This window comes from Schistocerca americana, chromosome X (genome assembly GCF_021461395.2).
Source record: "Schistocerca americana isolate TAMUIC-IGC-003095 chromosome X, iqSchAmer2.1, whole genome shotgun sequence".
NCBI classification, from domain to species: domain Eukaryota; kingdom Metazoa; phylum Arthropoda; class Insecta; order Orthoptera; family Acrididae; genus Schistocerca; species Schistocerca americana.
In genome coordinates, this window is record NC_060130.1 from 327227933 (window position 1) to 327372111 (window position 144179).

At 39.6% G+C, this 144179-nt stretch overlaps 1 protein-coding gene across 1 annotated transcript; it reads right to left on the reverse strand.

Annotated features, from left to right (window-relative positions):
- Positions 1 to 13693: 13693 nt before the first annotated feature.
- On the reverse strand, positions 13694 to 103338 carry LOC124555762 (mitochondrial tRNA-specific 2-thiouridylase 1). Its single transcript, XM_047129802.1, has 7 exons — positions 103148 to 103338; positions 81813 to 81978; positions 49722 to 49906; positions 49297 to 49523; positions 44275 to 44442; positions 30080 to 30304; positions 13694 to 13849 (listed from the first exon to the last, which is right to left on the reverse strand). Exons 1-7 carry the CDS (start codon positions 103224 to 103226, stop codon positions 13754 to 13756), a joined length of 1146 nt encoding a protein of 381 aa, XP_046985758.1. The 5' UTR covers positions 103227 to 103338; the 3' UTR covers positions 13694 to 13753.
- Between the last annotated feature and the right edge of the window lie 40841 nt (positions 103339 to 144179).

The window sequence follows — 144179 nt, forward strand, 5'->3', positions numbered from 1 at the left end:
TCGAACCTGCGACCGTAGCGGTCGCGCGGTCCCAGACTGTAGTGCCTAGAACCGCTCGGCCACCCCGGCCGGCAGCAACACCTAGAATTGTGGTTAATCTCTCAGGGTGGGAAACAACACTACTGCTGGCTCAAAAAAATGCCAGTCTTATTTTTCTCAGTTAAGTAAAACTGATGACAAATGTCATTTTTGTCCCAGGTGGCTGTACCCATTTACAAGTGAGCAAATAACACATAAACTGTGGATTACTCTATACAGGAAGTAGTATGTGTAGAGATGCCTACTGCGGCAGATATATTCTTAATGTTTTAAGAATTTTCTATATACTCTTTATTGCATACACAGACTCTGAGCGCCTTCTTGCTCCCATGGCACACTGTGAGGGTGACCCCTACTGCCTCACATACTACTCTCACAGAAAGACACATACCATTCGCAGTAGCTACAAGGTTGTATGTGCATATGACTGAAGTTGTAATTATATTGTTCATACATTTGGGAAGACCCTGCAAGATGGTTCCTCTCTGAGGTCAAATAACAGCAATAACTGCATGAGAATTCAGCTGACTGCAGTATTTCTGGGCAGCCATTAGCTAATAATTGCCAAAGAAATTCACCATACAGCCATACGTTTTAAAAAGTTATTATTTTATGTAAACAACCAGTTTCAGCATCTAATTAATGCCATCTTCAGGCCCCTATGCACTCAATGGATAGAGAATCAGATACATCGATGTATGCATAATGTGAGCCATCAAACCCTGCATTTTGTGATTTCTTTATTGTTGAATCTTCGAAGTACACACTCCACAAAAAATTCATGGAATCCAGGTATTGATGGCTCTGGTTATCCAAGCATCGATGTATCTGATTCTCTATACGTGAAAATCAAAGGGGCCTGAAGGTGGTATTAATGAGATGCTGGAACTGGTCGTGTAAATAAAATAACAGTTTTTGAAAACATACAGCTGTTTGGTGATTTTCTTTGGTAAATATCCGACCAGCCGCTTTCCCGTATCGACGATGGATCAAGAGAGATTAGCTACCAAAGCTGAAACACCATGCAAGGATCATTACCACCCAACCAGCCAATCTGTGGTGCTGTAACCTGGAATATAGCGTACCATGACACAGACCCAGTTTCTTCCACAAGTAAAGCCATTGTAATGCTCATTTCCTTTATGAAACCTTATCTGATTTCAGACTGTATAATGAAAAAATGAAATGAGATGATAGTATGGCAGTGATGACTGGGGTTCCCCACTGGAGGAAGTCTAGCCACTGAGTTGCAAGTCTTTTCTCTTGACGCCATATTGGGGACTTGTATGTCGATGATGATGAAATAATGATGAGGACAACACAACACCCAGTCTCCAAGCAGAGAAAAGAATATCATCAAGTATACTACACATACCTCATGGGTTCACTAAGATGTACACCAGCACCACTTCAGAAACTTGCTGAAATCATGTGTCAGGAGGATATGTACCTCACTCAAGATGCACATCCTGATGATTCTTAGTTTCAGCTTGTAACAAGGAAAGGGGTATGGGAATACCAATATCTGGATTCGATGGAGAAACTCTATGAAACAACATTGCCCGACAACCGCATTCTCCTACAAACTTACTGATAATGCCATAGAACACAGTGAGTGTTTGACAGGAGTTAAGCATCTCTAATTTAGGGGAGTATGCAAGTCACTGTATGGACACAGATCTATGCTTACTTGCAGATATTTTCGAATGATTCCAGAGTGTATGAAAGGAAACTTACTCTCTGGGTCGTGCAACCTACTACACCATACCAGGATTTTCGTGGTACACCGTGGTCAAACTCACATGTGTCATTATTGAACTCAATCAGTGTCGACATGCTGTTTTGTGAGCGGAGGATGTGTGGGAAACTTTGTAGATGTGCCCATATTCATAGCAAGAAAAATAACCTGCAAATGAGTGAAAGGCTCGATAAAGCATCTAGTGATTTAAATTACATCATTTACTTCGATGTAAACGACTTATATGGATATGCCATGCAACACACTCTACCTATTGGAAAGTTTTGATGTCTGTATGGAGGAGAAATTTTCGGATTGGGTAATTTCTCATCTATGGCGGCAGGTTATCATGTAGAAAACGCTTTGGAGATAGACTTAACATATCCTAATAGTTTATATGATGTGCACAGAAGTTTGTCATTTTTCCAGAGCACCAAGTTCTGGAAAATGGTCCAAACATCAGGCTACTGATAATGCTGGAGGGAAGAACAAGTTACATACTACGTTATAAGAACCTCCAGCAACGTCTTAAGTTGGGGCTACAACTGGATATAGTCACTCACGCTACTTCCTCGAAGTAGTACCCTTGGTTAAAGGAATACATTGATGCAAATGCTGATAAACGGATTTGTACCATACATCATTTTGAGAAAGATTTTTACTAACTTCCAAATAATGCAATGTCTAGTGAAACTACGGAAAACGTTAGAAATCACCATGAAATTTAGTTAGCCACTAAATGGGATGGATCTTATGCTGTGAGAGAATATATCGGCAGATAAAATTTTAAATGGACTACAATCTTCAATAAAGAATTCGTCGCACTGCAGGCTTTCCGGGCGTAATAAGTCTTGAAAGTCTCTTCGGGTTTGCTGCCGGATCCTAAAATCAACTTGACTCGATATTTCGGCGATCCAACTTGTCGCCATCTTCGGGAAAATGCTGCTTCTGCTGATGAGTCTCGCTGAGAACTGACGCCAGGTTGCAAATCGACGTCCTATATAGGCCACCGTTCAGTACACGGCGCATGCGCCGCGAATCACGGTTTCTGCCTTCCAAGACAGGGAGGTGGCGCCGCCCTTAGTGAAACACTGCTGGCAACGATATATTGCGATCAAGGGCGCACCGAAGAACGTTCAGTTTTGATGCAAGATAATACAGGATTCCACGTCTTGCTAAGAGGAAACCCATTGTCTCTGTTGATTAAATTATCAGCCAACCTAATTTCAATCGCTTGTTTATAGACACTGTTCCAAAAACCGGAAATGTTGGCAACTACCACAGTTTCATCAAATTTCATACTGTGTCCCTCATTTAGGCAGTGTTCTGCTACCGCCGATTTTTCCGGCTGTTGTATGTAGCCTCGTATGACGGCGATGTTCCACATACCTGTCATGCACTGTGCGAATCGAACGGCCAATGTAAGCTTTCCCACATTGACACGGAATTTTATACACACCAGGTTTCCTAAGGGGGATTGCGGAGTATGTATGTAGATGTAGATGTAGATGAACAGGCTAAGGGTGTGAGGTTGCAGCCTTAATAATCCTCAGGGTTGACAATTACTTGAAGTTCCTGGGCAGTGGTGTTGGCAGTGCTCCACTTCCACCTTCATGTATGGTGTACCAAGTCAATATTAAATCGCAAGGCATGAGGTACATATTGAATCACAGGTGAAAATTAGCCTGTTACATCATGGTGATAAGTAGGTCATTTGTGAAGATGGGATCGGAACCCTATCATACTCAGACTATTCACCTGAGGGATACAGTGGATGAATGTGTTGTTTTATTTTGAAAAAATAAATTGCAAATAACAAGAACTGCGGCATTCACAAGATAAATCTACTTTTTAAAACTCTGTTCACTCGTTTTCTTTCTACCTTAATAATTTATTATGATATAAGACTGCTAGATCATAGAACGTGCACTTGCATTTGCATTGCACATGTCTTTTCTACAAGAATGGATGTGTTTACATTTCATTAACAGTGTGCAAATTTGGCATGAAATGGTCACCTACAATAGCAATGCACATGTAGAAACATTAAATATGAGCATAGCGAATGTGGACTTAAAACTTAAGGCAAATGAGTTTTTCAATTTCCTACAATTTAAACTTAGAATAGGATTCTAATTTCATAATAGGTGAAATGTGACAACCATACAGCTTGCACCCATATCTCTCAGACCAGTTATATTGGATTCTCATGTCCCTGGGCTGGGGAAAACCCCAAAAAATCTGTCAATGATGCAGGCTGCACCCATATCCTTAGGTCCATCATCTTGGATCACCATCTTGAATTTTGACATCATAGAACTATTTCCTGATTCCTTGGTCCACCAGCTTGGATCTTTTTAATTTCACACCAACAGAACAATGGCCAGTCTTGGATTCTGACATCACAGAGGCTCCTTTAAGATCAGTCATCTTGGATTTTATGCTTCGGACAATTGAGATAGGTCCACCATCTTGGATTCCTGAATGTCCCATAAATTTGGGCTTAGCACAATCGGGCTATTTTGAATTTCCTGCCTCATTTCGAATTTCTTTCCGTTTTATACATAAGGAAATAAGCCTGTGACTTCATAGCAGTGGGGGAGGGGAAATCTGTCAACACCGGATGGTGACATCATTGATAACATCATGCAGAGGGGGGAAATCTGGCAACAGTGCAGGCTGTGCTCAGATTGGTACTGCCCTCTTGTATAGAGGATTCAAGAGAACTACGATTTGTACAGAATCAATATCACACAATTTTGCAAACTTGAGACACATAATACTGTATTGCTTTTCGACATAAAACCTCTGATTTTAATACAAAGTGAAAAGAGATAGAAATTTGGACATTAATCTGTTTTATATTGGCATCTGGAAGGTCACGACCAGCTTGACTATTTAAAGTCTGGTAACGTCTGAAGTTCTATAAAAGCTACCACTGATTTGTGTACCACTTTGTACTGCTATCAGCACCATAAGCAAATGGGCCAAAACACTGTGACCACCCATTTAATAGCGTGTTGTTCCACTTTTCAAACATAGTACAACAGAGATTCTGCTTGACATAGATTCTACAAGCCCTTGACAGGATTCCAAAAGTACGTGGCACCATATGGTCTACACACCGGTCAAGCAACTCCCACAAATTACAGGATGGTGGTTTACAGGCACGCAACTGGCATTCGATATATATTCCAATAGGCATAGATCAAGCACATTTACTGGCCAAGACATCAATGTGAGTTCACTATAAATTCCCTCAAACCACTGTACCATGATTATGACCTTGCAACATGGACAGTTATCCTGCTGGAAGATGTCATCGCCATAGGGGGAGACTTCAAGCATGAAGCGATGCACATGGTCCACAATAATTTTCACATAGTTCACTGCTCTCATGATGCCTTTGGTTACCACCACAGATCTCATGGAAACTCAACTCAATGTACCCTACAGCTTATCTCTGTCCTCACCGGCCTACATTTGTGGTGCAGTGCACGTTTTGTGCAGCCATTCGCCTGGATGATGGCGTGTAAGGACCCAACCATCGATCTGATGCAACAAGAAATACGATTCATTCGTCAAGCGACACGTTTCTATTGATCCACGGCGACAACTCTGTGATGCTGTACCCACTGCAATCAAAACTGACAATGTCGTTGGGACAACACAGGAAAACGTAGGAGTCATATGATGTAGCTCCATGTTCAACAATGGCCTTTGAACAGTGTGCTCCAAAACACTTGTGCCAGCACCAGCATTGTACTCTGTCGTGAGAACTGCCACAGATTGTGAGAACTGCCACAGATTGCTGCCTATCCTGGATTACGCAGCAGGGGATCCTGTAACCTACAAATTTTATAATGAGACGTGGTCGTCCAATACTATACGACCAACTCGTTATTTTACCATCCTTCAACCACTTTCCATAGGTGCTCACGACAGTAGTATACCAACAGGCGACCAGCTTCGTCGTTTCAGAGGTTCTCGTTCCCAACCGCAGCGCCACAAGAACGTGCCCTTTGTCAAAACCGCTCATATCAATGGATTTCCGCATTTGCAGCCCATATCTTCACTATAATGACTGCCTTTTCGTCGCTGTTCCGCTTACATTCTTTCTTTACTGCCTTATGTACCACAACCAGGAGGCATTCATCCTCATAGTTGGCAGTGGTCATAATGTTTTGGCTCATCAGTGTATGTCCCCAAGCTCTAAGGTTGCCTCCATGACTCCAGTATGGCCATACAATGCAGCAATAGCAACTGTCGAATCTTCTCGTTTTCTCTGGTCAAGCAGACAGGCAGGTCGTCCTGGGTACACAGAAATAACTCCTGCCATACACCAGAGCTCAACACCCCACCATATTCATCTTACATGTCTAGGTCGTGATCTTCACCAATAATTTTTTGTCAATGGCAAAAATGTGTTATTCCTCTCTTGTCATTGAAGAGAAATCTCCAACTCTCTTCTGCATACCTTCTCGACTATTTTGTTTATCTTACACCATTTTGTTTAGTCTCATATGATGTGTACTATTCCAAGACCTGTTTCAACTCTTTCATATTGGGTGACATCGCTAAGATTAACACAGTGCTCAATAACATGATCTGACTTTCCAAATATCTGTAGTCACAGTCACTAATAAGTCGACATCCTATTCTGTTTAGATACTTGGGGTAATACTTGTGTCATGTTAAGAAACTGGATCATACATTTCAGTGGTAGAACGTACTTCATTTGAAGTTTCTCCTGCACATTAGGAAAGAACTAATTGATATGTCGTCCTGTTGTTCCTGCATCCTAGTCCTCTGGATATTCTCGCATTGCCCATAGGCTGATATCTTGTTTGGTGTTTACTCTATAGCCTAGTATCCCTGTCACTTTTTCTGTGTTACTTCTACTTAACCACTACTGTGATCCCTTCTTTTTGATTACTGGGTCTATGGACATACTGCTATGTAGTTGTGTAGAACTGTAGTGGCACAGAGAGAAGCCCAGTCTGCTAACTGGACATCGCCCCCGCTGATACCACAATTCAGCAGACGCCGCCACTTCCATACTGCTGCACTTGTGTGCCGATAAGCTGGGAGAGGACCAACTGCCTACAGAACAAGGTGGCACATTGGTTACCACACTGGGCCCGCATTCAAGACAACGACAGTTCAAACACATGTCCGGCCACACAGATTTAGGTTTTCCATGATTTCCCTAAATCGCTCCAGGGATATACCGGGATGGTTGCTTTGAAAGGGCATGGTCGATTTCCTTCCCCATCCTTGACACAATCTGAGCTTGTGCTCCATCCCTAATGACCTCGATGCTGAAGGGACATTAAACCCAATCTTCCTTCTTCCTTCCTTAACAACTATCCAATGACAACAGCCAGAACCAAGCCATTGGTCTCTGTTCCATAGGCTTCCAATCGACACAGAAACATGGCTCTTTGTCAGACTTAGCCCTTGTTAGTGGTTTTATTTAAGTCCACAGGTCCCAGTCATTATCATTTGGCACAGCTGGGCCCTGCTATGGTGTACAGCCCATGCCAGTCATCACCATACTATGATGCAGCTTCATGTTCCATCTCCAGGTCCATGTACTACCAACTGCAGTCTGCCTGAGCATGGGCCATCAGCCACCTAACGCCTCCTCCATGGGTGGCTGCAAACAAGTTCTAGTCACCTCCACGCCGGCCACCTCCCGCCACCGCTCTGCGAGTTGCAGTTCCGTGTTCATCATCCAGTTAGTCCCGTTAGGTCCTCCTACCTTGTGCTGGCTACTGCCTGAAACATCACTGCCAGCCACCTTTGTCTGTGTGCTGCAGATGCACTATCCTACATTCATTTATGACAGTTAACAAAGAGTTTTTGTAACAGAATGATTGCTTACATCGTCTGCAGCTCCACCCCCTCCAGCAGAGAAGCACTCACCCACACCTTCGCAAAGTAAGACCCCATTACTCTTCATGTCAGGACAAGTGTTGGAGGCTGGCTCTAATAGTGGACCAATAAACGCCAGAAATGACGAGGTTGCAGCAGAAGTGACAATCAGCACAAGTTTTCAAGTAAGTGCCGACTTAAAGTTGTTTTTGGGCCTGTAGGTTGTGTTTTTCCTTTCCATTCTATTTTACTTGAGTTTTTTTGAACACTTGGGGGGGGGGGGGGGGAGGGGGGGGGGGGGAAGTTGCAGGATGCGCAGTCCTTCACAGACCTTCAGGAAGGGTTAGTAGGTCGTTACAGACTAAATAATACATCTATGTATTGTCAGGAACAATTTAATGGTATAGTGTAAAAACAAGGAAAATAAGTATTAATACATACAAATTGATGGCTGATGATCGTGCCAACAGGGCCGTTCTGCAAGAAGCAGAACAATGGGCTCTTGATGTATTTCTATGGAGTCTGTCGGCTGAGATATCATGAAAAGTGTACATACAATTCCAAAAAGCCTTGGATGAAACAGTAGTAACTGCAGCAGCTTTGTCTGGAACTGACCTGGTGACTAGACCAACGGAGAAGCGAGTATTTTTTAATATGGAGGTTATATGTTACAGACATGGTTCATTGGACCACATTCAGTGATTTTGTAGGAACGTTCGAAAATGTCTGCAGGCACGTGGAATGTGCCCTTGTTTTGCAAGTGTAAATTCATTCAGTCTTTAGCGCAGCAGCTGCTCATTTGCTTTGTTTTGAAGACAAGCGTCCGTTCGAACAGTGAGCCATTCAGGCCATCAGCTGTCACCTGTTCACATCCCCACAACGGCAAGTTACGAATTTACCTTTTGCTGTGTTTTCCTAGTGGTATATTTCTCAAATTTCTTGCGTTTTTCTGTTTAAGAGGTCTAATCTTGCGTTTTAAACTGTGAGTGGAAATTCAAGCAGTCCATAGCAAAGTTTTCATTTCTTCTGAACAGCCAGCTACACAGCTCATTAAGGCATCAGCGTCTATTGGTGACACGTCAGGCGGGTAGAAAGTTACATATCTAGGTACCTGTCTGCTTTTATAGTTTAGTTCTTCAGTTAATCTTGCTATCACAGGTAGGATATGTGCATGCTGTGTGCAGAGGCAGGAGAAGCTGACCAAAGTTTACGAACAAATGAATGCGCTTATGGTTGCGATCAGCCACCTTCAGGCTGCTGCCTAAGGGCTTGGCAGTGACGGAGAGTCTGACATGTCGTATGGGACACTTCAGGTGTCACTTGTTTCGCCCACATGCTCTGCTGCCGAGGAACCTCCTAGTGTACCTCACATGGTGGATTCACTCTCACAGTAGGGTGAATGGCAGATAGTAATGCATTCGCATCACCTGAGGCAGAGAGCCAATGTGGAGGCTGGCCATCTGGCCTCATCTGTTCGCCCTGTGAGTGAACAGGTGGCTGTTCCTTCAGCAGGGTCTAAGCAGGCACACACGGGCAGGGGTTTGCTAGATATTGGGAACTCAAACGTTATGGAGTGTTATGGAGCCCCTTAGGAACACAGCACTGAGTGCTGCCAGAGGTCTGCCAGAATTCTGCCAGAGGGCCTTATCCGAGATGTGGAGGAGACCTCACCTGCCGCTATCAAGCATGCAGGATGCAGTCGTCTGCAAGTTGTGGCTAACATCAGCACCAACAATGCCTGTCACATGGGTTCTGAGACCATCCTCAGTTCATTCAGGCAGCTGGCATAGATGGTGAAGGCAGCTGACCTCGCGTGCAGAGTGCAAGAAGAGAATTTGCAACCACGTTCTCAGAGTTGATTGGGGTCCTTTGGCTTGGAACCAATTGGAGGCTTTGTCAATTCTGTGACAGTCTTGGCTGCAGATTTATGGACCCTTGTTATCAGGTGAGGAATTGTACGGCTCTCCTTGATAGGTCTGGGGTGCACTACACAAAGGAAGCAACTACTTTGGTAGCAGAGTACCTGTGGAAAGCACATGGTTTTTTTTTTTAGGCTAGTCGGTAGTTTGAGGTACTCTGATAAGCAGATAGTGAAATCAGACCGTGTTCAGCGTAAAAATGCTTCGACTGTCAAAATTTATCAGTAAATTATTGAAGTATTCATAACAAAGTGCCCAAATATACTGCCCTCCAGGAGAGTTCTGGTGCTCAAATTATTCTTGGGAGTAAGAGCAGGCTGAAACCCGAAGTGGAAACCTCTGAGATATTTAGCAAATCATGCAACGTATGTCGGAAAGACAGATTAGACATCATAGGAAAGGGAGTGTTCACTGAGCTGACAAAAATATTGTCACTATTGAGGTCGAAATTGAGTGTGACAATGAGGTTATCTGGTCACGTATAAAAGTTCTAGGTAAAACCAAGATAATTACTGGATGTTTTTACCAGCCACTCGACTTTGCTGTGATGATTCTAGAGCCATTCAAAAAAAGTCTGGTCAGTAGCGTGTAAATGCCCAGATCATGCAATACTAGTCAGAGGCGACTTCAGCCTACTCATTGTAGACTGAGACATCTATGGCTTCATTGCAGGGGGTGTAGAGAGACAGTCTTGCAATGTACTTTTGAGCACATTATCCAAAAACTGCCTTCAGCAGTTAGTTCAGTAGCCGCGCGCGCGTGTGTGTGTGTGTGTGTGTGTGTGTGTGTGTGTTTTATACTGATGAAGGCTGTGGCTGAAAGCTTTGTGTGTTGTGCCTGTCTGCAACTTGATGTGTCTTCTTCAAGGTAAGTAGCAATCTGTTTTTCACTACATTGCTGATATTCCTACATAAATAGTTCATAATCCTTACGTAAAACTAAATTTTATCGGGACTTCCAAATCTCTATGACAATCCGAAGTATTCTTGCTCTCAAAAGGTGTTCCAATCACCTATTAACCTTCATTCACTAAGCAAGTGCTTTTGCATAAACTGTTAAGTAACTAACTGGTTACAAAAATCGTGACTAACAGCATCAAGTGGTCTGCCGAAACATTACCATCAACAACGTATCACTAGTAATTTCATTATATTTATGCTAGCATGTTGATCTTAAAGCTGCTCAAAGACCACCTATTACACATGTTGCCTAACACACAGTGAGATTAAAAATGAATTGATGAGCTGCTAGCTGTGCATGTGTTTGAATTTTAAGTGACGTGACACACTGCTTTAATCTGGACATGGTTTGCAATCCAATACTGACTAAGCAAAATGTTAGTGCCTGATTGAGACTTGACCACAGCACTGATTGTTATTGCTGACTATAATAAAGAGATGTGATTTAACACATTTTAGCCAGTATCCACTAGCAAATCTGAACTTGAAATTACATGACAAAAAAATTTTTTTAACTGGACTGGGACTCCTATCCAGAAACTGTTGTTCCTGTTAACTAACCATGAAATATGTTAAATATGGTTTCATTCCCAAGTAAAAAAACCTGAAATTACTTAATTTGTGTGTTGGACAGGGATATGAACCCAGCACCTCATCCCATTGTTATGTAAGGGCTATTAAGTGCCAGATATAGAATTTTCTGAACAATAACAAGATGTCTGAAACAAATAATTTCTGCCTTCTCAGGATTCGAACCCACCACTTAGCGCCATTGTTTTCTATCCACAAACAAACATTAAATATAGGTTTCTTTCACCAATAGCAAGAGGTGGCCAAGTCTGAACTAGATGTGACATGACAAAGAGCACAATGATGACTGGAAATCAAATGCCACACATATTGTCACTGACTATGCATGAAGATATTTTAACTATCAAATTTTTTGTCACCATTAGCTAGGAGTGATAAGTTTGAACTTGAAATGAAATGACGAAAAGCTCTGTGTATTTCTGGGAGTCAAAACTGTAATATATATTGTTACTGACAATTATGAAGAGATATTAACAATCGAAATAAATTTCCAGCAACACTTAGCTGTGCTCATTCTAAAGCCTGAAAGAACATTATGAAAATTTTTGTGTCAAGCCAGGATTTTAATAGTGACATGCACATTACATGGAGAAATTGACGAGTTTGGAATCTTGAGCAAATAACTAATCGATGGCACTGTGTTGTAAGGAAGGGATCAAATCCATTAGAGAGAAGATCCGGCTTCAAGTCCTGAATCAGAACAAATGTATTCAACACCTCAGGCTTTGCCACTTATTCCTCTATCATGACCCAACCTAACCCCTAGTTGCTAGTGAAGGGACATAATGTATAATGTGAGTCTGGAGCCATGGTGGAATTGTATGTTCTTCATTTGGCATAACCAGGGGTAAACAGGCTCTACTAGTGCCTATTAAGAACTTTGGTCCAAAATGGGAATCAAACCCTGGACCTATGTATAACACCCTAGCATCAAGCACCCAGACCACTGAACTTCACATATGGCTGCATCATGATTTTGTAGTAGCAGAGTTGTGCCACACGATGAGAATACTGACTTCCTGGTTCCCTGAAATGGATTAGTCTGTTCAACAGATTCATTTCTTACTCATTCGAATCACCATTAACCAACTGCCGCAGCTACCCACTGCATACGTTCAACATTCTTTTGTAATCACTGGAATAAAATCACATAACAGCCATCTATACAAGCTGCCAACACTGTATGATGTGTAAGTTTATCAGGAAGTGTTGTCTCTCACTTGAGCTACTCTGATGCAGTGCCTGTTCATGGTAAACTTCGCACTGTGCAAAAGAAAATCTCAGTTACTGAACCCAAGTCTTCCACAATTTAGTAAACCACAACTTGCAGGTCTCCTGCCATTATCAATCTGAAACTTCCTGACAGATTAAAACTGTGTGCCGGACCAAGACTTGCCTTTTGCGGGAAACTGCTCTACCAATTCGGACCATGTAGAATGAGAGTCAAAATACACTTACCAACGATGTTATATGTACCTCAGTCAATCTTAGACAATATACACAGAAGTAGCAATCCATACTCAATGTTCTACTGTAAAATAAAAATGCATAATGAAAATAATGTAACCCACATTGTACCACAGGTCATTCAATAATAGCTGAAATAGATCTGTAGTGAAAGGGAGAGAAATAAACATTAATATTACACAGCAGCAAGTCTGGAAACTCCTTATAAATATGACTTTAATACTGTTCCTCATTTTTGCAGACCATTCACTGTAATCTGTCTGAAAAAAATCATTAGACAAGGTATAAAGATTGGTATATTGGCTGCTTCACCTGAATTCATTTCTAGTACATGTAAGCAGTAGCTTTCATAATACTCATATATTTCCTGTTAACCACTTTCAAACACATGTAACTCACTGTTAATTGCATAATATGCCCACTTCCTCAACACTGTCACTGCTTGTCTGTCCTATACAACATGTTGTTGCATTTAGTTGGTGGCTGGTGACTTGGAGATATGAATTTTGATCTCCATCTCCTGCCAATATTTGTTATTGTGTACTTAAGAGTTCTGAAAAATTGTATGACTTTTCTTGTCAATCAACACTGTATTATTGTGGTAACTTTGCTATACTCTACAAATAGATGTGCTTTACATTCAGGATGCAATTCAGTATCTTTTGTACTTTTATTGAGCGTGTGTAAGAAAACCTGCTTTCAGTGTCAAGTACTGGCTTTGACTGGCACCCAAATAGATGAATTTGGTACATAAGTCTGGTGACAGCATGAAAAATCAGCAGAGTAGTCTTCACTGATGTCAAATGGTGTGATGGAGATTAAATAATTGTCTGTAAAATGCTGACAGTCACTGACTGAGTCCAACATCTGTAAAGTTGACACGCAAAACTTCTACACTTATTCGTAACTTACTTCAAAATAAAATGCTTCATACAATTTATTTGGTTTATGCTTCTTGTGCCTATGGGAATGCTCTGTACATCTTCCCCAACTCCTAATTACCTAACAATAAACCAGATTGTCCTTCACCCCACAATTTTAAATTGGCCTGCATGTGGAAGTAACATATTTTAGGTCATTAATATAAAATAAAAATATTTATTTGCAACAAAAATTTAATTGTCTCCAAGTTTCAACATTATTAACACACAAACACCCAAGTATTAACATTTCAGTTTCTTCAAAGCCTGCAGAGAACAGGCTACATTATGAATTCTCGCACTGCCCAAGCATTCCTGATTGGTGTAAAACACAGCATACTGAAACAAAATTAAGATTTGATATTAGGTGCTACATAACACAGAAATTGCAAATGCCGTAACAGTTAAAACAAAACAAAAGTACAGGGCTATTACAAATGATTGAAGCGATTTCATAAATTCACTGTAGCTCCATTCATTGACATATGGTCACGACACACTACAGATAAGTAGAAAAACTCATAGAGTTTTGTTCGGCTAAAGCCACACTTCAGGTTTCTGCCGCCAGAGCGCTCGAGAGCGCAGTGAGACAAATTGGCGACAGGAGCCGAGAAAGCGTATGTCATGCTTGAAATGCACTCACATCAGTCAGTCATAACAGTGCAACGACACTTCAGGACGAAGTTCAACAAAGATCCACCAACTGCTAACTCCATTCGGCGATGGTATGCGGAGTTTAAAGCTTCTGGATGCCTCTGTAAGGGGAAATCAACGGGTCGGCCTGCAGTGAGCGAAGAAACGGTTGAACGCATGCGGCAAGTTTCACGCATAGTGATGTGAAAGATTCAGTGTTTAAACCTCCTCTACCAAGAAACGTGCCAGAACTGCGAGCTCGCATCAACAATGCTTTCGAACTCATTGATGGGGACATGCTGCGCCGAGTGTGGGAAAAACTTGATTAACGGCTTGATGTCTGCCGAATCACTAAAGGGGCACATATCGAACATTTGTGAATGCCTAAAAAAACTTTTTGAGTTTTTGTATGTGTGTGCAAAGCATTGTGAAAATATCTCAAATAATAAAGTTATTGTAGAGCTGTCGAATCGCTTCAATCATTTGTAATAACCCTGTATGTGGGTGGCAAAACATATTTAAAAACTATCAAAGGTAAAGGGGAGCAGCAATAACACTTGCTACACTTAACAGCAAAAAAGTGGGCCACTGCTGAATGCAACCAATGTAACATAGCTGTGTCACAGGTTCTCCAAATGCCGAAACCCTGTGGGGTGCAGTCTGACTATACACACTAGACTATACACACTAGACTACCAGAGAACACTGCTCATTATGGCAGTCAGTCCAGATGTAAACAAATGCTAGAAAACATGTTATTAGAGAAGAGACAGTCCTGAATGCTTGTAAATTAAACTTCTATACAATAAGTGACACTACAGAAATATTATCCCACTCATTAAATAACATGATGAGTTTTTGTTTGTGATACAAATTTGAACCCAATGTTTACCAAACAACGCTTACGTGTCTGATTGAGACTTGACTAGGCATAAAGAGACACAAAATATTGAAGGTTCACCAGCATCAGTTTGCAAGGCCGAGTGTCGAAACCTGGAAATAAATGATGACATGTTTAGCATTGTACCAGAAACCCTATGAAGCTTATATTGCTCCTGAGAAGTAACCATGAAAAGTATGTATTAAAGTGCAACACATGAGTGTGAAACATAATGAAGAAAAGCTTTGGTGATGGGCAGGGAGTAGAACCCAGTACCCATACAAATTGTTAACGAAGCAAAATCAGATGTCAGATATTAAATATCTTCACCAACAGCATGAAATTGGAACCTGAAATGACAATACAAATTATTTCTGACTAGCAGGCATTTGAACCTGGCACCTTCCGCGAGTGCTTGTAGGTGCAAATAGATATGAAATATTTATTGTTTCTTCACCAGTAGCAAAACGTGCAAATGTTTGGCTCGAGGTAATACTACGAATAATACTGTGCTGTCTGGGACTCCCATGCCACTCATATCATCATCGGTGACCCCACACAAAAAGGTGTCAACTATGAAATTCTCTTTCACTAATAATTAGGATCACGTTGTTCATAGAGACCTGGAGGAGTTTGGCATCATGACGAAACAACTAAACGATAAGACAGTATCATCTCTAAAGGTTTAAATCCAGAGAAAAAATTGGAACTGGACCTCTAATCCCTGTCCAGTGATAATATTTTCAAAATCTCAAGGTCACTTAAAATTTAAAAAATGAAGGTCCTATGACCTGGCATGATGATTGGTTTGTGAACTAAAATAATACCACTAGTGTAAGAAAGCTTACTAGAGACAGAGTTTTTGCAAGCAGCGACTTCCGCCTCTGATAGCCAAAACTAATCCAACTCTGTTCCAGTCCGTATCAAATGGACATGTTTAATGTTAAATTGGAACCACGACACAGTCCCGTGTTTCTTATTTGGCATTACTGGAGGTGAAAAGGGTATGTTTGTGGCTGTTAAAAACTGTTACCTCCAGCGGGAACTGAACCCACACCTTAGCCATTACAAGGAATTCTCAGTTCAACCAACCACCAAATTTCGTGTGTGTTAGCATCATATTTTTTGTCATAATGGGGTATGCAGTACATGGTACGAGAGGTGTTGACTTCCACTTGAGCTATTGTGAATAACCTATTCATGGTCTAAAAGTCAACGTCATGCAGTGCGAACACAAAGCTGCGATATCAAACCCATCATTTTCCTTTCTTTTTTAGGCCGTATTCCATCTGTCTGCTAAGAGCATCAGTCTTACAGAAGATTAGACACAATTTTGTTCATTTCCTAACCATCCAGTAATAGAAAAATATTTCAGAAACATGTTTGTGATAGGGATCATAGGTGTCTTTCATGATAAGACCAATTTCAGCACCTTAGCCAGCGGCTGCTTGATACAGATCGATGTCCGCCCATGTAATTGTGACGCATTGGGCACATAGCCTATGACTCCAGCGGACTTTTCTGCACTCAAATTAGGAAGTATAACAACATATAATGTTGCATATGATATAATACTAAGCTTCAGCATGCTCTGTGACGGCTTTGTATGGCATGTAGCTGTAAGCATATTTAACTGTGGTCTTATTTTGTTCAAGTTTGTAGTATATCTCATGCCATGACAACTTGAATATTTCTCATTTTGATGTTATAAGGAGCATCACTTATGCACTAGAAAATGGAGTGTAAAATTGAATTAAGTCTAACATTTGAGATATTATGTTCTGTTTGTGTTTAATAAAAGGGTGAAAGCAGTGGAGGCAGGTTGAAACACATGTGCCCGGTATGGAGTGATTGCTAGTCGGAAAGCCAAGTTGTATTGTTTCCAGTATGACCGTTCTGAGAGAGGCGAAAGTCGCTGCTTGCAGAAACTCGGTCACTTGTAAGCTTTCTTACACTAGTGATATTATTTTAGTTCACAAACCAATAATAATGTAAGGTCATATGACCTTCATTTTTAATTTTAAGTGACCTTGAGATTTTGAAAATATTGGCACTGGACTGGGGTTTGAGGACCAATTCCAATTTTTCTCTGGATTTAAACCTTTAGAAATTATACTGTCCATCATTTTGTTGTTTTATCATGATGCCAAACTCCTCCAGGTCTTTACGAACAGCGTGATCCTAATTATTAGTGAAAGGGAATTTCAAAGTTGACACCTCTTTGTGTGAGGTCAATGATGATGATGTGCATGGCGTTTGAGACCCAGGCAGCGCAGAATTATTCGTCATGTTACCTTTAGCAAACATTTGTACATTTTGCTACTGGTGAAGAAACAAATATTTCATGTCTATTTGCACCTATAAGCACTAGCGAAAGGTGCCAGATTCAAATCCCTGCTAGGCAAAAATCATTTCTATTGTCATTTCACGTTCCAATATCATGCTATTAGTGAAGATATTTAATATCTGACATCTGACTGTGCTTCGTAAATTTGTATGGATACTGGGTTCTACTCCCTGCCCATCACCAAAACTTTACTTCATTGTGTTTCACACTCGTGTGTTGCACTTTATTACATACGTTTCATGGTTACATCTCAGGAGCAATATAAGCTTCATGAGGTTTCCGTTACAGTGCTAAACATGTCATCATTTGTTTCCAGGTTTGGACACTCGGCCTTGCAAACTGATACTAGTGAACACTTAATATTTTGTGTCTCTTTATGCCTAGTCGAGTCTCAATCAGACACGTAAGCTTTGTTTGGTAAACATTGGGTTCAAATTTGTATCACAAACAAAATCTCATCATGTTATTTAATGAGTGGGATAAGGTATCTGTAGTGTCACTGAGAGATGAAAAAGCTTGCACAGGATAGAGTAGCATGGAGAGCTGCATCAAACCAGTCTCAGGACTGAAGACCACAACAACAACAACAACAACAACAACAGTGTCACTTATTGTATAGAAGTTTAATTTACAAGCATTCAGTACTTTCTCAGCTGTTATAATGCATTTTCTGTTATTTGTTGCATGATGGTATTGGTTTACATCTGAACTGACTGCCATAAAGAGCAGTGGTCTCTAATAGTCTTGTGTGCTACGCATTGCGTACAGTGAAACATCTGTAGTGCACACGGTATAGAGGACCCGCAACACAGCTATGCTGTGTTGGTTGCTTACCGTCAGATGCGACCAACACTTTGGAAGTCAGGGTTGGCCCACTTTTTGTGCTGTCTAGTGTACATCATAAATGTCTGGAGAACCTTCAACTTTGTAAAAATGATACAAAATCAAAATGTACAGGGCTATTACAAATGATTGAAGCGATTTCATAAATTCACTGTAGCTCCATTCATTGACATATGGTCACGACACACTACAGATACGTAGAAAAACTCATAAAGTTTTGTTCGGCTGAAGCCGCACTTCAGGTTTCTGCCACCAGAGCGCTCGAGAGCGCAGTGAGACAAAATGGCGACAGGAGCCGAGAAAGCGTATGTCGTGCTTGAAATGCACTCACATCAGTCAGTCATAACAGTGCAACGACACTTCATGACGAAGTTCAACAAAGATCCACCAACTGCTAACTCCATTCGGTGATGGTATGCGCAGTTTAAAGCTTCTGGATGCCTCTGTAAGGGGAAATCAACGGGTCGGCCTGCAGTGAGCGAAGAAACGGTTGAACGCATGCGGGCAAGTTTCACGTGTAGCCCGCGGAAGTCGACGAATAAAGCAAGCAGGGAGCTAAACGTACCACAGCCGACGGTTTGGAAAATCTTACGGAAAAGGCTAAAGCAGAAGCCTTACCATTTACAATTGCTACAAGCCCTGACACCCGATGACAAAGTCAAACGCTTTGAATTTTCGGCGCGGTTGCAACAGCTCATGGAAGAGGATGCGTTCAGTGCGAAACTTGTTTTCAGTGATGAAGCAACATTTTTTCTTAATGGTGAAGTGAACAGACACAATGTGCGAATCTGGGCGGTAGAGAATCCTCACACATTCGTGCAGCAAATTCGCAATTCACCAAAAGTTAACGTGTTTTGTGCAATCTCACGGTTTAAAGTTTACGGCCCCTTTTTCTTCTGCGAAAAAAACGTTACAGGACACGTGTATCTGGACAAGCTGGAAAATTGGCTCATGCTACAACTGGAGACCGACTTCATCTTTCAACAGGATGGTGCTCCACTGCACTTCCATCATGATGTTCGGCATTTCTTAAATAGGAGATTGGAAAACCGATGGTCAGTCATAGTGGAGATCATGATCAGCAATTCATGTCATGGCCTCCACACTCTCCCGACTTAACCCCATGCGATTTCTTTCTGTGGGGTTATGTGAAAGATTCAGTGTTTAAACCTCCTCTACCAAGAAACGTGCCAGAACTGCGAGCTCACATCAACGATGCTTTCGAACTCATTGATGGAGACATGCTGCGCCGATTGTGGGAGGAACTTGATTATCGGCTTGATGTCTGCCGAATCACTAAAGGGGCACATATCAAACATTTATGAATGCCTAAAAAAACTTTTTGAGTTTTTGTATGTGTGTGCAAAGCATTGTGAAAATATCTCAAATAATAAAGTTATTGTAGAGCTGTGAAATCGCTTCAATCATTTGTAATAACCCTGTACTTAAGTACAATATACTGAGTTATTAAGAGGTTTATGAGGGCTATATAGCACAATTTAAACAATAATATTGCAATTGTAGCTGCTTCTAACGTACATATGCATCACTGAAGTTTAGCACAATAAGATTGGTGTATATCAAAAAATACAAGAATGTTTTTGTAAACTGGATTCCTTGCAATGCAATACTTAATGAATTTCTTGGTTTCGCATCTCTCAAAATTGTTTCTTTTTTTAATAATGGTAAGCAACAATAATCAGCAGTAATGCAACTAGAGGCACAATACAGTAAAATTTTTGGCCAAGATAGAAAAACTGAATGAACTATGGTCTTACTGAAGTTATAGACACAGTATTTTCATGATATAAATTAAGAAGAGAATGAAACAATTAGTATTGTATGAGGGGTCCCCCTTTACTACTAATAGGTTTTCTACTTGCACTATTTTGTGTCATAGTATCCCATTAAATGATAACCATAGACTATATTGTGTCCTTTGTCACTGTTGCAGCACAATGGTAACCTGACCAGAAAGAACATTTTGTTATACATACACAAAAATTGAGTAATTTCAATAAAATTGAACCGTCAGGTGGCTTGAGGAGTATGGATGTAGATGTAGATGTAGAAAATGTACATGATGCTCATAGCATAACTGAAATTACAGTCCTAAAAAATTTCCATAAAAATTAATAATCATAATACTGCACAAGTTTTTGTACGGTCTGGAACTTGCCTGCTCTCAAACTATAGTCAGTTGGTGACACACTCTTGATTTAATAACTTTCAAATTAAGCACCACACACAGAATTTTTCCATTTGGGGAAGATTTTACAGATACTTGACTTTAGATTGAGACCGTATGATTGATGTTACAAACTGCCCATTGATATTGTTGAAGCAGTTCTCGAGGACTGAGATATCAGTATTATGAATGACAGCAACTCAGCCAGTAAAAAAATTTCATATTATGTTCAGGCAACATATGAGCCGCAAATGAGTCAGACAGTAGTCTTCCAAGTTGACTGCAGCACTAAAGGAGAGGGGTGGGGGCAGAGGGGGGGGGGGGATGGAAGCTAAGTAAATGTCAGTGTCCTGTGCTCAAAAGCAAGTCAGTACCAGTTTCTGTGTTTTCAGTATCTGCATTTTTTGTGTTGTTTCAAAAGGGAAGATTAGGGTCTGAAGTATTTCTGACAATGATGTCATTAGAGATGGATTTTTGTTTTGCTGTATGATCTTACAGCCGTTCCGTGTGAAACAACAAATTCTTTCATTAAGTATACTGTTGTTTGACTAATTTACCAAAATTACTGTTGCATTTCAGTTGGAGGCTCTTTAGTGCTGCAGTCATTGGTTTCCTGCTATGCACATTTCTTATCGCTACACACATTGGCAATAAGCTAACTTCAATGTAGTAATACAGCAGCACTTTTCATGTGATTGAATCACAATCTGTTTGTGATTAGGAATTACAAATGCAACTACAGTAAAACTACAACTCTGTTAGAAATCAGAAATTACAATGAAGACAATTGCAGTAGGGGAATTACAGTAATAAAACACACTTGGTTCTCTTGGCATGTAAAACTTGATGTGGCAAGATATCTGAGTGTGTTATTTAAAAGGATGTCATGACAAAATATTTTGAATATCTGCATTACAGTAATATTTTCAATTGGAAGTGTCATTTCTGATCATTTGGTATCTGAATTTATGGTACCACTACACAAAAGTAGATACTAGGAAATTACAGAGAAAGATAATTCAGTGATTTAACTGAAACTTATTTAATTTAATGGTAGAGTCCTCATGAATAACACAAAAGTCAGAAGTGTGTAATACTGGATAAAAAAATTTTGCTCTGATTAAATGTGTTATAGGTTTAAATACTATGATTAAAATTAACAGCCAAGTTCTGGAGCAGGTTTTCCCTAAAATCAACCAGCTAAGTTACAAAGAAACACAAAGAACAGAAAAAATACTATAATTTATAATAAACTGGCTGAAACTAGGATTCACTTGCAATACATTGTCTTAAACATATGTCATGATGATTTTACAGGCATTGTCAGTACTGTTTCTGCAATGTGATGGTCTTGACAAATTTTTTTGCACCAACACACTTTTCCACTTATTTATTTTCACGCTATCAGGTCATTGTTCATTTTTCAATGAGAGCAAGTGAACACTGTCGATGGTGTCTTGCAGCCAGCAATGCCACCTGACTAAACTTCTCTCCTTTTATCTCTTATTTCCTCTGCTTACTTTTCTTGTTCCTCAACAATATTTTTTTCAACATTTTCTTTCTCAGATCTCCTGTCTTTTCTCCTGACTCTCTTACTTGTTTCTTTTCTGTCAAGCCTCCTCAGTATGCTTTCTTTCTAATGTTTTCTATTCTTGGGCACACTGCCAGCTGACATTGCCACCTCACCTTTCAATACTGGATTCATCCTAGTTTGATGCTTGGTTTGTTTAAAAGAGGGGGGAAGGGACCAAACTGCAAGGTCATTGGAGAAAGGAAAAACCACAAGAACGACGGAAGTCCAACAAACACTTAAATGGACAAAAGGGGACAAGAAAACCACAGAAACACAGGAAACAGGTAGAAGAGATTAAAACGACAAAACAGATTACCATGGCTGGCTGATCATCAGAATAAAAAGGTGAAGCCAGCCACTCTGCAACACATTAAAAGCTCCACCCTAAAAGCACTATGGGGGCAGGACACAGAGAGACAAAGGACATGCGATAAAACTTAGATCAAATGATAAAACCCACCCTCACGAATAAAACATAAAACTAAATCAGCCTATGAGGCGTTGTCAGATAAAATTAGCGGCCACGAGTCTGGTAACCCAAGATTTTGTTGCAGGGCAGTCAAAGCGGAACAGTGCACTGAGGAGAGAGGGGGGGGGGGAGGGGGGGGGTTGTCTTCACAGTGCAGGAGGTAGCCGTGGGTCGCTCAAACGTGGCCAATGTGGAGCCAGCAGAGAACCACAGAGTCCCTACAAGAGGCCCGCATGGAGGACTGGCACGCATTTGTAGTCTCCTTAATGGCACACAGTTTGTTTTGCGTACTGAGACTATGCCATTCCATCTCCCAAAGGCGAAAAAACTGGTGGTGTAAAAACGAACGCAGGTCAGTTATTAGAATGCTGATCTCCATAAGCGGTTTCCGTGTAGCTTGTTTGGCCAGCCTGTCAGCAAGTTTGTTGCCCGGGATTCCAACGTGTCCTGGAGTCAACACAACCACCACTGAACAACTGGACCGTTCCAGGGCATAGATGGGCTCCTGGATGGTCGATACCAAAGGATGACGAGGGTAGCAGTGGCCAATAGCTTGTAGGCCGCTCAAGGAGTCAGTACACAGAAGAAACGACTCCCTAGGGCATGAACGGATGTGCTCAAGAGCACGAGATATAGCCTCCAGCTATGAAGTGAAAACACTGCAGCCACTGGGCAAGGAATGCTGTTCAATATGTCCTCCACGGACATACGCGAAGCCGACATGACCATCAACCATCGAGCCATTGGTGTAAACCACTTCATGGTCTCTTAACATATCAAGAATCGAGAGGAAGTGGCAGCAGAGAGCAGCGAGGTAAGCTGAGCCCTTTGGGCCATGTGAAAGGTCCAGGCAAAGCAGCGGCCTAGGTGTACGCCATGGAGGTGTACGCGAATGGACCTTGAGTATAGATGGGAAAGGTAAAGACTCCAGTTCAGATAGAAGGGATCGGGCATGAACTGCAATTGTAAGCCCTGACCTGGGCCACCGATGCGGGAGATGAAACACCGTGGGTGGGAAAAGGACACGGTAATTTGGATGCACAGGAAAACTACCAATGTGTGCAATGTAACTGGCGAGAAGTTGCGCACACCTGACTTGCAATGGAGGGACTCCAGCCTCCGCCAGGACGGCACACGTCTTTGGGCCAAAAACTGGAAGCCGTGGGCTAGAGCCCATGACAGCGCCTTGTGGATGGCTCACTGTAGGTGCCGCTCAGCAACACCAGTACCGGTGGAGAAGTACGAAATGCAGAAGTCATCTGCATACAGAGATGGTGAGACAGACGGCCCTAGAGCTGCTGCTAGACCATTAAAGGCCACTAAAAATAGAAATACACTCAATACAGAGCCCTGCGGGACCCATTCTCCTGGATTATTGGGGGGGGAGGGGGGGGGGGGCTATGGGAGGCACCAACTTTAACATGGAAAGTACGAACCAACAGGAAATTCTGGATAAAAATCAGGAGCGAGCCTTGGAGACCCCACTCGTATAATATGGCAAGGATACGATGTCGCCAGGTGGTGTCATACACTTTTCGTAAATCAAAAAAGACGGCAACAAGGTGTTGGCATCTGGAAAAGTCTGTTCGGATGGCAGACTCAAGGGACACAAGATCATCAGTGATAGAGCTAACCAGGCGAAAACCAACCTGGCACGGAGCCAGTAGGCCACGTAACTCCAGGACCCAACCCAATCACCAACACACCATACATTCCAGCAGCTTACAAAGAATGTTGGTGAGGCTGATGGGCCAATAGCTATCCACATCAAGCGGGTATTTGGCAGGTTTGAGCAGTGGAATGATGGTGCTCTCTCACCATTGTGATCAAAAGATGCCATCGCACCAGATCCAGTTGAATATCATGAGGTGGTGTCACTTTTAGTCAAACAAGAGATGTTTAATCATCTGACTGTGGATGCAGTCTGGTCCAGGAGCTGTGTCGTGGCAATGTGCAAGGGCACTGAAGAGCTCCCACTCTGTAAATGGGGTATTAAAGGGTTCACTGCGGCATGTAGTGAACGAGAGGACTTTCCCTTCCATCCGCCATTTGAGAGTGCGAAAGGCTGGAGGGTAATTCTCCAATGCAGAGGCACAAGCATAGTGCTCAGCAATCACGTTTGTGCCAGTAGATAACATGCCATTTATGTTAACACTGGGAACACCTGTTGGGGTATGGTATCCAAAAACTCATTTGATCTTTGCCCAGACTTGGGAAGGTGACATATGGCACCCAATGGTCGAGATGTATCTCTCCCAGCACTCCTGTTTCCGTCCTTTGGTAAGCTGGTGAATGCGGGCATTGAGCCGTTTAAAGGCTAGGAGGTGCTGTAGGGAAGGGTGCCAATTATGCCGCTACAGAGCTCGCCGACGCTCCTTAATTGCCTCAGCGACCTCCGGCGACCACCATGGGACTGTCTTTCACTGGGGGCACCCTAAAGAATGAGGAATCGCATTTTCTGTTGCAGAAATGATCATTGTAGTTACCTGCTCAACCACCACATCAATGTTACCATGTGGGGGAGATTCAACAGTGACAGCACAGGTGAAAGCCTTGTTTAAAGCCCATCTGGGCAGGCATCCGTGGGCATGAGACCAGAGGAGTGACAGGAAGATGGGGAAGTGGTCACTACCACAGAGGTCATCATGTGCTCTCCAGTGGATAGATGGGAGAAGGCCAGGACTGCAAACCGAGAGATCAAGGGCCGAATATGTGCCATGTGCCACACTGAAATGTGTGGAGGCACCTGTATTTAAGAGGCAGAGTTCGAGATGTGACAGTAAATTTTCGACAAATCTGCCTTGGCCAGTAAGCATGGTGCCATCCCACAAGGGGTTATGAGTATTAAAATCTCCCGAAAGTAGGAAAGGTTTAGGGAGTTGATCAATCAGTGCAGCCAATGCATTAAGGGGTACTGCACCATCTGGAGGAAGACACATGTTGCAGACAGTTATTTCCTGTGCCATCCTTATCCTGACAGCCACAGCTTCAAGAGGGGTTTGAAGGGGCACAGGTTCACTGCATATCGAGTTCAGGACATAGACAAACTCCACCTGACACTCTGTTATAGTCACTACGGTTCTTGTAATATCCCCTATAGCCGTAGGGGGCAGGGGTCCGCGTTGCCTGGAAGCAGGTTTCCTGGAGGGCAATGCAGAAAGCAGGTGTAAAACTTAATAGCTGCTGCACCTCAGCCAGGTGGTGGAAAAAACCGCCTCACTTCCACTGGAGGATGACGTTATCGTGAGGCTGGGAAGGCATGACGCACACAAGGAGGCAGGTTATGCTTCAAGGTCACCTGCTGCCACTGATTGAGTATTTTTAACCATTTCTATGGTGGATGAGGCATCAGTGACATGCAGGTCCACAAGGGACACTAAGATCTCCACCTCATCTTCAGATGCAGAATTGGTAGGGAGTAGTGGTGTTGGGGTCATTCTTCCTAGTTTGCTTGCTCTCTCACTTCTCTTTAGGGGCTTGCTGGGAAGATTCCTCTGAAGCAGCTTCAGGCACGGAGGAAGACCATGAAGCTTTTCGTCCAGCAGCTGTTGGCTCCTTGAGCCACTGGCAAATGTCTGCCATGGCATTAGTGGAGACCTTGGGAGAGAGGGCCCCAATAGACCCCTTCAACATGAGAGGAGCTGGAGGAGGCTGTTGTTTCTCTGGCAGGGGGGTGGGGACGGATGTCCCCTGCATTTGGAGGGGCCTTGCTCCCAAAGTAGGTGCTTTGGGAGCAACGGAGGAAGATTTGCCCCCTACCACCAAGGGAGCGGATGTATTCTGGTGGCGCAGATGGTCAACTGTTTGTGGCACAGAGTGAGGAACCACTGGCACTTGGGATGGCAATGGTGATGTAGCTGCAGCAGGTCGATGTCAACAGAATGAGGTTTAGTTTTTCCAATTTACATTTAGCCTCTGTGTAAGTAAACTGGTCCAGGGTCTGGTACTCCATGATTTTCCGTTCCTTTTGGAGCACTGGGCAGTCGGCAGTCTGGCAAGCAGGGGGAGTGGTGTTCTCCACAGTTGATGCAAGTGAGAGGAGGCACACATGGAGTATCTGGCTGCAGTGGATGTCCGCAGTCTCGACATGTGGCGCTGGAAGTGCAGTGGGCAGACATGTGCCCGAACTTCCAGCACTTAAAGTACCATGTAGGGGGAGGGACGTATGGTTTAATGTCACAGTGGTAAACTATCACCTTGATGCTTTCAGGCAATGAAGCACCCTCAAAGGCCAAGATGAAGGCACTGGTAGCAACCCTGTTGTCTTTGGGTCACCTGTGATTGCGCACTGGATGACATGAACACCCCACCATTCTAAATTGGCGCGGAGCTTGTCGTCAGACTGCAAGAGGAGATCATGATGGAAAATAATCCCCTGGACCATGTTGAGGCTTTTATGGGGAGTGACTGAAACACGGATATCACCCAGCTTGTCACAAACGTGTAACACTCAGGATTGGGCTTGGGATGCTGTCTGAATCAAGACTGCGCTGTTTCGCATCTTGGACAGGGCTGCCACTTCTCCAAACTTATCCTCTAAGGTGTTCAACGAAAAATTGAAGCTTCGTAGGTAGAAGGGAGTCCCCATCAGTTCTGCTACAGACTAAAAACCGAGGTGAATATGGCTCTCTCCCTTCTGTATCCCTGCGTTCCTCCCATGGTGTAGCGAGGGAGGGAAACGATTTAGGGTCATACCAGTTGGCATTGTATTCAATCTTGCCCTTCTTAGAGACTGCTGGCGCTGTACGATCACCAGCAAGAGATGACTTAGTGCGCTTCATTGCGGGTCATCCCACCAAAGCAAAGGCCAATTGGCATGATGGCCGTTGCCGGGAGTCCTGATGCCCCAGAAAGACAGGAATCTACTCCTTGGCATATGTGGGGACTTGACAGCTCAGGCATCAGCAGTGCGATTCCTGTGTTGTCAGGTGGCTACCACCAAATGGGTACATGACAGCCCCACATAACGGACTGGCTACCGTGCTGGATATTGGTCACAGAGAAATACAATATTGTCATGGGGGCAAAAGAGGACAGGAGACAACGGAAGAAGATGACATACCCCGGAAAGTGTCCTCACCCAAATAGTTGAATCGGAGGTGGAGATGCAATGCTGTGACAAGAGATTTGAAAGTGGCAGGTCAAACCATAGAATGGGACCTGAACTCATAGGGCCAAAAAGTGAGAGACTCCTTTTAGTCACCTCTTACAACAGGCAGGAGTACCTCAGGCCTATTCAAACCCTCAGACCTGCAGGAGGGTCTAGTTTGATGCTTTGCTTAATATGCCACTCCTAACACCACCTCCACACTGCTCCACCTGTCACTATAGATCAGTAGAAAATGTTTCTAATATCTGAATGTTATGCAATGGCTAATGTTACTAGGCTATAGGAGTCAATGTAGCTTCTTTTACCCCTTATCTTTCTTTGTCCTTGGTTCTTTATTTCTGTCAAGTAATTTTTTGTCTCTGCATGTTGGTCTAGGAAGCTGACAAACTTGCCATGTTGAAACATGCAGTGTGGATTTTTTTTATATACCCACTGTTAGTCAACTTAGAAAAAAATGCATACACCAAATAGGTGCCGTTAACACGAAATGGAAGTCAGTCATGCAAGCACTGATGCATCAATTGAATGCAGTCAAAAGATAACAAAATATCTGGAGTGAAATACAAATTTTCATCTATAACTTTCTTTCCAAATTGGTATAAACTACATGCACACAAAAATGAAATTCGTGGCACATTTACAGCACGAACATAAAGGATGACAATTGACAGCTCTGCAAGTAGCAGACATATTTCCATGTTTTTACAGAAAACTGGGCCATAGTTAGGACTGAGTCTTGTATAATATCAGCATATTTTGAAGAGTGTTCTTCATATTTAATCATATTTTGAACCTGGAGAGAGGAAAAAAATAGTGTGATAATGCTTTCAACTTCAGAATATCACAGTGATAGTCTGAACACTGCATAAATCTGTCAATAGCAATTTTCCATTCTAATGTTCCGTAAAATACATTTCACAGACACAAAAATTATCAGTCTGCTGCTAGAAGTACTTTCGTCGTACTAGATGAAACCTGCAGTATCTGTACATATTTGTCACTGTGACTTCAAAATGCAACTGATAATGACGCAGAATTTTTATTACCTAACCAAGAATCTAGAATAAGGTGTTTGTTTTCAGAAAATGGGAAAAAGCATGGTACATGAAAAAATATAACATAGTAATTTTGCATTTTTCTGTCTGCCGCAAAACTTTCTGTGCAGAACAACGCTCTTTTCACACATAGTGGAATGTTTCTGGTCAATTCTTGAAGGTAAACAAATAACATAGTTAACAATGAACCATCCAGACCAATCACGGGTATTATTGTGTATGAATGTGTGGGTGCAGACATGAACACAGTTATCTTTATATGTTTTTCATCTTTGAATTAAAGCCTTATTTTACCCTGCATTTCATTTTTAAAATTAGACTATTCTGCAATGTACACAAAAGATTCACTAAAACCAATGATATTATTCTTTGCATCTGTAACAGTGACCTTACAATTGAGCCAGCAGCCTCACCTCAGCTAACACAATGGTTCTCGTGAGATCATTGCAGTTACGCAACGTCTGTTGTGGCCAGTACTTGGATGGATAACTCCCTGGATACATCATGTGCTATTGGCTGCTTCCCCTTTACCTTTATAGCAAAGGAGAAGAGGGGTGGTGGCGTAAAGTCCATGATCACGTTTACATTTGTTATTGTCACTGTTGCATTTCGAAATCTTTTCTGTCGTCTTATTTTCCTCTTTCTGTTTTTGCCTCCCTCTTTCCTGATGAGGCAACAGTTTGTTGCGAAAGCTTGAATTTTGTGTGTATGTTTGTGTTTGTTTGTGTGTCTATCGACCTGCCAGCGCTTTTGTTCGGTAAGTCACCTCATCTTTGTTTTTATATATAATTTTTCCCACGTGGAATGTTTCCTTCCATTATATTGATATCATTAATTTGAATCCAACAATTACGTTTGTTATTGTCACTGTTGCATTTCGAAATCTTTTCTGTCGTCTTATTTTCCTCTTTCTGTTTTTGTTTCCCTCTTTCCTGATGAGGCAACAGTTTGTTGCGAAAGCTTGAATTTTATGTGTATGTTTGTGTTTGTTTGTGTGTCTATCGACCTGCCAGCGCTTTTGTTCGGTAAGTCACCTCATCTTTGTTTTTATATATAATTTTTCCCACGTGGAATGTTTCCTTCCATTATATTGATATCATTACAAGAACTTTTAGACACACATTTAATGCATGGTGCAACATGATGTAGTGCCCAGAAAGTTGAATGAATATAAAAAGGAATGTTCCGCAGTATTATCATCATTGGAAGAAATTTATGATCATGGCTACAAATGTACAAGGAACTTGTTTGCTCAGGCCATAGAGAGCTGGCCAAGAAACAGATATTCTTTCCGGACATTTGAGTCCTTACCTCAAAGTTTCCAGATTAGGATAGGATAATTTTTTCATCAGCGCAATTTTAATCATACAGACTTGGGACACATCGTATATAGAGTAAGTTATTACACATAAGATAGCATCTCTACTGCAAAACACTATCCAATGCCCTGAGAAATAGGTAAGTGCCTTACCTGTCCTGGTGTAAGTGCTCTCAGACTTTCCGCAAGTTCTATCAGAATATCATTTTTGTTGATAAATGAGACCTTGCATGGAGTCAGTGGTTTTGTATGTTGGAAACGGAACATACAATTCAACACTCCATTTTTCCTTAGAGATTTTGGGACTGAATGAATCCAGTTCATTCCAGATGCCAGCATGAATTTGGAATAGAGACAGGGATGGTCTGTACCTGCAGCCTGAAAAAATCATTGGTACAATAAGCACTTTGGAAAACATTAAACATTGGTATGTTATCACATGATCTTTACATATTTTGTATTCTGATGGGCAGTTCCTTTTACATATGGTTCCATCAAAAGTCTAAAAAGGGAGGAAATGAAACTTGTTGAGATCCATAATCCACATAAATTAAGTTCCTGTCTGTTAAACAAGCTCCGTCACAGAAGATAGCTTAGAGTTGGATCTAAGGGGACTTCATGGAAACTGCATACAAAAAAATGTCAATAATGATTGACTACAAACATTGTTAATAACAGAAAACACTTAAAATTTGATGACTTAAGTGTGCTCAGGTGCACAAACCTCTACAAAAATTATCAGAACAATCTCAACCTGAAATAGTTGTATGAATGTTGAGTGAGGTGATTTCTCTGTGGCAAAGCATGAATAATGCATCAGAGGTGATTGGTAATTACTACCAACAAATGTTGCAGATCCTGACATCATTGTAAAGATTAATGTTCAGTATGGCAGCCTGTGAAAGAGGGAGGTGCTCTAAACTCAGATAGATTTGTGTACCACACTAATAACTGTTGGACTGGCACACAGGTCAGCTTGCATATGATTTTTAACTATTTTCTTGCTGACCCAAGTGCAGAGCTAATCTCCAATCTCTACCTCAAAAAGTTATACAACAAATACAAATAGAACAAAGCTCACAGTATTCATGGGAAAGGCTATGCACAGGACTTTCCTCACAAAGAAAGGACACCTGGCCACAGAAAAAAGAAATATAATTACCAAGGCCAGGAAGAGCAGTTGTCTATCATCAGTGGTGTCTGTCCTGCCGAACAACTACGTAAATTAGAAAAAATGCTGTAGACTTGAATCTGGTGAACGGTAATGAATCATGACACCATTATCACACACTTGAGAATGTATCCCAAAGTAGGTACACATCCAGATAATCCTTGGACCTAGAAATCCCATGCTGCATCAGATACAAGTAGCCATGTGGTCATTAAAATACTATAGTGGCTTCCACAGGCAGCTACCATCAACAACAGGGAATCATGGCATTTTGATATACAACTACAACATTATCATCAGACATGCCAAAAATAAATAGGGTCACAAGGCTTGTTGATGCAATATGTCAATGCCAGGTCCCAAATCATTAACACTATGACCAATAGTATGGCAGATCTGAATTGTTCCATGGTCCATTATCGGATTATCACAAAGATGGTGGAGTTGCACTGATGTTGCCTGGGAGTCTACTAAGTAGTTCCATGGATGACTGAGTAAGTGAGCAATTAATTTGATGTGAAATAATACTAACATAAATCAGCATAACACAAAATCCCTTCAACATACAGAAACCAGATGTATCATCACTTTAACAATTGTGAAAGCTGGTCATTCAACAACTGGTTTCTGTAGTTCAACCTGATAAACAGTGTCTGTCTGAAGGTTGATTTCTGGCCGAAGCCAAAGCTGATTAATCAGCTATCGCCCTAACCTTCAGCTGAAGACAAAGCCAAAGGTTATGCCCCAAGAAATTCCATTCAAGATTGGCAAAATGTGAATAAAATAATGATTTTTTAAATATAATATAAACAATTTAATGAGATGATTAAAATTATCTTGCAAACTGTCAGAAATAACAACACTTTGGAATAAGGACCATTATATTATTTATTTGCTTAAAAAAAGTACTTTAACAATTAAAATTGGAAAAATACATAATAAAAGCCAAATGAATATTAACTTTCCATTAGCATTTTAATATCTATCAATGAAAAACAAAATTAATAAATGAAGTTAAACAATCTTATGTAGTAAGCTAAAAATATGAATTTGCCCACATTTACACCCATCATGTTCAATTGTCTGTCTGCATATATCTGTCCCGCTGCACTGAACAATTGTTCACTAGGAACACTAGTGGGCAGAGAAGATAAATATTTAAGTGTAATTGGGCCTAGATAAGTACATGGACTAGAACCCCAATATTCATAGATGTCGACATTCCTCAGAAGCAACGGTTCTTTTAAATAACATGTTAAGATGTTCTTCACCATTTGTGACTGGTAATGCAAGTTTATCACCTGAATTCCATAAATCATCATCATTTTATGAGGATGCGTATTCGATATCTGCACCTAACGTTGAACAGGAAGGGGTAGGCTCATCAATATCTAAGTCCATACGAGCTATTTGACTTGACCTAGACCCATTCTGTTGTAGAAATGATAATATTTCAGTCTTCATGTTCTCCGTTTCATCGCTAGTCCAATACTTCATTTTAAAACATATCTATTAGTGTTGCAATCAATAAATGTGGAGTATTTCTTGCATACGAAACACTGCTGTTAACAGTCTCACACAACTGTGTCGAACAGTTTTATGTTTTAAGTATCTTCATCTTTTTTAGTCAATTTTGAATTAAGCATGACGATCGATGGTATTATTAAAGATACTGATGAAGAGTTACTTGAAATACCAAGTGTTGCTTGATGAAAGCACTTAAGTACTATCTATCATACAGTAGCTCATTTGTATCTTTTTTCTGCAGTTGGGATTATTATCCCACTGTGTTCTGACATGCATAAATTGACAGCAGTTTTTTGCTCAATGAGTCTTTCCAACATTAAAAAAGTACTATTCCAGTGGGTTTCTTCATCAAGTATCAAAACCTGTTTGGGTAACTCGCATGTTTCTTGAAACTTGTTTGAATATTTTTTTATTATATCCATTACAGCAGTGTCTTTGAATACAACATCATGAATAACTAGCTGCAGCATATGAGCTATGCATCCAATATAAGCAAATTTTCCACAACACATGGCTGCTTGCATATTAAAAGCATTGTCACAGATACCCATGTGGATTTTATTTGTTAAGTTAAATTCGGGAATAATTTGGTTAAGTTTCTGTGAAATATGCTGCCCTGTGTGATCCTGTTTCAAGACACTTGTTGTCAGTATAACTTTTTCCCTTTTGGGGCCTTTAATGAAGTGTACTGTGCAACTCAGCAATGAGCATGTCTTTGTTGGATTACTCCGTATGTCAGTGGTAAAACTGCCCATCCAGCCTTTTCTAAAAGAAGTACAACTTTCCCTTTTACTTTTTCATATATTGCTGGCATTAAAGTCATTCTAAAGTATTTCTCAGACTTTTTTCCTGTACCTGGATGGTGTGTCAGGGTCAGTCAAATTGAGCCTATGAAATACATCCCCTTCAACAACATTGTATGGTAGCATGTCGACAATAATGAGATCCGTAACACTTTTATCGATTCACAACAATATCAGATGATTATCAGGCCATGGCAGAGCTACTTTTCTTCTTTTCTTAATTGTGTCTGGTAAAGTAGACTGTTTGACTACCTTTTTGCTTACGAAGAGTTAATTGTCTCTAGATCTTTTTTGATCAAACTCTGGTGTTTTTCATTTGTCTTACAATAAGCTGCCCATTCACTTTTATGACTTTTTGACAAATTATTTTTAATATTTGTAATGGTCTGTGTTTTTGTTAAGGCACTACCAAGAGACAGTGATTTACTACATACTTTACCAGTTGCTTTCTCACTGTTTCTCCAAAAATATTCCCAGATGGGGTTTAGTCACACAGGAGCCATTATGTACATTTCAGAAAAGATAATAAACAAATAAATCTTTCAACAATCACACCAACCACCTCTAGCCCCAAACTAAGCCGAAGCTTGTACTATGGCAACTAGACAGCATAATACACATACTTAAATACACAGAAAAATCCATGCTACTGATCTAAATGCTCATACTTATCACACCCATATTTATCCATGATATTCGAACCAGCAACCCCTCGGCTTGATAGTTCGGAGCGCAAACCACTAGACCCAGGACACTGCGAATATGAATTTTTGATTAATTAAAAATATAATCCATGCACTAATAAGGGTTCGGTCACAGTGCAACTGATGTCGGTCATCAGATTATTTTTGACAGACGTCAACTGATATCATTGGCTGATTGTGTTGTCACAGAGCTTCCAACTGTATTGGTCGATTACATGGGTTTCCATGTTTGCTTTGAATCAGTGAGTGTAGTCTACGAAATGTATATTCCAACTTTTTTTAGCAAGTTTTACACTAAAATACAGATTAATAAAGGCAAGGCAATTCGCAATGGTGAATTTATTCCTACTAGAACAAAAAACAGAAAATTTTGTGTGCTGTTTCAACTTCTCTAAAATTACAAATTTCTTGGGAATTGAAAAGTTAATTTATTAATCGTATTTTTTTTCACATACTGCTCAAACGATCTGACCAAATAAAACAGTGTAACATCTGAGTATCTACTGTCATTAATATATAAGTATATAAAGATAAAGAAACAGAAAATCGGAACTTCGTATTTTGGTGCTTCGAGTATATAGAACAGTAGAATACGCAATACGACACATATCTGTCAGACACAAGCCCTCTTCTAACCAAATAAATGCTCTTTGGATTAAAATTAACAATCTTTTTTTATCAGTTTGCAGATGAATTGTCATATTACAACTTAAAACTCTTCATTCCTATGTGAACAAGGACATAAGATCCTAACCTTACAGTACATAAATGTAAAGGGAGACAAGAAGAATATTTTGAGCAGCCCATGCATAAAAATGCATTTATTTTCGGAAATTAATTAGAATATAGTGCCTACTGACGCCTGCAGAACAGTGCCAAACATATGTTGCAATAAATCAAAAATTATGGTTCCAAAATGCAGCATAAATTGTTGTTTCTTTAGTGTCAGGGCCAATACTATGATATTTATATCGTTGACCTTAAACTGAAAGACAACTAAGGAAATGTAAATAAAAATGTGTAATTGTGGAGTTCTTGAGTGTCAGTGTGTGCCCCTCTGTATGTGATGTATCTCAAAGACCTGTGAATATCAACTGGGAACAACGACCACGCTAGAAGTCATAGCATTTAGAATACTGACCTGTATACTTTCTGGTAGAGATTTTCCTTTTTAATTTTATTGAAAATTAAAAAGGAATGTTGCAAAAAATACCTGCATATTCTAATTTACCCCAGCGTGAGGAACGGGCACCAGCTGTGTTAAAAATCGGAACAGTATAAATACTAATACGTTATTTTTGTCTGGTAAAGGTTAAACAGGGTACTTTTTGAGATTTTTTTAAATTCCAAAAAGAAGACACACACAGTGTTTCAAACATTGTTCCTTCTTTGCCATTGCTGTTGGTGATAAGCAAATATGATGCAAGTTGAGACGATCAAAATGCACATGTCCAACTTCGAGATACATCGCATGTATGTACCCTGTAAAGTTTTTCTAGTTACCTGGGCTGAGACACACACACATGGTCACAGCCAACCTAACAAAAAGGTCTTTTCCAAGTATAACTCCTCCTCTTATGATTTTTGAACAGTGTATTCACTATTACTAGCTGAAATTTATTGCAGAACTCAATTAGTCTTTCTCTTCTCTATCCTACTACCAAGACCATATTCTCCACTATCTCTTTCTTCTATTCCTTCCCCTACTATCGCTGTCCAATATGTCATGATTATTAGATTGTCATCTCCTTTTACTTACTGAATTACTAATTCAGTGCCCTCATATACACTGATGTCCAAAATTAAATCAACAAACAGCTATTTTCCCATGCTGTGTCTAATTCATGATATAATTATACAAACTGTCAACAGATGTCAGTATGATCATGTTCTGCATGGAAGATGGCATTTCAGTCAATGGAAAACCACACCAATGATGATGTCAGGGCACCCATCAAATGCAGAGTGTTTGGTGGGTAGTCCTACATCCACAGTTGCTGTGAACACAGTCACAGACAGTGCAGCACTGCACAGAGAAGATGCCTACCAGAGTCTCTGCAGTGGAAGGCCATAGGAATATCAGAAGCAGGACAGTAGCAAACTCATGTGGCCCAATGGCTTAACAGGAATTGTTCTGTTGTTTCTCAGATGTGGTGACAGTTTACAGAGACTGAAACTGTATCACGAAGACCAGGACAACACCGACTACATGTGACATCAGAAAGAGAGGGCCGTTATGTGGCTGTAAAGAGCATGATGGTACCACCTTAGTACTGCACAGCAACTGGCACCTGTACTCACAGCATCCACTGGTTGTGTTGTATCAAAGCAAATGATGTAGAGAACGCTTCAACAACTTTATTGTCGGAGAGCTGCTGTATGTGTGCCTCTGATGTTTTTTCGCAAAAGGGAACATCTAGAATGGAGTTGTTCAACATACCACCTGGACAGTCAAACAGTGGACGAAAGTTCCTTTCACACATGAGTCCCAATTTGGTCTGGAGAGTTGTTCTCAATGGACTCAGATCTGAGGGGAATGTGGAGAATGATTTCGAGATCGAAACATTGTGGAAAGAGTGATATTGAGGAGGATTGTGAATGGTGTGGGCAGGGATGATGTTGATCACCCAAACATCTCTTCATGAAATTGTACAGGTGACTCGGAAAGGTTTAACTGCTGAAAGGCATCATGATGAGGACTTGTGGCCTTATGTATGGTTGTTACAAGGTGCTGTGTTCCCAGACTTTGTACTGATGGATGCTAATGCTTGACCTCATATAGCACGAGTAGTTGATGTTTTCTCAAAACGGAAGGTGCTGCATGCATTTTGTGGCCTGCTTGTTCTCCTGATTTGAATCCCATAGAGCATGTCAGGGATGCACCAGGGAGACGAGTTGCAATATGTCAGCATCCACTAATCACTCTCCACGACTCAAGCTGCTCCACTGGAAGAATGGGCGTTATTGCCTCAACATGACACTGATGACATTATTCACAGTGTGCTTCATCACTGTCAGGCCTGCATTGTTGCCAGGGATGGTCACACCCCATAGTAAGCACATCAACCAGTTGTCAGAATGTGTGTGCAAATCTGTTGAGTTGAAAAAATCTAAAAACATTTTCATCTACTATTATGCATGTCGCAGCTATTTACATTCTGTATTCTTTACATTGTTTCTACTTTGCTATCAACTGTTTATACTGATTTGTGGCAAAATAAACTCAATCTTGCAAAATTTCCATTTGTGCTTTAATTTTCAACACCAGTGTACTTTCTGTGTCTATTCACATTCTGCTTGTATCGACATATACACCTGAAGCATAGTTGTCATCTTTGGTTTGCTGTCAATTCTGATGAGAACAACCCTATCACTGAACTGTTCGCAGTAACTCCTGTCTTTTTGTTGTGCCTGTCTGCAACTCAATGTCTCCTCTATATGATTAACCGCAATAATCCTTTTCATAATATTGTCTCTAACCTACATTCCTACTCTACTGACAATGAATCCTACTTCCATTATACCATTTTCTGCTGCTGCTGCTATCATCCTTTATTTGTCTAACCAGAAATCCTTATGTTCTTTCCATTCCATTTCACTGACACCCCACCCCCGTTCTGCACTGTATCTACACTCAGCCTCTGTATTCGCCTTTCCAAATTTCTAACTTCTCTACCATGTTCAAACCTCTTATATTCCATGCTCCTGATCATAGTATTTTACCTTTTCATTGGCTGTTCAATCTTTTTCTCATGGTTACCTCCCCCTTAACAGTCCCTTCTTGAAGATCTGAATATGAAACTAATCTGAATTTATTTTATTTTATTTATTTTTTTCCAATAAAGAGATGATGACGACAATTTTCAATTACAGGTCATGTGTCCTGTGTACACACTCTGAGTGTCTTTAATGTAGTGGTTTCTATTGCCTTCTGCACCCTCATGCCATTGATTATTGCTGATTCTTCTGTCTTTTAAGGGCAGTCTCCCATCTCAAAGACAAAATGTTGCCCTGAAACTCCGTCTGCTCCTCTGCCCTCTATGAAAAGGTTGTTGGCAGAATGAGAATGACTCTTGTACCAAGAGTCTTCGACCACAATTGCTGACAATTTTATACAAAATTTAATTAGTGGCAAAGTTCAAACTCAGAACATTTTGGTTACTCAAGATCGATAGATATACCCCGGCTTATAACCAGGTTGCTTTTACAGAATTAGCAATACAGCCAAATCTGTCTGACAAATGAAAGTAATCTCAGTTATACTATGAGATCACTGTCCAGACATGCAACTTTGAACAGATGTTTACAACTAAACAGCAACATCTCATTACAAATATCAAAAATTCATTGACATCAAGCTATCACAGCATATAGAACTAATTACTCAGTGCAGAGGTTGGAGGGCTTCCACCAGCCAGCATTTCCACTGGGTGTTTATGAGTAAAGTACGACTACTCCCAAAGGTCCAGTGTGTGCTGTAATTATCGTATGGCAGCTAATGTGTTAATGCAGAGCCCATTTATGCTGGGAAACAAAATTATTGCCAATTGTAGCCATTAGCCATCGTGAGCAAATCTGTCACTGTACACTGTTTGTATGACAGTATGACATCCACACTTTAATTTGACAAGCCACAAGCTGAGTGAACAGTATGGCTATCGAGAAGATAGGCCGTACACTGTTAGTGAAACTGTTTTATGTGAATTGCAGTAATTACAGCGCATTGAGAGAGTATCATCACCTGAAAGATCCATGTCATTAAATAGTCTAAACAAGATAATGAAATTCGAAAACACGGGTGAGCTTAGTGTGGTACCTGGAAGAGCAAGGCGTTCTATCCCGGTGAAAGTTTTTCACAAGTTTGCTGTTGCTGTAATGACCATGCAGCATGTGCCTGGGTAGTACTACTGCTAGTGCAGTGTTGACAATAGTCCATCCCATCATCAACAGTATGGAAAGTTTTGCAGTTTATTTTACACTAGTACATGTACAAGATCCATGTGGAGCAGCAATTGAAATCTAATGATCCACAGCAACATTCTGAATTTGTTCTTCATTTTCTGGCACAGAACAAAGTTGATGACATGTGGCCGGGCAATATTCTATGGGGTGACTAGGCACATTTTACAATACAGCATGCAGTGAATACACCAAACTGCCAAATTTTGGGTACTGTTAAGCAGCGTGGTGTACACGAAAGGCCATTTCACTCACTGTATGTGACTTTGGTGTGCATTCACAAACTCCTTTATTCTTAGTCCATTCTTCTTGAAGATAGTACACCCAGACGGCATGTGAGGTGTACCATGACATCTGCACTTTATGAAGATCTCCTTGTACAGCATGTGATTCCTGCTTTGCAAGTGCACAGGTGTGTGGAAACCACAGCTTTCACGCAAGATGGGGCAGCACCTCATGTCACTCACCCCATGAAAGATCTGCTTAATGCAACATTCTACGAATATGTTCACTTTGGAGGTTTCCCGGATATTTGGCCTGCAACATCACCGGAACTGAATCAAAATGGTTCAAATGGCTCTGAGCACTACAGGACTTAACATCTGTGGTCATCAGTCCCCTAGAACTTAGAACTACTTAAACCTACCCAACCTAAGGACATCACACACATCCATGTCCGAGGCAGGATTCGAACCTGCGACCGTAGCAGTCGCGCAGTTCCGGACTGAGTGCCCACAACTGCTCGGCCACCGCGGCCGGCAGAACTGAATCCATGTGACTTTTGGCTCTGGGGATATCTAAAAGAACACATTTAGCAGGGACACATTCAGTCTCTATCTTATCTGATGACCAGTATACAGGAGCACGTTGCTCAGATTCCACTAGAACTGCTGCCAGAAACTGTTGATAACATGGGTTTTATGGATGCACTTGTTAACATCTCTAGTGCTCATATTGCACAAATTGTGTAAGCGCAGTGATTAATAATGAAATCAACATTATATCTTTCTCACTTGTTTTACTATTTCTGCCCATGTCCTGTTACTAATCTATTACAGATGGAAACATTTCTATACATATTTCTTGCATTCAAAGCACCGTATCTGCAACTGCTGGCCAAACTTGGAACTATATTTTTCCCTGCATAAATCAGTTTCACATTAATGTATCAGAATATCTAAAGTTTCACTGTCATATGCTAATTACAGCCCATGCTGCATCACGGTGAGCAGCTGCACTTTATTCATAACCACCCAATACACAGTATCGACTTTTTATAGATTACAGTTAGTTCCTCTGTCATCAACATTTCCTACCATTTCTCGTGTGTGCATAATGCATCTGTATAATAATGGGGTACAAGCAGTGTGACTGTTTAAAATTTTTGGACAGCAGCAGCTGATAAATCTTAGGCTGGCAGGTAAAAATGCTTACAACAATGTTGGATAAGCCTCCACAATGATTATTAATCATGTGCAGGTTGTGTTTATATTACCAAAATTCCTACGTTTCAAACTATGTGTATAGCAAAGAAGACATCATTCTGCCAGGTAGTAAGGTCCATGACAAGTCTGAGGAAACAATTAGCATCTTACACCACAGAGAGGCATGTACAAGGGTGTGCTGAAAAGTAATGCCTCCAAATTCTTTATGGGAAATCTTTTTCAATAAAACTGTATTAACACCCTAAATCTTTATTCTTCATGTCTACACATTTATTTCTCAACAGTCACCCTGGCAACAATCACATTTCTCCTAACAAGAGACCAGTTTGCTGACAGTGTCACTGTAGAATGTTTGATTTTGTTGACAAAGCCACAGTCTTACCTCTGCTTGCACCACTTCATCACGATCAAAGTGCAGTCCTCAAAGGAGTTCCTTCAGTTTGGGAAACAGACGAAAATTGGATGGGGCCACGTTGGGACTGTATGGAGGATGAGCACATGACAGTGAACACATGGCAATGGATTGTTGATAATGTCGCAGTGCTCGTGTAAGGTCTGGCATTGTCATGCTGAAGGAGAGCATGCTCCATGTGTTCATGAACTCTTCTATGGTTATAAATTAAATTACAGAACATTGTTTCTCATGCAGCAACATAGTTACATTACACAGCACTATGTTATACAATACAATTTGGAGCCCTCTAGCGGCAGAGGGTTGCAATGTGGGTCAGTAAAGCAGGATAGTCGACCACGTAATAAGCATGACACACAATACCTCAAACAATATTGAGAACAGAATAAAAAATGCAGAGGCATCATTTTTCAGCTTGCCCTCATGGACTATGTAACATATCATTTGTCCTCCAGTATGCTGTAACAGAGTGAAAGAGTGAGTGGCTGGAGAAGTATGTAGATAGCATCACAGAGAATTTCATATAATTTGAATGGCAGGCACTAACAGAAGTTGTCGGCATTACTGAGAGATTTACTATTCAAATTCTGGCTCATACATATCATTAAGAGCCAAGCAACATATTACTACTTTCTATAGATAACTTGCAAAATGGCCATAATGGTAAATTCAGATAAATGCAAGCTCACTTAGATACTTACTGACAGTTTAATTCCTGTACCCCATTCACAAATGAAACAAGAGAGGGGAAACTGATAATGGAACACAAAGTGCTCTCGACCACATGGGGTAATATTGCTGACTGAGTGTAGACACAGGTGTCTGTGAGAGACAAAACCTTCAGTCCATAAAAGACACAATAAAGCTGAGGCATATCTCCTCCCAGTTCACAAAATGTTATGTCTCCTTGAATTGCCTTCCAAAAGACTTTTAACACAAAAAATGCAGTGGTGCTCAAAAGTATTTTGTTGAAAACCTTAATTACAATTACATAAAGTAAGTATGTAATAGGAAAAAACTGCCAATGGATGCTTGAAAAGTATGTAATTATAATCCATTTAGTACAAAACTACATTTAGTCAAACAAATTTACCTTACATCAAAACAGGAAAAACTCTTCTGGATCAAAAGTTATTTGTAGGTCTAAGTATGAAAGGATAAAAAAAATATTTCCGAATCTGAAGACCAAGTCAGTATTTTGTTGCATACCCAGGGGCTTTGATCACAGCTGCACATCTGTTAGGCATTGAATTCACAAGTTCTTGTAACAGGTCAAGTGAGAGTTTTGACCAGTCGTCCAATAAGGCAGCAGCAAAATGATCCTTGTTTGAGTAACTTCTATGATTAAAATATTGATCCAATGCATCCCAGAGGTGTTCAGTTGGATTTAGATCCAGACTCTGGCTTGGTCACTCCAAAAGTCTGAATTTTTCATGTGAAAAATGGCCAGTGGTGTTTTGAATCTTCGTCTTGCTGAAATATCCAATTATGTGGCATATTCTTTCTCCCATGCAAAACCATACTGTTTTCTAAAATGTCACTGTGCAGGAAACAATCCATTCTGCCTTCTATTTGGACTAGAGGATCAAACGGAATCCAGAAAAACATCCTCCAGTTTGACACAGCTATCAACATCCTTAATGATCGGCATCTGGTACTTTTTGTCATCCCTTTTGGATTGCTGGGTGACCTATATACTGCACACCATCAGCATAACGTACATTAAATTTACTTTCATCACTCCATAAAATAATAGACCAATCTGTAGCACTCAAAAATTGATATTTCTTTCCATTTTTTGCATTTATGAGTTGTTTATGCAATGGTCACCTACAGTTTTAATCAGCTGCTACATTTTACAACAGAGACATTTATGTACAGTCCGTGATGCTGAACCAGATCATCCCTAATTTGTCAAGCCGATTTTCTTGGATCAGGAGCCGACGGCTTACAAATCATTCTGTCCTTCCTCCTTGTTTTTCGAGGATGACCTGACTTTGGCTCATTGGCTGTTGTTCCTTCCTCTTTCTGTCGTTGATTCCAGATACTTATTAGTTGATGTGATATGGCATAGTCTCTTTCCTTCTTCAAAGCACACAAAACAGGTTTTCTCACATCAGCTGAGTATTCTTTGTGTTTTGGCATGCATCTAATTGACTGTACAAATGAATAAATACTTTTTGAATACCTTAGTAATGATAGTTAATGAATACTCTACCACCAAATCAAATTACAAAATACTTTTCAGCTACAGAAATATATACTTACAGTGTTATTCTATGACTTTGCTTTTTTACTAGATATGTAACTGCAGCAATGTGAAGCTCTTGATGGAGTGACACAGCTACATACGATGGTCTGCTGTGATTGCAAGCAAACTGTACTGATACCATAACATCAGAACTACAGAATACTTTTGAGCACTACAGTATCTTCCCAGGAAATAAAACATTTTGCCTCCATGACTTCATTCCCAGGTCATAGCCCCAGGACCAACAGCTCTTGCCTCCAGGGATTGGAGACAGATTGTTGGGTCACACTGATTTCAAAGCGCATCATCATAACTGACTAGATTTTATTACTGACAATAGGACAGTTTTTGGTTTTGGAAGATGTGCCCCAACTATCTTGTGAAGAGGTGTCAACCTCATAATGGCTGCGTACATTTTGAAATTTTGTGTGGTGTCAGATATCCTCTTCAAATTATTTCGGTGCTGTTTTAATAACATCAGATTGGCTGCTTGATTGTCCCCCCACCCCCCTCAACCCCTTTTCAGAGTGATCGATCAGCCACAGATAGCTGACAAATAATTTTAATATTCTCTTTTAATTGTCCATATTAAGACGCATTTTTATTGCCAAACACATCATAGGTGTTTTTTTCCTTTTCTTTTCCTTTCATTGTGTGTGTGTGGTGTGTGTGGTGTGTGTGTGTGTGTGTGTGTGTGTGTCCATCCTACAGTGTGGTGTTTTCCCTGGAAGCAAGGAAGAAAGATAATGGTTTAAAGTCCCATCAAAGACAAGACCATTAAATGGAGCACAAGTTTGAATTGAGGAAGGACATGGCAACAATTCAGCCATGTCCTTTACAAAGGGACCAACCCAGCATTTGCTTCAAGCAATTTAGGAAAACTATGGAAAACCTTAACATGGGTGACCAGACAGGGATATAAATCATCGTCCTTCAGATTTTGTTGTCACTGTCTACGAAAACACTGCACTTCATCACTTGGTATATTACTTTAGCATGCTGTAGTATTAAATCTCTAATCCAAAAGTATTATTCCTGTAGAGAATGTTACACATTTTTACAATTATTACACTTACCACATAGATGATGTTTCTTTCTACATCTTTTTGGGCTATAAAATACGGTTTCTTCATACCACCAAAACGACACCTTTGTCCGAGTGTCCAGTGGTGTATTCCTTTATGTTCACCAACAATATGCCCAGTGTCTATATCCACGAATGCACCTTGTTTATCTCTGACATACTGAAATAAAAATCAAAATAAATTAATTACAATTGTTTGCCTTAAGTCCATAACAGATGTCAATATATGGCACAGTCAAATGAAAACGACACACATAGAAAAAGTAAACAAACTGTTTATTATTTAACAAGTGATCAGTAATACACCTACCCCACTGTGAGACAAGGTCAATGTCTTCATAGGAAGATGTTTGCAATTATCTAAGGAACTATGATTGTACCCAGGCATGCATTTCTTTGTCTGAAGCAAATTGACAGTAACAGATGTCTTTCCTCAGGGCTCCAAAAACATAAAAAATCACATGGGCAGAGATTGGGTCTGTATGGAGGATACGTAAGGGCTTCCCAGAAAATCTTATGCAGCATAGCAAAGGTTGAAAATATCACTTTAGTTGTAAGAACCTTACAACTGAAGCGGTATTTTCAACCTCTGCCATAATGCTCAGTTGGGGATGTTCCTCCAGCAGGATTGTTTGTTCTGCAGCATAGTCGAACCCACCTTGGCAACATGTGGGATGCCTCATGAAGTCATTGACCATCTTGTCTTACAGTGGGATAGATGCATTAACAGTTATGGCGATTACTTTTGAAATAATGAACAGTTTGCTTACTTTTTTTCCAATCTGTCTTGTTTTCATTAACTGCCTTTTATACAAGAAACCTTAAATGACCTGTGCCTGAAATACATGCAGTAATTTGATGAAAAATGAGAATAGCAAAACACCAATTGATAATGAACCAAATAAATCCAATTTCCGAAAATAAATAAGAACATCATGTTCATAAGGACACAAATCACCAAGACAGCACAACAATAGAGTTAGCAATGTGCTAACCATTGTGCCAGTTCACATGCTGAAATTTCCAAGGATGAGAAACACGTGTGTGATCTGTGTACATTTCAAAAGGCTCTGATCACAAGTATCCGGACACCAAAGGTATGTGGACACCCGCATGTAATGCGGAATTGACCAAGAGGTAGACCCTCCAGTAAAAAAGAAGGCAGGGAGTATTTTGTTATCAATAGGGAAGCTATAACAGCAGAATGGGAAAGTATAGGGGAGATGGTGTTATGATACAAGGATGCTTCCAATGGTTATTGCACTTAAGAAAATGCTAAATATGGAAGGATATGAAAACATTTTATACCACTGCGTGCTGTGTACAGGAGAGGAACATTTCAGAGATGTTGATTGTATCAGCATGACAATGCACTCTCCATAAAGCAGCATTTGTGAGGCAATGGTTTATAGACAATAATATTCCTGAAACTGACTGGCTTGTCTTGAGTTCTGACCTGAACCCAAAGGAACATCTTTGGGATGAATTATAAAGTCAACTTTATTCTTGACCCAGTGTTCAACACAACATCTCTACCTTCTCTGGTTTTAGTTCTTGAGGGAGAATGGGTTGCCATTCCTCCACAGACATTCAGACACCTTACTTGAAAGTACTCCAGCAGAGTTCAATCCATTACAAAGAAAAAGAGTGGACACATCCCATATTAATGTCCATTAATAGATGTCTGGATACTTTTGATCAGATAGTGTATTCACTGAAGTTTAAGCTGCAATAACTGTGATTGCTCATGGTTTGCCTTAGAAGCTTTTCTAGTTTTTCTAATTTGAAAGGACATTAGATGCTGAACTGTTCAAAATTTAATAGAAAACTGCTAAGGAACTTCTGTAACAGCTTGTCTTAACTTCACGCCAAAAATTTTCTGAAGACAATATGATTATTTATAAGCAGTAACTTACAGATTTCTATGATGTAGTTAGAAAACTCCTGTCACCACATTAACTATTTCTCCGTATTACAGGAAGATTCACCAGTTTCTGGCACTACAGCTGTACCTGTCAGCACAGGCAGATGTCCATACAAGAATTGCTTAATCTGTACATGGAATTCTTGTGGTTCATGTGGTTCACACAGGAGATGAAGTGGTTATATGCTTCTAGGATGATGTTTTAGTTCTTAGACTGTAGTGTAGATGATATATTTCACATATGGAATGTGTTTTTGGCTGTATGCCACAACATATTGCATAGTGTTTATATATAAGTGTTTGAAAATGACTTAAGTGTCAAAATTGGTCAATCGCATAACAAATAAAGGGTAACTTTACATCTCACTACGGATAATGTTTTTTTCACAAAATTCTTGGAAGCCATGGACCCACATATGAACAAAATATTCAATGGTAATGTTATCTATGACAACACCATTAAAGCAGAGTTACTAAACATGGATTTCTGAAATTCCAGAATGCAAATCAATAGCTGCTGCCAACACAAGTAACTTAGAATTATATACTCTTCCTGTAGTGAAGCAACTGAAGTCACTAAATAAAAGCAAGTCTTCTGGTCCAGAAGGTAAACCTCTTAGGTTCATTTCAGAGCATGCTGATGAAATAGCTCCATTTTAACAATCATACACAACTGCTCACTTGACAAAAGATCCAAACCTTAGGACTGGAAAGTTGCAAAGATCACACCAATGTACAAGAATGGAAATAGAGGTAATCCACCAAATTATAAACCCATATCACTGAAATCAATTTGCAGTAAAATTTTGGAACACATGAGGTGCTATCCAAAATTTTCGGGACTGGTGTTGCCATCTGTTGAAAACCTTACCTTTGGACTAATGGTCACCATCACCCTTGAAGTAGTTCCCACCCGCACATACACACCAGTCCCAGCGCTTCTGCCACTGGTCAAACGTTTTCTGGAAGTCCTGTTCTTTGAGAGTGTTTATCACCGCCAGCAATGCTTCTTAAATCCTCTCTGGAGTGTCGAACCGACAGCCTTTCAACTTGAGTTTCAGTTTTGGGAATAGCCTGAAGTCGCAAGATCTCAAATTTGGCAAGTACTTTGCGTGGGGTACAACTGCCATGTTGTTTTTTGCCAAAGAGGCCCTGATGAGCAAGGCCATGTGACAGGGCTTGTCGTGATGCAGCAGCCAGTTCCCTTGATGCCACAGTTCGGGCCATCGTCACCGCACGTTTTCATGGAGCCGTCGCAAAACATCACAGTAGTACGCGGAATTCACTGTTTGGTTGGGTGGGACGAATTCTTTGTGCACAATTCCCTTGGTATCAAAGAAAACAATGATCATGCTCTTCACCTGTCGCGGTTTTTTTGGGTCTTTGAGAGCCTGGGCTCTTCCACTGGGACGATTGTTGCTTTGTCTCTGGGTCATAACTGTAAATCCAGCTCTTGTCACCAGTGACAACCCATGACAAGAAGGTTGGATCATCAGATGCGGTCTGACGAAGGTCCATGCACACGCACTGTTCTGTTTGCGGATCCATCATAAAATCGCCACACACCAAACACAGAGTATTACGGAAATCACTGTGGACACGCAACACGTCCTCGCAGCTGAATGCCACTCCGCACACTTACTCATCAGATATGCAATTCTCGCCACCTAGCAGTTCAAAGATCTACTACTTGTACTTTCCAGATGGCAGCGCCAGTCCTGAAAATTTTGGATTCCACCTCGTATATCACATTTGAACATTATGAAATACCTTGAAGAAAATGATAAATTGACACACAGTCAACACGAATTCGGAAAATAATATTCTTGTGAAACACAACTGGCCCCTGAGTGCTATCAACACAGTGTCTTAAGATGACTCCATGTTTTCAGATATGCAGGAGATTTTTGACCCCATTCCTCACAATTGGCTTCTAATCAAATTGCATGCATACGGAGTATCAACTGATCCTGAACACTGAAACGTGAGAAGTCCTCCACATGAGTACTAAAAAGTTTTGATTACACAATAAATTACACAAATTTAAACGTTATCAATGCAACTAAATGCCTACGAATTACAATTATGTACAACTTAAATTGGAGTGCCTGACCCCTAAAACAAAACTTAAATTGGAACCATCACACAGAAAATATATCGGGGAAGGCAAAGCAAAGATTACATTTTATTGGCTGAACACTTAGCAGATGCATCAAGTTTATAAGAGACTGCTTACACTATGTTTACCTATCCTCTTTGGAAGTGCTCCTGCTTGGTGGTGGATCCTTATCAGATAGGACCAATGGAAGACATGGAAAAATTTAAAAAAAAGAGGACAGCTTGTTTGGTATTTTTACAAAAACGAGGAGAGAGTGTCAGGAATACAATACGCACATTGGTGCAGCAATCATTAAAACAAAGGCATTTTCCATTGGCGTGAGAGCTTATCACAAAATTTCAGTCACCAATTTTCTCCTCCAAATGCGAAAATATTTTGCTGACTCACCTACATAGACAGGAATGACGTTGCAATAAAATATGAGAAACCAGAGCTCATACAGAAATATTTAGGTGTTCTTAAAGCCCCATACTATTCAACAGTCAAGAAATATGCTGAAAGTGGTTCCATGAACACTATGCCAAGCACTTAATTGTGTATTGCAGAGCAGTGATGTAGATGTAGATCTATGTTCCACACAACAGTTGTGATTTAGTTGCAGACTATCAGACTGTAGGCATACTCAAATGGCTCGATTGTTATGGAACTGTTTGTGCAATGTAAATATCAAGATTTGAATCCCGGTCCAGCACACAGTTACTTCGGTGACAGTTCAAAATATCATTCAACAAACAAACTTACACCATAGCTAAGTCAATTTCCACCCTGCCATTTCTCACGCTGTTGAGGATACTCTTCTGAGGAGTATGGAACCGAAGGAAAAATTTAGGAGTATACTGAAGCTTTAAGTGAGTCTATGTAGTACAGACAAGTAGATCAGTAGGTAGAGAAGGGCCCATGAAATATAGAGATCCAGGATTAAAACAGGGTATAAATAAGAAAAGTAACATATTTTCAATTTACATTCGTACCTCTGAAATAAATCTCTGAAAATTTCTTGTTCCGATGAAACAAATACCAGTGCTTTCTCTCTTATTGGCAATGATGTCAAAACCTGCCTCACAGGCAATCAGTTTTGTTCTGTCCTTTGTTAAATTGCTAAGTGGAAACAGTGTTCTCTGGAGAGATTCTTGCTTGACCTGGCTAAGGAAAAATGTTTGATCTTTGAATCTATCAACTGGAATCAGTAAGTGTACACCTGGAAAATGCAATATGAGTATTATGAAGCATTCAATAACATGCACATTTGAAATAAGATTTACTAAAACCAGATGTGAGGAACTTTCCTAGAAACAAACTAACAGGCTGCAGATGTTAGATGTTACAACAGTAATTTATCATTGTTAGTAATAACCATTATTATTATTATTATTATTATTGGTGTTGTTGTTACTACCTTTAGATGGTTTATAATCCTCTAAATACTCTCCAAATGATGTTCGAGCATAATGACCAGTAGCAACTGCATCACAACCAAGTGTTTCCACTGCATATTTAAAAAATTTGTCAAATTTTATATGCTTGTTACACAGTATGTCAGGATTTGGTGTGTATCCAGATTCATAGTCCTTCACCAGGTTACTGAAAGAGGTAATTCAATTTTAAACACGACAAAAATACAAAATAACACAGTACTATTTACACTTACATATGAATCCAAAACAACAAAGTTGTGCCTGAGGGAATCATTGGTATTTTCTGTGTTCTTGTATGGCTGCAAGACCTGGACCACGAAAGCTAGTGACAAAAGCCTAATTGATACCTTCGATACGTAGTGTTTGAGGAAAATGTTATGTGCATCACGGACAGAAAGAAGAACCAATGTTTTCGTTACTGTAGAACTTAGCATCACAAGAAGTTAATCTTCCAATGTCAGTCAACGTTAATTTCAGATACTTGAGCACATTTTGAGAAGAGAAGGGATGAACTTAAAAAAGATCATATTGCAAGGAAAAATCCAGGGCAGAAGACTACAAGGAAGACCACCAAGTAAATAACTGGATCAAACAAAGAACATTACCGGCCTATCTCTTCACATTCTACTAAGAAGAGTTGAAGATCGCTGTGGATAGAGACAGCTAGTTGAAGATTCTGTTGTCTAAAAAATGAATGAAGAAACAATGTCACAACACTTGGCAATGAGTAAATCGACTTATGATGACAACATTTCAAATAACTGTATTTGGTTTGGGATCACAGTTTTGTAGAATTTTTTAAAGGACATTGTGTTCACCATTGGCTGCAATCAAGATACAAGACTGCAATTCTGACCTTACATAATTGTCAAGTGTAAGTTGTTATCAATGAATACACATTAAAGTTAGACATTTTACTGACAAAACATATAGATTTCACATTACATATAGGAGATCCCAAAAGATACAAACTTTCCCAGTTGCAGCAGTACTAAAAATCCTTAATTTTCTGTGAGGCTTCATAAGAATTATGGATTGTATGTTTGTCCTAGTAAATGTAAAATTTATTGAGCAGGCTTTTCAACTTCTTACAACACATTCAACATGCACCTAAAAGAGAATAAACATAATGCAAATCTTTCACACCATACAGAAGGACAGAACCATGAATATTTTGAAAGATGGAAATTTATAGTCATCTAGAGACTCTCCCAGAAGACACGTTAAAGTATCAGAATTGATTTATAGAAGATATCTGAACAACTTCAACTCAGTGCTTCAAAAAAACTGAATGGTAGTTGAACAGTACATGTAACTTATCAGAATCGCCACCTCATCTTGTATCCCATTCCTTTAGTGGAACACTTCATTTATTTCTATGTTTTTCTATTACTTATGACATGAGAACTTATGGAGATATACCATGCCACTACATCTTCGTGCAAGAGTGAAGTGTTTTACTTATTACACAAATATAAGGATGGTGTTTCCACCATAGTTAAAATATGATTGTATTTTTATATTCAATACACAAGATGATGATGGGGCATGTCGTCTTCATGAGCCATATGCTATACATTACCTCCCTCCAGTTACGCAATACATGACATTTTATACACTATCCGCTAACCTGCAATATACGGGAACTTTTGTATCTTTGCCATGATATTGTATGTACCTTCATTACTATGTAGTATTTTAATTTATATATGTGAGTTTTTTTACCGTGGTTAATAAAGTGTGATAAGCTTCACTCTCCCATTTTACTCCACAAGACACCATATGGTGCATGGTGGAGGGTATCTTGTACCACTACTAGTCATTTCCTTTCATGTTCCACTCACAAAGGGAGCATGTGCTAATTTCTCTTATTTGCTTCCATGCTATGTGAAACACACGCTGGTAGCAATAGACAGCTCGTGAGTAACTCACATTTACAAAAGTGGCAACGAATCAGGACCTGTGAAGTGTGCCAATGAAACCTTGAACATTTTTGTAAATTTTCTTGTGGTAGCTGACCCCACAGTGGACAATGTTTTTGGAGACAGGCTCCTTTCACACCTTCTGGTATATAGTTCATGAAAGAGTGCAATGCCATGCAACCCAGCTTGCTTAAACACTCTCTGTGATAGATATGCTCAAATCTTCACACCCAGATTAGGGAACACAACTGATGTTTAAGTTCATGCCACCTGTAAGAAAATGTCTAACACCGCACCTAACCCCTTCTGTGGTTTTCTAGCAAATTGCAGGGCCATCCTGAATGAAGGACGCAGCTTATTGGAGCAGCTTTGTGGCCACTCACCACTGGACCCCCTCAGATATGTTGCATCCGCCACAGGCACATGTCATCACTGTGACTTCTCCCTTCTGGATGGGCACCCTGACATGGGCCTACAATCTCCGACACCACCCAGCCTCAATCCATGGGATGATCTTCACCCCCTACATCCTGTGGCCTCCACCCACAGACTTCAGTGGCCACACCGAAAACAATATCACCTCTTTCATCTTGGTCAGTCACCTTTTACTGCACCCCCAGAGGACCCTCCTGTCCTGTGGCAATTCATACAACTTTCATCAAGATTCAATCTACCTGGGCTATCACAGTGACATCCACGGACATTGATCCACCACTGGACAACACACCAATTGTGTTGTTCTGCTCCAGTAGTCACTACAGGCGGGGGAGGGATAGGGGGTGGATGTAGTGGCACCACCCAAAGTTACTATAGAAACAGAGTAGCTGGCACAAAAGTAGTGTCGGTACTATAGCTGCACCTGTAATGAGATGGTGCTTGTCATGAAGAGTGCTCTCTGCCAAGACCACAAACGAAAATGGTATATTAAGTCAGCCCAGAGCTAGCCTGAGTCAGTTGTGATGCAATCTCTGAAGCAAGAGGCAAGGGTATATTCAGGTTGGCTCAGTGCTACTATCTGTGGACTCTGTCTTGATACAGTGAGAATTGGATTTTATGCTTTGAAATAAAGACTTGTTAACTTTTACTGCTTACAACAGGCATCAGGTATCACTCTCTCTTGTAAATAAACCAAGGCGAGGCCTCCCTAGCCCCAGCGTAACTTGTCTTTACAAAATCCACCAGTATTGTTTACACATTTCCCTTGGTGAACTATAACAATTCAGTTATCCCCAATTGAAGCCCTATACACCACTGACACTGATTATAAACAAGTCCTTTGCTTAATCACGCATTTGGCCATAAATAATTCCCTGTCTAAAAGCATTCTGCCTCAAAAACTTTGGTGCTTTTGGTCTCGTAGTTTAGGCGGCTGTTAACATTGTTTCCAATACAATTCTATTCCAATAAGTGCACAGTCTCTGCCACAAATTTAGAGATGTATTCTCTACAATATCAGGTTGTGCAGCAAATTACAAAGCCCACACGCAGTGAAATAAGGCTGCCCTTCCTGAATTTAGTCACATTCACTCAGTGCCATTCTCACAAAAACTAGTGGCCAAGAAAGAGTTACACAGATTGCAGGCATAAGGCACCAGTGACCAATGCATCAGCTCACCAACTGAGAACCAATGGGAGCTCTACATGTAGATAGAGCTCAAAATCCCACACTGAATGCCCAGTCAATTACCAATTCTACACCAATTTCTCACTTTACTGAATTAATAGCTAAACTACCAGGGTTATCACTAAAATGAGTTGCTCAATGCATATTTATAGTTACACAGACTATATCAGCAATAAAACATACCATTCAGCCTACACTGCTACTAGATTCTACCTTCCACCATAGTGAGTGCACCCTTAATTTTGCAATGATAATCAGAAAAATCCTGTTCTAATCTATGAGTCTGGTCCACTAAGTTGAAAGAAGCAGGCCTAAAATGTAACTTACAAAAAAACAATTTTTTTTCAACTACGTGATGATCTTCCTAAAAATGGTGCCAAACCTATGAAGAAACATCCAGCTTACACTGAGAACCAACAAAATCTGTGGAATTAAAAAATACTACAATGTATTTTGGGAAATGTCAATTACTATGCTAAATATATTTCTCTAGCAGCACAAGTAATAGGTAACTTGTGAAAGAAGGGCACTTATTTTGAATGGACACATATTTCTAAATCTAAACAGGCAATTCGAGCTAATCTGATATCTCACAACTTTCATTCCCGGAATATGCATTTTCTAACAACAGACACATTATGATAATGAGTAAGAATTGTCCAAGTGCACAGAAAATCGATCTGGTCCAAGAATCTAATTGTCTTTGTCTCCAGAGCTTTAACACCATCATGAATTTTCTGTTTCTAAAAAGAAAAAGGCGGCCTATGCTGCAGTCTATGCTATACATAAATTCTCTTTATTTCTATACAGAAATTAATTCCAAATGGTTATATACTTTTTTTTTTTTTTTTGGCTCCGACATTTTCAACTTCCAAAAAGCCTAAAAATTTCACACAAGTCCAGCATGCAAGTATTTATAACTACGAACTTCACTGCAAACCAACAGTACAATATGCAAATGCTGATACATAATTACGAGTTTCAATGAGCCCACACTCATCAGCAGAGGCCATCCATCAAGCCAACATCCTCAATCAGGTAGCTGTAAGCTAAGGTAAAGTTGTCTTCAACCTGATGGCTGGTATGAATACCGCAGTACTTGACCAGGCATAACCCTACACCAGGTGGCATATCCTGGGCCGCTTCTCAAATTTGAATTGACTTTTCCAACCAGCTACAGGGGGATCTATAGTTTAACATGGATTTCTAACCATGCTACAACTTGTCATTTTCAACACATACACACTATTGTTAGAAAAGAAAGAAGTGATAAGTAGCAGTGTTAAGACTACACAGGACTGAACCCCAGACCTATGGATTTGTTCTCTCTCTCTCTCTCTCTCTCTCTCTCTCTCTCTCTCTCTCTCAATCTATCTCCATGTGCAAAATGGGTGGCTCAAGTGCTTACCAACAAAAACCATGTATATACAGCCAGCAAACTGACACATTCCATATTACAATGATAAAAATTGTGTATCAAATACATAACTAATAACTAAACCACAAACAAGCTTGCATGGGTGTAAAATGCCTAGATATCTGCTCTGTTGAAAGCCAGGAGGATTTCTTAGATGGAAGTGATACTGAATACCTCAGAGAAAACCATATATTGACAAACAGTACAGATTCAGAAAGTATTGTTCTTGTGAAACAACTGACTCTTCATTCATACAAAGTAATCCATGCTGTCAACAGGGGACCTCAAGTTGATTCCATCTTTCTAGATATGGAGAAGGCTACTGACACTGTTCCTCACAAGCATCTTTTAATCCAATTGCGTGCCTATCACAGTGTGAACTTAGGTTTGTGATTTCTTGTTAGAATGATCACAGTTTGTGATACGTGATGGGAAGTCACTGAGTGAAACAGAAGTGATATCTGGAGTTCCTCAAGCAAGTGTTATATGACCTATACCATCCTCAATCTATATAAACCATTTAGTAAATAATCTGCACAGCCCTATTAGATTGTTTACAGATGATGCTGTTGTTTACTGTCAGGAAACTTGTCAGAAAATTAATATAAACTCCAAAATGATTTACATATTGTATCTATATGGTGCAAAAAATGGGAATTTACCCTGAACAACAAAAAGTATGAGGTTCTCCGCATGAGTACTAAAACAATTCTGTTACATTTCAGTTACATGATGTATCACACGAATATAAAGATTCTCAATTCACCTAAATGTATGGGGATTACAATTACCAACAATTAAAATTGGAGCCAACACATGAAAAAGATGTGGGAAGGCAAATCAAAGACTGTTTTCTTCCCTCTGTACAGACTCCTATATGGAGGACATAGACAGGCATCACGAGCATACAAAAAGCAACTTAAAGAGCTCAAAATAAAAATAAATAAGTCCTCAGGTCTGGGTGGAATAATCCCAGTTCATTTTTACAGAGAGTACTCTCTGGCATTTGCCTCTTACTTATCCTGCATTTATAGTAAATCCTTTGCCATGCGAAGTCCCAAGTGACCAGTAAAAAGCGCAAGTGCCTCTTGTATGCAAGAACGGTAGAAGAATGGACCTGGGAAATTACAGACCAATATCCTTCATGTCGGTTTGCTGCAGAATTCTTGAGCATCTCTCATGTTCACAAATAAGAGACCAAAAATTCTTCTCTCCATAAATCAGCACAGATTTATAAAGCATCGCTCATGCAAAATACTGCTTACCCTGTTCTCTTACGATATCCTACAAAACAGACATGAAGAACAACACAGAGATTCCATATTCCTACACTTCTGGAAAGTGCTTGACACAGTGCTCTACTGCAGACTGATAAAAGGTCTAGTATACAGAACAGGTTCTCAGATACACTCCTGGAAATTGAAATAAGAACACCGTGAATTCATTGTCCCAGGAAGGGGAAACTTTATTGACACATTCCTGGGGTCAGATACATCACATGATCACACTGACAGAACCACAGGCACATAGACACAGGCAACAGAGCATGCACAATGTCGGCACTAGTACAGTGTATATCCACCTTTCGCAGCAATGCAGGCTGCTATTCTCCCATGGAGACGATCGTAGAGATGCTGGATGTAGTCCTGTGGAACGGCTTGCCATGCCATTTCCACCTGGCGCCTCAGTTGGACCAGCGTTCGTGCTGGACGTGCAGACCGCGTGAGACGACGCTTCATCCAGTCCCAAACATGCTCAATGGGGGACAGATCCGGAGATCTTGCTGGCCAGGGTAGATGAATTACACCTTCTAGAGCACGTTGGGTGGCACGGGATACATGCGGACGTGCATTGTCCTGTTGGAACAGCAAGTTCCCTTGCCGGTCTAGGAATGGTAGAACGATGGGTTCGATGACGGTTTGGATGTACCGTGCACTATTCAGTGTCCCCTCGACGATCACCAGTGGTGTACGGCCAGTGTAGGAGATCGCTCCCCACACCATGATGCCGGGTGTTGGCCCTGTGTGCCTCGGTCGTATGCAGTCCTGATTGTGGCGCTCACCTGCACAGCGCCAAACACGCATACGACCATCATTGGCACCAAGGCAGAAGCGACTCTCATCGCTGAAGACGACACGTCTCCATTCGTCCCTCCATTCACGCCTGTCACGACACCACTGGAGGCGGGCTGCACGATGTTGGGGCGTGAGCGGAAGACGGCCTAACGGTGTGCGGGACCGTAGCCCAGCTTCATGGAGACGGTTGCGAATGGTCCTCGCCGATACCCCAGGAGCAACAGTGTCCCTAATTTGCTGGGAAGTGGTGGTGCGGTCCCCTACGGCACTGCGTAGGATCCTACGGTCTTGGCGTGCATCCGTGCGTCGCTGCGGTCCGGTCCCAGGTCGACGGGCACGTGCACCTTCCGCCGATCACTGGCGACAACATCGATGTACTGTGGAGACCTCACGCCCCACGTGTTGAGCAATTCGGCGGTACGTCCACCCGGCCTCCCGCATGCCCACTATACGCCCTCGCTCAAAGTCCGTCAACTGCACATACGGTACACGTCCACGCTGTCGTGGCATGCTACCAGTGTTAAAGACTGCGATGGAGCTCCGTATGCCACGGCAAACTGGCTGACACTGACGGCGGCGGTGCACAAATGCTGCGCAGCTAGCGCCATTCGACGGCCAGCATCACGGTTCCTGGTGTGTCCGCTGTGCCGTGCGTGTGATCTTTGCTTGTACAGCCCTCTCGCAGTGTCCGGAGCAAGTATGGTGGGTCTGACACACCGGTGTCAATGTGTTCTTTTTTCCATTTCCAGGAGTGTATGTGAGTTGCCCAAAGACTTCTTAATTAATAAAATAGATGTTGTCCTGGATGGCAAGCATTCAACAGAGAGAAGGGTATCATAAGGAGGGCAGTTTGTTTTGTATTATGGCAAAATAAGGGAGAGCATGTCACACATATGATAAGTAATTTGGGGTGATAATCATTAAAACGAGCATTCTTCATTGCAGCGAAATCTTTTCATGAAATTTCAATCACCAACTTTACCCTCCAAATGAAAAAATATTCTGTTGACCCCCACCTACACACAGAGAAACGACCACTGTGAGGAAAAAAGAGAAATCAGAGATCACATGGAAAAATTTAGATGTTCATTTTTTCCACATGCTGTTCTACAGTGCAACGGCAAGAAATAGTCTGAAAGTGGCTTCCTTGAACCTTCTGCCAAGCACTTAAGTGCAAGTTGCAGAGTAGTCATTTTGCTGTAGCTGCAGATGACAACTGGTATTTGTCAATGAGCATACCATGTTACACCCACTATGTGGTGAAATCCCTAAAATTGATAACTTAAACAATATTATTTTACAAGTGGTTGGCATCAAACCACGTCTACAACAGGCAATTATCAAGCACAGTACCATGTAAAAAGATAGAAAAGAGGATGCCACACGTCTGATGTGAAGAATGTAATAATTGGAACCACTGAAGTTATTTGTGATTTGTATACAAATGTGAACCACATAGAAACCAGATATTTTAAGATCACTTGTCAGCTTAAACAGAGCTAATGTATTGTGCTGAAATAGGGGGAAGACACAGTACTGCTCAATTGCATGAAAGGTGCTTATTCACTGGGACCAGTCACAACCGTAAAATAACTAGGTGTGTGTTTAATGCGATTCAAAGTGAAATAATCATGTAAAACTAATTATAGGAAAGGCAGATGCTAGACTCAGAATCGCTGGAAAAATCATAAAGAAATTTGATTAGGCACCTTACAAAAATTCTGGTTAGACCACTTCTTGAGTATTGCTTATTAGTCTGTAACAACTGCCAGGTATGATTAATAGAAGAGAGAGAAATCCAGAGAAGATCAGTACATTTTTCCATGAAAATATTTATCCAAATCCTGTAACAGGCACTTCAAGAGAAGAATTTTGCATCATTGAGAAGTTTGCTGTTTAATTTCATTTTGCATCATTGAGAAGTTTGCTCTTTAATTTCCAAGAACCCACATTCCAAGGAGGAGTTAGTGTGGCAGTATGTTCCATTCCTTCATTAGCACAATTGACAACTGCTGTATGGTCATTAGTGCATGTAAACATGCTGCTATGTGTCTCCCCAACATATCCGTGTTCGATGAGATTTTAGTCAGGAGAACGGGCTGGGCAGTCCATTCGCCGAACATCCTCTTGTTCCAAGAGCTTCTCCATCTGCACTGTTTGATGTGGCCATGCATTACAATCCATAAAAATGATGTCATGGCCGAATGCACCCCATGCAAAAGTTATTTAATCCTTAAGTTTTGTGCACCAGTGCACATATCATGAAATTTATTATTATCATTATTATTATCATCACCACCACCACCACCACCACCACATACAGGGTGGAGAAAAATTGTGTCACGAAATTTTAACCCTGGATAGCTAACGCCAGTAGAAACAAAAATTACTTATGTCGTGTAGGTTGACAATGCACCATTTTTAAACTACGGAAACTTGGTGCCATTCACTCCGATTGGCCGTGGGATTGGCCTGTTGCCATTCGTCAGTTGACAGACAGCACTATGGTTGTCAGTTCCCACAAACAAACATCCCTCGCCCCGTCACTGCCCCAACGTGATACGCATACATGTCGAATAGGTCTTGCTGTTTGTCTCCATCTCACGTCAAAGGCATTCACATGTAAGCTTCGCTTAGGAGCACACACACATCACCTGCGATTTAGTCATACAGTAAGCATGGCAGCATAGTATTTTGTTTATGGACTAGCTGATGGTAATGCACATGAAGCTGGAGCAGTATGTATGAGGAATAGTACCCAGCATGATGCGACCCACATGCACAAACGTTTACAGAAATTCACCGGTGACTTGGCGAAACAGGCTTGTTAGCGGGATATGATGGTGATGCTGGAAGACCTCTACCACGACAGGATGCTGCATTTGAAGTAACTGTTCTCAAGCACTTCGAGGAAGCACCTATGACAAGTACTTGAGCTCTTTGACACGACATGGGGGTCACCCATCGGTTACTCTGGGAGGTTTTGAGGGATGATGGCCAGCATCCATTTAGTTTCCACTCTGTCCAAGACCTAAATCCTATGGCGGACTATGATCACAGGCTAGGGTTTTCTGGTGGTTTCTGTAACATGTTGCACGAGATCCCAACTTCCCTGCCATTGTGTTGTTTACAGACGAGTGCACCTTCCATCGGGATGGCCTTTACAACACTCGAAACATTCATTACTGGGCAAGGGGAAATCCTCACATCACGTATGTCCACAGACAGCACGAACGATTTTCGCTCGACTTTGGGCAGGCATTGTGGGTGACCATCTGATTGGGCTGGTCCGTCTACCTCCTCGACTTACTGGGGCAAATTACCTACACTTTTGCAAGAAACTCTACCCAGTCTGCTGGAAGATGTTCCCCTGGACATACAGCTACGCATGTGGTTGCAGCATGATTGGGCGCCCGCAAGTAACAGTTGTGCCGCACACGAATATTTAAATGAACTCTTCGATGGCCGGGTAATTGGCAGAGGCACTCATAGGACATGGCCCCCACGATCACCAGACCTCATGCCACTGGACTTTTTTCTGTGGGAATTCTTCAAGGTTCTAGTTCACCCACCCAGATGCAAACCATCTAGAAATGAAGAGGAATTAATGGATCACATTAAACAAGCCGACAATCACATCAGGGCAATGCCATGAATCTTTGAAAGAGTTCGGCAAAACACCATTCGATGTTATCATGCTTGTGTCACGTCAGAGGGTCACCAGTTCGAGCACCTGTTTTAAGTAAACAATGTACTAGCTACAAAAAAGGCCCTTTGCAGGGCCGACACAATTTGTAAAAGACTTTCTGTACTCGACCTAACAGCTGTTGACAGGATTGTTCCCAGTACGTCTTATCCTGAAACTACAATGGATGTGTGAGGACCCTGGCGGATTTGCCCCCAGGCCCCAGAGTGGAAGGCTGGCGTGCTACCACCGAGTGTGTGGCCTGCCTTGGATACATTGCCATCTCCAGCAAGCAAAGTATTCACAGTCATGTGTTGTCCAGAGCAGACAGCAACAGGGCAATCCCACGGCTAATTGGAGGGCATGGCAACAAGTTTCCGTAGTTTAAAAATTGTGCATTGTCGATCTACACAACATTAGTAATTTTGGTTCCTACTGACATCAGCTATCCAGGGTTACAACATTGTGACACAATTTTTCTCCACCCTGTATATCAATTACAATGACAAACTTGGCACACATTAAGCACAAAAATACCCATGTGCATCTAGTTATTTTATATAAATTATGAAAGGCGCAGGCTACATACAAATGACAGAAGATTCAATCCAGTGGAACACCTCATCGGATGCTTCATGCAGACCATTTATACTACCACAGAAATGTATGTTGGGACACTCATTTACAATGTCGCTCACTGTCTGGATTCACCACAGTCACACTTACCACCAGTGCAAAAGCCCCACTTGTACATGTTGTATTTGCACATGTCTTCCCTGGTCTGGTATCTGGAAAGCTGTACCACATCTTCCTAAGGTGATGGAAGCCTGGAACTTTAACAGTTGGGCTGTCAATAAATTTAAGCTTCCGGGTTTTCATGGACTGTCACTCACGTTTCTATTCAGTGTCATGGTTGAACCCAGTGGAGTGCATTTAGACTCCTTTCTTCGTATGCTGGCCTTCTGGGTTTGAGACATTTCCTACGAAGTGAGAGTACATCTCTGAAAAAAGGGATTGATTGATTTTTAGAAAGTTGCTGGCAAGAGCTGCAGTGAGCCTCTCAGCAAAGATGAGCTGGACAGATGTTCAATAGTCTTGGCAGCCAGCACATAGGTGTAGATCTAATGGTTCTCATAGGTGCATTCAAATGAGGGTGAACTTTCTTCATACGTGTGCAGCACAGACAAACTGATGTGCAATATTCTGCTGCAGAGTACACCAACACAAGTGATGATCCACAGAGAAAAGATGTATTTGCTTCCCACATACTGCCTGCCAGTTTCCTCACAAGGTTTCCTTGTGTTTGTTACTTCTTCACTGTGTTGGAAAGATGTTTATGATATGTCAGTGTTCCATCTAATATGACACTAAGGTGAGGTATTTTGGTTTATCACTGTATTTGACTATGCCACGTGGACCAAACCATAGACTGATCTTTGCTGATGCTAGGTGATTAGAGAGATGGAAAAGACGTACTTCTGGCTTAGAAACACTAGGCTGAGGTCACAGTGGTACTGACATCGATGGATTCCACCAACAACCAACATTGTTGGAAGATGACAATCGGTAAATTTCAAATCAGTTTCTTTTATTCTGTTACAATTGGCTGACATTCTCACACATGAAATATGAACTGTGAGAAATAGATAAGTTTAGTCTACAGAATGAGGAGTTTGTGGCATACTTAGGAGGAAAAACATCATAATCAGGATAACTCAGAATCAATAGACCAAAATCACAGCTTTATTGGAAATCACAAGTAGACAAAAGCTTTATTAGAACTTTTGTCATACATTACAACCTTAAAAAGTAATTTGTTCACGCAAGACAGGTGGTGTATCTTATGCTTAAAGTTACTGTAGTGAATCTTTTCTTGGGTGTGGTAGGTGGGCATCAGCTGTCAATGAATTATTACGATTGTTTACTTCCATTTCTGTGCCAAAACAGTAGTGATTTTGTTAGTTTAGGTGGTCTGCAAATGTGGCATGTGTGTTTCAACTTTTCATTGTTTTAGGTGGTCAGAGTATCTTGTTCTAAAATCTATGTTTGTCTATCACATGTATGCCGAATGACAGTCACTGAAGTTTAATTGACATGTGTGCGTTTTTCTGAATTTATTTGAAGGTGTGCAGAGTATTTGTAATCTTGCTTTTCAATGTCACCATGAATCGTATAGAGTATGTAACAGAATGTTTCTCTGTTCATTTCATATATTTGTAAACTTGTCTGGCTATTCCAGTAACTGAGGACACAGTGTACAGTGCTCACCACACTCATTCTGAGACAGATCTAGCTCATTCACATGCATTCAGAGTCTTTTTAATATCAAACGCAACAATGCAGCATTTGTCTCCAAGCATAGAGGCATCATGGCACCCATTCAACCCAAGGAGGTTAAAATAGATTCTAACTGCCTTAATAGAAAAGATTCTAACGTAGTCACCTTCATCCTGCCAAAAACTTGACAAAGGAGAGCATATGAACTGTGACCAAGCTATTGGCCGATATTACCAGGCAAACTCTGGTGATCATGTCTAGTGACCTCTGTCGGTGCCACTGTGAAAGCAGTTGCCACGTCTTGAAATACTCAGAGCCTAGTGAGGCTTTTTTTTTTTGTGTTCTTCGCATTTTGAAAGATCTTCACTTGTGATACAAAATTGCACGGTCATATGCATATCAGAATTTCCAACAGGTCAATTTCGGCAGGTCTGCTGTGCAGACACTGAAGAACACTGAAACAAGAACAGAGCCTTGAAGCAAGCCATCACTGAGTACATACCATCAGTCCTTTTCACTTTGGTGTACTCTGAACTGTTGACTGCTCAACATGCTGCTTAGGAGGTTACCTAGAGTTTTACAAAGTATTGTGACATCGAAGGCTTTCCCGGTGTAATAAATCTTGAAAATCTCTTCGAGTTTGCTGCCAGACCCTAAAATCAACTTGATTTGATATTTCGGCGATCCAACTGGTTGCCATCCTTAGGAGATGTTATGGTTTCTAAAAAACCAAATGGTACTTTGGGACATAGTGTTCAGTGAACAGATCGAGATCTGCATTCTAGGAGTTGACATCCACCACACCAATGCAGTGGCTTCCTTAGGACTTTGGTACGCAGAGCATATGCCATTTCCGACATGAACAGCTTAACACAAGAACTTGCGCATTTGAAGGCTGTTTTTCAGGAAAATGGATACTGAGAAGCAGATTCATTGGGCTACGGAGTTTGGGCCATCACGGGAGGTGCACGAAGAGGAAAATAGATTGATGGCTTTTATCCCTTATGCTAGGGGCATATCGTTTAAGACAGGAAGAATTTTAAGGAATTTTAACATTAAGAGTGTGTTCTGTCCACCTTCTAAGAATAGGGCACTACTCGGCTCTGTGAAAGATAGGCTTAGGAAACCCAGGGTATACAAAATTCCTTGTCAATGTGGGAAGGCTTACATCGGCCATTTGATTCACACAGTTCATGACAGGTGTGTGGAACAGTGCTGTCATACGAGGCTACGGCAGCCGGAAAAATTGGCAGTAGCAGAACACTTCTTAAATGAGGGACACAATATGAAATTTAAAGAAACTGTAATAGTTGCCAACACTTCCGGTTTTTGGAACAGTGTCTACAAAGAAGCAATTGAAATTAGGTTGGCAGATAATTTAATTAACAGAGACAATGGGTTTCCTCTTAGCACGATGTGGAATCCTGTGCTATCCCGCATCAAAACAGAATATTCTTCAGTGCGGCCAGTCCGAGTATTCAAATATCGTCCCTTAGTGCGACATATAGTTGCCGCCAGTGTTCTACTAAGGGCAGCGCCACCTGCCCAGTCCTGGACGGCAGCAACTGTGATGGGTGGCACATGCATCACGTATGGTATGGTGGCCTATAGAGGACGTCGATTGGCAGCTTGGTGTCAGCTCTCAGTGGAACTCATCAGTGGAAGCAGCATTCTCCAGAAGAAGGCGACCAGTTGGATCACTGAAATATCGAATGGAGTTGATTTTAGGATCCAGCAGCAAACCCGACAAGACTTTCAAGATTTACAAAGTATTGTTTTCAGAAATTTCAATATTAGACTTGTGCCACACCATGTCACAAGCTGCCGATGGGACACAGGAAACTACCCCAGTCTTGAGTTTCTTCTGATAGCCAGTTTCTATGTGAGTAGCCAAGAAGAGAATTTGTTCACAGCAGGTTCTACAAGGTAATCCAGCTTGTTGAGATGGTACCACTGAATTAGTTTGGTATTGTATTCAGCTTAAGATCATTTTTTCCTACAGTTTCTAAGCACAGCTAAGCAGAGATATTGGACAAAAGTTCTCTGCAGCTGCCCTTACTTCCCTGGCTTTTCGATAGCAACAGACAGTAAAATCAGAGCATTCTAATCATGCCTGGAGGCTTACTGACAGTGACTCTTCCCACACACCCATTCACAAATAGGAAAGGACAGCACATACAAGATAATGGCATAAGAAGCAAATTCAACATTACTACATCTGTGCTTGCAGAGCACAGATGTAGATGTAAACCTCTACATCTCCATTTTTATGTAATAAATCACTGTGTAGTGTACGATCCTAGGGTCCATTTGGTGCTAGTATTATTTATCTCACTTTTCATAATGCTAATAGCTGCTGAAGATGGAAAATAATTTTCTGAAGATCTTTGTATGTGCCATGATTTCTCATTTCATCACAGTTATCTTCAGTTCTTTGTGTTGATAAGTAGGCTCTCATAATTCTTTACGAAGGATGGTTTTTCAAACTGCCTGATGAATGGCATTTTTTTGTACTGTCTCTCAAAAGAGACTGTTGACTTCTATACAAGAATTACATTCCTAACAAAAATTCCTTACAAATGTGTAGGATCTGTGCAAAGAGCATGGAGTAACTCCAAAGACAATCTTCCTAACAAAAGATAAAACATGGAGCATTAACTGAAGAATAAAACATTACATACTGGTTGAAATACATATAAAATGAATTTTGAATTCTATAAAAAGTAGATTTAAATATTAGCAACAGCATCAGTATTTGTTAATATCACTTACCACAAAGTACAGCTGATGGAATTATTGTCCAAAATGGGAACACTGACTTCTACAAATACATTCTTCAAGATTTTTTTCTACGGTACTGATGCAGCAGGAAACCAGATCTGCAGATAAATCAAACTGGAAGGTAACAGAGCATCCCCTATATTAAGATGAGATACCATTGACTGGTTACTAACAAAGTAAAAGTGAGATTTTACTACAAATATAAATCAATAAAACTCTCCTCAGAAATCCATCCACATTACCTTAAGCCCCATAATAACATAACTGAATTCTATTTTTTAAAATCTGAATTATGCCTGACTAGCTGCAAATAACTCGCTCATTCTGATGAGTCTGAAAAGTGTAAAATCGTTTATCTGTATGTACCTTATTTCTCAATGTAAAAGTCACTGCTACTTTCATATGACTGATACCACACTAACTTTTGCACAAAACCATTTCATAACAGAATCCCATACATTGTCGCTGATAGTGAGTGTTTATCAGAGACAAAGGTATCATCAGGAGAGCTCAGGAAAGTAAGACAGACCACAATTGTTCTCTACATAAACAAACAAGCTGTTGGATAAGGTGAGCAGCAAGCTGTGACGGTTTGCTGATGATGCTGTAGTGCACAGGGAAGTCACCTTTGAAGACTTAGATAGAATTGCTACATTGTGTGATGAATGGCAGTGTGCTCTACATGTGAGAAAATGTAAGTTAGTGTAAAAGAGCAGAAAAAACAATCCTGTAATATTTGAATACAGTATTAGTGATGTGCTGCTTGATACAGACAAATAGATTAAGTATCTGGGCATAACACTGAAAAGCAATATGAAATAGAATGGGCATGCAAGGTCGGTAGTAGGGAAGATAAATTGCTGATTTAGGTTTATTGGGAGAATTCTAGGAAAGTGTGATTCATCTATAAAGGAGACGGCATATAGAAAATTTGTGTGACCCATTCTTGAGTACTGCTTGAATGTCTGGGATCTCCATCAGGTCAGATTAAAGGAAGACATTTGAGGCATCCAACTAGATTTAATTCAGACAAGTTTTGATCAACACAAGTATTTCAGAAATGCTCCACGAATTTGAATGAGAATCCCTAGAGGAAACAACAGATTCTTTTCACAAAACATTATTGAGAAAGTTCAGAGAACTGGTATTCATGACAGATTTCGGAATGATCTTACTGCCACCAACACACAACTCACTTAAGAGAAATCAGGGATCACATGGCAATATATAGACAGTCATTTTTCTCTCATTCAATTTGTGAGTGGAAAAGTAAAGGAAATGATTTTAGTAGTGGTACAAAATACTCTCCACCACCCACTGTATTATGGCATGCAGAGTATATATGAAGATGTAGAAAGTACTCTAGTTTTCTTTTGTTTGTCATATCTGCTCAAATATTTAATTACACGCAGAAGCTGTTACCACAAAGCCAATGTGTAAAGTAAGTTCAATGTCAGAGAGAAGAAAATTCACCACTCAAATACATCCCCTTCCCTTTCTTTTATATATATATATTTTTTAAAAAGCACTACCAATGATATATTACATCCTTCTCGCAGATCTGGGCATCATTCCCCTGTCTGGGTCAGCTCAGTACAAAAATCATTTCATTAATCTAACAGATATGCAACAAAACAAGTGCCATTTTGTAACAGCGTAAGAGCCATGTTTTCCTCATAAATCGTTCCTACAAGTCCACTGAAGTAAAACAGTACGCCAATTTAAGAATTTAATATATATATATGCTAAAACAGCACCAAATAAAATGTTTTATATGAAGTCCTTTATGTCAATATATATACAGGCAATACTCATTGTATAGACTTATAAACACAAACAGAATTAATTTGTTTTGTATCACACAAGCAGAATATTAATTTAAGCAGCATCAATAACCAGTTTTTAATATTGCCAAGATAGCATGACACACAAAGTGTCACGGGTTTATATTCATTATCTTGCATTAGGGCAGTATTCAGAAACGTTGTGCAGTAATAAAAGCAAAATAGGTTCACTGTATACAAAATCCAACAGCGAAAACTCCCTTTTTCTATAGCAAAATATGAAGGTACAACCATCAAAACTAGAGTTTTAGTAATTACAAATAAACTTCTGAGTAAAAATGAATACTGTTGCACTGCAGTTAATTTACTTACCATGGTTGAGGAAAATTTAGACAATGCCTACAGCTAATGTCAGATGTCATGGAAGCAGACCAGTTCAGGTGACGTTACATCAGGGCTACATGTTAATATGGCAAGTACTGTCTCCGAGGCACTGAGGCAGTTACCACATATGACTGTTTCATGTCTGAACCATGGCTCTATTCTGGCTTACAGTGTAGGAACTGCTGCTTTAGAAAATCAAGGATGGACCAAGCCTGTATAAATAATCTTAATTTCTAAATAGGGATAGTGCATTATTTGTAAAGAAAGAGGTTCCAACACTGTGACCTTCCTGGGGATGTTTTTGGAATTTACATTCATTAAAAAATTATTTTAATGCTTTTCTGAGCATTTTAAAAGTGAGAATACAAAATTTGTTTCACATCACTTCAACTGCAGCAAAAGTTCTATCATACAACATCTCAAAATCAGTGGTTCTGACTTTTTGCGTTACAGCTGGTATGGCACACCTGTGCATATCATCACAAATCAAGCAATGAACTGAAATACTGCAATCAGTCAGCCATCAGCTCTGAGGGGGGGTCCCACGACGGTCTAGAAATCTACACAGAGCAACAAGATACCACCTTCACACTCTGACGCCACCAGCTGCAATCCTGCTGTTCATTCTGAGTCTGACGCTGTGGACTTAGCTTCCTCCAACTGGCTGGACACCTGCAGGGCCTACCTCAGCCACTGCTATCCTCCCACCCTGATGGTCTACAGTTCACACCCGAAATCATGCAGCCACTGAACTGTCATTGCTCATGCAGACAAACTCCCTGCTGCCTGCTTCTACTCATGTGAGTGGACTCTGCAGAGTAAGGAAAGGTAGGGTGGCATCCTATATATTGACTTCTACAAAGTGCTATCCAAAATTTTCGGGACTGGTGCTGCCATCTGTTGAAAACCTTACCTTTGGACTAATGGTCACCATCACCCTTGAAGTAGTTCCCATCCACACGTACACACCGGTCCCAGCACTTCTCCCACTAGTCAAACGTTTTCTGGAAGTCATGTTCTTTGAGCGTGTTTATCACCACCAGCGATGTTCCTTGAATCCTCTCTAGAGTGTAGAACCAACGGCCTTTCAACTTGAGTTTCAGTTTTGGGAACAGCCTGAAGTCGCAAGGTGCCAAATCTGGCAAGTATGGTGGGTGGGGTACAACTGCCATGTTTTTTGCAAAAAGGTGAGCAAGGACATGTGACAGGGAGCGTTGTCATGATGCAGCAGCCAGTTCCTTGGACACCAAAGTTTGGGCCGGCGTCGCTGCATGTTTTCATGGAGTCGTCGCAAAGCATAGCAGTAGTGTGTGGAATTCACTGTTTGGTTGGGTGGGACGAATTCTTTGAGCACAAATCCCTTGCTATCAAAGAAAAAGATGATCATGCTCTTCACTTTGCTCTTCACCTGTCTCGCTTTTTTGGGTCTTTGAGAGCCCAGGTTCTTCCACTGGGACAATCGTTGCTTTGTCTCTGTGTCATGCTCTGTCCCCCAAACACTTGTTGAATCACTGCGAGGGTCGCCGTAGTACTTTTCCCGAGATTCACACACACAATTTGATACACACATGCTGTTCTGTTTGCAGATCCGTTGTAAAATCGCCAAACACCAAAAACAGATTATTACGGAAATCACTGTGGACATGCAACACATCCTCCCAGCTGAATGCCACTCCGCACACTGACTCATCAGATATGCAGCTGTCGCCACCTAACAGTGCAAAGATCTACTACTCCTACTTTCCAGATGGCAGCACCAGTACCAAAAATTTTTGATTCCGCCTCATACATACATTCACTTGTTTATTTTTTATGTAAGATAATTATCTGTCCCCTATCCCCTTCAACACCCCTCCCCCCTTTCTGTTAACTTCCTCTATTGGGATGTCCAGGAAAAAACCATGCTTGGAAATCAGATAATGACATTCACTAACTATAGCTGGATTTACAAAACGAATGTTTGTATCATATTCGACATATTTTAAAATAACTCTCTTTCTTATGCCTCTTTGTCTGCTTTCCCCCCCCCCCCCCCCCCCCCCCCGCCACCACCTTCACCCCCACCTTTGCCCACTCCCTTCAGCCCCTTCTTGCCTATTGTACGAGATTTAATTACAACTTAGAAGTTACTAACTTGTGTTATATCTTTCTTGAAGGGCAATAATTCTTTATGTGGGCTTTGGCCTCTATGTGACACTCACACCAGTGTGACCAAGTAACAGTTATACTTCAACATCACCCACTTCAGTGGAGCCTGTTGATGTGGAACGCTGATTAAAAGAATAGTGCAATTTTGTCATATGATGACATGGTTGGAGACTTGCAGTTGCTGATAGTGTTCCAAATCTGCATCGAGCGAGGGAAAAACAACTATCTGAACGCCTCAGTACGAGCTCTAATTTCCCTTATCTTTGAATGGTGATCATTGCGCAATTTGAAAGTAGGCGGTAATAATATATGTTCTACATCATCGGAGAAGATCGGACTTTTGGAATTTAGTGAGCAGCCCCTTCCGTTTAGTGCGTCGTCCATCTGCAAGTGTGTCCCACTTCAAATTTTCTATGAGATCTATGATTCTTTCGCGATGGCTAAAAGTACTAGTCACAAATCTTACCGCTCTTCTTTGGACCTTTGATCTCTTGAATCAGATCCAGCTGATAAGGGTCCCATACAGATGAACAATAAGACTGGACAAACTAAAGTATTGTAAGCAATTTCCTTTGTTGAAGAACTGCATTGCTTCAGGATTCTACCAATAAACCACAATCTAGTGTTCGCCTTACCCGTTACTTGTGTAATCTGATCGTTCCATTTGAGATCATTTCAAACAGTCGCACCCAGATACTTGATGGATGTTACCGCTTCCAAAGACTGGGCATTTAATTTGTACTCGTACATTAATGGAGATTGTTTGCTTTGTTATACACAGTAGGTTACACTTCTAGTATTGAGAGATAACTGCTAGTCATTACACCAAGCACTTATTTTCTGCAAATCCTCATCGATTTGTTCACAACTTTCATGTGATACTACTTTCCTGTAGACTACAGCATCATCAGCAAACAGTCTAATGCCGGTGTCAATACCATCAACCAGATCATTTACATAAATCATAAACAGCAGCGGACCTATTATGCTGCCCTGGGACACACCTGATGTTATGCTTGTTTCTGTTAAAGTCTCCCCATTCAGGACGACATACTGCTCTCTGTCTGTTACAAAACTTCCTATCCAACCACGTATGTCATCAGATAGACCGTAAGTGTGCACTTTTTGGAGCAAGCGACAGTGCAGAACTGAGTTGAACACCTTTCGAAAGTCGAGGAATATGGCATCCACCTGGGAGCTGGTATCTACAGCCTGTTGTATATCATGCACAAAGAGGGCCAGCTGTCACTCGCATGACAGCTGTTTCCTAAAACCATGCTGGTTTCTTCAGATGAGCTTCTCAGAGTCTAGAAAGTTCATTATGTCTGAACACAAAATATTTTCCATGATTCTACAACAAATCGATGTCAGTGAAATTGGCCAGTAATTATGTGCATCCGATTTTCTTCCCTTTTTATAGCCTGCTATGACCTGGGCCTTCTTCCAGTCTCGTGGAACTTTCTGCTGTTCCAATGAACTCATAGATGGTGGATAAGAACGGTGCTATATTTGTAGCGTAGTCCACATAAAAACTTACCGGGATACCGTCTGGGCCAGATGCCTTCCTGGCATCTAAGGATCTTAACTATTTTACAATCCCAGATACACTAAGCACTACGTCGGCCATCCTTGCGTTTGTTCAATAATAGAAAGGGGCAATGGTGCTGCAGTTCTCTACCGTAAATGAGTTTTTGAAAGCTTGGTTTAGAATTTCGCTATTCTGTTTATCGTCATCCGTTACATTACCCATACTGTCAGCAAGAGAAGCTATCGAATTATTTGAAGTGTTCATAGACTTTACGTATGACCAAAATTTTTTGGGGTTATTTTTAGAATCTGCAGATAAAGTATTGGTTTCATATTCATGAAAAGAATCTATTGTTGACCTTTTGACAGCTGCTTTCATTTCGCATGAGTTCTGTTTGTCAGCGGAGCAGTGACTATGTTTAAAATGACGGTGCAAAATTCTCCGCTTTCTCGGCAACTTCCTAATATGTTTGTTGTACCAAGGTGGATCCTTTCCCGCCCCTATATTTTTGCTAGGCACATATTTCTCTAGCATGTGGTGGACAAAGCTTTAAATTCCGACCAAAGACGCTCAATATCTTTGTGCCCCGTGGTGAATGCTTGGAGCTGACTACGAATATATTCATTAATGACACTTTTATTTGCTTTCCCACACAAGAAAACTCTACGCTGTTTCTTTTTTTTACAACTACTTCTGACATAGAAGCCACAACAACATTATGGTCGCTAATACCTTGTTCTAGATGAACTTTTTCAAAAAGATCAGATCTGTTTGTCGCCAAGATATCTAATATGTTCCCATCTCGAATTGGTTTTCTAACTAATTGCTCAAGGTTGTATGTTGAGAGCACTCCTAGAGTAACTTCATATGAATCTTTGCTTCTTCCCCCTGTGATAAAACATGTAATTTTCCCAGTCAATGTACATCAGATTAAATTCTCCACCTATAACTAATGGATAATTTGGATATTTATTTCCTATGTACTCAAGAGTTTCCCTGAAACGTTCTTCGATGTTTTTTGCGTATGCTGGTGGTCTATAAAAACATCCTAATACTATGGTCACTCCTTGTCTGATTGACAGCTTTATCCAGACTATTTCACAGTCCGCCTCAGTATCAATCTCAATTGCATTTAAAAAGCTTTTAATTGCAATGAACACACCACCTCCCATAGAATCAGTCCTATCCATCCTAAACATTGTCCAATCCGAGTTCAAAATTTCACTGCTATTTATCTGGTTTCAACCGGCTTTTGGTACCTAATACAATATTGGCATTACTACTGTTTATTTCGGAGAGTAACTCGGGGATTTTGCTACAGACACTTTGATAATTTACTAAAATGAAATTTAGCCTGTTTAAATCCTTTGAAATGACCTGCTTAGATGAACTAACAACTTTTACAGTTGGCGCACCCACATCAGTGTCATGAACTGGTAATTTTTCAGGCCAACAGTTTGTTTCCTTTGGGGAGGAATGTAAAAAAAAAAAAAACTATGTGCACGCCACAAGTACTGTGTTACCCATGAAGTTAAGCTGCTTCCTGTGTGTAGTGCACTCCTGATCTATCAAGGGGTGTCCTACAACGTTCCACCCCATAGCGTAGGTCCAGGAACCTACAACCATTTTCATCACAGAGTTGACGGAGCCTCTGGTTTAGATTCTCAACACGACTCCAGACCACAGGACCCTGGTCCACCCTGGGTACAATGCTGCAAATTGTCAGCTTGGCTTCCACTCCTCGAGAGATGGAGGCCACCGTAATCAATTTAGCCAGATGTTGAAAGGACCCAAGGATTTCCTCGGAACCCCAATGACTGGCATCATTGGTGCTGACATGTGCAACAATCTGCAGCTGGCTGCACCCTGCATGCTTGATAGCCGCCGGAAGAGCCTTTTCCACATCACGTACAAGGACCCCCAGCAAGCACACTGAGTAAACGTTGGACTTCTTCCCTGCCCTAGCCACTATGTTCCCGAGGGGCTCCATGACCTGCCTAACATTGGAGCTCCCAGTAACTAACAAACCCCTATCCCCACGTGCCTGTTCAGACCTTTCTGAAGGAGCGGCCACTATCCTGATCCAGCTCAGTCTCCCCCCCCCCCCCCCCCCCCACAGCATCAGATAGCACACTGAATCTATTAGCAAAGTGCATGGGTTTTGGGAGGAGCCTGCATCCCCCATGCAGCCTTTGCCTTGAGGCTCGAGACCTCGACACAGTCTTCCACCCGCACTGAAGTGAGAATGTGCCAGCCAGCTCAGTTGCACCTGAGGTTGGCTCAATGACAGAGCTGTGACATCCCCCCCCCCCCTGCACATCTAGTACAGCAGAGGCTGCCCCAGGCACCCCATCCCCACCGCATCTCAAGGTGGCACTCTTGGTCCTGCTGACTGTGACCAACAAAGCTTCCAGCTGTGTTTGGACTGTGGCCAACTCCTCCTGCACCTGCACACAACAGACACAGTCCCTATCCATCTAGCTAATATGTGATTTACTATAAGAAACTTAAGGAAACCTACTACCACACAAGGTTAACAACTACACTCTAGTTGGCAGAAAGGACACTCAACAATGAAAAACAATAAAGTAGTATGGTAGAAGCTAGATCTGGAGCTTATTTTCCTGCTATGGGCTATCTAGTGAATATTATTAAAGAATTAAAGAGTAACCTACGATACGCTACACCTACTGATTAGCCCTCATATTTATAATGTAAACAAACATGCAAAAAAGACCTAATAAAACTATAAAAACTGCTACCTTCAATGTATTGAGTCTAAATGACACTAATAAAGGTAAATACTGAGCATTGTACACTGACAGATGCAGGTACAAAATAAAACCTTTAGCTAACAATAAGAGTTCAGAAAGTAAAGCATAAATATGAATTCTACTCTACAGGAACCGATGGGCTTACAGTACATGATCACTAAACCCCACAACAAGCTAAGGTAGGTTGGTTGGTTTTGGGGAAGGAGACCAGACAGCGAGGTCATCGGTCTCATCGGATTAGGGAAGGATGGGGAAGGAAGTCGGCCGTGCCCTTTGAAAGGAACCATCCCGGCATTTGCCTGGAGCGATTTAGGGAAATCACGGAAAACCTAAATCAGGATGGCCGGATGCGGGATTGAACCGTCGTCCTCCCGAATGCGAGTCCAGTGTCTAACCACTGCGCCACCTCACTCGGTCAACAAGCTAAGGAATTTAAGCAGATGGCGAGGTGAGTTTTAGCTTTCTGCTAACTAAATCGTATGTAAGAAGGGCTCAGCAGTTGTATTATAACACAGATTTGCTCAGATATTGTAGTGTAACACTAATTTACCGTGTATTTTATGTTAGCTTAACTGTTTACACTCGCAGGTTGTGCTAGTCAAACGTATACAAGTGAGGTTAGAATTCACTGTCAGTATCACTTTTCCTAATAAAACGTATAAAATCTGCTACCTTCAATGTATCGAGTCTAAATGACACTAATAAACATAAATACTGAGTATTGTACACCGAATTAATTGATAATCTAGTGTATTTAACGTCCGTTAAGAATGTAAACAAACATTTGCGTACACGTGAAACTGTCCTAAACAGAAACTTCGCTTTTCCTATTCAGATGCAAATAAAAACTGAAACCTTCAATTTATCAAGTCTATATGACACTAATGCATGTAAATACTATAGAATATACAGCAAAAACAATTAATTATAGCTAAATTACTTATCTCTTAACACAACAAGCGAAAAGCGCTCATAGCGTAGTAGTTTTCATCCAACTATGAAAACAAATGCTCCAAACCGACATTTCACGTCAGTCACATCCCAATGCAAATCTGTAATGCAACCATCTGTGTGGCGTGCGTATAATTATGTATTTATATTTTAGGACCACTAATCAACAAAAAATGCACCACATGTTCTAATGAAAGTATGAAATCCGTCTGACGATGAATTGTAATGATTCGAAACTGGTATAATGGTACCTTCTGAATAAAGGAACCTAAAATAAATTTGTGGCTGGTTGCTGTCTCAACACCATCAACATTTGTTTTAAATAATAGTTGTTTTGTTGGATTGCCACAGCCAGTTTGCTGTAGATATGTTTTCACTGCAATTTTATTTCTGGATAATGTTAACTAACCTCCATTATACACTGCCTCACAAAGAGAGTGAAGCACCAAGAAGACATGCTTAGATGTCAATATAACTTCATATCTGTACACACCATCAGCAGGTATTTAAATCATTAGAGTTGCAACTTTCTGTGGCAAGTAGAAGAGCTACCAGAATGTATCAGTTTTATTCATGTTTAGGCCTGGCAGGTGATACAAGGGAAGCAATAGGTGCCAGAAGTTGAGTAATCACTGTGAAGGACAAGGCGATACTGCATACTCATATGAAACAGTGTTATCATCTCCTGACAGAGTTTGAAAGGGGCCTCACTGTGGGTCTCATTTGATTGGCTGGTCAAATCATGCAATATCCATATTTTTGGAGCATTTGTAGGTGACAATGTCTCGATGTTGAACTACTTGGGAATGTCAGGGCAGGTATACTTGTCATCACAGTTCTGGCAACCACATCTGACCACAACAAGTGAGGATCACCATATTGTGCACCAAGCCCATTGCAACTCTTTCACATCTGCGTCTACCTTCTGAGAACAAGGAATGGCCTCCCTGCAAAATTCTGTGTCGTCCCACACTATGGTTGGACACTAGCAGCAGCCAGACAAGGGAATTACCATCCTATCCATAGTCTGTTATTAACACAACATAAACGGCTGCGCTTAGAGTGGTTCCATGTCCAGGAAGCATGGACTGCTGATGAAAGGCATTCCATCACGTTCAGTGATGAATTGCAGTTCTGCACCCAAATGACCATCATCGGCAAGTGTAGTGGTGACCTGGGGAGAGGCCCACTATTCCAGTTTTGAAGAGGTACAGCAGTGTTACTCCTGTGCATCACTGTGTGAGGAGCCACCGGGTATGATTTCATAACTAAAGTGATATTTGTATGATGTAGCTGCTTTGGGCACTGAAATAATTCAACAGCTCCACTTGAAAATATGAGACTGGGTTGGGATTCAAACACGGATAATCCACTTCTAGCGAACAATCGCCTTGACCACCTCAGTCATCCAGGCTTGCTTCCCGTCCAAATCAAATTCCAAGTGCTGCTAACCACTGCTCTTGTGAACCCATTCATTTTCATGCAAATCATCATTTGTCCCTTTGTGGGAAAATGATGACACTACAGGCAATGGCAAAAGTGAACGGGGTCACAACATCAATCACTTGGGAATTTGACCTGGATGAGAAGCATGTCTGGATGGCCAAGGCCGTCAAAGTGACCATTTGTGAGAAGCAGAGAATCTGGGTTCAAGTCCCCATCCAGTCACAAATTTTCAAGTGCAGCTGCCAAATTATTTCAATGCCCAAAGTAGCTATGTCACGCAAATTTCACTTTTGTTTGAATGTAAGGCTGTGTAATTCGATTGTTGGGCCCGTCCAAAAGAACAGACACCATATATATAATGGTATAATTTCAGGTCATGGCTGGTAGTGCTTGAGGAAACTCTGATGCCACTACACTAGGTCATAGGTATCCTGCATCCTCATGTGTTACCTTTCATGCAACAGTATCATAGTGCCATTCTTCAATAGGTCAGTGTTGGTCCACATATGACACATATCACTGTGATCTCTCAGCATGATGTTGAGATATCCAGATCTATCCCTGATAGAAAATATGTAGGACATACTTGGAAACATACTCTGTTCCACTGCCAGCATCCAGGATATCGAGGACCTGTTACAACAGGTGAGGTTCAGCTTGCCTCTAGTGAGGATACAACTGTTATACAATGCCTTTCCCAATCAAATCAGTGTGTACATCCAAGCTAGAGGGGGTGCAACATCATACCAGAAAGTGGGCTCAAATTGCCAATTTTTTCGTAAATTGGACTTGATATCTTAATCATCAGAATACCATCATACATTCTCTCAATCCGTGAAGTTTTGTTTTCTCCTCTCCTTTTTGATGCGTCACTTTTTTTTCCAGGCATTTTATGTTGAAACCCACCTCTGCACCTCAGTGGTCAGTGTCAGTGGCTATGACGTGCAGGACCTAGCTTCGGTACCAGTACTGCCAACAATTTTTCCATGGTGGGAGATTGGTACTGGATGAACTCAACCTCATGATGCTTACTGAGGACCTATACTTAAATGAGAAGTAGCAGCTCCAGGATCTGGGAAGTCAGCAACACAGTCAGGAGAGCAGTGGGCTGACCAAATTCCCTCTACACTGCTTCTGCATAATGCCAAATGGCAGAGGATGACACAGAGGCCAATCAACATCTCCTGGGTCTTCAGGGCACGGATGAGGAGCTGGTTTCTTTTGTTGTATTTTGAAATAGCAAGCAAATTATCGATCATGATTATCCATAACAGCTTCTGCAAATATAACTAATTCTGTGGATTGTAGAACATTACCTCTTACTTTTCTGGTTTGCATTTTAAGACATTTCAAAATGGGCAGCCATAAAGTAACAAGGCATATATGGAAACCACATACTCAGCCAGTTGTCCACAAACACCGTTAAAATGTCAGAATTAAAACCGAGTGAAAAACTGACACACCCTTGTGGGAGACTGGTTCATAAATAAAAATAATTGAAAATTAGCATCCTACACGTATATTTAAAAATGTAATCACAGTAAAATATATGCGTTTTAATGTTCACACTTTTTATGCTTGGTTACTCATTAGGACAAAATTACAAGCAACCATGTCCACATAACAGACTAAAAACACAAATTAAAAGTCTGATAAAAATGAACAGGTCTGACATCACTTAAAACTCAAAACATAAGTGAACCCAAAAATTGTTTACACAGAGCAGGGCACAGAAAAAAGGTATCCATGTATTTCATTTGTTTTGTTCTCTGACAGACTGGAATAATTATCACCAAGTCGAAGCATACAATGCAACTAGCTGTGAAAAAACTTCATTCATTAGTAGAACTATTCTAACTCAAGAAAGACAAAGTACAATACAATTAGCAATACACAAGTGGCTGGCTCAGCCTTGCACTCCAGCCTATATAGACATTAATTCTCAAATGGCGCGTAGCCAGCAGGCTGCACACGCAACTGCTGTCGTATTAGTACGCTGGGTGGCTTCTAGTGGCTGAATCAAGCACAAACTTCATGCACAAACTATGTAGCAGTGCACACACAAAACTGGTAGTTACAGCAAGAACCTTCTGAGATAGGATTCTCAACCATCTGTGATTTGTTATCCCGCTGCTATGGACAACACACACACACACACACACACACACACACACACACACACACACACAATCACAGCAGCCCAACTACAGTTCAATCAATGCTAGAAATGCCCTGCATCCGAGAGGATGACACTCAGCTGTTGAAGTGTTACAGGTAGCCTATTACATATGTAATGAGCTGAACACTAACCAGAAGCTTTTACAATGAACTAAGGAATCAACTTGTTCTAGATGAAGCAACAGAATGAATTTCGTGGGCCGAATTCTTTGAGGGGAGACGAGTGTAAAGACATGAGCCTATGCATACGGACACTATGCCATCAAATGGATCACTTGCGGCAATATACTGACCCAGCATTGTGACATAGCATTCACCAGGCATCACCATTCACCTGCTGGCCAGTGCCAAGATGGTTATCGAAGCTAGGAGGCACTCGGTCATGCAGCATGGAGTCAATTTTTAAATAACCACACAAAAGATGGATGGACAACAACACTGACTGACAACAAACTGTAGCATGTTTTGCAGGTGGTGTCATACTGCAAGAGGTGATTCTGCTGCTGCAGCACACACAGCAGATTCAGGGACAATTCAGTATGCACTAATTACCATCCTAATGGCCTCTTGGAAGACCACGACAAGAATCTTCAATGGAATGCTCTTGTCAGTATGCACATGGAGTCAATGTCCAATTTGAAAAAGATCAGAATATTTCCCCAACGAGCTTCATCATCCACTGGATGATGGGGTGATACATACAAAGGAGTTATCTTTATCCGTTCAAAGATTTCAACACATGTGTCACTGGGCTTAGAGTTTGTTGGACACAGACACACACACACACACACACACACACACACACACACACACACACACACACACACACACACAAAAATCGATCTTTGTCGATGTTTTTCCTAAATTCAATGATATTCCAGTACAACAAAAGAGCCAAATAACCAATAAAATTTCTTTTTATCCCTATGCTTTGCTTTCTGGTATGGTGGAGAGGGCACAAAGAAAACAGCAATGGCTTTTGGATGTGTTGGCTCCTTCACAAAAATTTCAAACCAAGTAACAGTATTTTCTTCCAGAGAACTCTGCCACTATGAAATCTACACATATCAATTTCTCTATTTGCTTAACTTTTAATGTTATTGGCACCTTTTCCTTTCTTCAGAGAAGATATCTACAACTTATAGAAGGGAAGACATATAGTTAGCTTTTTTAGCATGTTTTTAATAACTCACTTTCTTATCTGTCTGTCTGTCTGTCTGTGTCTGTCTGTTCAGTGCTGTTTTCTAGGCAGTTTTGTTTTTCATAGGGTGATGGCTGCAGCAGTCTGGCCTAAGTAACCCCTAGTCTGCAACATGCTCACTGTCTCTGTAAAAGTCTTTATGCTCTTTAGCATGTGCCCACCTCATAGCATGTGCCCACCTCCCCTTTCCTCCTTATTGAGGTGTTGTGTTCACAGACTGCTACTATTGACACCAATGTCACTCCTCATGTTGAGACGCAGACTGCCCTAATGGGATATGCCTCCATCATGATGCACACTACCATTCTTCCCCCAGCCAGCCCTTGGGCTGGAGCTCCAACAGTGTTAACAAAATATGTGTCTCTCATCTTGGTCAGATTGTGTCACTCCACTCTTGTGCAGCTACAGCTGCATCTGGCCTCGAAACTTGTGCGCACACCGGCTCTATCTAAAGCCGAAGTGTAGCCTCTCCTATGTTCCTTCCCACTCCAAAATATTCACTCATGTTTAACTTACTTTCTTGTCGGTCTCTTCAGTAGGAGTTTGGGTGGAGGTGAAAAAGATTGGCAAAGCATGGCATGCTGCAATGCAGGAGGTATACCTGATGAACAGAGAGAAGGGGGGAAAAGGAGAAAGGTAGTGAGAGGGGGAGCATGAGATGGACAGAGAGAGAGAGGGCAAGAGGAGATGGACAGAGAGAAAAGGGGGAGGAGGTGACGGACAGGCACAAAGGGGAGGAGGAAATGGACAGAGAGAGGGAGTAGGAAGAGATGGACAGAGAGAGGGAAGAGGAGATGGGCAGAGGAATGTTGGAGGAGGAGATGAAAAGAAAGGGGGGCAGGAGGAAATGTACAGAGAGAGGGAAGAGAAGGAGAGAGGGAAGAGAAAGAGACAGGCAGAGAGGTGGACAGAGAGAGACGGGGAGGAGGAGAGGGACAGGAAGTGTGATAAGGAGGAGATAGACTGACAAGGAGGAGATGGACACAAAAATGGTGGAGGAGGAGATGAACACAGAGACAGGCAGGAGGAGAAGGAGATGGGCAGATATAGGGAGGAAGATGGCGTTGGTCAGAGAGAGGGGGGAGGAGATGGAAAGAAAGTGAGGAGGAAGCAATGGGCATATGCAGTACATAATAGTATAGGGTTGAACTACTTGTACATCAATTGTGTATCGCTTGGGCACCACATTTTTTTTTTTTTTTTTATCTTAGAAGTATTTTCACAGCTATTAACAATTCACAACCACAAATTTTCAAGTCTATCTGTAGGCAGTTAGGAACATCTATGGGGCTAAGAGAAATGATTTTATACTTTTTGATCCAACGTGGAAATGTGTCTTATTAAAAATTTATGTTTATTTAAATAATTATTAGAGTACCAAAAAAATAATGTTATCTTTGAGACAGTTTACTGAAAGTTTCTGTCACTCATTTTGAGGAACCAGCCTATTTCCTCATGGGTACAACTTTTTTCAATTACACAAGTGTAATTAGACACATTTGTGTGACAAAGGTTTCTTTCCAAAATTAATTAGCCCTAACTCTAGTTTGTAACTGGGGCATCGACCTACACTACAAGTGATTTAAAATCTGGAGTTGACATATGACTGCAGGAATTTTCAAGGCCTTGCAGGTCATCTTTGCTTTAGTATACGCTATTCATCTCATTTAATCCTCTAGATACCTCACTAACATTACCTTCTGTACCTTTCTCTTCTCAAGGAATAAAGGGCATTGTTCACTTATTTTTGATCATTTGTGATAATTTAAAAGTGCATGGTCAAATGGGACTCAACTCTGCCCCCCCCCCCCCCCTACACTCTTATGTGAGTTACTTCTACATTGGCCTTATTTCAACCAAACTATCCATACAAAGTAATTATTCCAAGAAAAATTACCTGAACACATCAATCCAGTACTCTTTGACAAAATTTACACGATGAAATGGAATTTGTAGCTTGTTACAAACCCATTCTGCATCCTCTTCATCTTTCTGGGATGAACAGGCACCAGTCTCGTCTATTACATCCCAATTCTTCATAAAAACTCCGTGTACATCATAACCTGCAGGGAGAAAATAAACAATAGTAGGAAAAAAACGGAAACTGTTAAACAACCTATTTAGTTAAGAGGCCTAAGTACTGAATAACAAGAAAGTCAATTCTGAATTAGAGAGTGTTTTCTTTACTTTGTTGACTGTGACCCAAAGATGGTCTAAATCAATAAAATCATTTGCAATTAGCTGAAATGTTATGGCTTACAGCACAGTTAAGAGAACATGAACTACACTCATATGAGTGGCAACTATCAGGGAGCTCAAGCACAAATACCACAAGAAAATCAATTTGTTATTTTTTTCCTCCTTGCTGTGCTCATTCATTAAGTCTTTGTGGTGTCCATGCTCCAGATATCTGCGAAGATCCAGTCACTTCTTTCGAAAACATTATTTTTTTCAATCTAGTCCCCAAGGACAAAAAGTTTTAAGGGACCTACACACGTTCAATTTGTATTGATAATACTAGTTTGTCAAACTATCAACATATTGAAGCGACCACACACCTTCAGTAATATTGACAAAAAACTGTCCTCTGGCAACATGATTTCATGAGGGTAAAATATCGAGTGCCCAGAAGAAAGCATGTGCTGCAATTATATTAGCTATCGCCTGCAAGCAACAGAAAACAATGAGAAAGAGGAAATGGGTCCGAGATTGGTTGAAAAAAGGGGCCACTGGTCACATGTTAATTTTCTGAATTAAATCAGAATCATGGACCCAAAAGATTTTATACATTATTTTCTGATGAGTTCTGCAATGTATGACAAGTTATTAGTGTTGGTAAGAGATAAAATAAAAAAGCAAAATATGTTAATGACAGATGCAATTGCATATGAGACAAGAGATTAGGATTAACTTAGAGATGTCTGGCAACAGAAAGACCATTCTAATGCTTGAAGTTTAGTTCTGTAATATCAAATTAGTAAAATTCTATGGAAACCTATGAAGCAATTATATCTGCCTGGCAAGGACCTGTTCAGGAAATTAACATCAAACTTTTTGCACTTTCTGATAATTTGGTGAAACTGACATGCATTTCCCAGACATCTTACTAGTCACTGCATATATATGGCATATTTTTCGCAATGGGAGTGTTTTGCAAAACTGCTGTGTGACACAACAATCTATACTATACTTCCAAATTACTGAATAATCCATGTTATAGAGAATCCTCCATGAATCATCCTGAAGTGGCATATACAATGATTACCCTTGCACAAGCCTATTAAATTTTTTTTTGTGTTATAAGACTCCTCAAAAATTGAACCTAAGGTATGATATATACCACGGCAAATTGAAAAAAATAAACTGTGCACACTAACACCACACGGCTGGTTCATGAAGCTGTGGCAACATCTGAATGAAGAATATTGTCAAACAGTCAATATTTGACCTAAAACGTTCACTGTGTATTGACAATATTGAGAATATTTTGAGGTCCATCAATACTGCTCATCAATATTTCTAGGACTGACAATACGTCAATACAAGCTCTCAGGTGGTCAGTATATTGACAGTTTGACAATATTATTGAACATGTGAGGGCCCCTTTAAAAGAAAATATTGGATCAACCCTTCATAAACTGCTGGAAATAAGATGGTCTGTGTGGATTGATGCCATGTGTCCACCTGGTATGCATTTGCCAGAATTACAAAGGGCAGTTGAACTTTCTTTTAATTTTAATTTGACTGCAGGGGCATGTGCTGAACTACGTGAGATTCAGAAATATTTGGAATCATATCAGTGTGTCTTGATGTCTTCAATGTGGTACAAAGTATTAGCTGCAATACACATAATAATGTGCTTCAAGCCAGGGAAGTGACAACAGATGCTGAAAATGACCATATTACGAGTCTAGTGGAAGAATGAAGTAAACTGAAAAATAGCTGGGATACTATTTACACAAAATCTTGCAAGGGAGCAGAAAATTTTGGAATATCTCTAGACAAACATAAAGACTCACAGTACAGAGAAATGGTAAGGCAATAGAAACCACTCTGTAGATGAAACACCAGGTGAAGATTTCAACCGGAGCCCAGAGGACAGTTTTAAATTAAATGTTTTCAATGTTATTCTAGATACAGTTGTAGCAAACTTAACTATAAGATATGCTGCCACAGACAACATTATGGACACATTTGATTTCTTATGGAACTAAATAAACCTAGACAATTTTACACTATCAGCAAGCATAGAAAACATGGGATCTATGTACAGTATAGATGTTAATAAGCAGGATTTGAAACAAGAAATTTTGCAATCAAAGAAGATTCATGCAGCTAATTTTGGGTCTGAGCCACTTCCCCCTCTGGCCTTCTCAACACACTTCATAAGTACAATTTTAATAGCATGTTTCCATATATAATGGTAGCCTTATTATTTTCTGCACTTTGCCTGTTACTGTTGCCCAAGCAGAGCAGTCATCCAGTGCTCTTGCAAAGTTAAGAACTGTTTGAGAACTGTAATGGGGCAAGAGTACCTTGTCACATTAGCTATGATTACAATAGTCAGAGTTAAGCCTCCTCATTAGATTACAGTAGGATTATAAAAGAGTTCACATCTGAAAAAGCTGGAAAGAGTATATAATTTTGTACACCATTTGATGCTGTGAATGTAAACGGCAAGCATTGAAAATGTTTCTAAAAAATGTCATTGTTTCACCTTTTTTATTAAAACTTTCTGACCTTATCAAAAAAAAAACTGAAATTAAATTGAGAAAAAATATTGGGGGAGGGGACTAAGAACTCTTACCTGGGGCCCAAAAATCCTAGCGCCGGCCCTTTTTGTGTGTGCCTGTTGATGTCTCAATGCTCATAGAATTCTGTGAGTGGTCTCCTTTAGTCCTAAATTAGTCACATTCTGCCACAATGTTCCTACTATATTTACATCAACAAGTAAATAAAAATATAGATGATGATGATGATGATGATGATGGCAACAACAATGACAACAACAACAAGTTTTATGTTAGATCATAAAACTTTCAAACTATGTGTTGTGTGACATTATAAAATAGTGAGCGCAGAGACTGATAGCGAGAAATGAGCAGTGTAGCATTAGCCCATTACATTATTAAATAACTTACTAGCAAAACAATATGGTACATTTGGGATAAATCAATTGAGGTAGCACTGGTTTAAACAGACAGGCCTTGAATTCGGAAGGATGGAGATGTCAATCTACATTTGGCAATTCTGATTTAGGTTTTCTGTGGTTTACCTAAATTACTTCACATTCCTACTATAAGGCCACAGATGACTACTTGTCCCATCCTTGTCAAATTAGATCGGTAAGAATGTAGACACCCGTGTATGTGAAATACATTACTCTGTTGTTCTTAAACTGTAATGCTTTTACATGTCCAATATCGTTCAAAAAGTGATAGATAAATGAAACAACAACAACAACTACTGCTACTACTACTACTACTACTACTACTACTACATCATAAGGCTCATTCCACATCAAAACACGCTATAATTCATGGATTTGTAACCCCTATTTCAGATTTTCACAAAACTATGCACATTTGCTTATACTTATAACACAGGAACTTCTGCAAACTCATTTTCATGTCAGACTACAACTTTATTTTATATCGAATTTTAAATGTAGTGACATTCTGATAACTGGGCTCTGCAAGGATGTCAATGCAAAATGGTACTTATCTACATAACTGCCCATAACCCTGGTGTTTATGGAGCTTTTGATTTGGATTCCCCCCCCCCCCCCCAGAAGTAAGGCATATAGTCAACAGATATCCATTTATTGAAGCAGTAAAGTCACAATGAAAATTTTAAAAAAATATTAATGTATGTCAATTTTCGATTTCAGGAAAATTGCGAGGATGTTGAGAAATGCTTGTGTCACATTTCTCCAACCTGCTGGGAACCTAATTTTGGTCTTAAATAATCGCCTACATTTTAAGCTTTCTAATAAAATAAAAATTTTAATGGGTCTTCTGCTAATTGACACACATATCTGAAATCAAAATACTGTTTGGTGTGATGGGAACTGGTCATCCACTCACTGTCTCACTGCTTCAGATGCAAGGGTATCAAATTAGCATATTTAAGTATAACCCATTCTAGGTAGGCTAGTTGAATTTAAGTGTGAAAACTTATTTCCTTTCATTTGACTAGATAACATTACTTAAAAGTATTTGAAAGTCATCAGAGAACTTGTGAAGCTTTCAAAAAACACAGACACACAGTCCAAAAATCTTTGAGGTCAGTTTGCTTGTCTTTGTCTAAAACATTAAGTGCAAAAAGAATCTATGTAAAGCCAGGCTAAAAACTGTGCACAACACGTCGTAAGATTTTTGAACAGAAAACTAACATCAGTGATAAGAAATTAAAGTGATGCCACAGATGACCCAGAAGTGAATTTCATGAATCAGTACTAAAAAGACAAAGTATCGAGGATGCAAATAAATCTTTATATGATATTGGGTGCTCTCCCTTAACACTTCACTCCATTCCAAATCACAGCAAGGCTACATATTGCAAAAAGAAGCTAGAAACAGTGAAGCATGTTTTGGAAAGAAAAGTGTGTCGGGCATTGATTGCAGTAATGAAGATTTTGACTGCAGAGAAGAAAAATTTGATGATGAAATTGATAACAAAGCCAAGATTTTGATGCCATGATATTGTTAATGAAAAAAAAAAGTGGCTAGTGTAAGAGTACCTGAAAAAACTCAAATTTGAACTTTAACTCTGCCCTCCTGGTCAAAATAAAACTGTCAGAATTCAATGTGAGTGAGTATGTGGTTTGACAAGCAAGGAAACTGAAAACAGAAATAGGTATTTTATCAATCTCTACACCAAAAACGGGGAAGTTATTGCTGATGAAGTGGTAAAGATTGTCACCGATTTCTACCAAAATGACAAATATACTTGAATGTTACCAGGAGCAAAAGACAAAGTTAGAATTCAGGAGAATGAATATATGCAAAAAAGACTCATCCTTTGCAACTTAAAGAGAACTGTACTCCTTTCTAAATTTTCTTCACTAAGACCAAAGTGGTGTATTTTAGCTGGTGCTGCCAGTACTCATTCTGTGTGTGTGTGTGTGTGTGTGTGTGTGTGTGTGTGCGTGCGTGTGTGTGTCCTTTTGGATGCGGAACACACTTGCTTGTGGCTGATGATGAAATTCAGTTCTGCCACTAGATAAACACGGATCATCGGGCAGAATTGGTAAAGCAATTTGCAACTGTTGGTGAATATATATTATTGGTAACAAAATTACAGGCACTTAAATCACACTCATTTAATCTAAGTGTCATTGAAAATATTGAAAGAAAATCTAACCCCAGAAAAAGCAATTCTGTTAATGTACTTTGCTGAAAACTACTGTTTTGTAATTCAGAATGAAATGCAGAGTTATCACTGAACAAGAAGCAGCTGCACAATCCATCCTGTGTGTGTTTATGTGGTAAACGAAAAAAGTACATTGGTAATAGCGAACCACTGCTTTATAAGTAATGATATGGGAATTCTGTCCAGAAAGAAATGGTTATGTGGCTGGCAGAGCACTTCCCACAAGTGAAGAAAATGTATTATTTCACTGGTGGATGTGCTTCTCAAAATAAGAACAGAAAAAGCTTTAAAAATTTTTCTATTGATGCTGAGCATTCCTTTTTTGCTACTAGCCAACGCCTGAGGCAACCTGATAAATCAGCGGTAGCGGAGCATTGCCTAGACACGGGACATAGTACACTTTACGAACAGATGGAAATTTTATCCCCAGTATCATCTTTCTGGGACTGTTGTTAAGGAGGCCATACATATCCATACAGTGGACAATCTTATCTACAAGGGATGCAGGTTTTCAACTAAGTGCTGCCTGGAATCCAGCACTGCCTGCCCCTAAATCAAAACAGCGAAAAAAAGAACTTCCGATTTATCAAGTGACCAAGTGACACAATGCACAACGGAGATTTAGTTCAGACTTTAGACTTTAACTGCAGGAGCGTCCGGCAGCACAGCCATTGCCCATAGCACACACGCTGATGGCCTTTCTGTGGCTCCCAGCAGGGTGCACCAGGAGTGCCGCTTTCCTCCAACTAGCAGAGTCTTCCTGCACACACGTAGTGCCTGCTCCCGGCATGATAAATTCCGATGCCGCCGAGCGATTATCATCAGTCGCGCCTTGCAGCAGTGACAGCAGCAGCTTATAATGTCGAGCAGTTGCATAGATGAAATATTGTGAGTTACACAATATGATCCGGTGGCAAACCCAAGAAGCGTATTTGCAACAGATCCGCCGGGAAAGCATGAAAAGTCACATTTTGTGCGCGGTTGGTGTACCTAAATCAACATCATTAGGTAGAATGTATTACTTTAATGGTTAAAGATATGAAGTTACCAGAATATAATTTGTCACAGTGGATTAAAAACACATATTCTCTTAAGAAGTTTCATTGACAGTTTCACTGCTGAATATGTACATTTTAAATTAACACAAGTGTTGCTAGAATAACTGTAGTTCAAAGACGCCCTGAATAAATTTCACCCATGTAATGAAAATGTTTCAATTAAATTTATAACTTTTGGCTCCGTACTTTCATGATGCAGCCTTACTATAGATGTCAGTTTACATAATCTGATCTGAACGATCTTCTGAACAATGATGTGATATATATGTCAAATGAACATCCAATATCTATCAAAACTCAGGGTGATTTTTCTATTTTTGTTAATAATATCATAGTTTTGATAAAAATAAATCTTGTATCAGCTATCAGAAAGTGTTTTACTTATTTAAAAATCATTGTTTGGACCACACCACCTTAAGATGATTTTCTACATTTCCGTAAGTCAAGAATCGTTATTAATTTTTTTCCAATAAAGATACATCCCTTCTGTAACATCTGGGGAAATATGACAGTGATGTGTTGAAAGTAAGATACTTTCTGTTATTATTTCTGTCTGACATAATGCAATCTAAATCACAAATTTCACCAGCATTTACGTTTGTAAAAAATTCCAATTTTTTCCCCTCAAGCTACAAGAAGTATGTGCAGAAATTTCGCACTGGCTATTGCCATGCAGAAAGTAGTAAGTAGAAAAAGTTTTGTGAAAGTCTGAAGCAGTGGGTGTCAGGTATGGATGATCTTAGAATTATTTTTTTCATCAAAACACAAAGTATTGTGATTTCAGATTTATGTGTGTGTCTACTTGTAGAAACCCATTAATAATTTCATTTTGTTACAATTTGTACTGTCTTGGGAATTGTGTAAGACCAATTATAAGTTCCCACCAGGCTAGTGAAATGTGATATAAGCATTTTTCAATATGTCTGGACATTTTCCGGAAATTGGAAAGTGACACATATTAATTTTTCTTTGTATTGTTCTCTGTAACTTTACCGCTTAAATAATAACATGTCTTAAGTATGTGCTTCTCTTAAGGGGAGTTGGAAAGCCCTATCCCAACAATTTCAAATTTAGTGACTTGGCTTCCCTGTATTCAGGAACCACTGTAGCCATTGACAAGAAAATTTTACAGGACATTAAACTATATGTTCTGAGTCTACTGAACTACAATAATTACATTTCAGCCACTGCTTTCGGAAATACAATTTTTTTAATTACCAGTTAAAATTTTGTGTACTTTTTTGTACATTATTCTAAATAATTTTAATTATAAATAACATTATGTTCTTCTTTTAGTTCAGTAGACTCAGGATATGTATGTTACTACTCCCTGAAAATTTTAATTCTATACTCAAAGTGATTTCTGAGATTTAGCAAAATATGCAACAGAAAATGTAAATTTTCAGGAATGGCTTCTAAAGTTTCAAAAGACTGTAACTCACTCAATATATGCTTAATTTTTTTTTTTATTTTTAGTCACTCAGAAACACCGTGCACCATACTGTATATCATCCTCTTGATCTTTTTCTAAGATTTTTCTTCTTTCTGGACCCCTTAGTGGCCAACTGTGCTGCATACTCGGCTTTATCAATGTGAACCTTGTCCATCTGTTCAAGTTCTCTGATGCAGTTTGCCCCAGGATTAATTCCCATATGGTGTAGCACTTTCACCCTACCAATGTTGCCATCATTAAAAGAAATTACAGCATGATTGATCCCCCACTTTCGTGTCTTCATTCCAAGAAAAACATTTTTTGGTATGCGAGTCCATATAAGATTCAAATGGTTCAAATGGCTCTGAGCACTATGCGACTTAACGTCTGAGGGCATCAGTCGCCTAGAACTTAGAACTAATTAAACCTAACTAACCTAAGGACATCACACACATCCATGCCCGAGGCAGGATTCGAACCTGCGACCATAGCGGTCGCTCGGTTCCAGACTGTAGCGCCCAGAACCGCACGGCTACTCCGGCCGGCCATATAAGATTACTGAGCGACTCATTGGGATTTTCAGTCTGACTATGCAAACACTTCTTCAGTAATTCAGGATTTGGCAGGTCCCTGTACATAAATTTTATGATATTCATGACTGCTGCTGGGATGGAATGTTTATGACTGTATGAACTGTTTGAGTACTAGGCATAAATCGGATCCAGGAGGGCAAAGGTGGTGTACTGGTTTTTCATCAGTTGACAGTCTGTGGAAGAAGGTAGCCCATACTGCCTGCTTCATTTTCACCAAATCCTCAGTATTATTTCCAATGGCCATCCCATAATACTGCCGCAGTTCATCAATCGTTTTGTCTGTCATCCTGCCTCTTATGGTTTTACCATCAGAAAGTTTCTTGCCTCTCAAACTTTGTTTCAACTTCCTCAACCTGGTGCCCACCTTCTTTTGGACATGACCAATACAAACACATAATTCAGACATGTACGAAAGAACAGATACCGTCTTCACCAGCCATTTGACCATCTTCTGTGCGGATGCACACACATTGACCGAACTCTTACGGGAATCAGTAAAGCTGCGAGTAATGAGTGTAGTGGGCAGGGGCACTACGAATATAGTGCGGGACAATAAATTGGGAATGTGGGTCTCACAGAGGGCATGCCAGTGATAAGACCCTGCAGTCACACTATCCTCTGTGTCCTCAGTAGCTCAGATGGATATCGTCTGCCATGTAAGCAGGAGATCCCAGGTTCAAGTCCCGGTCGGGTACACATTTTCAACTGTCCCCGTTGACGCATATCAACACCTGTATGCAGCTGAGAGTATTCATTTCATTGTACTGATTTAATTGTAAATTCAATTTTCCCTTTGCCTTTACAGCAGAGTAAGCAAGACAGGTGGTGGCATAAAGTTCTTGATCACTAGTCTGAGTGCGAATGTTCTGGATCAAATGCCAAACCTCTCTGCAGCGTCTCGTGAAATGAGGGTATTCAATACTGTTGATGGTGATCCATCCGTAAGATGGGGAAGTTAAGTTCAGCAGCCCCCTCAGTGCTATTCAAGAAGAATAGGCTATATGCCAGCACCAGGTTTCACCGTCTCTCTTCTATCATCATCATCATCATCATCATTATCCAAAACATACGTGACACCACACTCCATACACGCCCATTAAAGTCACAGAAACTCAACACTTATACTTCAACAATGCACAATGCTCATGCTTCATGAAGGGAAGGTGCCTACAAATGCGGAGGATGGAAAACACCTTTCCAGTTCAGATGGCCGAACCTCTCCTTAGAGATCTCCCAGTCAATTATGCTATATGACTTTACTATACTTTTATTATGCTACATCATAGATGCTATACTGATTGATAATGTCACCAGTCAAAGCTTACGGGTTGTTCCGTATTCTTCATCGCTTCAACTGAATATGTTAATGTTGAAAACTATCATTACTCCAAGGGTGTGCAGTAAGTCACACTTTTGTATGCTGCAGTGATTTTAAGTCTTTTCTTCTAGTGTACCAGGCTCCAGAAAATCAGGCCATAGCTGACATTAGCTGTAGAATAGAGTATAGTCTACTTGTGCCAGATAATATTGTGATAAGATGATGTCTTAGGTTTTCCCCAGAAGCAATTATGAGCTTGGCACCTATTGGAGAACACAAAAGAAGATTCCCGAAAGAACGAGTTTGTAATTCATTTGGGCATATCCTGGGCAACAGTATTAACTACCAGCTGGTCATTTCACTCCATAAACATCCTCGTATCCACAAAGACCTTACAACAGCCATTCTTAGCATCAAAGATCACACAACATCTACAAATCAAAAAGAGATACTCAACCACGTGTGACATGCTTTGCGTTCAAGAGATTCACAGAAATATGACACTGCTTGTCCAAAGATATATGTATGCCCCTTGCAGCTAATCATCCACATAGACAATAAGGCAGCATCATCTTTTCCGTGCATAGCACAGGTTCTCTTTATGCGAGTAACAGCAGTAAAAAATAAATTACTCTCTTACAGTGGAGGTAATTAATGGCATCGTGACCACAGTTTATAAAACCACTTTCAGAACCAAATCATCACGTCTGTGATGGTCAACAGCCATTTATGGCATGGATATATACGGGAACTGATTCAAATGGAAATACTATTGTGGTTTGGGCAGTATCAATCTGACTCTGCTTACTTGAAAAGAGGTTACAATCCTCATCTTTTCTTTGAAAGTGAGCAAATCAGGCAAAACTCAAAACAGTAAGTTGGGCTGCAGTACCTAACATTGCATAATTGTATGCCAAATAAATGCAGAAATTCAGACAGATTATTCCCTTTCTTAAAAAATATAATTTTAAGAAAGCTGACTGTAAAAAATTTACTTCATGCTTGGATGAATATTTACCCATACGAAGCCTGGCCCAGTTTCATATGATGAGTTTGTGGATACTGAGAAATACTGTTCATGGTATTGTAATACTCAGAGGTTGGAGACCACAGCATATGAAATGTTTATCATCAGACACTGAAAAGCTACTGAAGGTTTTCAATCATTGCAATAAATAACCTTTCAGGAAGAAAACTCAAAGCTGGAGAATGATTCCTAACAGCAATATCTAAAGACAAACAAGACATGTGGGTAAAAATGATGAAGGCAAAGGATCGGAGCTAGAATAGTCATAATGGATGGAGAGTTCTTAAGAGCTTCTGTAGAGGTTTGAACAACTATTATATGGCATCCAAAGGTCACTAACAATCAGTTAGCCCATGCCTGAAATTCTCTCTGGCTGGTGACTGAGTGTTTGTGTTGTCCTCCTCATTTCATTTCATCATTATTCGTGAAAGTGGCTAGACTGGACTGTGTAAAGATTGGCACTTTGTACAGGCGTTGATGATTGCCCTGCAAACCAAACATCATCAAGCCTGAAAAACAGGTAAGAGTTCAATGCCATAAAACAAGGCAGCCTAAAGAACATAAAACTTGTACTAAAGAACATAAACAGCCATTCAGTATAGAATCATCAAGCACAGATGACAGCAGTGTGGAGCACATAAAACAATTCACAAAGAAAGTAAGAGAATGGATCATGGAACTCTACAATTACTACTTTGAAACCTCTCTCAAAAATCACATGTGACATCCATTCTGAAGCCATATAAACCACCAACAGATGCCAAAAGCTTGATACCAACATCACTACCATGTCATTTATACAAAATCCTTGACAGACTGTTGCTGAATCACTTACAGCTTACAGTGCTTATCGACAAGCAGGTTTCAGACCGGGAAAGAATTGAACATATCAGAGTCTTAATCTCGCCCAGTATATATAGGATTGGTTCAAAACAATGATACAAGTGCAGCCTTCATTGATCTAATAGCTGCCAGTGCTCAGTCAGTCATTGTATATTGATATAAAAAAAAAAACTATGGATTTACTAAGGATTATGGTTTCACCACACTCATTGAACAATTACTCAGAAAAACAGAAGGGTATATGTATGCTTTCATGGATAATAAAGTTGACAGCAATGCATAAAAAATTGTGTTACTACATGGAAGTGTATTGGTCCCTAGTTCTTTTAACATCTATACTTGTAATTAACCACCTCCAGAGCACACCAGGAAGTTTCTCTATGCAGGTGATATGGCTTTGGAAACTCAAGTTAAGTCCTTTGCAGAAGTGGAAGTGTGCCTGAAAGGTGCTTTGAACACAATGAGTAAGAATCAATTTCATCCATAACCAGTTAAAACTCAAATTCATGTTCCTTGTGGTAAACACAGACATGAACACTATTGCCTTGGGAGCTCTTGCCGAGGAGTGCAATTGGATACTATACAACATCCGAAACACTTGACTGCACCTTGTCATATGAGCAGCATAGCTATACCACAAGACTGAAAGTGGAAACCAGAAAAAACATCCTTAGGAAGCTGATCAGAAGTACATGGGTCTCCAAGCCACAAACTATGTTTGTGGTCTACACCACTTGCCAAAATGTATCAGCTGACAGGTAGTGCTCCCCCAAACATCCACCACTAAATTGCTGACAGTGTGGAAAGAACAAAGCTGGGCATCAAGCCCATTCATCCATTATATGATCATGTAGCAACTGTCCTGAGACTAATATTCAGGAAACAGTAAATGAAAACCATCAGCATCTTGCAAATGACTTCATCAAAAGCAAGAATGAAAATGCAGAAATAACAAACAATAAATAATCCTAGATGGCCCCAACCACTGGAAAATATCCCTCCTTACCACCAAGAGAAGTGGAATACTGGAGCTAGTGGATCCATGTGCGATGAAAAAAAAGGAGATTTCCAATTGTTACAACCTACTGCAACTGCAGAGATGCTCAAAGCACTTACTCTGGTGCCAGTCCACCACCGAGTAAGATCTATTTCAGGCAGCTCTTAACTCTACTGAGGTTTCACACTTCTGGTAATCTATGGTTTAGTTTTCCATGCACTAACAGTCAGAAATGTTTAAGTAACTCATTTTGTGTGTTCTTTAACTTATTTTTTATTTTTCTTTATATTGAAGCTTCTGACATGAAAAGCAATAACACCCGTTTATTGAGCATCCTTAACTAGTTCGTTTCTTGCATGTGATAAAATAGTTTAGCAATTTCTGCATTAACCACCACTTCCATGTCATGCAATGCACCGTATTTTCAATTTATTCCAGTCAAATAAGTTATTGTCCTTGTAGAAAAGGACAGGAACTTGTGTTGTGGCAACAGCATTGTTCACTTTGCAAAACAAAATTAGATCATCTGGAAATTGCAAAATTTGAAATCACACTGTTGAACAAAACTTAGCAGGAACAGAGAAACTACTGAAGAGCCATTACATATGAAATGTTATGCTCTCCCGTTCACGTACACAGCTGGCTATTCATATTGCAAAATTAGGAAGGATAGTGAACAAAGAGATTTTACTTCCTGTGCACATACTGCAACATAGTAATAGTATATGATTTTTTACACAAATCTGTCATATCTAGCAGCAATAATGGCTATCATTTGGCTGGGTATTGAGCGAAACTGAGCTGTATGATAGATACAGGTATGTCATTCCACAGTGCTTCACCTATGCCAGAGTTTATCAACTTTAGTGGCTGGCAAGTGGTGGCATGCCAGTCTCTCTGCAATCCATGACCGGATGTTTTCAATGGGTGTGAGATCTGAAGAACACGCTAGCCTGGGCAACAGTCTAGCGCTTTCAGTATTGAGAAAGGTAAAGACAGCATGGGAAACATGTGGTTGAAACGTAATGTCACAGAGACCTCAAAGATAGGGAACAGCCACAAGCAAAAATGTTGTGGCTGCTGTTCAAATTACCAGCTATGTGAATCACAGACAATTGTGCTGTGTTGTGTACCCAGTGTCACTAGTGATTACCTTAAACCACTCCATGTAAATGTCGGGATGGTTCCTTTGAATGGGTACAGCCAGATACCACCCCCAGCCTTGGAACAATCCAAGCTAGTGCCCCATCTCCAATGACCTTGCTGTCAACGGGACATTAAACCCTAATCTTCCTTCTTCCAATGGCACCACAAACCTTCGCTCCCATAAACATGACAAATGCAAACTGGTGATGTTCATTCTCTTTTGAGTCTTCACACATCAATACGACATTTACATCTACGTACATACTCTGAAAGCCACCACACGGTGCATGGCAAAGGGTACATTGTACCACTGCTAGTCATTCACCTTCCTGTTCCATTCACAAATAGAGCAAGGGAAAAACTACTGCGTATATGCCTCTGTATGAGCCCTAATTTCTCTTATGTTCGTGGTCCTTACACAAGATGTACGTTGATGCCAGTAGGCTCATTGTGCAGTCAGTTTCAAATGCTGGTTCTCTAAATTTTCTCAATAGTGTTCATCAAAAATGTCATCTTATCTCCAGGGGCTCTCATTTGAGTTCCCAAAATATTTCCACAATATCTGTGTATAGATCAAACCTAGCAGCTCACCTCTGAATTGCTTCGATGTCATCCTTTAAACCAACCTGGCGAGGATCCCACACACACAAGCAGTACTCAAGAATGCATCACAATGGTCTTATACATAGTCTCCTTTTACAGATTAACCACACTTTTCTAAAATTCTCCCAATAAACCGAAGTTGACCATTTGCCTTCCACACTACAAACCTTACACGCTTGTTCCGTCTCATATAGCTTTGCAATGTTACACCCAGATATTTAATCCACCTGTATCAAGTAGCACACTACTAATGCTGTATTCGAACATTATTCTATTGTTTTTCCTACTCATCTGCATTACCTTACATTTTTCTACATTTAGAGCTTGCTGCCATTCACCACACCAACAAGAAATTTTGTATATGTCATCTTATATCCATTTACCGTCACGCAACAATGACATCTTCCTGTACATCACAGCATAATTGGCAAACAGCTGCAGCTTGTTACCCTGTTCGTCAAATCATGTGTGTAAACCATGAGAATAACAACTGTCCTATAACACTTCTCTGGGGCACTCCTGATGACACCCTTTTCTCTGTTGAACACTCACTGTTGAGGGCAACATACTGGATCCTATCAAGTCTTCCAGTCACTCACATCTCTGTGAACCTATTCCATATGCTCATACCTTTGTTAATAACCTGTTCTGGGCCACCTTGTCAAACTTTTCCAAAAATCTAGGAATATTAAATCTGCCTGTTGGCCTTCATTAACAGTTCACAGGATATCATGTGAGTGAAGGCAACCTGAGTTTCACATGAACAAGGCTTTCTAAAACCATGCTTATTTGTGGACAGAAGCTCTTCTGTCTCAAGGAAATTTATCATACTTGAACTGAGAATATGTTCAAGAACTCTACAGCAAAACAATGTTAAAGAGATGGGTCTGTAATTTTGCAGGTCTGTTCTTTTACCCTTCTTATATACAGGAGTCACCTGCACTTTCTTCCAGTTGCTTGTGACTTTGTGCTGGGCAAGAAATTCCTGACAAATGCAAACTAAGTAAAGGTCCAATGCCGCAGTGTACTCTGTGAAACCTAACTGGGATTCCACCCATACCTGGCAACTTATTTGTTTTCAACTATGGCAATGCTGCACGCAAAACCATAAGTAGTCTGAAAAGATGACAAGTTGCATCCTGTGACCAGTGTCGTCATTGGGACACACTGCTGCTACATCAAAGGAACCCCCCCCCCCCCCAATAATGGTCACTGTGCCAACAGCTTACAGTGCTCCAGAAATTGTCTCACTGTCTGTGTAGATACTTGACTTGCAGCATAGCATTTAGTATGCTCAAAATCAAAGCAGCAATATTGCAGATCAATAAACCATAGCCTGAAAGGGTCACGATACTGTCACTGTCCAACAGGTTCTAACACACTGGTTAATAGTCCTTCTTACACAAGAGATAATACAATCTTCTCACAATCAACCTACATTGAGATATGATTTCTCAATGAGTAGTCTTTCCTTATATACAGAATGTAGACGGCATTACTCCTGTGCCCTGAAATGCTAATCGTTTGCACATCCAAGCATTTCCGGCCAATTTAATACTTTCTGCATGTTTTCTTCATCGTATTGTAATTTTAATGCCCTTAAGTGTACACTGCACTGGTACAACACATTTTCTGTTTTCAAGCTATGATTTAAGTGGTCACGGCAACCTAACAAACTCCACAGCAGATTGTCTTGCTAAACAGGACCTCGCGGAAAATGCAATCAGGTGCCCCACTAGTATCACTACCTTGGGCACTCTTCTTTTTTTCCATGAGTTTGAGTCATCTCTCTTTCTGATTTCCACATTGCATTTGATATAGACTTTCCCCTTTGTAAAAAACCAAAATACAAAAACCAAATCCCATACTGGCCCACTTTATACAGTTGTCATAATGTTTGATTCAATTTTGTTGATTTGTTGCAAGGCATTGGCTTTATTACACTGGAGGTATCAGTAATTTAAGAATGGAAAACGAACTTAAAGAGTTAAGGTTTTCTGTAGGAGGCCTACACAGATTTCAGAAGCTTGAAAAATCACAAGAAGAGAGAAAATTATTAATCACTTCCATCAGTGACTCAGGAAATTTCATAAAATATTTTCCTCAGTACAACTCAGGAAAATCTAAATAATAATTTTTGTCTCCCTACATCCTCACAACAGGAGGTTCTCTCTCATCATGGAGTCTGATTGACCTGCTCCTTCTTTTTAACCTTTACCAGTCTACCCCTCTCTCTTCCTCAATGAAGAAACTATTAGTTCTGAAATCTAGGCTAGTGCATATACTTTTGTACATGTCTATCAGCAGTGCATTACTGACATTGCTCCTGACAGTAAGCACTGGCTAGAATTTCTGTCTGCTAATTTCATAATTTTCTCAAATGAATTTTCTGTTACACCAAGGAGTTATGAAAGACGGAAGCCACCTTTTATATTTAGTGACATGCCCCATGCAGCCTTACAAAAATTTTAGATTTCTTCAATAAATTAATGTTATTTTTCTTTCTAATATTTTAGAAGATTTTTCTAACTAGCAAATAATTTTTGTAGAGTGCATTCTCAGATCCAGAATTCTTAACTGCCTTGCACCGATCAATATCCACACAGACTGTTCTGTACTATGTCTGTTCTTATCCAATGTTTTGCTTGCCTTTTGATTCTCTTTGTCGTAAGTGGGAAAGTATTGTTCTTTATCGCATATTTTAATGTATAAGACAATACCTTTTTTTTTTTTCCCCAAATTGTTACTGCAGTTCCACGACATCTAATCTACCTCCACAACTGACCTGCTGCTGAATGCAACATTAAAATGCCTGGTACTTTCAAAGTACCAAGAACTCACACTCCAACTGCAGTTAGGAAACACATTATTTACTCAAACTTAAAATGTATCTACTGTAATTACTAAGGAGGTAAAATTTGAGAAATTCAGGCACATACAGAGGAGTCATGAAATCTTTCTTCCTAGATAGTATAGGAAGGGAATAATTACTATGGTGAATAAAGGTTGACGGAAATGTCCAATTCCACCCGTCTGCTTTGACCAATGACGTCACCAATATGGCAGAAACAACCATTCACAACAACTCCCATATCGCGACTACGATGTCATTACGTAAACATGACAACACAAAAATAGATCAAAAAACCATCAAACACATATCCCTCCAAAATATAATGAAAATAACGGGACAAGCGGGGAAAATGGAGGTTTGTGGGTGGGGACAAACTAAAAATAAACACACGCCACTAAACCAAACGACAAAAATGATAAAACAAAATGACCACAACCTTCCCAAAATCAACTAAAAACAATATCCACTGGAATCGAACACTTCTCTTGACCTAAATAGGTCAACAGAAAATACCTATACCAAATCATGAAACCCAAAACTACAACCACATCCACAATCATCACTCCCTCAAATAACACAACAAACCAACAAAACTGGAATCTAACACTTTCCCTTGACCTATATAGATCAACAGAAACTACTGAAACAAAACCACCCACAGCCACAACCAAGGATTGAAACTGAATACTTCCCTTCACTTATAAAGATCTACAGCAACTCACAATACCAAATCACAAATATCAACAACAACCCCCCCCCCCCCACACATAACCACCCACCCATCTAACCAGACAAAAAAATAAACAAAAACTAAACAACTCACCACAAAAAAGCTCTGGCACTGCCCTCTAGGTCAGACACCACAATCACACCCAGCCACACACACAAACACCACTATACACACTAACACACCAACAGAATAAACCACAACCAAATAAAATTCCCAACTTTCTCCTCCCCCCCCCCCAAAAAAAATCAAAGACTTTAAACAAATAATAACCAAAAACAAAAAAATAAGAATCACACACTACAACTAAAAAAAATTACAACAAAACAAATCCTCCACAACAAAATCAAAAATCCATGACCACCCCATCCCTACCTTCCAAAAACTTACCAACCCCCCCCCCCAAGCCACAGCCAACACCCCCACCCCCTCACCTAACGAACCTACAACTTTCGGCCTATACATCTTACTCACCGCTCTTAAAAAAACCCTAAAAATACAATAGCCCTCAGGGACGCTCTTCCGCCAACAGTACCCATCTAAATGAGCCTGAAGGTTAAAAGAGCACCTCTTCCCCCTCCCAATAACAAACTCATCCGACGTACAGCAATCACCATTACATTAACCATCACACAAAACCGTTAACTCACTAATACAAATTCCGCTTCAAAACCACGAACACAGCACTCACCACTGAGCAACAGCAAACTCACCCCAACAAACCAAACAAACGTAAACCATGAACACACCACCAGAGAGCACGACAAACACCCCCACGACATCTACACTCCTAAAAATGGAAAAAAGAACACATTGACACCGGTGTGTCAGACCCACCATACTTGCTCCGGACACTGCGAGAGGGCTGTACAAGCAATGATCACACGCACGGCACAGCGGACACACCAGGAACCGAGATGTTGGCCGTCGAATGGCGCTAGCTGCGCAGCATTTGTGCACCACCGCCGTCAGTGTCAGCCAGTTTGCCGTGGCATACGGAGCTCCATTGCAGTCTTTAACACTGGTAGCATGCCGCGACAGCGTGGACGTGAACCGTATGTGCAGTTGACGGACTTTGAGCGAGGGCGTATAGTGGGCATGCGGGAGGCCGGGTGGACGTACCGCCGAATTGCTCAACACGTGGGGCGTTAGGTCTCCACAGTACATCGATGTTGTCGCCAGTGGTCGGCGGAAGGTGCACGTGCCCGTCGACCTGGGACCGGACCGCAGCGACGCACGGATGCACGCCAAGGCCGTAGGATCCTACGCAGTGCCGTAGGGGACCGCACCGCCACTTCCCAGCAAATTAGGGACACTGTTGCTCCTGGGGTATCGGCGAGGACCATTCGCAACCGTCTCCATGAAGCTGGGCTACGGTCCCGCACACCATTAGGCCGTCTTCCGCTCACGCCCCAACATCGTGCAGCCCGCCTCCAGTGGTGTCGCGACAGGTGTGAATGGAGGGACGAATGGAGACGTGTCGTCTTCAGCGATGAGAGTCGCTTCTGCCTTGGTGCCAATAATGGTCGTATGCGTGTTTGGCGCCGTGCAGGTGAGTGCCACAATCAGGACTGCATACGACCGAGGCACACAGGGCCAACACCCGGCATCATGGTGTGGGGAGCGATCTCCTACACTGGCCGTACACCACTGGTGATCGTCGAGGGGACACTGAATAGTGCACGGTACATCCAAACCGTCATCGAACCCATCGTTCTACCATTCCTAGACTGGCAAGGGAACTTGCTGTTCCAACAGGACAATGCACGTCCGCATGTATCCCGTGCCACCCAACGTGCTCTAGAAGGTGTAAGTCAACTACCCTGGCCAGCAAGATCTCCGGATCTGTCCCCCATTGAGCATGTTTGGGACTGGATGAAGTGTCGTCTCACGCGGTCTGCACGTCCAGCACGAACGCTGGTCCAACTGAGGCGCCAGGTGGAAATGGCATGGCAAGCCGTTCCACAGGACTACATCCAGCATCTCTACGATCGTCTCCATGGGAGAATAGCAGCCTGCATTGCTGCGAAAGGTGGATATACACTGTACTAGTGCCGACATTGTGCATGCTCTGTTGCCTGTGTCTATGTGCCTGTGGTTCTGTCAGTGTGATCATGTGATGTATCTGACCCCAGGAATGTGCCAATAAGGTTTCCCCTTCCTGGGACAATGAATTCACGGTGTTCTTATTTCAATTTCCAGGAGTGTACAAACACGCCACAATCACAAACCAAACTCCGCGCCGTAATGACGTCACACACCACAACACGCTTACGTCACGGGTCAAAGCCGACGAGTAAGATCGGAGGTTCTGTTGACCATTCAAAAATGAACCCAATACTACACACAACACGAAACTCCCAAACACACCAACAGAGAGCACCACCGACCGCATCAACGTGACACCTACAAACACGCGAAACTCACGAACTAAGCTTCGCGTCGTCGTGACGTCACACACCACAACAGCCTTACGTCACGGTTCAAAGCAACGGCTGGAATCGGACGCTTCCGTCGACCCGTCAGGACTAACGCACTCATTGAAATCACCCTCGCTGGTTCTTAATATGCTAACGCGCACGGAGGACACGATTGTGTAGTGTCTGCACATCATAAACTGGAGTGGCAGAGATCAATTGCTTCATGTGACCCCATAACCAAAGTCTAGTGGATTTGGGTCTGGGAAACAAGCAGGTCAAGGTATGGGGCCTCCCCGGCGAATCCACAGGTTTTCAAATGTATTTGTCAGGTGCTGACGCACAATGCAAAGAAAATGTGCAGGTGGTTCATGCATGAACCACATCTGCAGGTTGTCCTGACACGGCACATTCTCCAGCAAGATAAGTGGTGCGTTCTTCAGAAAGCGGATATAACGAGTACCTATTAATTCCTGCGGTAGCACATATGGCCCTAATAATCTCTAGTCAAGAACGCCTACCCATAAACTGATTGAGAATCGATCCTGGAGCCTTGTTTCTTGATGTCTGTAGCAGATCTACTGTACGGTTTCCCCACTTTAAGTGTTCATCAATATGTACGCCAGCAAACTTATATATTTCTACGCAGTGTATTATTTTTCATTGGTACATTAACACGATATGGTGTTCTTGCGATAGGATTTTCTGCAAAACTATACTGCGCTATTGTGGGTAACGATTTCAAGTTAATGATGCTGCCTATTAATTTCGCTATTCTTACGTGCTCAAAATTCTGATATCCTGATCAAAAAGTTGATACTTAAAGAATTACCTGTTACATACCTTTCGATTTTAAATAAATACCGGCAACGGCACTATCTACACCGCCAGAAACTGCAAGCGCAACTTTTCTGATTAACATCACGGCACACTTTTAACATAAAATGGCACAGTTATGCATTACGAAACTGTGACAGATAATTTCATAATACAAACGAGCAAAACAACATAAAAACAATGTAATTAACAAATCCAGCAAGATCAAAATAAATAAATGAAACTCTTTGTAAAGAGAAACCCAAATACAGATAATTTCAATATCGATATCAGGAAGTAAACGGCCGATAATCTACCAGATTTTAAAGTTGGTCCTCATCACTGAATACAAAGAAACGAAAAGACAATTAACAAAGCTGTTCAAATTGCGACATTCACACAGACCATCGATGGAAGAGAACGGCAGGGGTACTGCATGATTCTCGGAAAGAAAATTTCCATGTTGACGTTTAGTGGAAGCTTAAGTGGCGTCCGGAAATCTATTCTCGCCTCACCCAATCCCGTTAGAGTAGCGGATTTTGTGATTTTGCGGAATGTTAATCCTTATGTTATTGATTTCCTTGATTTTGTGACACATTGCGAAGGATACTTGAAGACTTGGGCATATTTCTATGAGTGTTCTTCCACAAAGGAATTCAAATACCTGAAAGCAAAAAATTACTTAGGTTTTAACATACCTGGGCCATGAAAAACCTTACACTGTGCATAAATAATAAGACAATTAAATTAAAAATTTTTCATTGCTAACCTGTTTTAACAAGTAAAAAACACAGCTCTACAGCAGAGAAAAAACAGTTTCTTTCGATTTATCAGCAGAGTAGAAAATTTGCCATACACACTTCATCATGAACAACAGTTATTAATTTAGCTTTTACAATTAATAAACATCACTATTATTACCATTTCTTTAAATATAGTAATATACCTCACCTTTAGCATTCAGTATTGGGCTAAGAAGAGTGACGTCGTGCTAACTTCCGTCTTGTGTGTAGTATCAAATATATGAAATCATTACAAATTCATTGAGTAACCCACAACACTTAACGCATTATATAGGTGCAACCTGTTGTTTTCAGTATTTAGTCTTACATCAGTATTTAGAAGACAGCTCGCCTCATGTCACAGCAGGGATTCAAACGGATATCTGTTCTGAGCATACTGTCTTACAAGGTGTTTTGTAGATTGCTCCAACTCTAATGACATCGTCATCACCTGTGTCTTAAAATTCAATTAGTCTTCCTTCCTTTTATCGCACGCAGCTTAACAGACGTCGCTTCATAGACTAGTAAAAACTCATGTACATAGATGTGACAAAATTCATGAGATGACTGACTATATATACATATACAGACGATGGTAGCATCGCCCACAGAAGGTGTAAAAGAGCAGTTCATTGACAGAGCTGTCATTTTCAGACAGGTGATTCACATAAAAAGGTTTCTGGTGTGGTTATGGACGCACCATGGGAATTAAGATACTTAGAAAGTGGATGGAAGTTGGAACTACACGCTTCGGCCATTCACTTTCGCAAATAGCAAGGAAATTCAGTATTCTGAGATCCACAGTATCAAGAGTTTGCCAAGAATACAAAATTTCAGTTATTGTCTCTCAACACAGACAACATAGTGGCCGATGGCAGTGGCGTTTGCATACAGTTATCAGTGCTAATAGACAAGCAACACTGCGTGACACAATCGCATAAATCAATGTGGGACATATGACGAACGTATCCGTTAGGCCAGTGCGGCGAAATCTGGCGTTAATGGGCTGTGACAGCAAAAGATGGTCGTGAGTTCCTTTGCTAACTGCACGACATATCCTGCTGAACCTCCCCTGTACTCGTGACTATATCCGTTAGACCCTACACGACTGGAAAACAGTGGCCTGGAGAGATGAGTTTCGATTTCAGTTGGTGAGAACTAATGGTAGTGTTCGAGTGTGGTGCAGACCAATGAAGCCACGGACCCAAGTTGTTAACAAGGCACTGTGTAAACTGGTGGTGGCGCCATGACAGCGTGGGCTGTGTTTACATGGAAGGGACTGAATTCTCGGGTCAGAATGAACTGATCATTGACTGGAAATGGTTTCGTTCAGCTATCTGGAGACCATATGCAGCCATTCACGGACTTCATGTTCCCAAACAATGATGAAATTTTTATGGATAACAATGCGCCACAACTGTTCATGATTGGTTTGAAGAAAATTCTGAATAATTTGAGTCAATGTTTTGGTCACCCAGATCTTCTGACACGAATCCTATCGAACATCTATGGGGTATAATGGAAAGGTCAATTTGCAAACAAAATACTGCATCAGCAACACTTTCGTAGTTATGGACGGCTGTAGAGGCAGCATGACTCAATATTTCTGCAGCGGACTTTGGAGGACTTGTTGTGCCCATGCCATGTCGATTTGCAGCATCACACCCGGCAAAAGAAGATGAGAAATGATATTTTGTCATCTCTGCGTATATGTCTAATAAACTATACGTATCGGCTCCAAAGTGTTGAAATCCCTCATTAATTCTTGAAGGGATTAATCTGGGCTACTCTCAGTGCCATTCTCTTGTTTGAACAAAAATAACTGCAACAAAAATACTTCCTCCCACCAAACCTAAATTAGCTGTCTCCAGTTGGCCCATTTATGCATTACTCCTCATAGCACAGTTGAAGATACTTTCTACTCAGTTTTCATAGATATATTCACCAATTTGAGTGCCAATACGTTTCTCATTTCACTTATACTGGATCTCGCACGTCAGGTACCATGCAACTGGATCTATTTCCTTTCAAAATCACAATAAGTTCATGTCCCAATACCCAAACCCCTCAATTGTCACCAAAAAGTTCTCTCCTGCAACCTATGCCTCTAAAATCAGCTTCTTACTGTAATCTCTCTTTCTTCCTAATAATCCTACTCGGCCTATGCATGTTACACATTGCTGATCATCAAGCATTTAGAAATTTGTCAACAACTGAACTATAGTTACACCAATTTCATATGGGATGGGTTGGGTTGTTTGGGGAAGGAGACCAGACAGCAAGGTCATCGGTCTCATCGGATTAAGGAAGGATGGGGAAGTAAGTCAGTCATGCCCTTTCAAAGGAACCATCTTGGCATTTGCCTGTAGGGATTTAGGGAAATCAGGGAAAACCTAAATCAGGACGGCTGGACGCGGGATTGAACCGCCGTCCTCCCGAACGCGAGTCCAGTGTGCTAGCCACTGCGCCACCTCGCTCGGTCCAATTTCATATGTAACCCTGCATGAATGCCACTATGTTCCTCTCAGAAAACAGCGTCATTACATTAAGATAACTTGTTTCTTCAACTATCTCATCACTTCATGCCACCTTTTAAAACTGTTTACTCTTGTAATTGAAAAATGTATGCAGCTGAAATGCAGGTTCATTATTTTCCTCCAGGAAAACACAATTTAAAAAAGTATGGGACAGCTTCAATTGCTACATGCTTCTCTCAACTATTATGTGGTAGAAGTGTCTATGTACAGTGCAATTTGTCCCATCTCATAAAGTTGCTACTGTTACACTAGTTCTGAAAAACAGGAAGAAATCAAGATTAGAGTTTAATATCCCACTGATTACATGGTAGTTAAAGGTGGAGCAGAACCTTGCATTGGAGAGCTATGGGAAAAGAAATTAACTATGTAACTTTTATATGAATCATCCTGGCATTTACCACAAATGATTTAATGAAATCATGGAAAACCTAAACCTGGATGACCAGATGGGGATTGAAAGTGTCACCTGCCTAAATGCAAGTTTATTGTCTTATCACTGTGTAACTTTACTTGATCACAAGTTATGGGTTGATGACATTGAATATTATCTTGTTGAAAGATTGGCTAAGGAATATAGAGCAAGAATGGTCTTCGAATAGGCTGGGGAATCTCTTTCATAGAGTAGAATGCTGTGAAGATGTACAACATGTGTACCATAATGTCTTAGCACTGTAAGCATTCACACCTCATCTTATGGCACCAAATGTTTGAGCAGTGTGGCTCTCAGGCAGAAACTGTATCACTTGCCATTGCCCATGGTACATTCATGACGAAACTCGTCCCTTATTCCCCCTCTCCCTATACAAACAGTGTTGTTAGTAGAGTGCACAGTGATAAGATAGTAGATGCACATTCATGAAAAAGACAACTGGCACATTCAGGAAAATGGTAGTCCTAATCTCCTTTCCACCTTCATGATTTAGAGCTTCCTTTTTTACTTACTTTGATTCAGCCAAATTCCAGGATTTTTTAAAAGAAAAGTATTAGCCAATTTCTTTCCCCATTCTATCTAATGTGAACTTACATTCAATGTCTAACGAGTTCGTCACTGATAGGATACCCTTCCCTCTTTCTTGCTTATTCTCTAGGTCTGTATAGAAGAAGAATAGTTCATTAGGTGTCTGTCATACACTAACTGAGTTCTCTGTCATGGCCTATATAGATCTTCCAGGGGCTTCCCTTTGTAGGTAGGTATCTGCTGACACTCTCTGCTTTCATTGTGTAGTCATATATGCATGGCCTACATATTTTCAATGTGTTGACAAGGACAACGACTTTCTGTTCAGATCTTTATTGTTCTGATTCGACCTCGCCCACAGCTGCTTCTTTTGGAGGCCAGAGTTGTAAAGCTGACAGTGTCATAGTTTGTGACATCAGTCAGCCAGCTAGGCCAAGATCACATTTCAGATCTCATCAATTGCAGCTGGAATTACAGCTATCCTATGTTTGTAATAAGTTTTTTTTGTAGATATGATTCCAACAAATTACACAGCAACTTCGAAAATCTAATTTCTCACAGTAATATGAAGACTTTGTGTTGCTGCTACACATTTTATTCTCGGTTGGTCACGAGGATTCCAAACGTTTGCGATAAACTTTTTGGTTAGGCATATTTACTCCATAACAGCAAAAGAAAAAAAAGAAGTTTACATGTTCCACATCCACGAGGATCTCCTCAGCATGGATCTATGGAACGAAAAACTAATCTAATCTAATCTAATCCAATCCAAATTCTTCTACACATCTTTCTGAGACAGGGTGAAGTAGGATGTCTGATATGGACTTTGTATTAGAAGCATGATTGATTCATTAATTTTTACATTTAAATTTAACCACACTTTATAGATTATTTCATATTGATTACCTCTAAATCTGATTAATCAAAGCATGGGAGGTTTCAAATTATGGATAGAAAAAAATAGCCTCCTTGTGCTCTGCAACAACAAAGTACATGTAAATCACACAAATAGATTTACTAACATGTGAGCACTAGACAAAACGACCAATTTCAGTGTACGCACACAATTTCAAACCACACAACATGATACAAGAACACCAAATTTTTGTCTGTGGAATTAATTACATTCAACTCCTATTATACAGGGGTTGGAACATAAATAGTGGAAACTATTTATTCACAACCGATTCAAAAGCGTTACACGTGTGCACCTGTTACTGTTCTTCAAAGTTATACCGTTAGCAGAGCCTGTTCTGTTGATTCTGAGAATGGAGTAAGGCAGTAGTAACTGACCGAGACAGACATAGCAACAGGGAAGTAACCAATTTTGTGATATTTACGAGTTCCTAACCAGGAGCGAATTTTATACCATCTGTGTGCTTTAATAGTTTAGTTTCTTGAGTTTATGCATGTAAATTTAATATCTAATAGCCACTGTTCTCGCGTTTTCGTTTGCGTCGGAAAGTAAACCGATTTTGTGACTTATTACAAGTTCCTAATCAAGGGGGAATTATTTAGTTTCACATGAGTTCCTCAGTAGTTAGGTTTTTGAATATCTGCGTATTATTAGACACAGTTTTGTGTGATTTCGTCAAGGTCTACAGTAGAGTTGCGCAGCCGTAGCCGATAGTCTATTTAACTGCATAGTTTAGTTTTCCATGGTCTTTAGTATGGACAGGGACTTCGATTGTTGTGTGCGGATGCGAGCCAAGTTGGTGACAAATCGCTCTCAGCTTCAGGCTGTGACGGCTTCGGTTACACAGCTTGAGGCTGTGGTGGATGGGCATCACTGTTGTCGGCCAACCGTGGGGATCCAACGGACGTCCAGCACGTCCGAGTCCTCCGATCAGTCCTCACTGGGGGCCAACCCAGTTACTGCTCGCACTGAGACTGACCCCTCACCTTTGGTCGAGTGGGAGGTCGCCCCGGGGCGAAGCAAGTGGCAAAAGACTCCGAAGGCAGCCGCGCATAAGACCTCCCCACTTTGTTTGACATATTGTTAATCCTTATTTTATTGATTTCCTTGATTTTGTGACACATTGCGAAGGAGACTTGAAGACTTGGGCATATTTCTATGAGTGTTCTTCCACAAAGGAGGTCAAATACCTGAAAGCAAAAAATTACTTAGGTTTTAACATACCTGGACCATGAAAAACCTTACACTGTGCATAAATAATAAGACAATTAAATTAAAAATTTTTCATTGCTAACCTGTTTTAACAAGTAAAAAACAGCTCTACAGCAGAGAAAAAAAACAGTTTCTTTCGATTTATCAGCAGAGTAGAAAATTTGCCATACACACTTCATCATGAACAACAGTTATTAATTTAGCTTTTACAATTAATAAACATTACTATTATTACCATTTCTTTAAATATAGTAATATACCTCACTTTTACCATTCAGTATTGGGCTAAGAAGAGTGACGTCGTGCTAACTTCCGTCTTGAGTGTAGTATCAAATATATGAAATCATTACAAATTCATTGAGTAACCCACAACACTTAACGCATTATATAGGTGCAACCTGTTGTTCTCAGTATTTAGTCTTACATCAGTATTTAGAAGACAGCTCGCCTCATGTCACAGCAGGGGTTCAAACAGATATCTGTTCTGAGCATACTGTCTTACAAGGTGTTTTGTAGATTGCTCCAACTCTAATGTCCTCGTCATCACCTGTGTCTTAAAATTCAATTAGTCTTCCTTCCTTTTATCGTACGCAGCTTAACAGACGTCGCTTCATAGACTAGTAAAAACTCATGTACATAGATGTGACAAAATTCATGAGATGACTGACTATATATACATATACAGACGATGGTAGCATCGCCCACAGAAGGTGTAAAAGAGCAGTTCATTGACAGAGCTGTCATTTTCAGACAGGTGATTCACATAAAAAGGTTTCTGGTGTGGTTATGGACGCACCATGGGAATTAAGATACTTAGAAAGTGGATGGAAGTTGGAACTACACGCTTCGGCCATTCACTTTCGCAAATAGCAAGGAAATTCAGTATTCTGAGATCCACAGTATCAAGAGTTTGCCAAGAATACAAAATTTCAGTTATTGTCTCTCACCACAGACAACACAGTGCCCGATGGCAGTGGCGTTTGCATACAGTTATCAGTGCTAATAGACAAGCAACACTGCGTGACACAATCGCATAAATCAATGTGGGACATACGACGAACGTATCCGTTAGGCCAGTGCGGCGAAATCTGGCGTTAATGGGCTGTGACAGCAAAAGATGGTCGTGAGTTCCTTTGCTAACTGCACGACATATCCTGCTGAACCTCCCCTGGACTCGTGACTATATCCGTTAGACCCTACACGACTGGAAAACAGTGACCTGGAGAGATGAGTTTCGATTTCAGTTGGTGAGAACTAATGGTAGTGTTCGAGTGTGGTGCAGACCAATGAAGCCACGGACCAAAGTTGTTAACAAGGCACTGTGTAATCTGGTGGTGGCGCCATGACAGCGTGGGCTGTGTTTACATGGAAGGGACTGAATTCTCGGGTCAGAATGAACTGATCATTGACTGGAAATGGTTTCGTTCAGCTATCTGGAGACCATATGCAGCCATTCACGGACTTCATGTTCCCAAACAATGATGAAATTTTTATGGATAACAATGCGCCACAACTGTTCATGATTGGTTTGAAGAAAATTCTGAATAATTTGAGTCAATGTTTTGGTCACCCAGATCTTCTGACACGAATCCTATCGAACATCTATGGGGTATAATGGAAAGGTCAATTTGCAAACAAAATACTGCATCAGCAACACTTTCGTAGTTATGGACGGCTGTAGAGGCAGCATGACTCAATATTTCTGCAGCGGACTTTGGAGGACTTGTTGTGCCCATGCCATGTCGATTTGCAGCATCACACCCGGCAAAAGAAGATGAGAAATGATATTTTGTCATCTCTGCGTATATGTCTAATAAACTATACGTATCGGCTCCAAAGTGTTGAAATCCCTCATTAATTCTTGAAGGGATTAATCTGGGCTACTCTCAGTGCCATTCTCTTGTTTGAACAAAAATAACTGCAACAAAAATACTTCCTCCCACCAAACCTAAATTAGCTGTCTCCAGTTGGCCCATTTATGCATTACTCCTCATAGCACAGTTGAAGATATTTTCTACTCAGTTTTCATAGATATATTCACCAATTTGAGTGCCAATACGTTTCTCATTTCACTTATACTGGATCTCGCACGTCAGGTACCATGCAACTGGATCTAGTTCCTTTCAAAATCACAATAAGTTCATGTCCCAATACCCAAACCCCTCAATTGTCACCAAAAAGTTCTCTCCTGCAACCTATGCCTCTAAAATCAGCTTCTTACTGTAATCTCTCTTTCTTCCTAATAATCCTACTCGGCCTATGCATGTTACACATTGCTGATCATCAAGCATTTAGAAATTTGTCAACAACTGAACTATAGTTACACCAATTTCATATGGGATGGGTTGGGTTGTTTGGGGAAGGAGACCAGACAGCAAGGTCATCGGTCTCATCGGATTAAGGAAGGATGGGGAAGTAAGTCAGTCATGCCCTTTCAAAGGAACCATCTTGGCATTTGCCTGTAGGGATTTAGGGAAATCAGCGTCATTACATTAAGATAACTTGTTTCTTCAACTATCTCATCACTTCATGCCACCTTTTAAAACTGTTTACTCTTGTAATTGAAAAATGTATGCAGCTGAAATGCAGGTTCATTATTTTCCTCCAGGAAAACACAATTTAAAAAAGTATGGGACAGCTTCAATTGCTACATGCTTCTCTCAACTATTATGTGGTAGAAGTGTCTATGTACAGTGCAATTTGTCCCATCTCATAAAGTTGCTACTGTTACACTAGTTCTGAAAAACAGGAAGAAATCAAGATTAGAGTTTAATATCCCACTGATTACATGGTAGTTAAAGGTGGAGCAGAACCTTGCATTGGAGAGCTATGGGAAAAGAAATTAACTATGTAACTTTTATATGAATCATCCTGGCATTTACCACAAATGATTTAATGAAATCATGGAAAACCTAAACCTGGATGACCAGATGGGGATTGAAAGTGTCACCTGCCTAAATGCAAGTTTATTGTCTTATCACTGTGTAACTTTACTTGATCACAAGTTATGGGTTGATGACATTGAATATTATCTTGTTGAAAGATTGGCTAAGGAATATAGAGCAAGAATGGTCTTCGAATAGGCTGGGGAATCTCTTTCATAGAGTAGAATGCTGTGAAGATGTACAACATGTGTACCATAATGTCTTAGCACTGTAAGCATTCACACCTCATCTTATGGCACCAAATGTTTGAGCAGTGTGGCTCTCAGGCAGAAACTGTATCACTTGCCATTGCCCATGGTACATTCATGACGAAACTCGTCCCTTATTCCCCCTCTCCCTATACAAACAGTGTTGTTAGTAGAGTGCACAGTGATAAGATAGTAGATGCACATTCATGAAAAAGACAACTGGCACATTCAGGAAAATGGTAGTCCTAATCTCCTTTCCACCTTCATGATTTAGAGCTTCCTTTTTTACTTACTTTGATTCAGCCAAATTCCAGGATTTTTTAAAAGAAAAGTATTAGCCAATTTCTTTCCCCATTCTATCTAATGGATAGACATTCAATGTCTAACGAGTTCGTCACTGATAGGATACCCTTCCCTCTTTCTTGCTTATTCTCTAGGTCTGTATAGAAGAAGAATAGTTCATTAGGTGTCTGTCATACACTAACTGAGTTCTCTGTCATGGCCTATATAGATCTTCCAGGGGCTTCCCTTTGTAGGTAGGTATCTGCTGACACTCTCTGCTTTCATTGTGTAGTCATATATGCATGGCCTACATATTTTCAATGTGTTGACAAGGACAACGACTTTCTGTTCAGATCTTTATTGTTCTGATTCGACCTCGCCCACAGCTGCTTCTTTTGGAGGCCAGAGTTGTAAAGCTGACAGTGTCATAGTTTGTGACATCAGTCAGCCAGCTAGGCCAAGATCACATTTCAGATCTCATCAATTGCAGCTGGAATTACAGCTATCCTATGTTTGTAATAAGTTTTTTTTGTAGATATGATTCCAACAAATTACACAGCAACTTCGAAAATCTAATTTCTCACAGTAATATGAAGACTTTGTGTTGCTGCTACACATTTTATTCTCGGTTGGTCACGAGGATTCCAAACGTTTGCGATAAACTTTTTGGTTAGGCATATTTACTCCATAACAGCAAAAGAAAAAAAAGAAGTTTACATGTTCCACATCCACGAGGATCTCCTCAGCATGGATCTATGGAACGAAAAACTAATCTAATCTAATCTAATCCAATCCAAATTCTTCTACACATCTTTCTGAGACAGGGTGAAGTAGGATGTCTGATATGGACTTTGTATTAGAAGCATGATTGATTCATTAATTTTTACATTTAAATTTAACCACACTTTATAGATTATTTCATATTGATTACCTCTAAATCTGATTAATCAAAGCATTGGAGGTTTCAAATTATGGATAAAAAAAAGTAGCCTCCTTGTGCTCTGCAACAACAAAGTACATGTAAATCACACAAATAAATTTATTAACATGTGAGCACTAGACGAAACCAGCAATTTCAGTGTACACACACAATTTCGAACTACACAACACGATACAAGCACACCAAAGTTTTGTCTGTGGAATTAATTACATTCAACACCTATTATACAAGGGTTGGAACATAAATAATGGAAACTATTTATTCACAACCGATTCAAAAGCATTACACGTGTGCACCTGTTACTGTTCTGCAAAGTTATACCGTTAGCAGAGCCTGTTCTGTTGATGCTGAGAATGGAGTCAGGCAGTAGTAACTGACCGAAGCAGACATAGCATCAGGGAAGTAACCAATTTTGTGACATTTACGAGTTCCTAACCAGGAGTGATTTTTATACCATCTGTGTGCTTTAATAGTTTAGTTTCTTGAGTTTATGCATGTAAATTTAATATCTAATAGCCACTGTTCTCGCGTTTTCGTTTGCGTCGGAAAGTAAACCGATTTTGTGACTTATTACAAGTTCCTAATCAAGGGGGAATTATTTAGTTTCACCTGAGTTCCTCAGTAGTTAGGTTTTTGAATATCTGCGTATTATTAGACACAGTTTCTGCGTTTTCATCAAGGTCTACAGTAGAGTTGCGCAGCAGGAGCCGATAGTCTATTTAACTGCATAGTTTAGTTTTCCATAGTCTTTAGTATGGACAGGGACTGCGATTGTTGTGTGCGGATGCGAGCCAAGTTGGTGACACTTCGCTCTCAGCTTCAGGCTGTGACGGCTTCGGTTACACAGCTTGAGGCTGTGGTGGATGGGCATCACTGTTGTCGGCCAACCGTGGGGATCCAACGGACGTCCAGCACGTCCGAGTCCTCCGATCAGTCCTCACTGGTGGCCAACCCAGTTACTGCTCGCACTGAGGCTGACCCCTCACCTTTGGTCTAGTGGGAGGTCATACGATTAATAGTTGGTGGTAACTTTAACTTACCCTCGATATGTTTGCAAAAATACATGTTTAATTCCGGAGGTACGCACAAAATATCATCCGAAATTGTGCTAAACACATTCTCTGAAAATTATTTCGAGCAGTTAGTTCATGAGCCCACGCGAATAGTAAACGGTTGTGAAAACACACTTGGCCTCCTACCAACAAATAATCCTGAGTTAATAAAGAGAATCAAAACGGATACAGGGATTAGTGAACACAGGGTTGTCATAGCGAGACTGAGTATTGTAATCATCTAATCCTCGAAAAAAAGCTAAAAATATACCTATTCAAAAAAGTAGATAAAAATTCACTTGACGCCTTCCTGAGAAACAATCTCCACTCATTCCAAATTAATAATATAAGTGTAGACCAGATGTGGCTTAAATTCAAAGAAATACTATCGGCAGCAATGGAGAGATTTATACCAAATAAATTAACAAACGACGAAGCTGATTCTCCTTGGTACACAAAACGGGCTAGAACACTGTTGTAGAAACAACGAAACAAACATGCCAAATTGAAACAGACGCAAAATCCCCAAGATTGGCGATCTGGCAGAAAACCCAAACAGATTCTGGTCGTATGTGAAGTATGTTAGCGGCAAGAAACAATCAATGCCTTCTCCGCGCGATAGCAATGGGATACTGTCGAAGACAGTGCTGCCAAAGCAGAGTTACTAAACACAGCCTCCCTAAATGCCTTCACAAAAGAAGACGAAGCAAATAAACCAGAATTCGAATCGAGAACAGCTCCCAACATGAGGAATGTAGAAGTAAATATCGTCAGAGTAGTGAAGCAACTTAAATCACTTAATAAAAGCAAGTCTTCTGGTCCAGACAGTATAACAATTAGGTTCCTTTCGGAGTATGCAGATGTATACTTAACAATCATATACAACCGTTCGCTGGACGAAAGATACGTACCCAAAGACTGGAAAGTTGCAGAGGTCACACCACTATTCAAGAAAGGTAGTAGGAGTAATCCACTAAATTACAGGCCCATATTGTTAACGTCGATATGCAAGAGGATTTTCGAACATATATTGTGTTTGAACATTATGAATTACCTCGAAAAAAACTGTCTATCGACACAAAGTCAACATGGGTGTAGAAAACATCGTTCCTGTTAAACACAACTAACTCTTTATTCACATGAAGTGTCGAGTGCTATTGAAAGGGATTTCAGATCGATTCCGCATTTGTGGATTTCTGGAAGGCTTTTGACACTGTACCACACAAGCAGCTCGTAGTGAAATTGCGTGCTTATGGAATATCGTCTCAGTTATGTGACTGGATTTGTGATTCCCTGTCAGACAGATCACAGTTCGCAGTAATTGAAGAAAAATCATCGAGTAAAACAGAAGTGATTTCTTGTGTTCCCCAAGGTAGTGTTATAGGCCCTTTGCTGTTCCTTATCTATATAAACGATTTGGCAGAAATCTGAGTAGCTGTTTTCGGTTGCTTGCAGATGACGCTGTCGTTTATCGACTAGTAAAGTCATCATAAGATCAAAACAAACTACAAAACGATTTAGAAAAGATATCTGGATGGTGCGAAAAGGGGCAATTGATCCCAAATAACGAAAAGTCTGAGGTCACCCAAATGAGCGCTAAAAGGAACTCGTTAAACTTCGGTTACACGATAAATCAGTCTAATTTAAAAGCTGTAAATTCAACTAAATTCCCAGGTATTACAATTACGAAGAACTTAAATTGGAAGGAACACACAGAAAATGATGTGGGGAAGGCTAACCAAAGACTGTGTTTTATTAGCTGGACATTTAGAAAATATAACAGACCTACTAAGGAGACTGCCTACACTACTCTTGTCTGTCCTCTTTTAGAATACTGCTGCACGGTCTGGGATCCTTACCAGTTTCCACTCGCTATACGAGACTGTAATAATAGAGAATGATTTGATGAACCCTCTGCCAGGCACTTAAATGTGATTTGCAGAGTATCCATGTAGATGTAGATGTAGGAGCAGTCTAAAGTTATGGCGATTCTCATGTACAACTGTGATGGTGTTAGTATAACACATTACGTTCCTCCACGGCAGACCGGCAATGAACAGTATTACTTTTCGTTTTTGGAGCATCCCCTGCGACCAGCTTTGCGAATGAAGCGGCGACACTTTCTATTCAACCCACCCATCATTTTGCACGACAGTGCGCAAATGCATACAGCGCAAGCTGTAGCTGCTCTGTTTGGTCGGTGGGACTGGGAAGTACTGTACCATCCACCATACTCCCTGGTCTTTTAAGTCCTCGTGACTTTTATTTGATTCTGAAGATGAAGGAACCACTTCGTGGCATTCGCTTCAGAACTGTTCCAGAGATTCGACAGGCAGTAGACTGCTCCATTCGCACCATCAACAGAACAGGCTCTGCTTATGGTATACTACACTTCCACATCGCTGGCAACGAGTTCTCCACAACGCTGGTGACTACTTTGAAGGACAGTAACAGATGCAAACATGTAACACTTTTGTATCGGTTGAGAATAATTATATGCCACTGTTTAAGTTCCAACCCTCATATAATTTGAAATATTGCTGCACTGAAATCTATTTATCAAGTGGATAACATTTTACTTTATGTTAACAAATTTGCATAGGTCTACAAGATGGAACAGCTGCAGACCAAAAAATATTCCACTATGTCTTATGTGTGCAGCATGACCATATGATGGTTCAAACAGTATATAGTAAATGTATGCTAGTTGTTGTATGTCATGGACTTTCAAACCCCACTGGAATAAGTTTGATATTCTGGCTCAAAGCTGCATTTTGCGCTAGCATTTATCTGCTGGTCTTCACTACTTTTCTTCACTGATGACACTGAACGAAATGGAAAGGATTGACTTGTGACATAAGGAAGGATAAATATCAATTCTCATGTGCCGCAACAGATTAATAACGAAGTAAATATTTTTTGGTAACAATACAATTGAAATGAGTTTGTCATTGAGTTCATTATTCATTTTGACCTATGGCATGAGTTAGGTGCAAAAGAATATTTTATGGTTTTTAACACTCCCATTTCCTAGACTATTAATTTTTTATTGGTACTCGGCACACAAACATTGAAAAATTGTTATAATGTCCTCATTTAAACAGGTCTCATTCTTCTCCTACCTTTTTTGTCTGCAGGTATCCTTCTAATTTCTGGATCGCACCTTGTTGAAGGCTGAGCCTTGCTTACATTTGTTGGTAACCCACGAAATAATTTTGATATAACATGTGGTAGAAATAGTGATGGGGTAACTCACGACAGTTACCATCTGAGTCCTAAAATCGGCCTCTTGAGACATTATGTTCTAAAAAATGTTTATTATAAACTACACTTCTGTCCAATTGGTTCCAGTCACTTCTGGGGTGTTTTTATCGAGCGTTTCCTGTTTCCTTCTTCAGTAGGGAATCTAAACATTGATACATGACTCTTTTCCTTGGTGAATTGATAACTGCTCTTGCAAACAGGAACACAACACTTTTCTGTCGTCTTCAGATACAATAATGTATTAATTGTTAACATATTAAATCAGACTGCTTTTATTTATGAATAACAACAGAGCATTTCAATAAAGTATACTGTTATACTACTTCAGCATCGTAAAAATTAAGTCAATGAATTGAGGGAAATCTCTGGAAATGTTTATTATATTAAGGAACAATCACTTATGAGAAGGTTCAGATACAAAATTTCTGACTCTAAAACATTATTTTAAAGTTATGTATAAAGTTTTGTTCAAATTCTGTCCATGAAAGAAATTTAGATAGCACAGCTGCACATGTAAGCATAAAAGCACTACAAGCTTTACAGAATTGTATACTAACATTTGTATTTAACCTTCGATTGCAGTCTCAACAATATGGTATAATTTCAATACACCACTGTTACAATGTTAAGTCTGGTTAAACAGAAGACGCAAAAGGTTCACAGCCTCACAGCCACAGCCACAGCCACATCGTAGGCTGTAATGCAGCATTGCCACATTTCAGTCCTCCAGTCTATAATACAGGCAGTTGTGCCTCTTCCCTCATACACATTGCAGAGCTTTTGCTGCCACCATAATTATAAAACATTACTTATCTTGTTATTTAGTCTTCTGTGGAGTACGATGCTAGTCTCAAATGCTGTTTCTGATATGAAGAAATATTAACTCGTAAAAGGACTGTGTTACTGAGATGGCTTCCAATCGTTATCCTGTGATACAAAATTTATAAACTTCGTAACAGTTGCATTCACCAATATTTGCACACACAGAACTTGTAACAAAACATTATTCTGCCTTCACCAATATTACAGAAACACAGTATCTAAATTTGCAATAGCTCTCCACCAAGACAGCCTATTTCCCATTACATTCCCACCAAATCTCTGTACAATGAAGAACAGAGATACTGTATAAAATCATATATTTTACAACTTTGTCGATAATAATCGCTAATGCATCCTTGAAACAATTAATAAAATGAATTTACAGACATTGTAATAAAATTCTTTAATATTAATTCAAATAGATGTAATATGAACATGTAAATATGAAGTAACTAATTTTTCATGAATATGTTTATATCGAAAATTAATTATACCGAGCTGGAGACATCGATATTCACTGATATCGTACGTTTCTTATTGTGTTATTGACTTGATTGCATTACAATGCACATATGCTGTCTGTTTTTCCGTACCGATTTAGGAACACTGTCCGCTACTTTACAGTTAGGATAGAAAGCTTTGCTTGTTATTAATGATGTGTATGTTGTGAGTATAAAGTGCTTATTTCCTGCTCAGCTTAGAACTGCATGAGTTGAAGGAGCAAGGAAAGTGATTTGTCTTTAGACAGGTGATAAGTGAATGTCAATAAATGACAAGAATCTCATAAATATCTTGAGCATTGCTTTGCATGTTAAAATGCTTGTTCCGTTTTGAACAGGTTACTCTGAAAAAAGATACTTGTTAAAGCAATGGATTCCTATCATTAAATGTAAGATTTTATATCTATGATGAGCAGTTTTCGTGTGGGCATCAATTCTTGGAAGAAGATTATTTAGTTATTCCTGGTACTTCAAGCAGACATCTCAAACCAGAAACAGTGCCACTATAGTTTGTGTTTCCAATGCATTCAGTACTCAAGAAAAGACATCCAATGCAACAGATCATAATAACAACCGAACAATCTGTTGTAGGAACTCATGATCATATTGAACACGTTAGTCACTTGAATTGTTCGACACAAATCTTTTATTTCTTTTCAGACTAACACATTTTCTCATTAATTATCTTAGTTTCATGTCTGTACAAAAAAGATCTTATTCCTGATTCTGTTCACTCACAGTTTCAAGGTATCTAAGGAGTATGGAACTCACACACATATAGAAATGGTTGATAAGGGCTCTGGAATGTGCTATTTTTTACCAGACGTTTTGCAGTCATTGAGAAGAAATTCAAGAGTCTGCAGGATAAAGATATTAGAAGAGAGCAGAAAAACTAATCGATAAAAGACGTTATACATGGTCTGTAAGAGATGGGTCATCTAACAGAGAAGCTGAACCAACAAACAGGGACTCATGTGCAATGAGTGAGTACTTTGTTAAATAATATTGTGTCAGCCAAAGGAAGTAGATACAGAACTGACATTAAAATGTTTGCAACGACATGTATTTTCACTCCCCAGAGGCATGTGAATATTTACATACGTTAATGCCCCTGCCTCGTAAATCACTGATTTCTCGCTGGGCAGCGACTGTGAATTGCGTCCTTGATTTTGTTTGATTATATGTTCCAGCACTTTGCTTCTAACCTTTATGTTAAAAATTTTCTGTGAAAAGCAAAAGTCCCAGGTTCGAGTCTTGGTCCAGAACATAGTTTTAAATTGCCACCAAGTTTCATATCAGCGAACACTCCATTGCAGAGTCTAAAATTCATTCTGCAAACATCCCACAAGCTGTGGCTAAGCCATGTGTCCTCAATATCCTTTCTTCCAGGAGGGTTAGTCTTGCAAGTTTCACAGAGAACTTTTGTCTAGCTTGGAATGGAGAAGATGAGGCATTGGCAGAAGTAAAACTGTAAGGATGTATCGTGAATTGTGTTTGGGTAGCTCAGTCAGTAGAGCATTTGTTTGCAAAAGACAATGTTTTCTGGGTTTGAGTCACATTCTGGCACACAGCTTTAATCTGTCAGGAAGTTTCTTATCAAGTGAGGACTGAATTTAAACATGCTAGCCACATAACAGATAACATGGCAACCAGGAAGCAGGTAGTATGGGACCAGGAAACAATTAGCTGTGCAGGTTTTGTATAGTTTGGAGGATAATTCGAACAACCAGCAGGAGCAAAAGACGTTTCATATGCACTAGTTTTCATACTTACACACTTGTTCCCATAAAAGATAAATTTAAATGTGCAAAAGAATATTTTCAGTGAATGGTTTTGACAGTAATATACAAGCAAACCTAATAAATTCTGCCCTAGACAGCCTAAGAAATCCTGGCAACAGATTCTGGATTGTTACTGTGTGCTCTACATCTGCATGTTTACTCTGCTATTCACAATAAACTACGTTGCAGAGGGTTCAATGAACCACCTTCAAGCTGTCTCTATACCGTTCCGCTCTCATACGGCTCGCGGGAAAAGCGAGCAATTAAATTTTTCTGTGAGAGCCCTGATTTCTCTTATTTTACTGTAATGATCATTTCTCCCTATGTAGACAGGTGCCAACCGAATGTTTTCGCAATCAGAAGAGAAAACTGTTTCATGAGAAGATCCTGTCGCAACGAAAAACGCCTTGTTTTAATGATTGCCACTCAAATTCACATATCATGTCTGTGGCACTATCTCCCCTATTTCGCGATAATACAAAACGAGCTGCCCTTCTTTGTACTTTTTCGATGTCATCCGTTAGTCCCACCTGGTTTGGATCCCACACCACACAGCAATACTCCAGAATAGGTTGGACATGCATGATGTAAGCAGTCTCTTTAGTAGACGTGTTGCACATTGTAAGTGTTCTGCCAATGAATCACGGTCTTTGGTTTGCTCTACCCACAACATTATCTATGTGATCGTTCCAATTTAGGGTATTTGTAGTTGTAATCCCTCAGTATTTAGTTGAATTTACAGTCTTCAGATTTGTGTGACTTATCGCATAATCGAAATTTAGTGGATTTCTTTTAGTACTCATGTGAACAACTTCACACATTTCTTTATTCAGGATCAATTGCCACTTTCCGCACCATACAGGTATCTTACGTAAATCATTTTGCAATTTGTTTTGGTCATCTGATGACTTTACTATACGACAAATGACAGCATAATCTGCAAACAGTCTAAGAGGGCTACTGAGATTGTCTCCAGGGCCTATAACACTTCCTTCGGGAAGTTTTACTCGATGACTTTCCGTCTATTACTACGAACTGTGATCTTTCTGACAGGAGATCACGAATCCCAATGCACGGCCGAAGCGATATTTCATAGGCACACAGTTTGGTTAGAAGACGGTTGTGAGGAAAGGTGTCGAAAGCTTTCTGGAAGTCTAAAAATATGGCATCAATTTGACATCCCCTGTCGATATCACTTATTACTTCATGAGTATAAATAGCTAGTTGTGTTTCGCAAGAACGATATTTTCTGAATCCGTGCTGACTATGTGTCAATAAATCGTTTTCTTCGAGGTTCTTCATAATTTTCGAATACAGTACATGTTCCAAAACCGTACTGCAAATCGACGTTACTGATAAGGGCCTGCAATTCAACGGATTACTCCTACTTCCCTTTTTGGGTATTGGTGTGACTTGAGCAATGTTCCAGTCTTTAGGTACGGATCTATCTGTGAGCGAGCGGTTGTATATAATTGCATAATATGGAGCTATTGTATCAGCATACTCTGAGAGGAACCCAACTGGTATACAATCTGGACTGGAAGCCTTGCCTTTATTAAGTGATTTAAGTTGCTTTGCGACACTGAGGATATCTACTACTATGTTTCTCATCTTGGCATTTGTTCTTGATTGGAATTAAGGAATATTTACTTCGTTTCTTTGGTGAAGAAGTTTCTGAAAACTGTGTTTAATAACTTTGCTTTAGTGGCACTGTCATCACTGACTTCACAGTTGTTATCGCGCAGTGAAGGTATGGACTGTATCTTCCCACTGTTGTACTTATGTATGACAAGGATCTATCGGGTTTTCTGCCAGATTTCGAGACAGAGTTTCGTTGTGGAATTTATTAAAAGCATCTGACATTGAAGTACGTGCTGTATTTCGAACTTCTGCAAAACTTTGCCAGTCTTGGGTATTTTGCGCTCTTTTAAATTTGGCATACTTTTTTCGCTACTTCTGCAACAGTGATCTGACCCATTTTGTGTACCATGGGGGATCAGTAGCATCACTTATTAATTTATGTGGTATATATCTCTCAATTGCTGTCGATACTATCTCTTTGAAAGCATTAAACTTTTCTACACTTACATGATCAGATCGGAAGTAGTGAAAACTGTCCCTTAAAATGGCGTTAACAGCATTTTTATCAGCTATTTTAAGCAGATATACTTTGCATTTCCTTTTGATGGTTGTAGGTGTTACAGTATTCAGCCTAGCACCAATTGCCTTGTGGTCACTAATCCCTGTATTCGTGATGATACTCACTATTTGTCCAAGATTATTTGTTTTCTAAGAGGTCAAGTTTGCTTTTGCAACCATTGACACTTTGAGTGGGCTCATGAACTAATTGTTCAAAAAAATTTTCTGAGAAATCATTCAGTTCAGTTTCGTATGACGTTTTTTGCCAGCTGCCAGCTTTAAACGTTTAATTTTTCAGCATATCGAGGGTAGATTGAGTCACCACCGACTATAATTCGATGAGTGGGTTACTGTTCTCTCTGACAGACACCATATCCATATAAATATATCGTTCTGGCAATACCGGCCAGTGCAGATACACACTCTTACGGGACTTGGTAAGAATGTCTTCCACAAGTAATCGGTGTGTTGGGTAGGGACACTACTAATGTAGTGTGTGGATATATAAGATGAGAATGTGGGTCTCACGGAAGGTGTGCACGAGATAGTCCCTGTAGTCGCATTATCCTCCATGCTCTCGGTGGCTCAGATGGATAGAGCGTCTGACATGTAGGCAGGAAATCCCAGGTTCGAGCCCCGGTCGGGGCACACATTTTCAAAAATGGGTCAAATGGATCTGAGCACTATGGGACTTAACTTCTGAGGCCATCAGTCCCCTAGAACTTAGAACTACTTAAACCTAACTAACCTAAGGACTTCACACACATCCATTACCGAGGTAGGATTCGAACCTGTGACTGTAGCGGTCGCGCGGTTCCAGACTGTAGCGCCTAGAACCACTCGGCCACCCCAGCCGGCAGATATTTTCACCTGTCCCCGTAGATATATATCAACGCCCGTCAGCAGCTGAAGGTATAAAATATAATTCTAATTCTGATTACAAATATGGCTAAATATAGGGCGAACATGCGCAGCACAGTACTTTAATATTCTGCTAGGTACTCCATCATATGCATGAGCACCCTTAATCCACACTGATTTAGTTATTGACTCAATCTCCCTCTTGTCTGTATCACAGAGGAGTATTTCAAACATCAATCTCAGAAAGGCATTTGCCAAGAAATTTATATGATTCCCTGTAGAAATAAAATTTATATTTAATTCACCAACAATGCTCAGAAAATGATTCTTAAGTACTGTACATATATCTGATTCATCAGTAATAGAAATATTTTTACTAAGAACAGATTTTATATCATTGACCTTGTGCTGCTGACCAGACACTTCCTTCAGAACTGACCATATGGTTTTAATTTTATCCTGTGAATTCTGTGTGCCTTTTGAATAACATTTTAAGCACCTTACAATACTGTTTTTAATGGGCTACTGTAGCTTGATTCTGAGTATTTCTAACATTTTGATATAATTTCCGCTTTGTTCTACATGATATCCTTATCCCACTAGTCAACCACCTGGGCTACCTATTACTGCTAGGAACCATTTCGAAGATTCTAATGGAAAGTAACTCTCAAAGTGCATGAGAAATGTGTTAAGGAAAGCATTATATTTATCATCTATCTTATTGTCACTATAGACAGTCTGCCACTATTGTTCCCTGACAAAGTTTAAAAAACTATCTATTGTTGTTGGATTAACTTCCCTACATAGTTTGTAATTATATGTGACATTCGTTTGAGTACAAAAGACTTTAAGTGTTAAAATTTGTGCATCATGGTCTGAAAGTCCATTGACCCTTTCACTAACAAATGTCCATTTAGTACTAAAGAATGAATAAAAAAATTGTCTATGGCTGTGCTACTGTTCTCCTGCACCCTATTTGGAAAAACACAGTCTGCATCAGATCATATGAATTTTTTTATTGCACCATCATATACAAAGTTTATATTGAAGTCACCACATATAGCTAATTTCGGGTACTTCCTACAAAGTGAATCAAAACCCTCTCTAGCTTGAGCAGAAATGCTCTGAAGTCAGAGTTACGGTACCTATAAACAACAACAATTATAAGTTTAGATTCACTAAATTCAATTGCCCTTGCACAACATTCAAAAATCTGTTTAGTACAGTGATATGATACATCTATGGACTCAAATGGAACACTGTTTTTTATTTACATGACCACTCCCCATCCTGCAAAGAAATCTGTAACCTGGTAAATGAAGCCTCTGAATTGTCACATTATTTAAGTGGTGCTTCGATATGCCAATAGTTTCAGGGTCAACATCTATAAGCAGTTCACTAACTTTATGTCTAATACATCTTATATTTTAATGAAATATGATAATTCCTTCTCTGCTTAGAAATATGATGTTCTCTGAAGGTGAGCCCTTAGTTAGAGGGACTTCCTTTAAGCAGGTTACCTACCAGATGATTTCAATCTAAAAGAGGTGCAGCTCTAACACCAACTACTACAGGAATTTTTCTATGAGTGATCCCATCACCACCCACCACACTGTCACCTATAAGCTTTTCCAGCTTCCCCTTCCCTTACCTATTGAGGTGCAGGCCTTGCCTAGTGAAACCCAATCTTCTGATAGACCCAACTGGCACCAGTAAACCTGACCCATGCTCTCTGCAATCAGCGCCCTCTCCAGCCCCATGTTAACGCACCTAACAGCCGCATTAAGATGAGACCGATCATGAAGCTGAAACAGTTGCATCAAATGCATATTAGTGCCACCAGTTTGGGTAGCTACCTTATCAAGTCACCACCTATATCATATTCCCTGGCCCTAGCAAGACTTCGATGCTCCACCCATCATCACTACCTGATCCTCCTTTGTAAAATTCCTACTATGCTGTCAGTCACCTGATCCGAATGTGCACCAGTCTGAATTATTTATTTTGTATTTCAATAAAGCATTTCAGTGATTTTCCTGGAAAGTGAGAAATACTTAACAGAAGTTCTACGCCATTATGTGATAGCTAATTATCTTTCAATATATAATTTGTATTTTATTTTATAAAAATAGTTGTTTGCAGAACTTCAGTAAAAATTATTATATGTAGATTAACATCCTTGGGCTCAACAAATTCATGTATGTCACAGGCCTGAGGAAACCCTAGTTTGGAGGTTGTATTTTCCAATTTTGTATCTTTTGCATCATCAGCATCCTTCTTTTCAATTTTTAGTAGTTTGTTGATGAGCTAGACATACCTCCATCTTTTCTTTGTTCAGATTCAGGCTCCTCAATTGTTGCGCTATTAAGTTTATATAGTGTGAAATTACTTTCATACAGAAGTTTGAGAAATGTGTAGGTTCATTCATCTCTATTTTCCTACTTTGAGACTTGTCTTATTTTTTATAATAATATGATCAGAGACTTTTTATCAAGTGCTTGATGCTCGCATATCACATTTCAATTTTTATTCCAATAATCTTGAAACTGGCGTTCTGTATAACTACTCTTTGTCTGTAATCCTTTATAAATTTTAACATGCTTATTTTTGAGTCAAGAGACATTATTGCACATAAATTGTGTTACAGCATAACCTCAACTAATTACACAAGTAACACACATGGGCTCCAGTTTCCTGTCATCTGACAAACGCTGAATGCACATTTGAGCATCCATAATTGCTCTGCTAGAAATGCAGGCGCATGTGCAGAGTGGAACAGGATAAAGGCATTGTGTTGGTGCATCTTAACAGTGGCGTGACAGTACTCTTATTTATTTATACGTTATGATATGTACTGTAGCTCCACTCCTTTGAAAGACGTACTTTGACCGAAGAACTTGGTAAACGCATCTTGGATTTTGCTGTTTTTTAAAGTTCATACTTAGTTTGTTTTATATGTCCTATGCATATATGCTATTTGAAAAGGCGTGGCTGTTGGTACAGTATGTTGTAATTAAATGTCAGGTATGATGTATCAGCATTTAAAGCTTTCAGGATATCTATGACAAAGAACAAGATCAGACTATGTACATGTTCAGTTTGGTGTACACTTACTTCTGCAGCAAACCACCTTGTGGTGTGTGGTGGGGGGATAACTTCTGTACCCGCACCACTTACCTCTTTCCTGTTCCAATCACGTAAGAAGTGATTTCTAGTAAGTCTCTCTGTGGGCTCAAATCAATCTGATTTTATCTTGATTGCCTTTTTGTGAGATAATTGTAGCAGGAAGCAATATATTGGTTGACTCTTCTAGGAATGCACTCTCTTAGAACTTTAACAGTACATCATACCATGGTACAGAATACCTCTCTTGCAATGTCAGCTACTGGAGTTGGCTGAGCATCTCACGACACCAAAGGAACCTGTAACGAAACGTGCTGCTCTTCTTTTTACTTCCTCTATTTCCTACGAAATCTAATGCTAATGATTGCTTTTCTTGAACCTCCAAATTCTTTTTATTCACCTTCATGTTTCTGAAAGTTCTGGGACATTCTTAATAATTTATATTAGATTGTATGTACTTTCCATTACAATGGAAAATACATACAATCTAATAACCACCAGAGTGAAGAATATGTCAGAAAAGCATGAATACACCATAAATATTTACAAAGAGAAACAAGTATGCTAATGTTCCTTCCACATATCCTAAGTTAAATGGTCCTTATGGACGTGGAATAAGTAAAAAGACACTAAATATATTTTCATGTAAAATGTAATAGCAGATGTGTTGCAAGACATTTAAATGTTCATTACACTGAGGTGTACATGATAATTCTTTGGCTACAACAGCCATGCATCATCAAATAGAAAATTCATTTTACAACACCTATTTATAAAGATCACATTGCTGCACTGAATTTGTAGATAAGTCAGATTACACTAATACTCGCATTATTTGATATTATCAGTGACAGATAAATGTAAGTTGATTCTGTTCAAAAAATCAATGGAGTAAAAGGTGATAGCCGCCAATAAATCCTTCAGGCTCCTCTTAAATCGAATTTTACTGGCAGATAAAATTCTTATGGCTGCTGGCAAGTAACTGGAAAATGTATGTTCCTGAATAATTGACACCCTTCTGGACCAATTTAAGTGACTTTAAATTTTTGTGAAGGTTATTCCTCTTTGTATTATTGATTCCATGAACTGAGCTGTTGTTTTGAGAAATAGAATTATTTCAATGACAGACTTCATTAAGGAATAAATATACAGGGCTATTACAAATGATTGAAGCGATTTCATAAATTCACTGTAGCTCCATTCATTGACATATGGTCACGACACACTGCAGATACGTAGAAAAACTCATAAAGTTTGGTTCGGCTCCAGAGCGCTCGAGAGCGCAGTGAGACAAAATGGCGACAGGAGCCGAGAAAGCGTATGTCATGCTTGAAATGCACTCACATCAGTCAGTCATAACAGTGCAACGACACTTCAGGACGAAGTTCAACAAAGGTCCACCAACTGCTAACTCCATTCGGCGATGGTATGCGCAGTTTAAAGCTTCTGGATGCCTCTGTAAGGGGAAATCAATGGGTCGGCCTGCCGTGAGCGAAGAAACGGTTGAACGCGTGCTGGCAAGTTTCACGCGTAGCCCGCGGAAGTCGACGAATAAAGCCGACAGTTTGGAAAATCTTACGGAAAAGGCTAAAGCAGAAGCCTTACCGTTTACAATTGCTACAATCCCTGACACCCGATAACAAAGTCAAACGCTTTGAATTTTCGGCGCGGTTGCAACAGCTCATGGAAGAGGATGCGTTCAGTGCGAAACTTGTTTTCAGTGATGAAGCAACATTTTTTCTTAATAGTGAAATGAACAGACACAATGTGCGAATCTGGCCGGTAGAGAATCCTCACGCATTCGTGCAGCAAATTCGCAATTCACCAAAAGTTAACGTGTTTTGTGCAATCTCACGGTTTAAAGTTTGCGGCCCCTTTTTCTTCTGCAAAAAAACGTTACAGGACACATGTATCTGGACATGCTGGAAAATTGGCTCATGCCACAACTGGAGACCGACAGCGCCGACTTCATCTTTCAACAGGATGGTGCTCCACCGCACTTCCATCATGATGTTCGGCATTTCTTAAACAGGAGATTGGAAAACCGATGGATCGGTCGTGGTGGAGATCATGATCAGCAATTCGTGTGATGGCCTCCACGCTCTCCCGACTTAACCCCATGCGATTTCTTTCTGTGGGGTTATGTGAAAGATTCAGTGTTTAAACCTCCTCTACCAAGAAACGTGGCAGAACCGCGAGCTCGCATCAACGACGCTTTCGAACTCATTAATGGGGACATGCTGTGCTGAGTGTGGGAGGAACTTGATTATCGGCTTTATGTCTGCCGAATCACTAAAGGGGCACATATTGAACATTTGTGAATGCCTAAAAAAACTTTTTGAGTTTTTGTATGTGTGTGCAAAGCATTGTGAAAATATCTCAAATAATAAAGTTATTGCAGAGCTCTGAAATCGCTTCAATCTTTTGTAATAACCCTGTAATAAGAAACAGCAGTCAAAAATCCTAGTCCCCTAAACAGACCTCTGAAAAATGTTCTTGAGTTCACTTCACAAATAATTCTTATTACCACTTTTTGGACAAAGAAAATCTTACTGGTAGCATGGCTTGATGGGTATGCTGCATGCCAGCTTTTTTTATTTTTATATCACCTGTGTATCATATATACAGGGTGAATATAATTAAAGTTAAACTTTCAATCCGCTGTAGAAATAATGCCACCGATCAGAATGATGTCAAATTGCAATGGAATATTATCGGAGAAAGGGGAAAACGTAAGCCAGAAGAAAAATAAATAGTTACACAATCCAGCAATAGATGGCGCTGTAAGCACCATAATTTAATAGTGGTGGACTACAAAAGACAAATGAATTATACAACAATGCATAAGGTGTACATTTGAGGTTAAACAAACTGTACTGCCCAATGTGCATGGGTGTACAGGTGTGATACTGTTAGTTACGTAAGCCCATCCACCACAGCAAGGTCATATCACATTGGATGGGAAAAATCGGTTTCCAATTGTCCTGACCTAAAAACTATATAAAAACCATCAATTACATCGGTTTTTAATTATCCTGAGGCCAAAAAACTCATAAAAAACATGAATCAAAATCAAATCGGAATATTAATTTCCGTGTGACTGGCGTATAGCATGTTCAATATGCTGTCCACCATTTTCTGCAAAAAGTTGAAATCGAGAAACAGCATGTTCCACAAATGATCGAAGTGTTTCTGGAGTCACGTTCAGAATGTGCAGCGCAATGCGTGTCTTCAGTGCAGCTAAGCCTGCAATCGGAACACTGAACACAACATCTTTCAGATAGCCCCACATCCAGAAGTCACACGGATTAAGATCAGGTGATCGGGACGCCCAGGCTGTAGGGAAATGGCTGCTCATATTACTAGCATTTCCGAAATGGCACTTCAGCAGCTGCTTAACTGGATTTGCAGTGTTCAGAGCTGCGCCACCTTGCATAAAAATGATCCCTTCCACACATGACGTGTTTGCACAAAAGACACTCATAGCACTTACCAATGATGGTATGGCAACAGATCCAGAAGCACCAGTCTCTTCGAAAAAATATGGCCCTATGGTAAATGATGCAGTACACTCACACCACACAGTGACCTTTTCAGGATGAAGTGGTGCTGGTTGATTTGTGTGTGGATTTTCCATTGACCATACTCGACAATGCTGTGTATTGGCATATCCTGTCTTATAGAAGTGGGCTTCTTCTGTCCACAAAATCTTCCACAGCCAATCATTATCCACTTCCATGTGAGCAAGAAATTCTGAAGCAAAGATCTCTCTTGCTGGCAGGTCAACAGGAAGCAACTCGTGCAAATGGGTAATTTTGAATGGATAGCAAAAAAGGATGTTTCGTCGGATTTTACAAACCTTGCTCACAAGTATGTTCAGTGTTCAGGCAGTTCTCCATGCACTACATATTTGCACACAACTACTCGTCTCCTCCTGCACTGCTGTGGCCACTGCTTCCAATAACATCGAATCAATTCGTTTCCTTCCTCTACCAGGTTGCACACCAAAAGAACCCATCTTTTCGAATTTTCGAATCATTTTCTTCAAACCCACGGCAGTCATCGGAGCAATGCCTTTTTTTTTCAAATCATTCAGTGTCTGGAACTTCTGCAGAGCGACATGTGCACAGTCATCATTCTTATTATACAGTTTTACAAGCAGAGCGCGATCCTGCATTGAGACAGCCATGCCAAACGTTGCAGACGCGAAAGGAGGAAATGTAGAGTGCCCGGCGTGTTTATACCAACTTCAATGGGTCGTGCGCATTACAGGTGTTTTCATTTACATATTCTGACACACACAGCGCCATCTATTGTTCAATTTTCACACTATTTTTTTTCTTCTTCCATAAGTTTTCCACTTCTCCGATAATATTCCGTTGCAATTTGGCGTCATTCTGACCAGTGATGTTATTTCTACAGCGTTTTGAAAATTTAACTTTAATTATTCCTACCCTGTATTTCAAAAACATTAAATTACAAAACTGTTCAATGTGTAATATTTTTTGAAGTACTCATCAGGCTGGAGAGCAGCGTTTAGTGTGCATGTTTCGCAGCAATACACAGTTTCACACCTATCACCTTCTTTTTTTGTCTAAACACTCTCCACAATCCTTATGCTTGTTCCCAGGAAGCTTGTTGATAATCTACAACTGTCCATTCAAGCATTCCAAATCATCAGAAGTTGAATGACGTCCTCATTTCTGCTCTGGATTTATTTCTTCAACAACTAAGTCTCTTATAACACTTTTAGGGAATACCCTGCGAGACAGTTTTTTCAACTTGTTTTTCTCGCAATGATTCTTGCCGTGGAAATAGCTGTTTACACGCCCTGCCTCCAAGAACGAGAAGTACAGCTTTCACCAACATTTCAGACTTTTCATTAGCAAACCATAGCTAGAAATAAACGAATCAATGACTGTTGTCACAGTGCCAAAATAAGGCATCAAAATGCAAGTATAAATGTTCGATGAATCTCTAATCACATAAACTCTGAGCCGCCATTTTCTTGATATTTGAGGACTTTACATTTTGAATAACACACGATCCTTTGAATGATACTGTGATTTCATCAGCAGCTAAATTTCTACATGGTCGATAAATTTCGAGAAACTTGAGAGACAAGTAATCCAACACATTCTTCTTTACTCAGACTTGATTGAACCTGAGTGTTGACATGTGCACTCTCTGGATTAGAAACGTGCACTCTCTGGATTAGAAACACGAAATGCCCAGAAAATTTGCATAAACCGTCTGCGAGTAAAACAGTCCGAAAAGAAGTCAGATGATTGTAACCACTCTCTTTAAAAATATTCCTGCAAATTTTTACGCTTTTGTAATGCCCTTTCCAGTTGCACACCATGGCAGCTTTTCATTTCTGCCTTGCTAACATTTCTTCAGTCACACCACGCAGACTGTTGTGGAAGCTGTGTCACTTTACGTATTTTAACTGTAGCATACATGTTCGTTTGGTCTGTTATTTGTTGAAATGGGTGTCTGTAAAAATCAACTGAAAGTTTTACTGATAAATTACACTTCGAATCGTCAAATAAAAAATCTTTAAACACAGTCATTTGCGCTCCACATTCGCCACGAATCTTCTGCTGAAACACTAGAATAATGCGCATTTTTAAGGTTTTCATCGTCATCTTCGCCAGAATTTTTAGAAATGAACCACTCCTCTAAAAGCTGCAAAATCTCTTCCTTAGAAAGAACTGAACGTTTGGAATTAGCCATTGCCCGCGCGCGAACTTGAATGTAATATTTCTGACATTCGTTTCAATAACAACTGCAACAATTTGACACTGGGTTAAGACAGGTTTCTGTAGGTGGCAGCACTAATCACCATTGATGCATAATACTCTCTGATCCAACACTGAACGTGTGAGAACCGCGAGAAATCGTGTCGAATGAGGCTCGGCATCAAAGCAGAAAACAAAATTTACAGTCTCCACTGAAAGTCGACGTTAGAGTAGAAAGGGCTAGTCTAAGTCGAGAGCGCTCTATCGAATGTAGTCCTAAAATTTCGATTTAAATTTTATGTGTGTGTGTCGCATGAAATACATTATGAGCAGTAATTGTCTTAGCTGCATCCAGCTACACAATGCAAAAACGAAATTGCAAATGTCAGCCAAAACACTCTTAGCAGAGACACCTGGTATATGCACTGTCCGTTCTTTCGGACATGTCCAAAAGACCAGATAATATTTGTGATCCTAAAGCCATATATTATCACAATACAAAAGAAATAAATACATTAGCTACTATTGGGCATTGAAATACATCAATGAGGACAACTGAAAACTTGTGTGAGACTGGGACTCGAACACAGATTTTTCCATTTCTTGTGAAAGCCATATATGATCACAATACAGAATAAATAAGGACATTAGCTACTATTGGGCATTGAAATGCATTAATGAGGGAAACTGGAAACTTGCGTAAGACCGGGACCCAAACACAGATTTTTCCATTTCTCGTGAATGGTCGCCTTGACCAGCTCGGCCATCTGGACACAGGCGCTGACCAACACAAATTTCCAATTTATTTACACACTACTGACGTAGTGCCCCTGCTCATTACCCACACCTCTCGCAGCTATTCACTGATTCATGTAAGACTTTGAGTGGATAGTGTATCGGCACTGGAAGGATCATTGGGCCATCTCACCTTGGTTATATATATGGAGTGTATGTTCTTTCGAACATGTGCAAAAAACAGGAGCCACCTATGTACACTGTATACATTTTAGAATGTGCAAGGTGTTTCCCACCAATGTATGCCTAAATTATGATGCCAGACAGATAGAAGAAACTGATAGTGTCAAATCATTTGGACTGCAGCTTGATTAAAAATTATGCAGGGAGAAGCATACCACAGAACTCCCAAAGCATCTAAATAAATCTCTATTTCCATGGTGCAAGTTATCAGACATAGGTGATATAGAAATACAAAAGCTGACATACTACACTTACTTTCATTTCCTTATGTCTTATGGGATAATTTTTTGTGATAATACATCAATTCAACCTAAGCATTTCTGCATCCTAAAACGTGAAGATAATTGCTTGTGCCTAGTCTGACACTAGTATTCAACTTCCCCATTGTCATATTTCAATGTCCAGTAACAACTAACGTCTATACTTTGGATTAGGCGTATAGTGTGTATTTTGAAAGTTTAGTGACATGCAATTGGCTAATAACCATTTATGAATGTCCATCAAAATTTCAGTAACCGAACATTCTAAGACTATACTGATGATCTATTTAGTGCATTTTTTAACCTCACAAGGAAAAGTATGTGTTCTAAGATGTAACCTTATTGGGCACCAAATGTAATTAGTTCCCATTTGGATGATTCCTGACAGCTTAATTCCTGTCTCTTTGTTACTAACACCCTTTGTCTCCTGTCAGAGATGTGGAGGTTGAAACATTTTACAGCATTCCCTGTTGCACCATAACAGAACAGAACTGAATAGAAGTGTGTTTGGTAACATTCGATATTACATACATATAAAAGCGCTCTTTTTCAGAAGTGAGTTGTCATGTCAAACATTTACAAATTAATCATGCAGCAGACAAACGCAAGTAGATATTCCAAAACAAGTTGATTATCTGGTAAAACAGACTTCCACCAGAATAAAGAATATGGAAAAGACTGACATATTTGAAATGTTACTAAAAGGTAACTTAGTCTCAGGCATCCACCAAGAATACAGTAAGATTAATGCATTAATTATTTTAGAAGACTTGTTTTCCAAGCAAGAATGTTTTCAGTCAAAATACATATGCAGGCAAAAGTATTTTGGTACCAGTACTGTAATGTTCATGCTGCTGTTTTCAAATGCAAAGGAAGAATCTTACTTATCTTACAGTGAACGTTTCCTAAAAATTACAACAAACTTCACACAACCAGCACATTTATTTAGCACTGGAGAAGCTTCTGATTAAGCACTTTTCGTAATACATATGCAGATAACAAGTATATAATTCCCATGATCCCACTATCAAGGAGAAAAAAGCAAAAATAACACCCAAAACGGAAAAGCATATTCCATTTCAAGTTATAATGAGTCTGCTGCTTTAATTTATCTGCAAGAATAGCTACCACAGTCGCTACAATATTGCGACAACTGATACCTATATCAGTACATGGGACAAAGCTGAAGTATGTCACTGAAGGGAATGGAGCCACATTACCGCTTATTGTTAGGGACAGCTCGGCCCAAAACAATAATAAGCCCTAAGATTTCATGACATTCAGGTTAGATCATATGATGTTCCTCACTTGCTACTTTGGTGATTCCATATTAGATTTTATCATATTTTGTTGCCTCTGTATTATAAACTGAGTGTCACGACAGTATACCACTTTAAGGGAATGATGCATCATTGAAGAGTAATCACAAACGTCACTTTGATACGAGTTGTCACAATTATGTATCACTTAATGACACATCAGCAGAAGAAAGGCGCTATGACATCCATACGTAAACAATACTAATCCAAAGAATTGTGTGTGAACAGTGTGGTATTATGGTTAGAGACATGAGTAGATGAAGTTCCTATGTTCTCGCTCAGTTTCCAAAATTTTGATCAAGTCATGAAATATGAACATCATGGAATTTGCTCAAAAGTATGACGAATTACAAGTTTTTCCAAATATATCAGAAAATTACAACAAAAAACGGTCAATGGAGGTCATAGAATGAAGCTGCTGTTTTTTACACGTTTTCATAACATTTCCATTATCTTTCTCAAATATATTTAAAGCTTTTTAGAATATTTTCACTATTGTTTCAAGTATTTTCACCAGATTTTTACGAAATTATTTGTTATGACTAATAATTTCGTCAAAAATTTCAATAATTTTCCGTGACTTTTATTTGAAATTTCATGATTTTCTTCGAAACAGAGTCAGACATGGAAACTTCATTTACTTAAAGTAATGATTTAAATAAAAAACATCGAAAATACATGAATCATAAAATCTAGATATAAAAATTTCATATTATCTTATCATTTTCAGCTTTTTTTCGAAGATGTGGATCAGAAAATAGAAAAACTCAGTAAGACATGTAATGATTTATTCACTTCTCTCACTCATTTAATTCTATAAAATTTTTTATTATAGCATATTTTCGATATAAGTGGGTTCCTTCAAATTTTCTAAGAGATAGAAAATTTTAACATTAAATATATTTTAAATAAATATCAAAAGTGTTATTTGTATACTAGCCTCGACTTTGTGTGTTTTGAAACACCTAGCGCAGCTTTCAAGAAGGGTGATTTAACTGCTTCCAGAGTCCTTGGTTTTTTAGACTCAACTTTTCCAAAATGAGATCTATTCCATAGGTTGCGATGGGAACTACTTTTGGGGCAAACAAGGCCATGGCGGTTTTCGGTGACAGTCTGAATATTACCTTGATGTCAAACATGGCTTTTGTGGCAGCTGATGTTCGAGATTTTACTTGTAATTGAAATAAGCTGCAGAGTCAGTCCCATTTATTCGAAGTTACTGACTGTCATAAGAGGTTCCGTCCCAAAATATATTCTGTCTTCCACAGTTTCTCGACCTCCGTTGTGTAATGTCATCTTTAAAGTTTTTCATCTGTTAACTTCCATTTTGTTCTCGTGTGCCCACTTCTCGAGTTGGTTGGTTGCTCTTTGTAGGTTGAGTCTGGAGTTCGATCTGACGAGCATGTCCTCCACATATATGTAGATTTTGATGTCCTCCATTACTTGTCTTATCATCTGTACAACATTGTATTTGGCAATATTGAAAAGTAAAGGGCTTAGTGGATCCCCCTGCAATTCACCATTGGTTTGCGTTATCGTTTTCGACGTGTTTACGTCGTCTGTGATCAGAATGAAATTGGCCATGAGCATGATATGCATGAATGTTGTACGTATATCTTTCTCTGTTATTGGTTCTAGTTTTAAGATTAGTGTGGGCCTGTTTAGTTATCGAAGTTATTGAAGGCCTTGGTATAATTTACAAAGATTGTGTGGAATCTTTCTTGGGGATGTTTTAATGTGTGCTCTATGACACCTGTTAGGTTACTAATGGCGTGTAGCATGCTCCTGCCTTTCCAGAATCCGAATTGTTCTTCAATGATCTTCTGGTCTATTTCTTCAGAAATCGCTTTGTGACAACACTTGTTAGTATCTTCAGTGTACATTTTTCCAAGGAAATTCCCCTGTAGGAGTTCAGCTGCATTTGGTGGTCTTTCCTAATAAACAGAATCTTAATTGTCATCGTTCTCCATTTTCTGGTATGTTGCCCTATTGCAGACGTAAGTTTCTAACTTATGTTACTTATGCACCGCTTGTGCACATTTATTCTAATAAATAAAAGTTTTATCTGATAAATTTGTGCACATGTTAGTTATTGTTGTTGTTGTGGTCTTCAGTCCAGAAACTGGTTTGATGCAACCCTCCATGTTACTCTATCATGTGAAAGCCTTTAATCTCCAAGTAAATACTACAGCCTACATCCTTCTGAATCTGCTTAGTGTGTTCATCTCTTGGTCTGCCTCTACGATTTTTACCCTCTACACTTTCCTTCAATACTAAATTTCTACACTTTCCTTCAATGCTAAATTGGTGACCCTCTGATTCTTCAGAACGTGTCCCAACAACCTACCCCTTCTTCTACTCAAGTTATGGCATAAATGCCTCTTTTCCCCAGTTCTATTCTGTACCTGTTAGTTAGGCGATCTACCCACCTGATCTTGAGCATTCTTCTGTAGCACCACGTTTTGGAAGTTTCTTCTCGCTTCTTGTCTCAACAATTTGTCGTCCATATTTGACTTCCACACATAGCTACATTCCACACAAATACTTTCAGAAAGGACTTTCTGACACTTAAATCTACACTCAGCGTTAATAAATTTCTCTTCTTCAGAAACACTTTCCTTGCCATCGCCAGTCTGCATTTTATATCCTCTCTACTTCAACCATCATCAGTTATTTTGCTTAACAGATAGCAAAACTCATCTACTACTTTAACTGTCTCATTTCCTAATCTCATTCCCACAGCATCACCTGATTTAATTCGACTACATTCCATTATCCTTGCTTTGCTTTGTTGATGTTAGTTTTCACATATATACTATTATTCGAACTGATAAGTATGTTAAAAGAAGTTTTTCTAATTTTAATCGTGTTATGAGTTTAAAAGATGAATATGATGGCTGGGAACATAGCTTAGGAATCAAACAACATATAATTGATCTATATTTTAATGGGCAACATAAATCTATCAAATGCAAGTTTTATAAAGATCATAAATGTATTAAATGTAGATTTCATCAGCTAATTATTTTATAAAGTTCTTATGATAATGTATCTAATTCATTTTCCAAAACATATCTTTTATCACCATAAGGCCTTCAGGTTTTACTACTAATCCCAACACAATAAATTATTTGTTTGTTCCTTCATATCAAGCTCATACATTTACATTGCTCAGTATTATTAAACAAATAATCTTTATAATCTGGTAAACCTATTTTCTTTTTACAAAATATTTCACAACTCATTTTTCTCGACAGCATCACCACTTTTCTAAGCACACATTTTTATCTCACACCATAAAATTCTTCCACTCCTTTACCATCATGTTCATATTTCATTTTACCTACGACTTTTTATTTACTTAAAGAATGTTCCAAATATTATCTTTGGATAACCATTAGTATCAAATTTACCAAGTATATACTTCATATCTTCATGAACATCTTCAGCTTGTATGTCATAGATCTATCTTGATAACGAAGTTCTGCTTTTTTTCCATATTTCCTTTCGTAGAGCTATAGTGCAGATTAGATATAATTATTTAGATAAGCCAAGTATGTTCATTCCAATACAAATTGTTTGTTAAATATAAGTATGGTTTTATTCATATGAACCACAGCAACATTTTGATTGAATATTGTTCTCCCTTTAAAACATTGTTTTGCTTGAAGTTTTTCACACTTATTTGATCCTGAAACTAATTTAACGCCCACTCGTTTTCTTATAATTTCCGTTGTTTTTCGGTATACTGGATCATCATTAATTTGTAAAAACATTTTCCAAAATAATTTTTTGCTTTAGCCTTCATTTCTATATTTAAATCTATTTACATTTTCTGCATTCAAATATTTTAAATTTTAAAACTTCCTGTGTTTTTGTTATCTTCACTTTAAGAGACATATATTCTCTAAGATTTCTATAGTGAACTATATAATTATGTTTGTCCCTCAAACTAGTCAGTAACTTTCTTTCTTTAGCGCCAGGTAAAATATCTTTTGGATATCAACTTCAAATATATATACAAATTAGGAAGTATCAGAAATTTCATCTGTTTTTCAGAATCATAATAATTTCGAGTACCCTATTCAAATTTGCCATATGGAAATTATTTACTCATAGCCCATAAATATAAATCGTTTACATCTAAATAAATTAAATAATAATGATTTATTATTTGAATCATAATCTTTCAAATATTTATTACTTGTGTAACACATCGCTTACAACATTTAGATCACCTCAAACACTATTTTACTCCATTAATATCATATCATAGTCATATAATAATTCTAATTTAACTTTAGCTATTTTAAATATTGGATCAAAAGATAATCTAGGTGCTGTAAAATACCAAGATTGATCTACATCATCTGCTTTCTCACAAGTTTTTCTACAGTTTTAAAAAAAGTAATTGATAATCAAACATCAGTATTTAGATAGAAATCCCTATATGAACTGAGTTTTTTATACTAAAAACTTTCCTAAACTGATTCTCCATCTTTGTTGCCTTGGTCATTAGTATCATATTAGTTTGCTTTATTATAGGAATATCATTTTTTATGAAATATCTGTTTTTTATTTTTCGAACTATTCACGTAATTTCTGGGATAAACACCCTTTTTTAAAATTTGACGATAAATTACCAAGTGAGGGAGCCATAAACTTATATTTTTAAAAAACTTATCTATCAATCCTTATTATTAGATATTCCATCCATTTCTTTCTCATCATAACAGAGCTATTTTATCAACAAATGAGAATGAAATTCTGAAAAATTAGGTAAATGAATTGCTACAATATTTTTGATTCTTTGTTGCATTGCAATTATTACATAATGAGTTTATATATTTTCCAGTTAAATGATCATAATGTCAAACGTTTGTTTGACTAATGACTTCTGCATAATGAACATTTTTTTATATATTAAGGCTTGATTGTTCTTCAGATGTTAATGTATTCATTTCTTCGAGTTTGGAATTTAGCTTCTGCTTTCATTAACTACTTTTTCATATATTTGGAACATTTTAATGATAATTTGGTCCTTTACATAAAACTGGATTTTTAGAATGTCCTTTTATATATATTATGCAATGAAATTTTACCACTCTGTTCATATTTTCTAAATTTTAGTGTAAATGGGTTTTCTGGTCAAGCTGACATTTTTAAGAGCAAACTTTCAAGTTTACTGTAGTCACAAAAGGAACTTTTGTGGGATGCTAATGATTTTCAAATCTTGTATATGAACTTGTATTTAGTAATACAACATTTAAAGGCTCATTTACTGACCAATTTTGAATGTTTCTGACAACATTTCCTGTATAGTTACAATTCATTAAACACGCATCACAAATAAATTTCGCTGAAGTACGTCCCATTAACTGAGCTGAAAATGTCTTGAGTGAGTTTTTATCCAACAATAGTGCGAGTTTGCTTCAATTTTAAAGTACAATAGTTTATCATGATTAACTTGTTAATATTTAATCATTGGCAATGGATATACTTATCATTTTTCATCCAATGAATAAACGTTAAAGTGCGCGTCACTTATGACGATGGCCGAGTTTAGGTTCGCTCTACGCAACTGACGTCAGAAAACACAGTCAGCCAATGAACAGAGAATGACGTTGTCAGAGCTGGACTGCTACGTAGAGCACAGACGAGTGTCCTCAATTTTAGAAACATTCAGTCATAAATAAAGTAATCGAACAAAAGTGATGTCTTGATAGCAAATTTTCTTTTATAGAAAGTTTGCAAAAAGCATTCTTTATACCAATTGCTTCATATTCTATTAATTAATTAAACCAAACAAGCAATAAGCCTCCTAATTCAGGCAATAGCAAGGAAAGGTGTTTGTATTACTCTCACTAACCACTTTATTGCAATAATGAACAGCGGTAATTGTTTATTTCCTATTGTACTTCGACGGAACGTGAGTAATTCATAATCACACCAACAGTGTTTGTCGGTGTTTTGCGTGATATTTTAAAGTCCTCCAGGAAATGTAATTGAATGACGAGCTGCGTTAGCGTAATGGTTAAAGTGTCGCCAGCATGGTAGCTATAGCTCAGCGTGTTTGGTCACAGGGTTAGCACCCCGCTGTAATAAAGAACTGAGCTAATCAATCAACAACGAACTTAAACACAACGAACAAAATTAGATTAAAAAAAAAGTGTATGGCTGCTAAGTGAAAGGTTCTGAGTTCAAACCTTGCTCGGTGCTTAATATTTTCTTTATTTAAGAACAAAATCGAAGTGTCTTACTTCATGAATTTTATTTGTTTGAATGTAATTTTTTGAAATTTCTAGTGGCAACTAAAATCGACCATATGGAAAGTATATGCTATGGACTTTTACCTCTCAAAACTCTTCAAAGTTTCGTACAATGGTTGACTACATCTAATGCTGCACAATAACTGCATTGAACATCCATACAAAATTAATTCATTTATGGGATGAAGGTATCAGTCAAGAAGATGTGTAAAAATCAAATTTTTGGGCCAAATAGTATTTGTGAAATCAAATGATAAAATGTGTCACAGCAGTCGAAACACCATGTGTCTGCACAGGCGAGCAGTGCAATGATGACAAAATCGCGCACATCGCGGAATGCGGTGAGCACATCTCTGTAGTAGCGAAAGGTTTAATGTGGCCGTGGTGGCTTTACCTCATAAACTGCGCGCTCCCCCCTAAACGTAAGTTTGCGAACTATACTATGGCGCTGCTTCTATTGGCGCATACAACTGGCAACGCAGCAATCTCCTGCGTCTGGGTGGGCATGCGCGAGCCGCCAACATAAAAGAATTGAACTATAGTAGATTCTTTAATTTTAGTTACAATTTTTGGAATGTCACCAAGTGTTGTGGGAAATTTAAATTTACCAAGCTTCTGATTAATATCAGGTACAACATTTTTATTTTTGGTACTGAAATGTGAATTTTCATCTCATGGATGCAATGCAGATATTATGGACCATAATCACTATTTTTAACATAATGGAATATATTCTCTTATGACTAACTGCAATCCAGTAACTTATCCTATACTACAACATGACCCTCAGCTTTAAATTTAAAGATTCATGGTATAATTTGTTTTCAGCAATTTTTATAACATTTAATGAAATTTCTTACGAGCATGATAGTGTAATTGTGTGTTTGAAATATATATTCTACTGTTTTTTTTTAGATTTCATCATACAATTACAAAAGCATAAAATATACATTTTACTCATTATGTAGTTTTTAATGTTTTCCATATTTAAAAAATTTTCTTATAGAAGCATTCAAAATTAAATATGTATACACAAGTTTAGATTGTTCTCTAAATTTATAGTTTGTAATCTATTTTGTAATATTTTATTAACTAGATATTGATTAACTGTTTTTCTTAATTTTTGATTCCCAAATATACTAGTAGATAATGGAAATATATTTTTTAGTTACATAATTTTAAACAACTTCGTCATAATTCAAAATAATGTAATTGTTTCCAAACACTTATCTAAATAGTATGATTTTCCATTATAAAATAAATTAGATCACACTTTTTTTAATTTCCCATATCCTGTGAATTTATTTCTTTTGGAAAAATCATACAGATTAGCGATCATGAAGTCTCTCAATTTGCACACCATTTATAACAGAAAAAAATTTATTACAAAAATAACAAAAATTGAATAAAGAAATTATTAAGAATTATAAAAAATGAAATTAATATGAGACAAAAATAGATTGATTAGACTTCAGGAAAAAGGTCAATTTAACTGTGTTCAAATTAAGATAGAGATAGTGGTAAGATCTTTATGTTTTAATATCAGTTTAATGATTATTATTTGTCACCTGATTGCGTAATCATGTACAAAAGTTAATTAGAAAAAACGAAAATTGATAGTTTACTAAGAATTATTAAAACTAAAGAAAATGAGTTAAAGATAATATGACTGGTTCCAAGAATAAGATAAATTCAGAACTAAAATTTTGAAAATTGTTTTTAATTGGGTTGAAACTAATTTTTCTAATCACATTTCTTATTTTTTATATATTATAGTTCACAATTTTCACGTTTTGTTGATTCTTTGTCTTTAGAAGGTAGAGTTGCGTAAAATTAATCACAACTTAGATTTCTTGACAGTTAATAGATTTCTTTGCTAACTGTTATGAGTTTGAACTAATTTCTGATAGTTTCACATTCGTTTTTATGTGTCTTTAGATGATGTACTTGAATAAAAACATTCTAAATCTTTAATTCTCTGACAATTGATATATTTTTGTTTTTTATTTCACACTCAGTTTGTTCGTAATTTTCTGTCGATAATACTTTCACTGAATGTCCATCTTTGGAAACATTTCTTAAATGTCCCTTGTAATAACATGCAGAAATACATTTTTCACATACACAGAGATGTGATTGAATGTTATACTGTTATTTATGATATTTCTTAAGACTTTCCTTGCATATTTC

What these genes read in the sequence shown, in the direction of transcription:
- LOC124555762 (XM_047129802.1), bottom strand. Translation starts at nt 103,226, where the DNA reads ATGTTAATCAGAAAAGTTGCGCTTGCAGTTTCTGGCGGTGTAGATAGT. An exon ending in TATTTATTTAAAATCGAAAG is followed by an intron (nt 81,979 to 103,147) that starts GTATGTAACAGG and finishes TTCTCCCTGCAG; the next exon opens with GTTATGATGTACACGGAGTT. An exon ending in GAGCACTTACACCAGGACAG is followed by an intron (nt 13,850 to 30,079) that starts GTAAGGCACTTA and finishes ATTTTGTTTCAG; the next exon opens with TATGCTGTGTTTTACACCAA.